Below are 144,179 nucleotides of genomic sequence, written 5' to 3' on the forward strand. Positions count from 1 at the left end.
ACACTATCAGGGACCTAGGGTTGTTCCTGACTACAGGTGCAGTCTGTATGGAGTTTGAACGTTCTCCCAGTGACCACATGTGTTTTCTCCGGGTGCTCTGGTTTCTTCCCACATTCCAAATGCGTGCAGGTGTACAGGTTAATTGGCTTCTGTAAAGTGTCGCTAGTGTGATGATAGAACTAGTGTATGGGTGATCAGTAGTCGGCGCGGACTCAGTGGATCGAAGGGACTGTTTCCACGCTGTATCTCTGAACTAAAAATAAAGAATATTTAACACAGTTATACTACTTAGGGCAAAGAAAAGAGTCGAGCCTCTGACCCAACAGGCAGGGGGCAAGGCTAATGTTACATTTGCCCACTTTGACTTCATGATATTAAGCATTTATAGCCAGTGCTTGAGAAGTTTTGTGGAAAAGTTTCAAGATAATGGCAAAGCCTTTGCATTGGAAAGTCTGTTTAGCTACCCAAGGGAATTATTTTCTCAATGTTATTCTGTATGGACTTTGAGAAAAGGCAGGCCACCTCCAAGAATAATATCATATTATTTATCATACTGTTCACCACACATGCAGAAGGCCACTTATGAAGTCCTTGCCAGCTCACATAATAATCCTATCAGCGCCATTCCTCCACTAATTTCCCTGTAATCTATTTTCTCTCAGATGCCCTTCAGCTCCCTCTTGTCTACCATCAAGCAAAGCGAAGGACATGCAAGGAGACTTTGTTTTAGAAGGATGCTGGAGAATGCTGATTTCCAGATGCCGGAAAATCAAAGGTAAGCAAAAATGCTGGAGAAACTCAGCGGGTGCGGAAGCATCTATGGAGCGAAGGAAATAGGCAACGTTTCGGGTCGAGACGTTTCTTCAGAAGAACGGTTTTGACCCAAAACGTTGCCTATTTCCTTCCCTCCAGAGATGCTGCCTGACCCGCTGAGTTTCTCCAGCTTTTTGTGTCTATCTACAGTTCTACCTCTGTTCATAATGTGAAAGGCCTGGGTTCCTCGTGGAATGTGAGTCCGTGCTGAACGTCACATTGTGGTTTACACCTGTTTGCAATTCTCTGAGAGACTAGAGTTGGGCATGTGTTCAATGCAATGTTTTAGTTTCTACCGATAAATGCCTTCAACAAAAATGAATTAATGAGCAACTTAGCTTCAAAATGCTTATGTTCAGTTGAGGGTTTATCTATTCATCAGACCAAATATAGAATTAGAGTCTTCATGGCTTTAAAACATACTAGACTAAGTGGGACACGTTGGGACCCATGTTCACACGGGAGGGCTGGTCCCCCAACGCAATATTCCACCTCTCCAGTGGGGTGGGTGCTTTCTGGAGCGCTAGTATGGGTGTTGAGGGCCGAAGGGACTGGTTTCCAGAGGGCTAGTATGGACATGGTGGACCGAATGGATTATTGGGCTGGCAGCTCACTCACGGCTGGTGGGTTGGCAGTTGACTCACGGCTATTCCTTAAAATTCCATTTTAAGCAGGGTGTAAGGCCACCAAATTCAAGTGCAGCTTCATACCATTTCAAGCAGGTTGAAACCACCATAAAAGCACACAAAATACCACATAAAAACCATTCAGTATGTTCAGTTGATTCACAGCTCAGATAGAGAGTCGTGACCTCTCCCTCCCCATCTTGCAGAAACGTAGCCATTCCCACATTTCTGGGATTGATAGTCCCTCCCCCAGAAGGGGCATGGCCTTCATGGCGTGATTGACTGGAGAGAGAATCTCAACATTTTTTAGACATTAATAAGTCTTTTATTTTTCATCGATGGGAAAAATCCTCTTGTCTTGTGCAGCGGAGGGGGACTCTGAGAAAGATAGCCCAAAATCAAAGCCATATGTGGTAGCGTTTTTTCTCAAATCAATATGCAGTGCAAACAGGAAGTGGTCAAGATTTGAGTTTTAATTATATAGATAATTCACAATAAATTGGTAAATAAATAATTCACCTTATAAATAAACTCTATTCATGTTCTCCAGAGATGATGCATGACCTGCTGAGTTACTCCAGCACTTTGTGTCGTTTGTTATAAAGCAGCACCTGCGGTTCCTTTTTGCCCAGATTTTCACTGCTCCTTTGTTGAATCTCCTCGTTATGTCTACTTTGAGGATGTTTGTCTTCTCCATCCAATTGGGAGTTCTGTGAGACTCTCTCTCACTACTCCCCCTCCTTGATTCCTTCAGCTCTTCATGAGTTTTCCTCTCATCCAGCTTTCCTCCCCAACTACAATAAGCCTGAAGAAGGGTTCCAACCCGAAACGTCACCCATCCATGTCCTCCAGTGAAGCTACCTTAGTTACTGAGTTACTCCATTACTTTGTGTCTTTTCTGACCATCCTGCAGTTGAAAGAATCAGAAATTAAAAGCACATGAGATGTCTTAATAACAAATATGAACAATAAAGATTCAGAATACGATTACAATATTTAATTATTAAAGGGATGAAAGCCTACAGGTTCCTAATATTGTGCATGCTGGTTGTATAATTAAACATAACTACATCAATCTTTGTTTTCCACAAGCCCTCATGTAATCTTCAAACAGGCCTTGCACAGTGACAGGGATAATGACCTGTTTGAAGCATGCAAAGGGTTGGGGTTCTGTCAATGTCTGAAAGGACAGACTGGCTAATGATAGATTGCAGTGGCCAAGGTACGGTTGCACGGTGTCTTTTACTGTGAATCATTTTATCATGAAAGAAAAACACTTTAAAGGGAAATGCTGTCTAGACAATTCTGATGTTTACAGATCATGAAGATGAGCAGAACACAGCAGCGGACTACAGAAGGACAAAGGAGCCAGCGTAAGCTGATACAGAACGTCTATGTGGCAGCACCGTAGACCATCAGGACAGAAAAGGTAATTCACAAAAGGGACCAGGAACACTGAAGATACAGCAGAAAAAAGTGTATGGTACACAAGATCAGGTCAGTTGCATAGGAGCCTCAAGGTGCATATATAAGCAGTGGACAACTGGCCAGGGTGTCAAACCCAGTCCGCCACTGTATGTAAAACAATCAGAGTGTAGACTGAAGGAACTGCAGATGCTAGAATCTTGCACAGAACACAAAGTGCTGGAGTAATGCAGCAGGTCAGGCAGGGTCTCTGGAAGACATGGGTCAGTGATGTTTCAGGTCAGGACCCTTCATCTGACTGGGCCAGAAGAGAGCCATACCCATGCTAAAGAGAGTAGGTGTAAATTGTAGTCTACTTCAATGAATAGTTGGATTAGATTCACACAAAACTTCTGCCATGAACCCAATAGGAACTTAATAGTCCCAGACGGCCCAAACCAGGAAAATCAAACCAGTGCAATTCATCCTTTATGAGTGAATTATTTTTGATAATCATAATGATTATGTTGGTGTGATAAATGTTTTTTCCCAGAAATTCAAATGGGCATTCCTGGCTTGGGTAACTTGTGGGCTGCCAACACGCCTACCACTTTAGCCACACTGAGGATGGCACTAATTACAATGCAATGATTTCTGTGCAGTAACGGGCCCAGCATTGAATCCTGATATGAAACATCACATATCCATGTTCTCCAGCAATGCCGTCTGACCTGCTGAGTTACTCCAGCACTTTGTGTCTTCTTTTTGTAAACCAGCACCTGTAGCTCTTTGTTTCTACAAACTTGTTCGGCTGCTGCAAGTAAGTATTTCATTGTTCTGTTGCCAGTACATATGACAATCAAGCACCCTTGACTCTTGACCTCTGCATTGGCACCAGTTATCCTCACAGCAGAAGCATTGGTCCTTCCCTTCATACTCTACCCAATAGAATTGGCACACCACCTCAAAGACCATCCTGCCCCCATTGTCCTTCACTTCCTAACAGCACAGAGATCCTCAGGATAGGCTAGGTTTTGGTCATGGTCTCGCCCCTAGAATGGTATCTTCACCTGTTCATGAACGAGAACCATTCTCAACTGTGCACTATAGCAGTTAAATATATCCTTAATACTTACAAATAAACTTTGTGACTATAAACACGAAACGCTGGAGTAACTCAGCAGGTCGGGCAGCATGAAAGACTGACTTAAGAAGGGTTCTGACCCGAAACGTCACCTATTCCCTTTCTCCAGAGATGCTGCCCGACCCACCGAGTTACTCCAACATTTGGTGTGTATCTTTAGTATAAACCAGCATCTGCATTTCCTTCCTACAAACTTTGTGACTGTCAAGTGAAATGTTCTAATTACTTTAAATAAAGAAAATAGAACATTGGCTCAAGTTGAGCCTCAAGGAGTTATTCCATTGAATGGTTATTTTCTTATGGGACAGAGATATCCTCATTCCAAGAGCCTAACCCCTTTGTGAACCCGACGTTATGTAGCTGATCCTCATTTCAAGGACAATCCTCTCAATTCAGTGAAGTATTGAAAAATTACTGTGTTACTGGAGCAGATGTTTTTTTTCCAGTGAATGTTAAAAAGTAGCCCTGTCCATTCTAATTTGGATAAAAAGTTCCAGGGTTTCAAATAAATAAGGGTGAAGTTTTCTCCGCCTGTCTGTCCAAGATTCCTCCCTCAACCAACAGCATCAGATACAGATCAAGTATCATTTGTTGTCAGACACAAAATGCTGGAGTAACTCAGCGGGATGCGCAGCATCTCTGGAGAGAAGGAATGGTTGATGTTTCGGGTCGAGACCCTTCTTCAGACTGAGGGTCAGGGTAGAGGGAGACACAGAGATAAGGAAGAGTAAAGTGTGAGAAAACTAGACATTATTTGTTGTTTCTGGGGCCCTTAAATACACGGTGGGATGTTATATTTGTTAGCACAACAATACTGCACTTCAAAAGTAATTAATTCATTGTGAAATGTGTTGGGATGGTCGGGGACATGCTAAGATCAAAGTTATCTTTTACACACGATATACTTTGTATTGTGTCAAACAAAATAAATGAAGGGTTACAAGTACAGAACCATTAGGAGCAAATTAAATTCCCAGCAAACTTGACTATCATTTATACTCAAATGTTATCAGACTCCCCTTAGCTTCGAAGGTCAGGCAACTGCGTAAAGCTACACATTTACACTCATTATTCCTCTTTAAATATATTATTAACTCAGTGTAGGTTCACAATAAAAGATAGGATTTTCTCGGTTTGAGTGGCTGAGCTTGCTGCTACCTTTATGAGTTGAAATGATTTGGGAAGCAGTTCCTTTCTTAGAGCCAAGGTAAACAGGGCAGATTTGAAAACATTTTCTCTTAAAGAAAATATTGATACAAAAATGATTCTTCAGTTTATCTCAGAGTGGTAACTGGCAAAGATTAAGTAATACATTTTAATATCTCCAACACCACCTGATTGTTATAGTCATACAGTGTTGAAACAGGCCCTTCGGCCCGACTTGCCCATGCAGACCAACACCCCCCCCCCATCTACACTAGTCACTCTGCCTTGTTTTAACCTTGATTGGATTGCAAGTAATTTAAGAACTGACCTACTACTCAAGTCAAGTCAATTTTATTTCTATAACACATTTAAAATCAACTCTCGTTGACCAAAGTACTGAGGGAGAGATAGGAAGGGGAGGAGACAGCAAGGGCTAACAACATTTGGAGAATTCAATGTTCATGCCCCCAGGATGCAGACTCCCCAAGCGGAATATGAAAATATCTCTAACTAAACCTCCTTCTTCCCAGTTCTCCGACCAGTTTTACTGTCTCCGACTATATTTGATCTCTGTTTGCTTTGTTTATTTTCTCCCATCTAACAATGGCCTATTCAACATTTTCCTTGATCTCCATTCCCTTTGTCCTGTTTTCATACCCTACACTTCCTCATCTATGTATCTCCCTCTCCCCTGACAGTCTGAGAAGGGTCTCGACCTGAAATGTCTCTAGAGACTCTAGAGACATTTTGTGTCTATCTTCGGTTTAAACCAGCATCTACAGATCCTTCCTACATATCACTATTCAAATCTGCTTCCCTCACTGTATTTGCAATCCTTGATTCATCAGAGAATCAATACTGTCACTTTCAGGCAGTAGAACTGGCACTTACGGAAATTTTACCGCTGAAAGCTTTATGGTAAAAGCAATCAGGAAGCAAAAGTATACCCGAATTTTTAGGAAATCAATAAATAAAACAGGCACAAATAACTGGAACAATCTTGAAGCTGAAACATAACTTTGATTTAAACATGTTTGGTGTTGTCTAATGCAAATTGTGTTTTCTGCTGAATGCCATTATTGTGAAAATCTCTGTATATAAAATAATATCCTTGTGAAATATTTACGAATCTGTCAACTAAGTTGAATTTCTTTCAGTTTTGAATGCCCCAATAATGACAAGCACATTTCCCACCCCCACCTAGTTCTGTTTCTCCTGCATGTCTTAAATCCTGACCTGTTGTATATCTGCTTCTTTGATATTGCCAGGGAATCTATCCACTTTTGTGTTCATGTCTCCATTATGTTTCAGCCTCTGCTGCTGGTGATGGCTGTTCCCTTTCATCCTCAAGTCAATGAAAAACCAATAGTTCTTTCTGGTTGTGAATGTCATTTAAATCCTGGACACATTCGCAGCTTTGCATCGTTCCGTTGGATTGGCGATCTGTGTTTGATATACTTTGCAAAAAAACATCTTAGGCATAAAATTGAATTTAACCCATTATCCGGACAACATTTCATTGGATGGGACAATGAAGATGTGGTTCTGTGTGCTTTCCAATAACTGCTGAAAATTACTTTTTTATGTTCCTAGCAAGGAACTGCAGATGCTGGTTTAAACCGAAGATAGAGACAAAAAGCTAGAGTAACTCAGCAGATCACATCTCTGGAGAAAAGGAATATGTGACGTTTCGGGTCGAGACCTTCTTCAGACCTTCTTATTGGTTTTATGTTCTTCCACAAAACTATAGATGCCCGAAGGGTCAGATTCCATGAATTTTACTCATTTGTATTCCTTCAAGGTGACTTTGAAAATTAAACTGAAGATTTTAAATGGAACCATGCTTCCAATCTAATAACACACATATTCAGGAGTGAATCTCAGGTTTATAAATTTGATCAATGGGTAGGATAGGTTTAGAAGTAGATGGGCCGAACGAAGGCAGGTGGGACTAGTATAGATGGGGCATGTGGGCCGGCATGGGCAAGTCGGGCCATAGGGCCTGTCTCAACACTGTATAACTCTATGACTCTGTAACAATCAGATGGTGTTGAAGATGTTAAAATGTATTACTTACTCTTTACCAGTTACCACACTGAAATAAACTGAAGAATAATGTTTTAATCAATATTTTATTAAAAGAAAATGTTTTAAATATCTTCCTGTCTACCTTGGCTCTAAGACAGGAACTGCTTCCCAAATCATGTCATCTAATAAAGGTAGCAGCAAGCTCAGCCACTCAAACCAAGAAAATCCTAGCTTTTATTGTGAATCTACACTGAGTTAATAATTTTTTTTAAGAGGAATAATGGATGTAAATGTAGATAGGTTAGGTAATAAGTTTGCAGATTTCACTAAAATTGGTTGACTTGCGTACAGTGAGGAAGGCTGTCAAAGTTTACAACAATAGTGATCAGCTACAGAAATGTGCGGAGAAGTGGCAAATGGAGTTTAATCCGAGCAAGCATGAGGCATTGCACTTTAGGAGATAAAATGTAAGGAAAAAGTATATAGTTAGTGGTGGGGCATAATGGCATTGATGTGCAGTGGGATATTGTGGTCCAAATCCATAGCTCCCTGAATGTAGCAACCCAAGTAGATTGAGTGGTGAGGAAGGTGAATGACAAACCTGCGTTCATCGGTCGGAGCATTGAGATTAAGAGTCAGGAAGTCATGTTGCAGCTTTATAAAACATCGCTTAGATAGTAGCGTTTAAGAAGGAACTGCAGATGCTGGAAAATCGAAGGTACGCAAAAATGCTGGAGAAACTCAGCAGGTGAGGCAGCATCTATGGAGCGAAGGAAATAGGCAACGTTTCGGGCCGAAACCCTTCTTCAGACTCTTTTGTTGGAGGGCAGGGGGGGTCACAGAGAGGGGGCAGTTGGAGAGGAGGTTGTGGAACTATCTGAAGAAGAGTTTCGGCCCGAAACGTTGCCTATTTCCTTCGCTCCATAGATGCTGCTGCACCCGCTGAGTTTCTCCAGCATTTTTCCATACCATCGATTATATAGCATTTGATGTTTTGTGTGTAGTATTGCAGTAGCTTTAATCAGAGGATGGATAAACTTGCATTGTTTTCTGGAGCAGCAGAAACTGAGTGGAGACCGGATAGAAGTGTGAAAAACACCGAGGCACATAGATAGGACCCAGACAATTTATCCCAGGGTGAACATTTCAACGATTAGAGGGCATAGCTTTAAAGTGAGGGGGAAAATGTTTAAAGGAGATGCGCACTGCAAGATGTTTATATATAGAGAGGTGGGCCCCAGGGACATACTGCTAGTGTGGTGGTCCTCAGCTACGATGTGGCATTTAAGAGGCTTTCGGATAGACATATAGATTAGCAGGGAATGGAGTAGTATGGATTATGGAGATTAATTAAACTTGGCATCATGTTGGGCATGGACATTTTGTATTGTATTGTATATCTTTATTGTCATTTCCTGAGTATTCACATACCCAGAGGAAACAAAAAAAGTTGCTCAACCAGTGTCCATTCAGTGTGCATTAAAAATAAATAGAAATAAAAATACATATATCATGAACAAATTTAACACTCTACTAAACATTCAACAGGCGTTCTGATCGGCAGCGGCACAACAGTGGCTCTGCTGCAGTGTGTCCAGGTTGGTGGTTGGTGCGCGATACTTTGGCAGGGGGCAAAGTCCGTTTATCAGTCTTATAGCCTGCGGGAAGAAGCTGAGGAGCATCCTGCTGGTTTTGCAGCTAATGCTTCTGTACCTCTTCCCAGATGGCAGGGTGGAGAATATGTGATGCGATGGGTGGTAGGGGTCTTTGATGATGGAGATGGCTCTGCTGATACATCTCTTCCTGTATATGTCCAGCAGAAAATTTTGGGCTGAGTTACTCCAGAATTGTGCGTCTATTTATGGAAAATGCTTTCCATGTGCTCATAAAATATAAACGCTCATGATTTTTACGTTTACAGTTATCATCCTTTAGTTATCCAGGAATTAAAATAAATTCACATTTATTTGAAAGGAAACTCTTAAACTGTGTTACTCATCTTTCCCTTTTGGCCATAAACACCAAATGATTAAACACATAAGCTAATGTTGAGTGAGTAAGTGTTGAAATCCGATATTCAATAATAGTATTCATAATGTATTTTAGATTTACTAATAAGAAAGGCAGCTACAGTACTTCCATCTTGAAGTAGAACTAGTCACATACAGCTCATTAACAAATACAGCAGAAAATACTTGGTTGGTGTAGATAGACACAAAGAGCTGGAGTAACTCAGCGGGTCAGGCAGCATTTCTGGAGAAAACAACTGAAGGTCTGAAGAAGGGTCTTGACCTGAAACGTCAACTATTCTTCCTGGTCTGAAGAAGGGTCTCAACCTGAAAAACATCACCTGTTGCTTTGCCCCAGAGATGCAACCTGTCCCGTTGAGTTACTCCAGCATTTTGCATCTATCTTCAGTGTAAACCAGCATCTGAAATTCCTTCCTACACAATGGATGGTCTGTAATAGTTCAGCATCTATTTTGATGTCGAAATGATGTCGGTCAGGCAAACGCCTCCGTTGCCATACGGTGAGAACGGAGAGGTTGAGAAGGAGTTTCTTCCCAGAGGCCATTCGGACTGTAAACGCCTATCTCACTAGGGACTAACTCTACTGAACGTTTTTCCTTCCATTATTTATTATGTAAAAGAATATGTGTGTTATGATTGTGTTTATAGTTTGTTTGGTTGTTTGTCTTTTGCACAAAAGTCCGCGAGCATTGCCACTTTCATTTCACTGCGCATCTCGTATGTGTATGTGACAAATAAACTTGACTTGACTTGACTTGAACACATAGTTACTGTTCATTGGGGCATTTACAATAAGGTGAATAATTGCCACTGGTGGATGGGAATGCAGAGATACGTGTACAATTAGATGCACCATTAGAACAAGAAACTACAGTCTGAAGAAGGGTTTCGGCCCGAAACGTCACCTATTTCCTTCGCTCCATAGATGCTGCTGCACCCGCTGAGTTTCTCCAGCAATTTTGTGTACCTTCGATCTTCCAGCATCTGCAGTTCCCTCTTGAACAAGAGACTACAGATGGTTGTTTACAAAACTAGCCATCACCTTATTAGAGAACAGAACAGGACTGTGAGGCTGAGTGTAATATCCTTGCTCCTGATCCATATGTTTGAATGTACTAAGCACCTGTGAGACCGAACAGCAGAAAAAAACTTTTCAGAGAAGAGGAAAGAAAGCGTGAAAGATAAAAGTCAGAATGTACAAAAGAACGGCAGCAGATGTCAGTTTTAAAAGAAAGATTTGATGGATATTCATTCCTTCCACCATTTTAGCATGTTTGTCAATTCCACCTGTCAATGAGATTAAAGTTGCAGAAACAATGACAAATGCCTCAAACAGAAAGATTTTCAGAAAGCCAGCGTGGGTCGTGTATTGTTTTTTAACGGTGAGAGGAACAACTAGCGGGCAATTTATTTAACCTTGATGGAAGGCACTGAGGTCGTCGAACATGAAAATGCAGTTAACTTTCCTGCAACTCCTTTCAGATGGATTATCCACAGCCTAGCAATTCTTTGCTGTGGTAGGTCATGTTTCCTCACACGCCGGAGGGGATAACCTTGTCTAAACAGATCAAGATCAAACGAAGGAAATTCAGATGCCATCAGATGGAAAGTAAATGGTGGATAAAACTTTGCTAGCTGACAGGATTTTTTGGAAGTCTAACTATTAAAGAGAGCTCTCTGCGTTGCTACATCCTTTGAAAGTTCAATTAAAAGTTGGCACTTGCAAAGGTGGCCTGACTAAAGTTACAGGTGCATCGCTCTTTGCTTGATAAAGCAGTTTTGAAGCAGGCATATGTAGCAAATAGATCAAATAGTCTTTCAGGTTTATCTTCCATTGGAAAGCAGCCACAAAGTAACTCATAATCCTGCCTGTGTAATTAGCAGTCGCCCTATTTCACTGAAGAAGAAAGAGAGAGTGTGTGTAGACCTTTCAATATTTATGAGTTTTATAAAGGCAGCTCACAATGGAGACGATCAGAGTTCATCGGATAATGCTTCTTCTAAAATATTCGATCTGCTCTTGAATTTATTAAGCTGAATTTGCTCTTCCTGCAACATAACAAAGGGTTTCAGCACGAGAAGGAAATGGCTGCCTCTGAGGAGGTATTTTTTGTTTTCATTGCTCGTACAATTTATTTCTAACGTATAATTCATTTTGCATAGCGCTGCCTCAATGGGCGATTCTTGGGAGTAAGTTGGGACCATAGCCTTTTAGAAATCTCGAACAATAAATTAATTCAATGGTCACTCAGCTGGTTATCATTCAAAGTGTGGAGTCAAATACTGTTTATCTGTTCTGTCTGATGGTATGTGAAGCATACAAAAATCACCCAGAATATTGATTTCTTTAACTTCAAGGAACCCTTGCTTTTCTTCTCTCTCCATCCCTCCCCATTCCTAGTTCTCCAATCAGTTACATTAAATGTTATCTCTATATGCTTTGTTGTCACCTCCTATTGATCTATTCTATATTTTCCTTGATTGATATCCCATTTTCACACCTAACACTTCCTTATCACTGAGTCACCAGCTCCACCGACTCTCAGTCTGAAGAAGGGTCTTGACCCGAAACATCACCCATTCCTTCTATCCAAAGATGCTGCCTGACCTGCTGTTACTCCAGCATTTTGTGTCTATCATCGGTGTAAATCAGCATTTGCAGTTCCTTCCTACACACTCAGAATTATACATGGCTCGACATAAAAACTTACCCATTCCTTCTATCCAGAGATGCTGCCTGACCTGCTGAATTGCTCAGTCAATTCATTAATTGGTTTAGTTCCGTTTAGTTTTGTTTAGAGATGCAGCGTGGAACAGGCCCATAGCCCCACCGAGTCTACACCAATCACCCGCACGCTAGTTCTATCCCACACGCTAGGGATAATTTACAGAAGACAGTTAACTTCCAAACCTGTACATCTTTGGAATATGGGAGGAAACCGGAGCATCCCGGGATTTCCTGATTCTTGCTGTATATTCAATGCCCCTAGCAATGAAGGCAAGCATACTGTACACCTTCTTAACAACCCAATGTACTAATATTGCCACCTCCAGTGAACTACGAACTTGGACTCCAAAATCACTCTGCACATCAATGCCGTTAAGGGTCTTGGTATTAATTATATAAAACTCACTGGTAGTCCTTTGGATGAGAAACTAAACTGTTTCCTACCATTTCACTCTAGATCTGGCATTAAAAAAATCCACAGACTCATTCAAAGAGCATGGGAGTTCTCGTGGGATTCTGACTAATCTTATCCGTAGGTAGCACCTCAAGTTTGGGGATGATTTCAACATAGAACATGGAATATAGAACAACACCGCACATGAACAGTCTGTGCCGACCTTGATGTTGCAGGCGAGCGGGGTCAAGCCTTCTTGTAGGGCCTGCCTCGCCCACCGTGGACGTCGAAGGAACCCGCACAACGAAGGTGAGGAGGGGCCCGCAAGCAACCGCCGTGAGCGAGGTGGGCTGTCGGAGAGGGAGGAGGGCCGTTGTAGGGAGAGGGGACCATCAAGAATGAGGAGGGCCATCAGAGAGCGAGGCATGTCATCAAAGAGGGAACAGGTTGTCGGAGAGCAAGGTTTGCCATTGGAGATCCGGGTTAGAGAGCGTGGAGGATTGGTGAAGAGCGAGGAGTCCTGTCAGGACGAGGTGAGCCATCAGGGAGCCGAGGGAGGCCATCGGAGAGCAAGAAAAGCAGCCGAGAATGAAGGGGGACCTGATGAGGGACAGTCTCCTACAAGGTGTGGCAGCGGGCAGTAGATAGGAATATTCAGTGAACCTTTGTTGGTGCCCAACATGGCGAAACTTGTGTACTGCCTAGGCGAGGTCTGCTATATGATTTTAGAGTAACTCAGCGGGACAGGCAGCATCTCAGGAGAGAAGGAATGGGTGATGTTTCGGGTCGAGACCCTTCTTCAGACCCGAAACGTCACCCATTCCTTCTCTCCAGTGATGCCGCCTGTCCCGCTGAATTACCCCAGCTTTTTGTGTCTATCTTTGGTTTAAACCAGCATCTGAATTTCCTTCCTACACATTTCATCTGCTATGTGATTTTACTGGGTTGTATGTAAAACAAAACATTTCACTGTACCTAGGTACATGTGGCCATCATTCATTGAAGATAAACTCATTTCACCTGCCTGCACAAAAATCCATATCCGTCCATATACATGCACCTATGTAAAAACCTCTTAAATACCAATATCATATTAGCCTCCACCACCATTCCTGGCAGCTTCCACTATTTCAGAAGCGTGAATGATGACCACACTTGGGTCCTTTTAATTTAGGATGGTCATTTTATATTAGTCCCCACGTTTGGATTGACCGGGCCTGGCTAGCTAATATCTTTCTTCATCCATCATCTAAAGACAACCCATTGTTATTTATGCTATAAATTGATTCTTAAAATTATAACAATGCTTAAATTCAAAAAGTAACTTGTTTGCTGTAATGGGTGAATTGATATAATGCACACAGTGTTGGAATGCAAATACTTTTATAATGCTGACCCCGATTACACCACACCACTGGAGACATGGTTCAGTAGAAATATGCCCCCTGTCGTACATCTATGCAGTATGTCCAACCTGCTATTAAATTCCACATCTGCAACTCTGGCCCATTGGACCAAGATGTTCAGAAGTGCATTATAATTCAGGGTCCCGACCCGAAACATTGTCTCTCCATGATCTCCAGAGATGTTGCCTGACCCACTGAGTTAGTCCAGCACTTTGTATTCCATACATACATACATACTACTGTGTAGACCAGCTATTGTGTGCAAGTAAGGAAGGATTTCAATCCCAGTGTATTTTAAGCTTTGTTTTTATTGGATTGTGCTGTTAGCTTGTAACTCCCTTGGCATTCATATTGATCATGTCTTACAGGCAAAAATGGATACCACATATCTAAATAGTTCAATGACAAAAACCCATCAAAAGCAACAACAACAATTGAATAGCTCTGCCCCCTCGGTCATGCATAAACAGGACATTCCTGAGGTCACTTGGTGGAATGGTACAGTTGTTATCTTCCTCGAGCTAGTCTAGCCCTTGGGAATGATGAGATTGATCTGTCATTTATGGTGAAGATTAGGCTCTCTGAGTTTGATCTACATGGACACAATGTACTGAGAACTCCCACATAGTGTCTGTAGGTTTAAGAAACCGGTTCAGAACTGAACGTCATGAATTTTTCATAATTACATCTTCACATTCCGAAAAGAGAAACTGGGTCACAAAGGAAGCTCTGATGGTTCTGAGGAAAAGACACAGCTTGTTTTAATGTTTTCCTCATGGAGATAAGAAGACTTCAGGCTGTCGAGAGGCAGCTTTAGTAACAGCCCAGTGTCGCAATTGTAGACTGAACTTACAGTATTCTGGTACATTTTATGTCTGAATTTTTACCCATATTTTGCTGTGAAATTCGTAACAATTGCGTTAAACTTATTTGTATAATGGAAATAATACATGGTAAAATGCTTAAGGCAGAATACAGGAAATCTTGTCATTAATATGGTCAATAATTTCAGTAATGCGTTGCAATGAGAGAACCCAAAAAGCCCAATGAAGTTTACCCAAAGATCACAAATTCACCCCATCACCTACTAATTTGCTGAAAATTACGTATCAAACTTGTATCTAAATACTCATTCTCCTGCCTATTATTAAGTCTTTCTCACTCATTCAGGGTCCATTTGACACGTTGTTTGCATCAAGGTCACCATGTCAAGGGCATATTATGTTTGAATGAGCACTCGAGTTTACAACCTCAGTATAATGTTATTCTACAATTAACATATCAGGTCTTCACATTCTATTCTACAGATGAATGGTAGCACTATAGTTAGCTTCTCTGAATTAATTGCATGCCTGTGTATATACCCTTAATCATGTATACCACCTTGCAATATCAAGTCCTGCAGATAACTTAATAGGCAGAACTTGATATAAGCATTAATTATCACTATATATTACTAAGTTAACTCTTGCAAAAGATCTGCCTCTACGAGTAACACAAATAGTTTGAATATTTTAAACACCCACAAAGCATAGGAGATGGTTTTCAAATAACCTATTTTCTGTGATAGATACATTAAGCGGATTTTAAATTACATAAATATTATATTGCCTGCCTGTTTCTTTTAGGTTATCTGAATATACCAGATAAATTAGGAAAATAAGAACAATGCTTCATATAATAATATAATTCACTACTACCGCCAATTTTAAATAAACTTCACGTTCTCATTATTTATTTAATTTGATTTATAATGTACAAAATCATGAGAGGAATAGATCAGGTAAACACAGTCTTGCCCAGAGTAGGGGAATCAAGAACCAGAGGACATAGGTTTAAAGTCAGGGGGGGAAAGATTTAATAGGAGCCTGAGGGGAACATTATTACACAAAGGGTGTAGGGTTTAGGGTGTATAGAACGAGCTCCCGGAGTAGGTAGTAGAGGCAGGTACCATTGCAACATTTGAGAAACATTTAGACTGGTAGATGGCCAGGATAGATTTAGAGGTAAACTAGACCAAGAGGGAGCCATTGGGTCCCGATCCTCAACGCGCAGTTGTGAGTTGGGTGGGGGCCTGTGGCGTAACACACACACTAACCACACCCCCCCCCACACACACACACACAAACCACACCCCACACACACACACACAAACCACACCCCCCCCACACACACACACACACCCCTCCACACACACACACACACACACACACACACACACACAAACCACAAACCACACCCCCACACACACACTACACCACCCGTGTTCTGAGGTACAATGAAAGGCTTTGTCACCTGCTATCCAGTCAAAGATACACCCCCCCACACCACACACACACACAAAACCCCCACCCACACACACACACACACACACCCCACCCCCCCCCCCCCCCACACACACACCACACCCCCCACACACCCCACTACACCCCACACACACACACACCACCAACCAGTATCCAATCAAACCGTCCACAGTGCACAGATAGAGGATAAAGGTACACCATTTACTGCAAGCTATAGCATTGAAGTTTGCCAAAGTCCAATTAAAGATAGTTCAAGGGTCTCCAATGAGGAAGATGGGAGATCGGGACCACACTCTAGCTGGTGAGAGAACCGTTGAATTTGCCTGATAACAGCAGGGAAGAAATTGTCCCTGAAACTGGAGGCGTGCATTTCCAAAGTTCTCAACCTCTTGCCTGATGGGGTGAGAGTGGTCCTCAATTATGCTGGTGACCTTGCCGAGGCAGCGTGAAGTGTAGATCGAGTCAATGGAAGGGGGGTTGGTTTGTGTAAAACTCCACAACTCTCTGCAATTTCTTGTGTTCTTGGATGGAGCTATTCAAAAACTAGGCTGCGATGCATCCGGATAAGATGCTTTCTACGGCACATCTGCGGAGGTTGATGGGAGTTGTTGGGGACGTGTCGAACATCTTAAGCCTTCTAAGGAAGTAGAGACGTTTGCATGCTTTCTTGGCCATTGATTTCTTTGTGATATTTCATGCTGGTAAAGTGTAGCGGCATCTCCAAAATGTTTAAAACTGCATTATTAATAATACATTTAACTTTCAATATGTGTTAATTTTATACTTTTCAGTTATTAATTTATTAAATTAGAAATTGATTGGTCAAAAAATCAAAAGGAAAAGGATGGGGATATATTGATGAAAATCAATTGGCGGAGCAGTGGAGCTGTGGTTGAGTTGCTGCCTCACAGCGGCAGGGTCACTGGTTCGATCCTGACCAAGGGCGCCGTCTGTACAGAGTTTGTACGCTCTCCCTGTGACTGCGTGGGTTTTCTCCAGGTGCTCCGGTTTCCTCCCACACTCCAAAAATGTACAGTTTTGTAGGTTAATTGTCTTTAGTAAATTGTAAAATTGCCCCTATCGTATAGTATAGTGCTAGTGTATGGGGTGAGCGGGTCGGCACTGGCTCTGTGGGCCGAATGGCCTATTTGGGCGCTGCATCTCTATAGTCTAAAAAGTAAAAGTAAATGTAGCTTAATGTTTAATTGATATGATTGTTGCCATTTTTTTGTGTACAAAAAATCCATGCCTACAATCTACAAAAGACAAAAGGAGCTGATTCTTCAAGTAAGGGTGTAAGTTTCACAACATGTTTATATGATCCTGTTATTAAAATAATTAATGATATTATAATAGGAGGAGGGTAGCAATTTGAGTCTTGATAGCAGTTACATGGAATTTAATGTATGGTTGAGAACAAAGGGTAATTAAGTCCACTTGCACAAATTCTGCTTATTTTCTCTGCTTGGGCAACGTATTAACAAAATTGAAGACGTCGGAAAATTATTCAAGCAGACAGAAAAAATGTTGTGTAAATTAGACATGTTCCAAATGTTTACTGGCCATGTTACTCTCTGGACAGCTCTCCACTGGCCTGCTAAATTTTACATGTAAAATACCCCCCCAACAATCTGTAATGTTATTAATACTGTTCATGCCCTTACATTAAAGTGCTTTGCAAAAGATGAGTATTTTCTTTAACCTGTGGGAGTGTCTGATGTACACATCTCAGATGCAATTGCCAACACAGATTAACAGCTCATTCATCACATTGCTGTTTGGAAAACCTTGCTGTGTATAAACCAGCAGCTGTCTTTACCAACAAGATAAAAGTTGCTTCACAGCACAATTATCATACTTTGTCGCCTCAAGGTGCATTTTGCAGGAAGCAGAGGGAAAATTACATATAAATATTAAAAGTATGTGGTGGGGGGGGGGGGGGGGGGGGGGGGGGGGGGGGGGGGGAATTGAAAGCTGGCTTGAATTAAAGAAACAAAGTGCTGGGGGAACTCAGACGGTCAGGCAGCATCTGTGGAGCGAATGCACTGAGGATGTTTAGGGTCGGGACCCTTCTTCAGACTGATGAACTGACAAAATCATTCGTGCAAAGTAGAGATTAAGCATCAGGTTCCTAGGATCCAAAATCATCAATTTGCCCTGGACCAGTCACATCAAAGGTGTGGCCAAGAAACCACAGCAATGCGTTTACTTCCTTAGAAGGCTTAGGATGTTCGGCATGTCCCCAACAACTTCTACAGATGTGCCACAGAAAGCATTTTATTTGGATGCATCACCAGCCAGGTTTGGGAAATTGAGTTGTGGACATAGCCCAGACCATCACCTAAACCAACCTTCCTTCCATTGACTCCATCTACACTTCACGCTGCCTCAGCAAGGCCACCAGCATTATCAAGGACCAGTCTCACCCCAGTCACCCCCCCCTTCTCTCCTCTCCACAGGCAAGGGGTACACGAGTGAAAACGCATACATAAGGTCATAAGGTCATGTGATAGGAGCAGAATTAGGCCATTAAAAAAAAATAATTTAGAATTAGATTCCTTTATTGTCATTCAGACCTTTCGGTCCGAACGAAATTATGTTGCCTGCAGTCATACACAGAACCAATAAAAACAAAACATACAATAAACACAAATGAAACATCCACCACAGTGAGTTTACCAAGCACATCCTCACTGTGATGGAGGCAAAGTCTTAGTCTCCGTCTCTTCTCTCCTTGTTCTCCCTCTGCGCTGAGGCGATCGATCCAGGCCGGAGCCTCATGAAGTCTGGGCTGATATTTCTCCCTCCTAACCCCATTCTCATGCCTTCTACCCATAACCCCTGATACCCATATTAATCAAGAATCTATCTCTGCCATAAAAATATCCATTGACGGCCTCCATAGCCTTCTGTGTCAATGAATTCCACAGATTCACCAGCTTCTGACTAAAGAAATTCTTCCTCATCTCCTTCTTAAAAAGTTGTACTTTCATTCTGAGGCTTTGACCTCTAGTCCTAGACTCTCCCACTAGTGGAAACATCCTCTCCATGTCCACTCTATCCAAGCCTTTCTAATACCTCCAGATTCAGGGACAGTTTCTTCCCAGCTGTGGTCAGGCATCTGAATCATCCTATCACCAACTAGAGAGCGGTCCTGACCTTCCATCTACCTCATTGGAGATCTTTAAACTATCTTTAATCAGACTTTATCTTGTACAAATCTTTTACCCTTTATCCTTAATCTGTACACTGTGGATGGCTCGATTGTACTCATGCATAGTGATTTTTTCTGACTGGAGACCTCGGTGCTCGTGACATTAATAAAGTAAACTAAAAAGCTATCAAGAAAACATTGAGAAGCATATTATCACATTGGGATATGCTTTCGCTATTTATATTAATGGGCATATATTTTCTAATGTCTATTACAAACAGGGGTGGCTATATTATCTGTTGCTCCGATAATTAAGGCTCCACTTTCTGAGTATACAAGTTCCTTTTGTGATCTTGGACTTGCGTGTTATTATGTGTCTGAGCTCTAATAGTTTGTATTTGAATTGTCTGGTACATTTTGTTGCACATTTCATTACATACAAATGGGCTATGAACGTGAAATAGTGGTTAATTATTTCCCTTTACTGTCACCCTCAAATTATGTGCAGCTGTTCTTTGCCATAGCTTTAGATTTCCCATGGTGCTCAGTAATTGCTTAATAGCAGGCATGCTGGCTGAGCTGTCTCTGCCATTCCTTTGCTTCTCCTTTTCAATCTCTTACTCTATTCACTGGAACAACCCTTTATCTTAACAATCAACGGAGAATCCACATAAACTGTTAAGAACTGAAGGGAGGCACAGTGGTGGAGTTGCTACCTTGCAGGAACAGAGACCCAAGTTTTACTTTGGTTATAGGTGCTGCCTGGTCAGAGTTTGTACACTCTCCCCGAGACCGCATGGGTTTTCTCCGGATGTCCCAGTTCCCTCCAACATCCCAAAGACGTACAGGTTGGCAGGCTTATTGGCAACTGTTAATAGTGCCTAGTGTGTAGGATAATGCGAGTGTATAGGTAGACCGCTGGTCGGTATGGATTCGGTGGGCAAAAGGACCTGTTTCCACGCTGTATCTCTAAACTAAACAATTGTGGAACTTAGTGGCTTTGATTAAAGAAGGAAAATGTTCCAGATCTGATTTTCTTTTAAAGAAGGGGATTGTCTACATGGGGTCATCTAGCCAGGCAGCATCGAAACAGCCCATTCTGCCCAACTTGACCAAGATAACATCAAAATTGGCCCATTTGCCTGTGTTTGGCCTTATCCCTTTACTTTAGAGGTACAGCGTGGAAACAGGCATGTCGGGCCACCGAGTTCACCGTGACCAGCGATCACCCGTACACTTGCGCTACCCTACACAATAGGAACAATTTACCGCTTTACAGAAGCCAATTAACCTACAAACCTGTATGTTTTTGGAATGTGGGAGGAAACCGGAGCACCCAGAGAAAATCCATGCAGTCGCAGGGAGAAAGTACAAAGTCCATACCGATAGCACCTGTAGTCAGGATTGAACCTTCATCTCTGGTGCTGTAAGGCAGCAACTCCACGGCTGTGGCACTGTGAACCCCTGTCCCTCTAAACCTTCTCTATATATTTACCAGTCCAAATGTCTGTTAAATTAATTTCAGGAAAGCTGGAGAAACTCAGCGGGTGCAGCAGCATCTATGGAGCGAAGGAAATAGGCAACGTTTCGGGCCGAAACCCAAGGGTTTCGGCCCGAAACGTTGCCTATTTCCTTCGCTCCATAGATGCTGCTGCACCCGCTGAGTTTCTCCAGCTTTTTTGGGTAACCTTCGATTCTCCAGCATCTGCAGTTCCTTCTTAAACAAATTAGTTTCAGTACTTGCCTGAACTAGAAACATAGAAACATAGACAATAGGTGCAGGAGTAGGCCATTCGGTCCTTTGAGCCAGCATCGCCATTCAATATGATCATGGCTGAGGTGAAGGTGAAGGTGGAGGAGGTGACTGACTATCTGCAGATACCATGACGAACAATGCAATTGTTTAATGCTACCACAGGTAAACAATGTAATTACCTAGTGATGTAACATCTGAACAATTTAATTAGGTAATTAGGTAATTAAACTGTGGTTGAACAATGCAATTGTCTTATTATGATAGGTGAATAATGCAGATGCATAATCACGCCATGGGTGAACAATGCCACTGTTTAAAATGCTACTGCAGGTAATCAAAATAATCATTTAATACCCCATGCAATTGATTAACACAACCATATATTGTGAGCAAGAACTATCCTCTTCATAAATCATCCATGGCTCTTTAAAATAATAATGAATAAGGAAAAAGTGCCTTTGATCGATCTCAATTATTCACTAAGAATTGACAGAATATTCAAAATTCAAAATGTTTTCTCATTTACAATGATCAAGTTATTGTTGCTGGAGTAGAAAAGCTCACGGAACTGGGTCTCTGCGCATCCCTCTGTAATTGGATCCTTGACTTCCTCATCCACAGACCACAGTCTGTTCGAATTGGCAGAAACACTTCATCCTGGGTGACAATCAGTACGGGAGCACCTCAAGGCTGCGTGCTCAGCACCCTGCTCTACTAACTCTATACTCATGAATGTGTAGCCAGACACAATGCGAACTCCATCATCAAGTTTGCCGACGACACCACTGTTGTTGGACGATTTACAGATGGTGGTGAGTCAGAGTATAGAAGTGAGATCGACAGTTTGACCAAACGGTGGCAGCACAACAACCTGGCTCTCAATATCAGTAAACCCAAGGAACTGATTGTAGACTTCAGTAGAGTAAGGATGAGGACCCACAATCCTGTTTACATCAATGGGATGATGGTGGAGAGGGTCAAAAACATCAAATTCCTGGGCGTGCATTTTCCAAGGATCTTTCCTGTTCCCAGCACACGGATGCAATTATGAAGAAGGCACATCAGCGACTCTACTTCCTGAGAAGACTATTTGGGAGATTTGGGATGTCAACGAAGAGTCTCTTGAACTTCTACAGGTGCACAGTGGAGAGAATACTGACTGGTTGCATCGTGGCCTGGTTCGGCAACTTGAACGTCCAGGAGCGGTAAGGACTGCAAAAAGTTATGACCACTGCCCAGTCCATCACCTGCTCTGACCTCGCCACCATCGAAGGGATCTATTTGAAATCGCTGCCTCAAAAAGGCAGCCAACATCATCAAAGACCCACACACTCATTTCACCACTACCATCGCGAAGAAGTTCCAGGAGCCTGAAACCTGTAACGTCCAGGTTTAGGAACAGCTTCTTCCCTACAGCCATCAGGCTATTAAACATAACAACAGATAAGCTCTGAACTGCACCAGACTATTACTATTATTGCACCATATTAGTTTATTTATTGGTTATGTGTGTGTATGTGTATATATACACACTGAACTTTTTTTATTTTTTTCTCCCGCTATGTACTATGTATACATATTCTGTTGTGCTTCAGCAAGTAACGGGTCTGTTGGTGATTTTTATCGGCGACTGCCAGCGTCTTATCAGTGTCACCAAAAGATTTTGAACATTTCAAAATTCAGTAGCGACAAAAAAAATGTTGCGCCACTTGATAAAACACCGCGCATCATACGTTGTCGTGCCGCGTCACCTCCACGTCACGCCACAGATATTTCCGTGACCTGATACATCAGTCAATTATGCCGGCAGACGCCGAAGAAATCGCCAAGTGGGACAGGCCCTTAATATTTCATTGTCCTATCTGGGACATATGACAATAAAACACTCTTGACTCATGAAATATACCCATATGCATATGTTCCTGAACATTAACTGGCTGTTTCCGTTCTCATATATTTATACAGATTACAACAGATCTGTTTATAGACACAAAATCCTGGCGTAACTCAACGGGTCAGGCAGGCAGCATCTCTGGAGAAAAGAATTGGTGACATTTCAGGTCCAGACTCTTCTTCAGAGTGAGGGGAGAGGGAGGCCAGACGTATGAAAAGGTACAAAAAGCACAGGCAGCTCCGATGGCCAAGAGCCCACAATGGTCCATTGTTGGCTGAGGAGGAGGTTATACCAAAGTGATAAGGACAGTGAAATTAGCAAGACGACTAGGGTGGGGGAGGGGCACAGAGAGAGGGGAATGCAAGGATAACTTGAAGTTAGAGGAATCAATATTCATGCTGCAGGTTTGTAAACTGCCCAAGCAAAATATGAGGTGTGTGGCCTCACCCTGACAGTAGAGGCCCAGGATAGAAAGGCCAGTCTGGGATTGGGAAGGGGAGTTAAAATGTTAGGCAACTGGGAGATTGCATAGGTCAAGGCAGACTGAGCACCCCTAACTCTCTGAAGAAGGGTCTCACCCCGAAACATCACCCGTTCGTTTCCCCAGAGGATGCTGCCTGACCCGTTGAGTTATATCTATCTTCAGAGTAAACCAGCATCTGCAGTTCCTTCAAGGACAAGGGCAAGCACACATCTCATTAATACATACCCATCTGTTGGTTAAATATTATGATTGTCTTCCAGAACTAGTTCTTGCAGGTAGTCACAAGGAACTGCAGATGCTTGCTTACCAGAAAAATGTCACAAAGTGCTGGAGTAACTCAGCAGGTTAAGCAGCATCTGTGGAGAATATGGATAGGTGACATTTTGAGTGAAGAATAGAAGTATAACATCATGAGGGGAATAGATAGAGTGAATACAAAGTATTTTACCCAGGATAGCAGTCTGAAGAAAGATCTTGACCCGAAACATCACCAATCTGTGTTCTCCAGAGATGCTTGCTACCTGACGTGCTGAGTTACTCCAACACCTTATGTCCAGTTTAGTTCCCGCAGGTCACAGCTGTTCATGTATGTATCCATGCATCGATTTTATGGAATGAGGTTTTCCAGTTCTATTACCCTTTCCAGTGGTGAGTTCCATCCACCCAATTGCTGCCACCCACTGTGTGTGAAAAAAACCTTCCACACCTCTTTGCTTATCCTTCGACCAAATACTCTGAACCTACGCCCCTTTTTGTTGACCCCTTTGCTGAAGAAAGTTGCAAAGGGAATTAAAATCAAGGACTTTGTAAACTATGCATGTATTACAAAGGATAACAAAAATCTGCTGCATTTTTAGCCTCGACAGAGACCCCCATAGCTGTACTGGAAGACTATTTAGCACAGTAGCAACTTGAAACAGGTTTAGTAACTTTACCTTGAAGTAAGTCATTACAGTAACTGCCCTGTGGAGATGAGATTGAACAACTAAATACATACTGGATCTTTGAGGCTATTGACACCTGTCCAGTTTAAGGTCCAATTAATTACATTCGTTCCATTTAAACCATTTAGTACATTTTACCAAATAGCAAAGACTGAAAATCCTCCTTTTCTTTTTCAAGATGTGGGTTACCCTTTTGTGCCCCGATTCTTAAATGCTTGTTAATGAATCAAAGGCATAAAGTAAAATTACTTGTGATGTAAAAACAAAATGCTTACATTTTTTGTTAATGGACTCATACAGTGATTCAGCAGGGAAACAGGCCCTTCGGCCCAACTTCCCACATGCCCCATCTACACTAGTCCTAACTGCCTGCATTTGGCCCATATCCCTCTAGTTCCTGTTTCCTGCCTCTAGTGTGTCCAAACCCTTAACCTCCTCTCATTCTTGTATATGTTACAATAAGCACTTTTAATCAAAATCACTTTGAACTGCTTTACAGAGATCTAATTGAATAGATTCAATAAATCTCCAGAAATAAAAAAGTAAAAAAGTACACAGAACAGTACCATAGAAATCAACAAGAAAGGTCCCCCCACAGCAGAATTCACTGTGAGGGAAGGCACTAAAAATATCCAGTTCTCCTCCTCATAGTCCACCCGAGGTTGGGGTCTATATGTGGCCTCCTCAGCCAACCCGGTGTTTTCAGGCCCTCTATGACAGTCCCACCATCGCGGGAATTAACCTTGTAGACCAACGCTGCATTCCCTCAATTTCGAGATACGAAATTGCAGGAACCCTATTTTGGGCAATGTACCTTTAAGAAAAGAGAGGAAGATGTTGCCATGGAATGATACAGCCACAAATGCCTGCACCTTTGCAAATAAATGTAAACCCTATTGCATTAAACTTGCTACACAGCAGCATTATTAGCTTCATCTCTGGATACAAAGATCCAAATTCATTTCTGGAGCAGAGGACAACACATTGGCACAGTCTCACAGTGTATTGAATGTTACAAACTGGTAATTAATTTCCAGGCAATTCAACCAATAAAACAACAAAGCAATTCTTCAACTATCTCTCAGCGATGAATTAATGCAAACAATTTACATGCTCACCACCTTTTTATAAATTTTCTATTTTTCGTACCACAACCAACTCGGCTAAAATAAATGAATTCCCCACAACAGAGTTTCTCGTGTTGAGCAGGGTGGGGTTCAAATGTTAACTGGTTTCAAAAAACAATAGAGACACGAAGTTGAACACTGTACCATTGCAATCAATTATGCCTTTCCTCATTGAAACTTTGAAGACATCATTAGCTGCTGAAAGAGAAATGAAAGATCCTCTGCGGATAGAAAACAGCTGCTGAATATCACTTCAAACTAAGACTATTCCCCTGATATGATTTTCTGCTGCAATGTCCAGCCCCTGCAGATCTCAATTGACAGTTTCCTTGAGCTAAATAGTCCTGGCAAGAAGCAGAGATAAGATTGTGCCTCTATAAAGTTGCAAAGAGAGGATGACAGAAAAAATCAGGTGACTGCAGTCTGCTTATCTGCAGTAGAAAATTCTCCAAAAACACAATTATTTTTTTCTAATGAAATGCTATATCCACACAGACACAGAGTCAAGGATGTAAAGTGACATGTGGTTTGCAAAGGATAAGGAGGGATAAATGAAATCATTAAGCTGTTCCTGACTTAGACACAGTCATGAAACTCTATATTGTGACTTTAAAACGTCACCTATTCCCAAAGTATCAGTTCACATTTTTTTTCGCATAGTGACAGCTGTTTTTCTATTGGCCCTTTGGGGCCAACACTAGTATTTCTAAATTATTCTACGTCTCAAGGTTAGCATCTACAGATAAAATGTTATTAAAATATTCTATCCAATTTATAATTCCTTACAATGCGGTTTGCAAAGCTCATTACAAACAAAAATTAAACCACATCAATTCTGCTAAGAACGCCCGGCACTTCTTCAGATTGGATCATCTCGAAGTATTTCTCCCTCACCAGTGGGAGTTTATGTTTGTGACATTTTGTGATTAGTTTTTTTTACATTGCATTCACCTCAGCCCCATTTCATGTTCTTGCATGAGAACATAACATGAGAAATAGGAGCAGGAGATCGGAGGGGAGGCTGGCTGGACAATGGTGCCTTCCTCACCTTGGTGCCACTGTGTTGTGTTGTGTCGTGGACTTTCTGTGTTTGTGCTTTTTGTTTAATTCTATTTTATTTTTTTAATATGTTTTAATATTTATTATTTATTTATTTTTTATGATACTGACTGTAAAGGGAAATTCATTTCATTGTCTCTAATTGAGACAATGACAATAAATTTGAATACAATACAATACAGGAGGAGGCCATTTGTTGCCACCCGCTTCACATTTGTGGCAGATCTTTCACCTCTCACCACTTACCTGTAAACTGATAGAGCATGAAAGAGGCCCTTCGGCTGACTGGGTCTCTGCCGACCATCGATCACCTGTTCACACTGGTTCTATGTAATCCCCCCTCCTTTCACACCCGTTCCTTACACACTTTGGGGGCAATAAACCTACATACCCACATGTCTTTGTGATGTGGGAGGCAACAGGAGCACCCAAGGTCAGGATCGAACCTGTGTCTCTGGCAGCTAATAAGGTATTTTTAAAGTGTAGTCACTTACAGTAGGTAATGTAGGAAGCGCAAGAGTCATTTGTCCAGTGTCAAACTCCCACAGTGAATGACGCATTGGTAAAGCAGAACTTGGATCAGTCCTGACCTTCACCACCATCATTCCCTCTGCAATCACGTGACTTCCCCACAGGCATTCCAGGTTCCTCCCAAATCCTTCAAACATGCACGTTGCAAAGTTAATCGGCCCTAATTGGAATGTTTAGGGGGGTAGTGCCGGTATCTAGGTTGGGGCGGGGAATTGACGGGAATGTGAGGAGAATATAATGGAACTGATGCAGTATTAATGCAAATGAGCGTTAGATGTTAGACATAGTCTCAATATGCCAAAGGTCATGTTTCCAAGCTGCATCAAACCTTGAAACTCAGCAGTTACAATAATATGACAATACAACCTGTTTGTGCTGGTTAAATGAGAGACAAGTGAGAGAATACTCACTTGTGGAACACAATCACTCAAGGCAGGTACAGGATACTGAGTTGGATGATCAACCATGATCATATTGAATGGCGGTGCAGGCTCGAAGGGCCGAATGGCCTACTCCTGCACCTATTTTCTATGTTTCTATGTTTCTAAAAGGGAGCACAGTCCTATTTCTCCTGGCTCAGAAAGCAAATAATTTACCGTCCTGTCTAAATTTCTGTAAAATGTGTATGATACATGACCATAAATTAGTTCAACTTTCATGAATGATGGATCATACTTTACTCAAGGCAATACTTTAAATATAAGGCCAGTCTATGGTCAATGACTATTTATAATAACATTGGATTTTCTTACACGAGGCCTGAAAACTATACCAGATAATTCAATAATGCCTTTGTTCTTAGTGAATGATCTTGTCTATTAATTATATATCTATTTAGTCTGTGGATCATTGTTCCAAAATATATATAATTAATCAGATCGTTGTATTTTAAAAATAATATTATTCTGCTGAGGTTCACAATTTAGGCCAAGCTAAAGCTATTTTATCGGGCTGTTTGGCAGAGTAATATCAGATTAGATTAATCAATAGAACACCATTATCATTTATCAGAATGAAATGATAATATAACATAGAATAGAACAAATAGTGAACAATTATATTACATTTTAATAATATTGTAAATATATTGCAATAATACATAAACAATTATATATTGTAATACATTTACAATATTTCAATACATTTTAGGATCAATATTTGAATAATGCATATATTTTGACTAAAAAAAATATATTTTCCTCAATGAAGTAAAGCAAAATCTATTTGCTATGAAGTTAAATACGATTTAAAAAATCATCAATCTTATACCAGACTTTCTCTTAACTCTACGACAGTAGTGTATTATCGAGTGTCTGGGAAGGAACTGCAGATGCTGGTTGCTGGCATCAATGGAAGAGCCATCAAGAACACCACAGAGGCAGCGGAGAAGGCCTCGAGATGGCTCAGGATCAGGAGAGGAAGACCATGGGGAGGAGGGAATGCCACCTGAACACAAGTCGTGGTCTGATCAACCATGGCTGGGTCGCCTGGGTGAGGGTGTCTGATGTTGAAAGACCCGAAACACCCAATGACCCCAAGTTACGTCACTGATGATGTGTTCAGGAGCATCAATAGATGTATTTTTATCAAACATCAAACATACACACAAAATGCAAGAGTAACTCAGTGGGCCAGGCAGCATCTCCAGGGAAAAGGAACAGGTGACGTTTCAGGTCGAGACCCTTCTTCAGACTCAACGGGTTTAAGGACCAAACGCACATATGTGATCTTGTGAAATTACTATACAATGCCAGGACAACAATCAAACTTATTAAGGCCTCTGTAGTTGGAAAATAATATCCTACATACGATTGTTGCAGTGTCTCCCTGATCAAGTATTTGCCTATGAATATCTTATACATAAAATATATTGTTAGATTAATCGGGTAATTACTAATATTTGTAAATGCAAAATGCAGTGATATACATTAATAGGAGAGTCTAGAACCAGAGGACATAGCCTCAGAATAAAAATTATGTACTTTTAAAAAGATGAGGAGGACTTTCTTTAGTCAGAGGGTGGTGAATGTGTGGAGTTCATTGCCATGGACTGCTCGGACAAGTCATGCAGGTGTTTCTGAGATTGACACATTCTTGATCAGTATTGGCGTCAAGGGTTATGGGGAGAAGGCAGGAGAATGGGGTTGAGAGGGAGAGATAGATCTGCCATGATTGAATGATGGAGTAGACTCGATGGGTCAAATGGCCTAATTCTGCTCCTATGACATGAACTTATGAACCCGTATTAAATAGTTACTTTACATCCATCGATAGTAAACCAATCAACAGGTTAAATATTTCTGACAATACTGAAACTCTCTTTGCAGAGCCATTCAGAATGAATCATCCAAAGTTTAAAATTAGAGCATTTATTGGATAAATAAATTCATAGACCATCTCATGTTAGATTAGTCCATATTTTGCAGTTCCTCTTGTAGTGTATAATTTCTGTGTCATTTTCTTTGAGGAATGTTTTGTGTTTTTGTATGAAGTAGTTCATTACATACTTTGTAGGAAGCATTAACAATAGAAACTTCATGAGCTTAGCTTCCTTCCCCCCAGTATGGTCTTGAATTACAGAATGGAATGTTTTTGTACATTGTCCGACTCCAGTTAATAGACTCTCACTTATTGCCAGTGCCTTTAATCGCCCAGTAATCTGCTTGTCAAACATGGTCTCTGATGCCTGTGAAGAATCTCCATAAACTAAAACAACTTCTGCTTGAGGCAGGATATTGGCTGGATATTTCTGTGAGGTTATAGATGTAGCCGGGAATAAATTGACTCCATTACCATCAGCCTTTGACAGTCACTGTGAACAGAATACTTTGATACTTGCTCTTGCTCACGTCCCCTGCATTTTTGTAGCTGGTAATCTCTTCACAAAAGAAAATATATCTCATGTTTCATTCAATTTGTTAACAAGTTGGCTGCGTGGTTTTGGCTATGATTAATAGCTCTGAAGAGAACTGTGGCATTGAACCACTCCCAGGTAAGTCCTGGACTTCTGCAATTCTTCTACAGCTCCATCTATCACTCTGATCCATCTCTGAACTACTGTTGCAGACACTGATAGTAATGCTTTTGCGTTATGCTGAGTAATCCCTCTCTACAATCCTACAGCATCCAGGACTTGCATACAACCACTGTCGGCATGGGCGAGTTGGGCCAAAGGGCCTATTTCCATGCTGTAAACTCTATAACTCTATGACTTTCCCATTCAATTGAATGAGTATTCCTAGCTCTATAGACTAGTTGTTACTTTCATTATGTTAATTACAGCTTTAATTATTCCTAATGTTTTCTTGTGTGTTTAGTTACTTCTGTTTCTCTTACCTATTACACAATCTTTAAAACTTTTCTGAGTATCAGAGGCCTATAAACACTGTTAAGGAGAGATGTCCAGCTTTGTCTGGGTGTACAGGAGGGCAGGGCCTCATTGCTGGCCTACAGAGCAACCCCTCTACGGAACGGCTATAGCCCGGCCGAGCTGTTGATGGGGCGCCGCCTCCGCACTACAGTTCCTGCCCTTCCACCCTGCTGAATCCAGTTTTGCCTGACTACAACGCGCTGGGGGCCAAAGAAAGGGAGAAGAGGTGGAACGACGCAAGATCCTTTGACAAGAGGCACGGAGCGAGAAATCTGGAGCCACTAATACCTGGGGAGGATGTGTGGATCACCGATGCACGAGTCCAGGGCAAAGTGCTATCTACACACAATGCACCTCGCTCTTATATCGTCCAGGTGCCTCAGGGCACACTGAGGAGGAACCGGCAGCACTTGGTGCCTTGGTCAACAAGTGTGTGGGGAGGATGTGTGGATCTGGAGGCCAGGCTAAATTCTGCTCAGTTTGGTCCCATGACCAGAGAGGTTAGAAAGCCGAAGAGACTTGCATTTGAGAAAGAGAGAGTGAAGGATGTTTTCTGTAAAGAGTCACTTTTACCTGAAACCTGAATTTGACAGTATGTTATTCAACATTTTTCTATTTTGTGCTTAGATCAGTCTTCCAAAAAGGGCAGAATTTAAGGCAGAGACAAAGGTAGTCCAGGTTCTCAAGAAAGGGAGATGTGGTATTATGCAATAATAGAGTAAGGCTCACTAGGACCCTGCCAGAAGCCAGGCTCCAGTAACCGGATGTGTCTGGAACTCAGGGTGTGGGCAGTCTTCTTACCGCTCTTTGCAGTTGCTGCTGTTATTGTCAGATTAAAGGTATACTCTGTACGTCGTGGTACGAGCCTGTATTAAAAACTCGACACATACATTTGCCTTCCAGATTCCCAGGTACACTTTGATCTCAACCAGCTGTCAGCCTGGAGGCCAGGCAAATTCGGTTTGGTCCTATGACCCTTGCATCAGGGTTTAAAGAGTCACTTTTCCTTGCAGATTAGTTTAATTTAGGCTTTCCCTCTTCTCCGCTCTTCCATCAGGCAATAGATATGGAAGTGTGAAAACACACATTTCTTCCCAGCTGTCAGCAGACAACGGACTAGTCCCCTCATCAGCTAGAGTGCAGTCCTGACCTCCCATCTACCTCACTGGAGGACATCGTTATCGGACTTCAATGTTCTCAGCTGTTATCAGGCAACTGAACCATTCTATCAACAACTAGGGAACAACCCTGAATCTATCTCATTGGAGACCTTCGGACTTTATCTTGCACTAAACATTATTCCTTTCATCATGTATCTGTACACTGTGGATGACTCGATTGTAATCATGTATAACCTTTCCACTGACTGGGTTAGTGCGCAACTAAAGCTTTTGACTGTATCTCGGTACACATGACAATAAACTAAACTAAACTAATTCAGGGGATGGATTTTCCTTCCTTGACTGAAATTTCTGTAATAATGGGACTTCCAGTCACAACAACTAATGATTTAGCAAACTCTTTAACTCCGCTTCACATTCCCATGCTGACCTTTCAGTCCTGAGAGAGTCCTTCTATTGTCAGAGAGAGGCCAAACGCATATTGAAGGAACAGTACCTCATATTTCACTTGGGAAGCTTGTAGGTCAATGGTATGAATATTGATTTTTTTTAAGTTCAAGTAACCCTTGCATCCCCTCTCTCTCCATCCCTCCTCCACCTTCATCGTTGTACTAGTCAAACTGTCTTGTTTGGTGAGTTTCATTGTCTGTGTAACACATTTTCATCGAGCCCACAGCCAACAATCGACCATTTCTATTACCATCGCTCCTGTTTTGCATATCTTTCATTGTCAATATCTCTTCTTTCTCCCGACTCTCAGCCTGAAGATGGGTCTCGACCCAAAACGTCACCCATTACTTTCCTCCAGAGGCGCTGCCCGACCCTCTGAGTTACTCCAGCATTTTGTGTCTATAAATGATTTGGCCGATTATTTGGGATGGCCATCCACAAGAATGATTGCTCCATTCAAACCCAAGATCAAAGGAACAGAATGTCAATCATCAACCTCTTAAATTAAGAATGAGATCCTAATGGACAGACATATCTTGAAGTTATAATGCATTTAAAATGAACAATTAGGTACAGACAATCCTCGAGGAAATAGGTTTACTTATTCCAGTTTAATTTCATGGTAAATTAAAGATGTTAGCATAAGTGGATTTGGGTTTGAAGCTGTCAGCGGTCAAATTTACATCAAATTCATATTTACATTGACTAATCTTATTATAATTATCATTTATATTTATTTATGTGACTGCCCTCTTTGTTAATGAGACACTTGCACAGAATTTTCTCTGGAAGGCAAATTGACATTAATAAGAAGCTTCGTAGTTTCTTTTCAGCTTCTGAAGCAAATTTTCTTCAGGCTAAACAGAAACGTAGAATAAGTATGGCGTGGGATATTTTATCTTCAGAGAACGTTTCCAGAGGACAGACCACGTTCGCGCAGTGAATATTAAAACAGAGTCTGCTGCATATTTTTAATGGGGAAATAAATTATTCTTTATAAATGCCATTGGGTTTGTGCCGTCAGTGATATTAGCAATGGATTGCATCAACAAAGACCTAACATAAAGATGATCGCTGAAATGCCATGCAGGATGCCATACTTCCCATGGACCTACGCTTGCATGTCAGTTCTACATGTGTCGCAGTTTTCACAAATCACTATCCAAAGATTTGAGAAATGGAACAAAGTGTGTTCTCGTGAAATCTATGTGTGGAAAAAAAATAAATTTATCAATTCAAAAGTTATTTATTTTCAATTTAGCTGTTTGATGCACATGTAGAAGATAGTGTTATGGAAAATTGCAATACAATTTTAGGAGTGCCACACCCCTCCTTACCATAATACCAGAGTCTCCTGCAACATACAACGTCCTGAAACTTACAAAATTCTTAAGGGGTTGGACTGGCTAGATGCAGGAAGATTGTTCCTGATGTTAGGGAAGTCCAGGACAAGGGGTCACAGTTTAAGGATAAGGGGGAAATCCTTTAAAACCAAGATGAGAAGAACTTTTTTCACACAGAGAGTGGTGAATCTGTGGAACTCTCTGCCACAGAGGGTAGTTGAGGCCAGTTCATTGGCTATATTTAAGAGGGAGTTAGATGTGGCCCTTTGTGGCTAAGGGGATCAGAGGGTATGGAGAGAAAGCAGGTACGGGATACTGAGTTGGATGATCAGCATGATCATATTGAATGGCAGTGCTGGCTCGAAGGGCCGAATGGCCTACTCCTGCACCTAATTTCTATGTTTCTATGTTTCTATGTATACAAAATTTATGTTAAGAAAACTCATAGACATTTTTGTTTGTATGTTTCAATATGAAAATTGTTTGCATTTAGACCAGCATTTATTTCCCTTCTCAAGGGGGGTGGTAATTTATCTTCTTAAATTGCTGCAGTCCCTCTGGTGCAGGTATTTTCACTGGGTTATAGTTAACACTAGTTCCAAGTCAGGATTGTGTGTAACTTGGAGAGACCCTCATGGGTGCTGGTGCAGTCATGTACCTGCTGTTCTTGTCTATCTTGGGTTTGTGACTTCAAGTTAAAAACTTCTTCACCAGATTGCCATCATGAAGATCCAATTTAGCAAACCCTGACTCAGAAAACCCTCATTTTAATGGACCTCTTCGAAGCGGGTTTTGATTATAGTGGACATGCCTAACATCGGCTGCCCACTCTACACCAAGCTCATGCCGCCTACCCTGGCGCTTACTACGCCAGATGTCCACGCTCACAAACTCCTCCCCTGCCATTTACAGGCCTGGCCGATTGGACTGTTTCCATGTTGGGTCTCAAAAGCAACATCACTTGAATGTATGGTTATGTTTGCCTGTATTCCAGTGTTACTTGCTCTTTTAGATAGAAAGGAAATTAATTTTTGAACATTCAATTTTTTAAATTTCCAGCAATAATATTGAAACAGTTCATATTTTGTCACTTCCCTGTAAAAAAAAATTACAAAGAAAAAAACATTTTCATAAGAAGCTCCACTTTTGAAGGCAAGAGTTGATATTTGGCATACGAGCTCTCAGCTCAGAAGAACACAAATTGAACAGTAGACTGAGCGACACAGTGCTGCAGCTCATAGAGCTGCCTCACAACTCCATCGATGTGGGTTCAATCCTGACCTCAGGTACTGTTTGTGAAGGATCTGCACGTGGTCAAGGTTAATTGGCCTCTGTTAGTTGCCCCTAATATATAGAGAAAGTGGGATGACATAGAACTAACGTGAATGGGTGATCAATGGTTGCCATGGACTCGGTGGGCTGAAGGGCCTCATTCTGCTGTTGTTGGCAGGGGATGGGGGTGATGGGTGTGGATGGTTGGGAAGGAAGGGGGAGGGAGGCTGCATTGATAATGGAAATGTAATGAGAATAGTTTACAGATAAATTGGAAAGGAGATTGAGACTGCACTGTGAGATGCCATAGACACAATGGGCTGAATTATGTTGTAAGTTGCAGATAGAACATTTTGCCCATTCAACTATTATTAGATACAAAAGTAATTTTGTAATTGGCTCAGATTGGACAAATATAAAGTACCGTAACGTTGCTTGATATACAGTATGGAATATTTATCATGTTCAACATTAGTCTTGTATACATCTTTATTAGAAACTAACCTGATGACCTTGTGTTATTTCTGACTCCAATTTGATTAACTAAAGTTGATCAATAATTCCATCTAATGCAATCAGATTCACTGTGGACGCTTAAATATTGAGTTCAGTTCAACCTTAATATTTAAATTTACCAATGGTTTTATCTGCATTGAAAAACCAAATGGTGACATATTATAGTCTCTCTCCCTTGAATAGATTATCCAAGAATTAAAACCAGAAACTCAATTCGACCAGGTTATTATAATATTGTACCAATGCATTAAGATGCCTTATTAATGGTGGTTTACCTTACTCACAATGTAACTGTAATAAGCCCTACTGAAGATATAATTAAGACAGCAGGCTTCAGGCAACAATATAAACCTGCACTGTTAATTGGGTTTCATCAGGGAAATTGACTTCCCCTCAGAGACTGCCACCAACATTAACATTGCTAAAGCAGAGAGTTATATTACACTTCTAAACTGCATACCATACACAGGAAAACATGAAAACATTTCAGCCGTAGCATGTTCAGAATTAACTGGACTTATTGTATTAAGAGTGACACTTCCATTTCCCTTCCTATGTAGCATGCTGCTTTTTAGCAATAACACTTATAATATTAACAGCAATTTCTTGTACAGTATCCCCACATGGCTGTTGTGGCCACACTTCTACCAACATTGCAGAAATGTTCTGGGGTGCCTGATGTGAAAGGTCCCATTGTGTTATTTGGTAAAAATTTATGATGATTTTAAACATGAGATTATGAGCACTTAACTTTATTTAAACAGTTTACTTAAACGTAATCAAAAATGATCTAAATTTGATCAGTAACAGATGCTGTTTCCTGGATTATTGATTTATGCTACATCTTGACTTAAGCAATGATGGAGAATCATCTGTAGAATGTATGGAGGAGAGGAGGATAATGTTTGTTTACTTTTGAAATACACAATTTGTCACTTGAAGCCCTTCTCGGTAGGTCGGGCAGCATCTGTACAGCTGGAGATAGACACAAAATGCTGGAGTCATTTAACAGGTCAGGTAGCATCTCTGGAGAAAATGAACAGGTGACGTTTCGGGTTGGGACCCTTCTTCAGACTTCTGTATGGCTGCTGTCTAACCTGGTGAGTATTTTCAGCTTTTCTATAAGGTCCACAAGATTTTACCTGTGATCTTTTAGGATCAGATGATTGAAAACCTGGTCATTGTGGTAGACAAAATCAGGGCTATTTCTGCAGAGAGAAAGGTGCTTGTTTGAATGATTACTAAATATATGTGTTACTTGGTTGGAATATGAAATAATAGCATTTAACATTTTAGAGGCTCTGGGATGCCATACCAGCAAGTACCATCGCAAAAAACGTACTGAATGGAAATAGTGTCGATATCTTTGTAGCGTGTAAAGTGTGCAAATTAATACCCAGGAAACACAAACAGCTTCATAGATGCGTATTGTTTTTCATAGACCACACACACGTGTGCAAAACAATACATGTGTGATCAAAGCCAACCTTTAGTAAAGCTAAAGACACACAAAATGCTGGAGTAACTCAGCGGGTCAGACAGCATCTCTGGAGAAATGGTTCTACAGTCTGAAGAAGAGTCTTCACCCGAAAAGTCGCCTATTCTTTTCTCCAGAGATGCTGTCTGACCCACCGAGTTACTCCAGCTTTTTGTGTCTATCTTCGGTTTAAACCAGGAATTGCAATTCCTTCCTACACATTCAGTAAAGCCACTTCCATTAATATATACACCTCGTTATCCGAAGAGTGAAACTATCTTAACAACATTTACAGGTCGAGAAGTTTAATGGAGGAGCTAGGTTTTAGATCCTTGCAACTGTTTCATTGCTGCATGATGATCCTGGGAACTCAACAGATATAATGAGCACAGGTCCACCACCAATCAATGTTTGCACCCATTTTATTTTACAAATGTGAGGGACGACATGTGCTGAAAATAGACCTGAGCTGTGTAATGTATTCTCTATCCTGTAATCATAATCTAATACTTTAGTTGCATTGAGATTTTAGAGACCCAGGTTTGATCCTGACTATGGGTGTTGTCTGTGTAGGTTCTCCCTGTGACTGCATAGGTTTTCTCCAGGTGCACTGGTTTCCCCCCACGTTCCAAAGTCGTGCAGGTTTGAAAGTTAATTGGCTTCTGTAAATTGTCCCTAGTGTGTAGGTTAGAACTATTGTATGGGTGATTGCTGGCCAGTGCAGACTCAGTGGGCTGAAGAGCTTGTTTCCATGCTGTATCTCTAAACTAAACTCAACTAAGAACAAAACCTCTTCAAGTATTTAGAGATTTACTCCACCTGCTGAACTTCAGTTCATTTTGAGTAGCGCATCCTTTTCCGACTGATGTAACATCTGACTTTTGCAAGGGACCATGAGACATAATCATGATGTAAGTCGGAGGGGTAGAAGAGTTTCTTTTTCTGTGGAGGCTGCAATCAAAACATCATCTTGCTTGGTCCATCACCCATAATGTCCCAATTATTCTGGGTGGGGACTTCTTGCCCTAAGGGAGCTTGGTACTATATGTACAAAGCACGTCTTGGGTGTTTATTGTGAGATAATGTTATCTTTCTTTCATCCACGATGAATTGTGTACATGGGTGTGACAAGTTCAACCTGGTACAGACTTTGATCTTTGACAATTTAGCACATAGATCCATCAACATGGTCAACAGGTATTGTTCATTATCTACTGTTCAGGTTTAAGGTTACCTTCTAATTTCTGCAAAACTGGAGTCTGCTGTTAGCATCAGTGTGTGTCACACTAACACTGTGCAGTGTTGTCCATTACACTGTGAGTCTGTTTAATGTTATCTCTCCTTCATTGTATATAGCACTAGTTTCCACCTACAGCAAGCTGGCTGGATCTTTGGTTTAATACATTGCTTACTGCATGAATATGAATCTTTGAATAATCATTGAAATCTGCCTATCGTTTATGTCGATGCCATTGTAACAAACTCAGACTAAACATATTCTTCCAATCACCTTTAATTATTTACGCTAATCTTATCCTGAGGGAAGATAGACTAAAATGCTGGAATAACTCAGCGGGACAGGCAGCATCTCTGGAGAGAAGGAACGGGTGACGTTTCGTATCGAGACCCTTCTTCAGACCCTTCTCTCCAGAGATGCTGCCTGGCCCGCTGAGGTACTCCAGCATTTTGTGACTATCTTTGGTGTAAACCAGCATCTGTAGTTCCTTCCTACACTTATCCTCAGGGAATTGGGTCTGCTTTTAAGGTAAGCTACAATAATCAGTATCTTCATCGATGGCCAATGATGAGAAACCACATGATAATCTGGTATTGATGATTATTGGTTTATTGTATATTAATATATAATAATAATAATAATAATAATAATTTTATTTATAGAGCACTTTAAAAACAAACATAGCTGCAACCAATCACTAATCATTGACAAAAAAGTGAATACACACCAAAAATACCAATCAAAAGAAATAGTAGGAAAAGACATGTAAAAAAAAGAAACATCAAAAACACCAAAAACAGAAGCAAAGTCTCAGGCATGGTCAAAAGCCAGGGAGTACAAATGTGTTTTAACACTGGATTTGAAGATGCTTTAACTGGTTTGTAAAGCTGCAACAAGTAAGAATTCCATTGTTTTATTGCCGGTACATATGATAGGTAGCACTCTTGACTCTTAGCTCTTGAGAGAACATGATGCCATTTCAAACTAATTGCCTGCACATGATCCATATGCCTCAATTCTCTGCCTATCCATGCGCCTACCTAAAAGCATCTTCAATATCCCTATCGTATCTGCCTCCACAACCACCCCTGGCAGCCCTTTCCAAGCACCCACCCCTCTCTCTTTACAAAAACCTGCCTCACACATCTCCTCTAAATGTTGTCTCTCTCACCTTAAAGCCATACCCGCCTGCCTGTCTTTGGCATTTCTACATTGGGAAGAAGGTTCTGACTGTCTACCCTATCTATGCCTCGCGCTATTTTATAAACTTCAATCAGGTCTTCCCTCAGCCTCCGATGGAACTGCAAAACCAATCCAAGTTCAAATCCAATTGCATGCAGTTGGGGCACAGGGAAGAGAGAGGAGTTGGGGGAAGGGGGGGAGTGCGGGAGGAGGGTTGAGGTTAGTTTACCTAAAATGGGAGAATTCAATATTCACATCATTAGGTTGCAAGCTATCCAAGTGGAATATGGGATGGTTTTCCTCCTTTTTGAGTGCTGCTTCATTCTGACTAAAGTGGAGAGACAGGGCAGTAGAGTCTGAATGGAAACGGGAAAGGTGGTTAAAATAATTAGCAACCCACAGATCCAGTAGGCCTTGGCGGACCAAGCGCAAACGTTCAACGAAACAGTCGCCAAGTCCGAGCTCGGTCGTGCCGATACAAAGGAGACCACATCCGGAATCGTTACATATCCATGTTCTCCAAAGATGCTGCCTCACCCACTGAGTTACTCCAGGACTTTGTATCCCCTTATAGCTAATGTCCTTCAATCCTGAAGGGCCTGAAGAAGGATTCTGACCTGAAATGCCATCTTTTCCTTTTCTCCAGAGATGCTGCTTGACCCGTTGAGTTACTCCAGCATTTTGTGTCTATCTACGCCCCTGTAATTAGTCTAGACGCCCCCTCCAGCCGAGGCAGTATTCTGGTAAACCTCATCTGCACCCTCTCCTAATTCTGACATTTCCTCTTTTGTTCTTTTACTATATAGCTGCCACGAACCTTCTGATCCTCTAAAATATAGCTTTCTCCCTAACTCTGAATATTAATATACAGTAATTTAACCCCAAGCAGTTTTTAATTGCATTGGTTAATCAGATTAAAAAATTCTCGCTTTCACAGTTTTGGCTGTGTTAGGGAACAGAGAATAATTCTGCATATTTTGTTGTGTGATTTTTATAATTAGGAGTTTGATCGAAGAACAGACATTTGAAACATTGTCCAAGTGAAACTGCTTTCTGCATTATGTAGATCGGTTATTCATTGCTGCTCAATTGTGCTTAAAACTTTTGTATCTATCACATATTTTTTAACAATAATGGTTCAGAGATACAATTAAATATTTTGGTTTAATATACTCACTGTTGCAAATACGACTTTGTTGAGTTAAGTGATCCTCAATCTTCAAGTGGACTGTTTCTCATGCTTTTTGTGATAGTATATATTTTTGAATAAACCTTGCTTAATAGAAGCATGAAGCAGCTTTATTCCTGTAAACAAGTGCTTTTGCTGATAATATGACAATAAGCATAGTTGGCTGATACTTGGGGGACTCTTGCGAACAATAGTTTTCTAAACGGGACCCGTCTTTCCAATTGTGTGTTTGAAGGTTGCCACACGTGAGGCTGCTATGGAAATGCAGGGACTAGCATGGATGGCAGGTTGGCTGGTTGGCAGAAGACAAAGAGTGGCAGTAAAGGGGACTTTTTCTGGTTGGCTGCCAGTGACTAGCGGAGTTCCGCAGTGGTCGGTGCTGGAGCTGCCACTCTTCACATTGTATATCAATGATTTGGACGAGGGAATTGAAGGCTTTGTGGCCAAGTTTGCGGATGATATGAAAATAGATGGAAGGGCAGGTCGTGTAGAAAAAGCAGGGACTCTGCAGAAGGACTTGGTGCAGGTTGGAAGAGTGGGCATAGAAGATGGAATATAGCAAAGCGTGGAGTCATGTATTTTGAAAGTAGGAATAAAGGCGTAAAATGGTGAGAGAATCCAGAAGTGGGAGGTGCAAAGGGACTTGGGAATGCTGATGTAGAATTCCCAAAAGGTTAATCTGCAAGTTCAAAGGTCAAAGGTTTCAAGGGTATTTTATTGTTACATGTCCCAATTAAGGTACAGCCATATGAAAACAAAAGCAACAAGACACACAACTACATAAAGTTAACATAAATATCCACCACAGTGGAATCCCCACAATCCTCACTGTGTTCGAAGCTCCCGCTGCCAGCAGTCGAAACTCCCGCGTTGGGGCGATCGAAACTTCCGAAACTTCCACGTGGGGGCGATTGAAACTCCCGTGTCGGGGGGTCGAAACTCCTGTGGCTTGGAGTTCCCAATGTTGGTCTCTGACCAAAGACCACGGGCTCCGTGATGTTAACTCCGCAAGCACCCATGGTTGGAGCTCCAAGGTTGATCCCTGGCAAAGGGTTTGCGGGCTCCGTGATGATAAAGTCCCGTAGGCCCCTGCGGTAGAGTTCAGTATTGCGCCAGGAATCTTGTGTGCCGTTCTGGTTGCCAAAATATGGGAAGGATTTGGCTGCACTGGAGAGGGGGCAGAGAAGACTCACGGGATATTCCCCAGGGACAACGAAGACAAAATGTGACCTGACAGAGGTATAAAAAGCTTATAGGGGGCATGGATAAGGTAGATAGTCAGAACCTTCTCCTCATGTAGGGTATCAAAAACAAGAGGCTATAGTTTAAGGAGAGTGGAAGGAGTTTTAAAGAAAACTGAGGAGGATGTATTTTACAGAGGGTGGTTGATATCTGATACAGGCTGTCAGAGGTGATGATGGAATCGGATACAATTAATGCAACTTCTTTTTTTCGTGTCCATCTTGTTACAAATGTTGACCTCGCTGCCATCGACCGTCCTGAAAAGGACGCAAGCTTCCGGCGACAATCAGTGGAAGCCGTCACTTGTCTCAATGGATGATGGTGGTAGCAGAATTAGCTCGGGATACATCCAGTTTCCAGCCCCGCTACATGGACGCTTCTGTTACGGGGCCGTTAATGCAACTAAGAGGCATTTATGTAGGCACATTCATGCAGGTAAAATGGTTGGCATGGATGTGACTAATAGGACCATTTCTGTGTTGAATAACTCTATAACCCGAATTACATTTAGAAGTAAATGAAACGATTGAGGAGAGGCTGGTGACCAGGAGTGAAAAACCATATAACCATATAACAATTACAGCACGGAAACAGGCCATCTCGACCCTTCTAGTCCGTGCCGAACACATAATCTCCCCTAGTCCCATATACCTGCGCTCAGATCATAACCCTCCATTCTCTTCCCATCCATATAACTATCCAAATTATTTTTAAATGATAAAAACGAACCTGCCTCCACCACCTTCACTGGAAGCTCATTCCACACAGCTACCACTCTCTGAGTAAAGAAGTTCCCCCTCATGTTACCCCTAAACTTCAGTCCCTTAATTCTCAAGTCATGTCCCCTTGTTTGAATCTTCCCTACTCTCAGTGTGAAAAGCTTTTCCACGTCAACTCTGTCTATCCCTCTCATCATGTAAAAAACCTCTATCAAGTCCCCCCTTAACCTTCTGCGCTCCAAAGAATAAAGCCCTAACTTGTTCAACCTTTCTCTGTAACTTAGTTGCTGAAACCCAGGCAACATTCTAGTAAATCTCCTCTGTACTCTCTCTATTTTGTTGACATCCTTCCTATAATTAGGCGACCAAAATTGTACACCATACTCCAGAATTGGCCTCACCAATGCCTTGTACAATTTTAACATTACATCCCAACTTCTATACTCACAGATGTGGATTCTTTGACAGCCAACATGACAATCAATTGTGGCAAACTTTGACATTGTGTTAAGCAGCAACAACTTTCCCTGCATCAAGGCAGTCTATTGATAGGCAACAAACTACTTTTAAAAGATTCTCACTCTTGTTTTGCAGATATACGCATCAGACAAAGTGCAATCAAGATCCATGGTCCTGAGTGGAATGACCTGTTTAACACATTGCTTGTAGAATCAAGGAACTGCAGATGCTTGTTTACACAAAAAGACACTAAATACTGGAGTAACTCAGCGGATCAGGCAGCATCTCTGGAGAAAATGGATCGATGGCATTTTCGGTCGAGACCCTTCTCCAGTCTCAATAATATGGCGGGTTTTGTCTCATAGGTCAGGATGTAGAATATAAAAGGTACACAAAAAAGCTGGAGAAACTCAGCGGGTGCAGCAACATCTATGGAGCGAAGGAAATAGGCAATAGCCTATTTCCTTCGCTCCATAGATGCTGCTGCACCCGCTGAGTTTCTCCAGCTTTTTTGTGTACCTTCGATTCTCCAGCATCTGCAGTTCCTTCTTAAACACTGTAGAATATAAAAGATGGGATGGTATATTGCATCACGATATGTGTATAGACACCTTTTTATATACCGAATAGTGATACACCATGGAAGCAGACTCTTCAGCCAAACTTGCCCATGCCCATCTACACTCGTCTCACCTGTCTGCTTTTGGCCCATGTCCCTCTAAACTTTTCCTATCTATGTAACTGTCCAAATATCTTTTAAATGCTGTTGTAGTACCTGCCTTAACTACCTCTTCCAGCAGCTCATTCCATCTACAAACCACCCTCTGTGTGAAAATGTTTTTTTTTCATTCAGATGTTACATGCCTCACCTCTGTCCTCCGATCACTATGATGATGATTCAGCCTCATCTACTTTGAACCACTCAACCCTCTCTTCCCCTTCCCCTTCCCTTTGGTCAACAGGTTCAATGTCGAATAAATAGTTCTACATCTAAATCAGTCAATCATAATTCTTGTTTCATCTAAAAACCATTAAGAATTTCACCAATTAGATTAGTTCTGGGATTAGTTATGTCCCAACAGTAATCACAGCTACAGAACATGTTGTCTCAGTTTAAATCCAATTTATAGCCTTAATTGCCCAGCTTGCTAAACTGCCTAGACCCAAATGCTCCCTTCTTGCTGGAAGCATCAGACGTCATCTGCAGACATCACCACCACTGGTTATTCACTCCTGCCAGAACAGGAGAAGTCTATCTTGCCCTTGACTAAGAATCCTCTTCAAATGAATTACAATTATAGCTTGAAACATCCTCTAATTTTTTCAGTCAATGATATGGTTATAAAGATGACACAGATTTCTAAGTGTAATGCATCCTAAATAAATGTTGGGGGAAATGTATTTCGATCCATGTTGCTCTATGCTTTTTAGATGAATTAAACTTTGAATCATAATTTCAATTAAACAAATGAGAGAATTCAGTTTAAAACTGTAATCTTACTTAAGAAGATATTTTTACTACTTTTATTCCAAACTGTCTATTTAATTCCATTCATCATCAGCTGTGATCTGTTCCTTTGAATCAGTTGACCTGTTGACCATATTTCACATCATTGACGATAATCGTTTTGGTCAATATCTTGATTATATTATAACAATGTAATATGATAATATTATATGATGTAATGGGCAGCACAGAGGTGCAGCCTCTCAGCTCCAGGGACCCACATTTAATCCAGACCTCCAGTGCTGCCTGTGTGGAGTTTGCATGTTATCCTAATGGCTGCAGATTGGTAGTTTAATTGGTTCGCTGTAAATTACCCCAGTGCATTGGTGAAGGATTGAATCTGGAACATGGCAAGAATAGAATGGGATCTGTGTAAATTGAATTAGTAAGGGCTGAAGGACTGAAGGGCCTGTTTCTGTGCTGTATTTCTGGGACTCCATGGTGCTTCTATATTTTCATAAAACATATTTTACCGTTGGCATTGATGATATTTAATGTGCAGATTTTACCCTCATGACAGAAAGTCACAAGGTATGAAAAGGTACAAAAGCAAATTAATGATTGGAATGAAAAGAACAAATCAAAGCCCACAAAGGTCCATTGTTGGCTGCGGAAAAGGTGGTAATGAGAGGATACAAACAGTGAAACTAAGCAGGATGACAGTGGAACTGGCGGGGTCACTAGGGTGGGGGAGGGACAGAGAGAGAGGGTTACTTGAAATTAGAGAAATCAATATTCATATCGCTGGGTTGTAAGCTGCCCAAGCAAAAAAAATGAGATACCGTTCCTCCAATTTGCATTTGGCCTCACTGACAGTGGAGGAGGTCCAGGGCAGAAAGGTCAGTATGGGAATGGGAGAGGGAGTTAAAGTGTTTAGCAACTGGGAGATCGTATAGGCCAAGGCAGACTGAGCAAAGGTGTCCTGTCTGTCTTCATTGTGCTATTGATGGCATTGTTTGTACGATAATGGAACACTGTCTTGACTCTCTTTCTCTTGACTAATATGTCAATATAATGTATCTCTCTGATTCAAGATGAAATCTCGGCATTTGTAGAAAGATTATTTTACCATGCAGTTTTTGAGACACTGTAGATTTTGAGTATTATCTCAGCCAATGCAGAGATTAGCCGCCTGTGAAAGAAATTATATCACAGAAAATGCTGGTTCACAATATTTGCTATCCAAGCTTTCAATCTCAACTTCTATTTAAAATACATATCCACATAAAAAGAGTTGCCATGGTTATGGGGCAATCACAATAATTTGCCACATGCCATATCGGTGACTACAATCAGTTTAACTGTACGTGATATGCCCTGGGCCATTTCTGAAAGATTCGCTGACATATTGTATCACCTAACTGTAAATCACGAAATGATTTATCCCAGTTTGTCATCGCCCCTGTTGCTTTTCTGTGCCAGAATTCATGTCGTATAACTGTTGAGATGAATAATCTGTTGGCCCTTTGACAAAATCTACTTTTTTAAAGTAAACATTTAGCAAATATAATTATTTGGAAAGGGTAGTTGAGTAAAACAGCTGAAGATTAATGTGGCATTTTTACAACTTGTCGGGTTGCATTATCACAAATGCAGCACTTAAGAACAATATTGTCTTTTTATCGCTCACCTCTACAGTAAGTGGGATTAATCAGAGTGGATCTTGTGGTAATATCACTGGCCATGTTGAACAAACTGTGAAGGAGACTCAAGAAACGGCAGGTGCTGGAATCTTGAGCAAAAAGTGAACTGCTAAAGAAACTCAGCAGGTCAGGCGGCATCTGTGGAGGGAAAGGACAGAAGACGTTTCGAGTTGGGACCCATTTTTCAGACATTGATAAGGTACGTAGCCAGAATCTGTTTCACACGGCAGAGCTGTCTAAAACTACAGCGTATAGGTTTTATGTAGGAGGGAAGTATTTGGAAGGGATCTGAGGAGTAACGCTTTCACACTGGTATCTGGGGGGGGGGGGGGGGGGGGGGGGGGGGGGGGGGGGTGTGAAAGCTGGAACAATAACAACATTGAAGAGGAATTTTACTTGAATGAGCAGAATAGAGAGATACTAATGAAGGCAAGTGGGAGCAAAATAGGCAAGATATACCATGGGTGTGGTGGGCAGAGGAGTCTCAATGTGCAATCCATAATGCAGGCAAAAGTGGGGATAAGTATAAAATTAGGCATGATAAATACCATGGGTGTGGTGGGCAGAAGGGCTTGTCTCAATGTGGTACAACTCCATCACACTATCTTACATCATCTTTGGCTGAAGGGGAAAAGCTCAGAGCAAACTTGGCAGGTCAAAGCTAAGCATCCACAGTAAAGCGGGAGGGATTAACAAGCGGGAGGGAACAGGTAGTATTAACAAGATTGAGGATAGGACACACTCACCTGAACAGCACATAAAAAATATTGGGGAAAACACCCTACTGGGCTGTGTGAGGAATGCCATCAGCCAGAAACAGTTCAGCATGCCCTAGTTGCATGTAGGAGATATGAGACAGAAAGAGGATTTATGATCATTGAAATGAGGAAAATTGGATTGACAGAAATATCAGTAAAGAACATTCTAGAGTGTGGAGGGAAAGGAAAAGGAATAAAGTTGTTGTTTGATTTCTTGAGGGCCTCTGGGCTTATAAAAAAGGATCTAATGTAAAGACATGAGTACTGTGGAGTGAAGCCAGGAGGTGGCAGCAATGCAACATTGCGGATGCCGGCTGCTGTAAAACTCCAAAGAAGAAGAAGAAAGGCACTTTGGGAGGATGAATGTAAGGGGAGAGTATACAGTTAATGGCAAGACCCTCAACAACACTGATGTGCAGAGGGATCTTGGAATCCAAGTCCATAGCTTACTGAAGGTGGTTTCACAAGGAGCTGGGATGGCAAAGAAGACTATGATGTGCTTGCCGCCACTGCCCCTTGTCATCAGAGCTGCACCATTGTCCACAAATAGGAAGGTCAGTGGAAAATGTTGTCCCAAGTTGAATCTGGACTTCCTCATTTCATTAAATTTATCTTTCAGTTTAGTTTGGTTTATTATTGTCATGTGTACAGTAAAACAACTTTTGGTTGTGTGCTGCCCAGTCAACGAAAAGACAATACATGAATATAATCATGCTGTTCACAGTGTATAGATACATGTGTAGTGCAAGATAAGCTCCTGTAGTGTCCAATTACAGATAGTCTGAGGGTCTCCAGTGAGTTGCAAGGTAGGTCGAGACCATTGGTGATAGGATGGTTCAGTTGCCTGACAACAGTTGGGAAGAAGCTGTCCCTGAATCTGGAGGTGTGCGTTTTCACACTTCTATACCTTTTGCCTGATAGGAGAGGGGAGAAGAGGGAGTGACTGGGGTGACACAACCTTGATTGTGCTGGTGGCCTTGCCGAGGCAGCGTGAAGTGTAGATGGAGTCAATGGAAGGGAGGTTGGTTTGCGTGATGGTCTGGGCTACGGAAATTCCCCAACTCTCTGAAATGTCTTGCAGTTTTAGATGGAAATGGGCTTTTTAAGCACAGCAGGTATTTCAGTATGCATACACATCATACTTCCCTATGATCTACCCCACTGAAGATCTCTGCTAAATCAACTGCAAAAAATATTGTGTGTGAGCTTACCCTCCAGTAGACAGCTCCCCTACGATCCTTGCCTATGTCCTACTTTCAGGCTGTTGAAAGAAAGAACTGCAGGTGCTGGTTTATACAATTGTGCTGGAGTAACTCAGTGGGTCAGGCAGCACATGACAATAAAAGACTCTTCACTCTGTTCTATTTTCCACTTCATATATCAGGCAATCCAATGTCTTGCCTGGAAATTCAGGAAATTAGGAAAGTATCTGTTCCTGAACGTGGTGGTGTGTGACTTCAAACTTCTGTACCTCTTGTCTGATGGTATCACCACCTGCATCAATGTTGGATCTAGTTTTAACCACAATGCTACTCACGAATAATAGATGGTCTAAGTTTTAAGCAGAGCAGGCTGGTTTTAGTTAATACCGGCTATTCACAACGTTAACTCCCTATCAAAGCATCCAGCCAGTGAACAAAGTAATTAGCACTGGTTAAATGTACAAGTCATTCAAACGAGCATGTGAGAGGAAGTTGGTATGGTGCCTACATTGTACAAATAGTTAAACATCACAATCCCACTACCCTTATATAGGGTTTTAACAAATGTGGTCTCCTGATCTACACACGTGTCAATTGAAAAATTATACTTGTGAGATGTAGCAAAAACGTGTGTGCCACTTATGTTAAAAATGATCATAGTTTTCTTGTGCCAACAGTGGAATTGTGGTTTGCTGGCAAAGAAATCTGTGGCGTAATGTTACTACTTAGATGTCCCGTGTGTACATTAAGTGAGAGTAATCTGCAGTCGGTTCTGTTTATAGACACAGAGAGCTGGAGTAACTCAGCGAGTGTCAGGCAGCATCTCTGGAGAAAAGGAGTAGGTGGCATTTCGGGTCGAGGCACTTCTTCAGTCTGAGAGTCAGGGGAAAGGGAAACGAGACATATAGGAGGTACGTGGAATGAATGAATGAAAGATATGCAAAAAGCATCGATGATCAAGGACAGGTGGAGCCCACAATGGTCCATTGTTTGCTGTGGGGTAGGTGATAACGTGTTATATAGACAGTGAAATACAACAGGACAATGGGTGGGAGAGGGATGGAGAGAAAGGGGGTTACTTGAAGTTAGAGAAAAATCAATTTTCATACTGTTGGGTTGTAAGCTGTTTAAATGCTTTTGCATAATACTTCCAGGATCAGGATCAATCAGGCTCCTATAAAACAGATAAGCCTATTTGCTGTTTGACGTTGTACAGTTCAGTCTGTTTTACCCCCCACAAACACCATTGATGCTTCCCTGAGGGAAACAGATCCAAGCACCGCTGCTGATTGGACTTTAAATACCCCAAACCATCTCAGGGGGGCAGCTGGGCAGCCTTCAAGGGTACAATCTTGCAAGAGACAGCTTCATTAGGGGCGAAACCTGACACAAGTGCGTTTGTGTGATGCCGACTGACCCGTAAATCAAAACCCATCAGGACTCAACTCACAGGAGATTTTGGATTTTCTTAGATTAAAAGGATTAGGGTAAAGTCCTGGGATGGTTGAAAGAAAATGAAATGTTCACTCACAGTAAGGATTGAGCCAACATGCCTTGCAGGGACATTGTACAGGTGCCAGCAACTAATTGGCAGCATTCTTAATAAAGCATCTTACCATTCAAACACAGCCACTTGTACTACAGTATGTAGAAACAAGGAAATATAGGCATGCACGATGGTGTAGCGGTAGAGCTGGGGCTTTACAGCGCCAGAGACCCAGGTTCGATCCTGACTACAGGTGCTGTCTGTGCAGAGTTTCTCCTGGAGACCTGCATGGCTTTTCTCTGGGTTGCTCCGTTTTCCTCCCACATTTTAAAGACGTGCATGTTTGCACCCCACGGTGCTTTCAGTCTGAAGAAGTGTTCTGACCCAAAATGTCACCTATTCTTTTTCTCCAGAGATGCTAGCCTGACCTGTTGAGTTACTCCAGCATTTTGTGTCAACCTTCGGTATAAACCAGCATCTCGTTCTCCCCGTCCCTGCATGGGTTATCTTCAGGTGCTCCTGTTTCTTCCCAGACTCCAAAGACGTACAGATTTGTAGGTTAATTGGCTTTGGTAAACGATTGTAAAAAATGTCCTTAGTGTGTAGGATAATGATAGTGTAGGGGTCAGCAGAGACTCGTTGGGCCAAAGGCCGTGTTTCCACGCTGTATCTTTAAACTAAACCAAACTAAGATGAAAAATGTTGTGAGATACTGCTTTCAGTCTTCCCTCCCAAGTTGATCTCATCAATCCTCAACACAGCAAGTGAATTCTACTTTGTATCATGGACAGCAAACATTATTAAAACAGAGTGAGTTACTCCAGCATTTTGTGTCTACATTCAGTGTGAATCAGCATCTGCAGTTCTTTCCTACAGATTTCAATTCAATTCAACTTTAATGTCATCGCGCAAATACAAGTATGAGTACAACGAAATGCAGTTTTGCGTCAGTCCGTAGTAGTTGTACATAAAGAAATTACAAAAAATAGAAAGAGAGAAGATAAAGAATAATCAAAAAATACAGAATAATTAAACAATGGGGACGGAGGGACCGGAGAAATCTATGGGTGGGACTTCGAGTTCAGCAATGTGATTGTGTTATTGTAGAAGATGAGTCATTATCACCGATTGACACAATATGCTGGAGTAACTCAGCAGGACAGGCAGCATCTCTGGAGAGAAGGAATGGGTGACGTTTCGGGTCGAGACCCTTCTATCATCATCATCTGTCTTTGTGAGAACTTGTTCTGTGCACTCTGCTTGATGCTGTAACATTTCAGAAGCTCTTTATTAAATGTGGAAGCATTTACAACTTCCTGAGCTTCTGTAAGTTGCTGTACAATTACAAGATTTTGTTAACTGCACGTAGGTATATAAATATGGACAAACGCGACAAACTTTTGCGATGTATTTTATTGTTAATATATTCACCCATTGTGAGTTGTATCACTATATGGAGCATTGCTTTTCAGCCTCGGTGAATAATCTTCCATAGAGTCACAGTGGCGCCACTGTTAATAACAATTTGAGAATGAACGATAAATGTGGCCCTGAAGCAAAGAAATTCCTGCACAGACTTCTTAAATAATGGTACAAGAACATAATTAACAACAGTAAATACATCAGATAAATATTGGGAAATAGTTTAGGATTCATTTGTTGTCATAACCTAATGACTATAGATATTTATTTGGTTGACATCCATCCATCTGGTTTTATTTTACAGATAATACACATTCTCTTTTATTAATATATAAGGGTGATGCCATTTGTTGCAGTGTGCTGCTATAAATCTATGTTCTGTCTCCATTAATCAAAGATAAAAATTAATAAACTACCATCATAAAAAATGTATATCAAAGTGCATGGAGTTCATCTCATGGGTAAATTCGGCACAGAACTCACCCCACATGTACCAAGAAGCCTTGCTGAACATCTTTCGTGTGGTAATGATGCACTTTTAACCGGAGATAGTTTTCTCCACTTTTAGTTCTGGAGATAGTGTTTAGAAACATAGAAAATAGGTGCAGGAGTAGGCCATTCGGCCCTTTGAGCCAGCGCCAACATTCACTGTGATCATGGGTGATCATTCAGAATCAGTACCCCATTCCTGCTTTCTCCCCATATCCCTTGATTCTGATGGCCCTAAGAACCATATCCAACTCTCTCTTGAATACATCCAGAGAATTGTCATCCACTGCCTTCTATGGCAGTGAATTCCACAGATTCACAATTCTCTGGGTGAAAACGATTTTCCTCATCTTAGTCCTAAATGGCCTACCTCTTATTCTTAAACTTTCACCCCTGGTTCTGGACTCCCTCAACATCCGGAACATTTTTCCTGCATCTAGCCTGTCCAATCTCTTAAGAATTTTACATTTCTATAAAATTCCCTCTCATCCTTCTAAATTCCAGTGAATGTAAGCCCAGTCGACCCATTCTGTCACTATGTGTCAGTACCACCATCCCAGGAGTTAACCTGGTGAACCTGCGCATCACTCCCTGTTTCCCATTTCCAAGGGTACATTATAAGTCCTCTGTTTTTCTCTTCGAGAACATGGGCGGCATGTTGGCACAGGGGTAGAGTTGTTGCCAGAGCCCCTGCTCCCGGGTTCAATCCTGTCTATGAGCGCTTGGCTGCAGGGAGTTTGTACGTTCTCCCCGTGACCTGCGTGGGTTTTATAACATATAACATATAACCATATAACAATTACAGCACGGAAACAGGCCATCTCGGCCCTACAAGTCCGTGCCGAACAAATTTTTTTTTCCCCTTAGTCCCACCTGCCTGCACTCATACCATAACCCTCCATTCCCTTCTCATCCATATGCCTATCCAATTTATTTTTAAATGATGCCAATGAACCTGCCTCCACCACTTCCACTGGAAGCTCATTCCACACCGCTACCACTCTCTGAGTAAAGAAGTTCCCCCTCATATTACCCCTAAACTTCTGTCCCTTAATTCTGAAGTCATGTCCTCTTGTTTGAATCTTCCCTATTCTCAAAGGGAAAAGCTTGTCCACATCAACTCTGTCTCTCCCTCTCATCATTTTAAAGACCTCTATCAGGTCCCCCCTTAACCTTCTGCGCTCCAGAGAATAAAGACCTAACTTATTCAACCTATCTCTGTAACTTAGTTACAGAGGTTTTCTCCGAGACCTTTTAAAAATTATAACACATTTTATTATTTAGTTTAAATACAGCTCTCATACTGTGAAAGCTTCTTTCCTATCTGCAACTCAGGCATAAAATTAAGGACATTTACATTTTAAGCATTGATGGCACCCGATAACGTGATAATTGTAAATATCTGGGAACAAAATGTCCATTTGGAATTCCCTGCCTCAATATTTAGATTCCGATTCCCTGTCTCAGTTTTTATTCCCCATTCCCATTATGGCAACATTGTAAGGGTAATTTTTCAATTTCACACTGTCAGTCGAGAACCTTCGTCCTTTTCCCTAGACATTACGTTTGAAATGTCCACTGCACATTGTAATTGTGAGACCATCGTTTTCAATTTAGATTACAAAATTACATTTTAAACTCCAACAAATTATTTCTGTACGCACAGTATCCCTCGAGAGTTATTAGCCCTTTTTAAGGATGAATGGGTGTTCTCAAAATCCCCCATTTAAAGTCACAACTTGATCCAAATACTCTTGCACATTCCAAAAGCAGATTTAGTTTGAGCAAAATTATATTTCATAGTGAAAATGTTTTAATTTTTTTATACGGTTTGGTACGATATTGTCCACCTCGATGCAAAGAGTTTATTTATACTTACAGCATTAGATTTTCCCTTGGGTTTGCGGAGTAGACTGTGTACATATCTGTTGTGTTGCTGCAAGTTTCATTGTTCCGAATGGGGACATACGATAATAAAACACTCTTGACTCTAGACTCTTGGGTTTTATGCTGCAAGAATGGAGATGTCATTGAATTATAGAGTGATACAGTGTGGAAACAGGCCCTTCGGCCCAACTTGTCCACACCGACCAACATCTCAGCAATACTAGTCCCACCTGCCTGCGTTTGGTCCATATCCCTCCCAACCTGTCTCATCCGTGTACCTGTCTAACTGTTTCTTAAATGTTGGGATAATCCCAGCCTCAACTACCTCATGTGGCAGCTTGTTCCATACATCCACCAGCCTTTGTGTGAAAAAGCTACCCCTCAGATTCCTATTAAATAGTTTCCCCTTCACCTTAAACCTACGTCCTCTGGTCCTCGATTCACCTGCTCTCGGCAAGAGACTCTGTGCATCTACTTGATCTTTTCCTCTCATGATTTTATACCACTTTATAAAAATACCTCTCTCATCTTCCTGCTCTCCAGGGCCTACTCAACCTAGCCCTATAGCTCAGACCCTCTAGTCCTGCCAACATCCTTGTAAATGTTTCAGATGCAGTGATGTTGTTTGTATTTATATATTATATTATAATCTCGACATTATCCTTGGGGTCCATATCATTCATATGTTTCAGATCAGTGGTGGATAGGCTGCTTGTAATGTTGAATGCAAGTCTAACAGTATAAAGTCTGAAGAAGGGTCTCGACTCAAAGAGTCACCCATTCCAAAGCTGCCTGTCCCGCTGAGTTACTCCAGCATTTGTCCTACAACAGTATACCTAGCTATTTATTAAAAAAAACTAGAATGATTCCAATTATAAGTAGATTGCCTTGGCAGTTGCTGCTGCAATCTACAGTAATGTTTTCATCATGCCCTGCAATGAATGCAATTCCTATCCAAACTTCCCTCGGGTGTTGATAATCATGGAATCCACAATGGCAGAGTAACAGTCCATTCAAAAAAGCATAATTGCAAATCGCAATTATACATCAAACTATTACAAAAGTCAGAGAAACATCAATTCAACGCAGTTGTACAAGTTTTCAACAGCTTGCCTTTCATATACCCGTCCCAGTGCCAATTAGCTAAAGCTTTGGCAGACCAGGGACAGAGAGAACATGATTATTGTTGGCCTCGAATAAGTTAGATATCTGCTCTACGATTGATCGATAAAATCCTCAAAGCCCCTGTGAACAGAGGTGCCAAGGAGCTTCCATTGTGGGACTCGTACACGCGGTACTTTTGCCTGGTTAGTTTTAGCTTAGTTTAGAGATACAGCGCAGAAATGTGGGAGGAAACCGGAGCACCCAGACAAAACCCATGCAGGTCACACACAGAGAATGTACAAACTCCATACAGACAGCACCTGTAGAAAGGATCGAACCTGTGTCTCTGGTGCTGTCAGGCAGCAACTCTACCGGGCCACCCTCTTAGACTATTGATGCACTTGGTAGGAGATGACATTTGAAGATGTATTGATAAATATTGATCACATGTTTGAGGACGTTGATCTTTTTGCAGAGCATGTCCATCCTTGCCACTTGACCTAGACAACAGTCAATAGACAATAGACAAGAGGTGCAGGAGTAAGCCATTCGGCCCTTCGTGCCAGCACCACCATTCACTGTCATCATGGCTGATCAACCACAATCAGTACCCCGTTCCTGCCTTCTCCACACATCCCCTGACTCCGCTAACTTTCAGAGCTCTATCTAACTCACTCTTGAAAGTTTCCAGAGAACTGGCCTCCACCATCCTCTGAGGCAAAGAATTCCACAGATTCACAACCCTCTGCGTGAAATTCTTTTTCCTCATCTCCGTGACCATCACCACCACCGTGACCATTGCCGACACCGTGACCTAGGATGGTGGCTATATGGAAGGACCTGTCAGAGGAGGTAGTTGCGGCAGATACTATAACTACATTTAAGAAACATTTAGACAGGTACATGGATAGGAAAGGTTTAGACGGATATGGGTCAAACACAGGCAAGTGGGACTAGTGTTGATGGGATATTTTGTTCGGCATGGGCAAGTTGAGCTGAAGGGTCTGTTTCCTTGCTGTATGAGTATGACTATGACTCGAAGTAAAACATTATTATTCTTTATTTATGACAATGAGTTTGTTTTGCAGTTGACATATTTTGGATGCACGTATTTTTTTTATTCGATCACAGATGCCCTCCCTATCTTGCACTCAGCACATTTGGAGGGAGCTCAGTTGAAGCTGAAACGTTTAACAGGAGGATTCCCACTGTAGATCAAAGAATGTAATAGAATCCATTCACAGTAGCAATATTACTTGGCAGCTTCCTGTTAAACAACCGCCACTAATAAGCAAAAATAATATTTTATTGAAGAAAGATTATTTGCAAAGAGATTAATTGTAATATTGGGTAAGGTCACGACTTTTAGCATAACTTACAGTTAAAGCAATGATAGAACAGAGTCGTTCCAACATTAAAAACAGCCCATCCAATTGTTGAATAATGATACCAGATGTGCAAGTCTAATAGGTGCAATTTGCTAAATACTGGAATAATTAAATGCAACTTGATCACACTGTAATCTATTGTACATGCAGACGTTTTCCTCGAGGCTTCATTAGCTGTTCCGGCTCTGTGTTCTTCCCTGTCATTTTCTTAAATCTAAGAGTAAATGACTTTCTGTAAACCTGCAACATCAAATAAAACAAACAGGAAATCTCCCGCTGTACACAAAGAGAAACACATGTCTGATGCTGGTCCTCAAAACCATCTGGAAGTGAAGAATTAAATGGAGAAAACATCGACATGCATTTTGTTGGCCCATGTCCAGCTTAATGAGAAGGCAATGCCCCCTTTGACTCTAATCCTTCTTTATTGAATTGCCTATTACAGATTAGCCTCTGAAGGAAATAAGGAATATAGACCCGAGGCATGATTTTCTAAAAGATTCACATTGAACATTTCCGGCACAGTTTATAGATGCACCGAGTTGCATTTACAATATTTTTTTCCAGTTCTACGAATGCAACAAATAACCAACATGTATGAGCAAAAACAAAGGGATGGCATTACAATTTACCAAGAGGCTTTCATTTTAAATGTGGGTGCTATTTGAAAAAATAATGACCTATAAATCAAAGAATTGGAAAGCCGGAGGCTTTGTGCTGTCTGTTGTGGTATGTAAAGTGTAACCAATAAACATTGTCAGTTTGAAAGGTCATTCCTAAAATCTAGTTATTCTTGGAAAATCTCAAAGGTGGTCTTGGCATTGTGTTTGGCACTGACATTGCGAGCTGAAAAGCCATTTCTTGTACTGTTCTATGTTCTCTGTTCTATATTCAGAAGGACTGGAGTAAATCAGCGGTCAGGCAGCATCTCTGGAGGACATGGATAGGCGACGTTTCAGGTCGGGATCATTCTTCAGACAACTTGGAAAAGTTCCATGGAAGTTTATTCCCAGGCAACAACAATGGTTTCAGTGCAGCTAATGTATTGCTGCACATGATGCATTTATGGAGATTTCCCTTTTGTTTTAAATGAAGTAGAAATCTCTCACAAATACAAATTGATTCATGACATTCCTGGTTCTGATGCTAGTAGATTTTCCTCACAAACGACGTGATGTTAAAATATAATAGGAAGGAACTGCAGATGCTGGTTTATACCAAAGATAGACTCAAAATGCTGGAGTAACTCAGCGGGTCAGGCAGCATCTCTAGAGAAAAAGGATACGGTAGGTGATTCAGTTGGAACATATCAGACTGAAGAAAAATTCCGATCCAAAACATCACCTGTCGTCTTTCTCCAGAGATGCTGTCTGACCTGCTGAGTTACTCCAGTGCTTTGTGTCTACCATACGTAATATTATCATATTAGAATGTGACCATCAATATGTCATTTGGAGAATGCTTGCTCACCTATCTGGCCTATTCAAACAGCAGATGAGATATATAAACCTTCATAATTGGCTGGTCAAAATCACAAACAACACTTCCAATGAGACCTCCTTGCTTTAATCGGATTGTTAAGTTTGAGATGTGATGTCCGTCTCCTATAAGACAAGACAAGAAAAACAATGGAAATGACACTTCCATTAGCGAGTAGATTCATAGCACTGGTCACGTTGCATCACAGAATGGTTTGGGAACAGCTCCATCCAAGACCGCAAGAAATTGCAGAGAATTGAGGACCATCTTGCAAACTACCCTCCCATCCATTGATTGCATGCCCACTTCACGCTGCCCTAGCAAGGCCACCAGTATAATCAAGGAATAGTCTCACCCCAGTCCCTCCCTCTTCTCCCCTCTCCCAATCGGGCAAGAGGTACAGAAGTGTGGTCTGCACACCTCCAGTTTCAGAGACAGTTTCTTCCCAGCCGTTACCAGGCAACTGAACCATCCTATTGAGTGGCCCTGAGCGACCATCTACCTCATTGGAGACCCTTGGACTATCTTTAATCAGATTTCACCTGCACTAAATGCTATTTCCTTTATTCTGTATCTGTACATGATGGTTCAATTATTATCATGTACAGTATAGTCATTTTGTTGACTGGACAGCATGCAACAAAGCTTTTCACTGTACCTCGGTCTACGCAACAATAAACTAAACTAACTGTTGCAGACTAGAACATCTCGGGAGGTCAACATCATCAACATGCATTTAATCAATTGATTTTGAGTGATGAGAGGAAATTGCAGTGACATTACTGTGGGTCTCTTAACAGAACATTGGCTTCATATGAGTCTTGTTTTGTTTCAATGGTAATAAGATAATGTTTATTCAGGTTCACCTTGCAGCTGAATTGTTAAAATGGTTTATAATATTGACTGTTTTTACATGAAGTAAGGTTATTATCTGAAATACCCAGTTGCGCAGGTAATATTTACAAACATATCATTCACAATTTCATGCAAAACAATAAGTGCTGAGGAAACAGGCAGGCAAGATCTAGGAAGGGAATGGCAAGTGATGTTTCAGGTCGGGACTCTTCATCAGACTGATTTGACAATCACATACTGTAATATCCTACCAAAAGTAACATTTCATTTTCTACAAAACGCTGGAGTAACTCAGCAGGACAGGCATCATTTCTGGAGAAAAGGAATGGGTGACGTTTCAGGTTGAGATGCTGCCCGTCCCACTGAGAGACCCCAGCATTTTATCCCTATCTGTTTTTGTAAACCAGCATCTGCAATTCCTTCCTACACATTTAATTTTTCAGCTTTGATTGGCATTGCAAATTCCAATTTTTCTCCAAATTCCTGGTAACACATTGATGGATGCATTGATGTGGTGTTGGGGAATGTTGATACTCATAGATGATGGGACGAGTGAGGGACGGTGCTGTCATTTACAGATGCTTTTGTCATCATCGCCAAGGACTGCTCTCACCCCAACCATGGACTGTTTACCCTCCTACCATCCGGGAGGCGCTACAGGTCTCTCCGTTGCCGAACCAGCAGGTCGAGGAACAGCTTCTTTCCGGCGGCTGTCACTCTACTAAACAACGTACCTCGGTGACTGCCAATCAACCCCCCCCCCCCCACCCCCCCCCCCCCCCCCCCCCCCCGTTTATTTTTTTTATTCAAATCGTTTGCTATGTCGCTCTTCAAGTGAGATGCTAAATGCATTTCGTTGTCTCTGTACTGTACACTGACAATGACAATTAAAATTGAATCTGAATCTGACATTGCATTTCTCTGGGGGACTTGAGGGGACCAGTTAAGGAGAGAGGATGTGGTGATAAGGACATCAGTGCAGTGAGGAGGAGGGCAGGGTGTGAGAGTGAAGATATTTGTTCACTCACCCAGAAGTTGTCCCAGTCCACTGAATATTACGTTTTCTTAGGAGAGCCTAATGCCAATGACTGAGAAAACATGATCCAAGTTCCCTTGCAAGGTTGCAGAGGGAGAGTCGCATGTGGAACACCTTCAATCCCAAACACCCACAACATGCAACCTACACTATGTATTTTCCAAACTCAAGGCTAAAAGTACTTTGTTCAACTTTTAGTGATGCAAACAAACCAGAATTGGTTGTTATCACATTTCACTCAAAAAAAAATAAATGTATCCATTGCGTTACAGCATTATGCAATCAAATTACTTGGCAAGCATCTGTTATATGCATCTACCACATGCTGATATCCATTTCCCTGTTGGTTTACACATTTCCACATATCTTTCTAATTGTTGCAAGACCATCATACTTGTCGGAAATACAGATGAAGTGATAAATATTTGTTTGGCACATTGCATTTTGAGATCAAGTGGCTTTGCATTGAAAAAATAAGCAAAGATCCAAGAGTTAGATGTATAATTTTAAATAAAGCATTAATTTAATTAAAAATGTTCAATCCTCATAAAATTATTTTTGCTGTCATTCAATTAGAAGATCTTCGGAAGAATGGTTTTTATTTTGAAATAATCTCGACTACTTCCATATAATTTCATAGTCCCAGAATAATCCCATCTTAATCTCACTGTTTTCAAATCAAATATTATAGGTCAAAAGGGCACAGAGACCACAATGCCTTAATCATGCCTATATTAGATTGTAAAATTGTATTGTATAAAATTCATGGTGGCATCAGTCTATGGACAGCTTTGCTGCAGTATTTATGGGTACATCTTTTGCCCATTTTCCCTCCATTTTCGATTGATGGGTCAATTTCCTGTAAATGGAACATAGCATGAGCTATATAATCCCAGGAAGCAAAGAGAATCAATAAAATCTTGTGTAAGTTAACTCATTTCAATTTCAATCTCAATTTCAATGAATTTTATTTTACAAGACACACAACCAACTCAATTCACACAGACATCCATCACACAGTGAATCTCCTCCTCACTGTGATGGAAGGCAAAGTCTTGTCTCTCCCCTGCTCTCCATCCTCTCCTGATGTTAAAGCCCCCGGCGGGCGATGGTAAGTCCCGTGGCCGTTAAGGCCGCGATGGTGAAGTGAGCCCACCAAGTCCATGCTGACCATCGATCACCCGTTCACGCTAGTTCTATGTTATCCCACTTCCTCATCCACACACAAGGGGCAATTTACAGAGGTCCAATGAACCTACAAAACCTGCACTCCTTTGGGTTGTGGGAGGAAACTGGAGGAGCCGAAGCACGTGGTCACAGGGAGAACGTACAAACCGCGTACAGACAACTCCTGTCGTCAGCATTGAACCCAGGTCTCTGGTGTCATGAGGCAGTAACTCTACCGCTGCACCACTGTGCCCCCTTGGAAGTGGAAAATAAATTCAGATAAACTCCAGAATCAACAGCATATCTTTCTGTGCATCCTTCTATGCAATTGGAAGTGGTTCCCCAGTTTGTCCACGGCAATAGCTGACAATGAAGCTGGCATAACAAGGATAAATCCATCTTCCAACCTTCCTCACCTCACCATGGTGGCACACTGGGGGCACACTGGCACACTGGCACATTGGCACAGCTGGTAGGGCTGCTGCCTCACAGCGCCAGAGACCCAGGTTCGATCCTGACCTCAGGTGCTGTCTGCGTGGAGTTTGCATGTTATCCCTGTGACCACATGGGTTTCACCAGGGTGCTCCGGTTTCCTCCCACATCACAAACATATGCAGGTTTGTAGGTTATTTGGCTTCTGTAAACTGCTCCTCATGCGTAGGGAGTGGTTGCAAAAGTGGGATAACATAGAACGAGTGTGAAGGGGAGATCGATAGTTAGTGTGGGTTTTGTTTCCATGCTGCATCATTCAATAAAAAACCATGCCTCGATCACAGAGCATAATCTCCGGGACAGAGTAAAGAGCTTTCTAACAGTGTTTTGATGAAATACAGTTTTAGCTGCTTAAATATAATTTCATATGAGTATTCCCAAATGTCCAAAATTGTGGTTTAACTTGCTTACATTTACAAATAAGCTTTATAATTCTAAAGGCAGAATAAGTCATTGTTTATAGTCTGTGATTTGAAGCTTGAAGTGTCTGGAATCTTGTTCCAGGCCAGCTGCTCCTCAGCGCAGCACTGATTCATTTAAAAAAAGTGTTATGTTTATCTTCAAGTTAAGTTTCATTGAACAGTTTTCTCTGGGTACTTGGAACTTTGCTCCTTTGCTGGGCTCCAGATAGTCTTTGTCGCACTGTGTTACCTTTGAAAGATTAAAAAGGGAGCTGTTCTATATGTTCTTGCAAATACATTAATCATGCAAAAATCATGTATCGCCGATGTCAAGATGAAGGAAAGCACAAACTCCCTGTAGGCATGCACTCCATGAGCTTCTCAGAGCCTAGTTTGCCTTACGTTTCCTGTATCCCATCAGAAACTCCCCAAGCATCAGATCCGAACCTTGCAGGCACCAATGCCCCACTTTGTCACTGTTGCCATGGTTTCCAGAGATCGAGATTGTATCATCCTCTCTGTTTGTTTTACTTATGGTCAGAAAATAGAAATTCCATTTGGGTTGCAAATTGAAATTGCATTGCAAATTGAGCCTTTTTACCCAGAGTAGGGATATCAAGAACCAGAGGGCATACTGTAGGTTTAAGGTGAGAGGGGGAAAGATTTGATAGGAACCTGAAGGGCAACTTTTTCGCACAGAAGGTGGTTGGTATCTGGTACGAGATGCTAAATGAGGTAGTAGAGGCAGGTACTATAACAACATTTAAAATATATTTGGACAGTTACAAAGCTCTAAAGCTTTTGAGGACTACAGGCCAAACGCAGGCAGGTGGGGCTATTGTAGATAGGGTATCTTGGTTGGCATGGGGAAATTGGACCGATGACTCTGTGATTTGTTAAATGATTCAATTAACTTCATGGCCTACTCAGAATGAAGAAGTCAAAAGTGATGGTATAACATTTGGCAATAGTGATATAAAATAATATATTCAATGCCTTACCAACAGTAAAAAATAATGTTCGTAAGCCTCAGTTGCATATTCACTTCCAATGGATCTGAGTCAATATTTCAATGTTCCAACGTTTAATTTCAAAGAGCTGAAACACATATGGGAAACTTCGAATTCAGATCTGTAAGGAACTTGTTTCTTCCCAAAACTCTACTTGGGCCATTGGGCACATTTGATCCATCGTCTGTCTGCATGAACTACTCACAGATAGGGAGAAGATGGGGTATTTTAGTTAGTCTCAGCAACTCTTGAGTTTGCAAAGTGAAAATCAGTCAGGGCTTCCAGTTGTGACCACTTCATACTAATCTGCTTTGAAAATCCATCTCTCTCAGAATGAAGATGAGAACAGGCTCAACATTGATAGCTCTGCTCCTCCTCAAATACCTCCTCACTCAAAGCTCGCACATGAATGATGATCAGATAGCAAAACCACCAAAAGGAAAGCGATAAGCTGCACCTCAACAAACAAAAGTCACTGCCTAAAAGAGAATCACCCAGGAATTCTGTCATTTGCTGTTGTTTTTGCTACATGATGGTACTTGAAATAAACATGATTGAAATTTGAGAGAGAATAATTTGCCCTGCAATGTGGAAAGAGCAACAGCAGGGGTCTTTCCACTGAACCTTGGTACACGTGACAATAAACAATCCTAAATTAAACTGACGGAATTACTTCAATAGGGAGCATGGGCTGGTGGGTCAATTGGCTTTCTATTGTGTAAGAATTCATTGATTTTAAAATGCAAATCTGGTATATTATGCACCAGCCTTGTACTTCCTGGAATTCAGTCAGAGGCTGCTGGGCATGTTCAAAGATGTCAAATGCCAGGCAATAATAGCTTGTGCAAAATTGTACTCAGCAAACAAGACATGTGAATAGCATGGGCCGAGGCATGCTCTGGAGAAGGGCCTAACCTTACCTGGACTTCAGTTCATCTATACAAAATGCCATGAGCATCTTCACATTAGAACATCACTATCTGGAGGGCATGTCACAAAACTGCACCAGTACCAATTTGCCGTACATTTTTAAACGTGATACAATTTCTAAGCCAATATCTGTGCCTTTTAGTGCAGGAAGGAACTGCAGATGCTGGTTTACACCAAAGTCAGACAAAAAATGCTGGAGTAGCTCAGCTGGTCAGGCAGCATCTCTGGAGAAAAGGAATGGGTGAAATGTTGGTACTGAGAAAAGGTCTCAACGTGACACGTCACTTATTCCTTTTCTCCAGAGAAGCTGCCTAACCTGCTGAGCTACTCCAGCCCTTTGTGTCTATCTGTACCTTTTAGGTTCTAACTGATATAGAGTCATAGATTCTTACAGTGTGGAAACAGGCCCTTCGGCCCTACTTGCCTACACCGGCCACCATGTCCCACCTACACTAGTCCCACCTGCCTGCGTTTGGCCCATATCCATCTAAACCTGTCCCATCCATGTACCTGTCCAAATGTTTCTTAAACGTAGCTATAGTACCTGCCTCAACTACCTCCTCTGGTAGATCGTTCCATACACCCACTGCCCCTTGTGTGAAAAAATTACCATTCAGATCCCTATTAAATCTTTCCCCCTTTACCTTAAATCTGTGTCCTTTGGTTCTCAATTCTCCTACTATGGGCAAGACATTCTGTGCGTCTACCCGATCTATTCTTCTCATGATTTTATACACCTATATAAAATTACCCCTTATCCCCCTGCGCTCCAGGGAATAGAGACCCAGCCTACTCAACCTAACCCCCTAGCTCAGACCCTCGTAAATCTTCTCTGCACCCTTTCCAGCTGGAGGTTGGACTGTGGGTATTTTTGTGTTAATTTAATTAAGGAAAAAAATCTCAAATCAAACATGGAAGGCTAATGTATTTTAACATATATAAACTAAATTAAAGACCCTGTATATGTTAACATGTTGTGTTGCTTTTTAAACTCTTATGACAGCATGCCAACTGCCATTTTAGGTACTTGCATTGTGGTTGTGCATTGTCCAAGATTTTTCACGTTTATAACATTAGATGTTGTGCAATAGAATTCTCCAAAATTACCATTATATTATATATATTTATATTGGAATTATCAAAATGGATGCTGATTCGTTGGAGATGAATGTTGTCTTAAGTTTCATATAGTTTTTTGTTTTTTTTTGTTTATTTATTTTATTAGAAGTTAATACATCACAAAACAGTTTAGGTGCCAACTATGTAATAACGTAATCCATTCTATGTACAACCTCTAGTTTTATGTTATAAGAAAGAAGTAAGCAGAACAAGAAAAAGAAAGCAATAGAAAGGGGAAAAAGTGGAGAAATAGATGGTAGAGAGTAGAAAAACGTGAAGTGTGTATATAAAAAATAAAAAAAAAGGAAGAGAGAAAGAGGAAAGTAGAAATAGAAGAGAAGGCCCCTTAAAAGAGAATTTTTCAAATCTGTATTCGGAGATGTAGCTCTATCCGCGTCATGAACTGAAATCAGCAATCCTTACGGTACCGCTGCATCACATGATTCCAAAAAGTCGATGAAAGGAGACCAACTCTTTAAGAATTGGTCATATTTATCTATTAGTCGGAGTCTCATTTCTTCAAGGCGTGCTATGTCCATCATATTCCTAATCCACATTTTAACAGTTGGTGTGGTTGTATTTTTCCAAAATTTAAGTATCAATTTCTTTCCAATTATTAACCCATAATTAAAAAAAACATTTTGATCTTTATTTAAATTGGTATCTTCTCCTATTATTCCAAATATAATCCATTCCGTTTTGGGTTCTATTCTTGACTTGAAAATCTTTGTAAATATATCAAATATATCACTCCAAAATGTATTCAACTTTGTACATCCAACAAATGAGTGTGTTATATTAGCGTTTTGAAACAAACATTTATCGCATCTGGGAGAGACGTTTGGATAAAATTTATTCAACCAAGTTTCATATAGTTAAATGCACAAAATAGTTCAATTGCATTGTTCTCTGCTGCTTAAATTGGCTTCAACTCTCTTGAAGAGTCAACTTTCAGAAAGATATCAAATCCCAGTGTTTGAATACATGCATTCTAACATAGGAAATTTCATTTCAGTAGCATATAATCTGAAACATCTGAGACTGTGATGGATTAATTTTTGTAATTAATATTTATTATAATTATTAGCAATTCATTGTATAGCCTCTTCAGTTTCTTGTACTCTTGCTCAAGTTCCATTCACATCGCTTAAGATGCTTAAATGATTTGAAAGAATAGATAGGGAAATACTTCCTCTGCTGATGGAATCTAGATTGAGGAGACAAGGTCTCATCGTTTGAGATAACAAACCACGTTCTCACTGGAATAATGGTGAAAATGTTAAACTTTTTTCTAGCAGATAGTAATGGGAATTAGACGATCTGAATTATCTGAGACTGCGATGGATCATTTTTTGTTAAACAAGGTGCATAGATGAAGGTTGCAACTGATCAGCAAGGACATAAGCAGCCCAAGAATAAGCTAAATATCGGCCCAAGAAAGCTAAAGACAATCTGCTGCTTTTAAGTGGGAGGGTGGTGTGAACAGATTATTCAAGGGGAAATCATTACACACTTTATTTTGTTAAATAGGAAGTTGTTGTATTTCCTAGACATATCTTTCTTCACTCTTGCACAGCAGCTTTTGTGTGATGTACTGTCCTGGGATCACACGGAGGGCAAAAACATCAACATGGCTTGTTCACTGACTGAGTGACTGGTCGGCAAGGCACTGAATATGACTCAAAAGCAAATCCATGCTGTGGTAGATTGCAAATTAATTACATGAGCAAACGACATGCATAAATAAATGAAGAACATTTGTCGGTCAGGTTACATGGCTGAGATTGTACCTAATTATCAAGGTTATGACCTAGGAAATATATTAACTGGTAACAGATAAACAATTTTCAGAACCGACTGGGTCCATGAAAGCATGTTTTAAAAAAGCTGCATTGTTGTTGCCGTGTTCAATTTCAAACTGGAATAGCATCAATAAAATACATTTTTACCGTGAATATGAAAATGTTTGATGTTGTTTATCTACCGCAAGTTGATTATTCACAAATTAGCTGATTCAAAAGTGAAGGATGAAACAATGTGAAGCCTTAGTAATTCTCAAAAATAATTTGGAAAACGATATACACAACTATTAAAAGATGTAACTCGCACAAATTTACTTAATGTTTGTTTAAATGTTTAAAACGGTGTAAATGCACAGCAGGTAAATCATGATTGAAATGTCCGTGTGTTGACAATGATCAAAGCACGGCCTTCGTATCATAAAGTAGGTTTGCTGTCAAGAAATTCACCAGCCACACATCATCCTCATTTTTCCTCTGCACCAAATAGAAATATGCTTATATCAGTGACAAAGACAAACTGCTGACAACGTAGACTGTTATAAAGATAAAGACTTATAAAGATAAATGCACATCATTCATTCTACATATGCTAAAGTTCACATTTTATCATACAACAATTCCTTACTTTTCTCCACAAAATGTGCAGGCAGGTCAGGGCTGATAACAGTGCAGTGCTTGTTTAGTTGCTGCTCAGTAGCAGTAAGGTTGGCCTTTCCAAGAGGTTCATATCCATCTATTAACCTTTTGTGGGCTGGCTGCAACAAATTAAAAATGATAAGGAGCCAATTCCTTTCCTCGTTTATTTAGAGAATGCAGAGCCTTTAGTGTATAATCCAGCAGGATTAAAGCTGGAATAAGAAACAGAAAGCTAATTAAAGTACGAGATGAGATCAGAATTCTTAAATTAACTTAAGGTTCCTCATTCAAACAAGAAGCACGCAATACTATTCAAAATACGTACAGTTCATGTTAAGTATTTTAGATTTATCTTACAGTTTTCCTTTGTTGGCCATAAAGTTAGTTAAATGCATTTAATTAATCGTAAAAATGTTTAAAAACCATCTTCAGGAATTTAACATGTGTTTGAGTGAAATGTCTTTACTTAAAATAATTGTTAGGCGGTCAGAATATCAGCTTTATTTAACTGTACACCACTATAAGTGAAAGTTCAATGGGGTCTTTTCCCCTTGCTTTATAATATTTACCACTAGAACTCCTTGAAGATCATATTTTGCAGATGTTGTGATAGAAAACATATGAATTCCGAACGTCGCTGTAAATTGTCCTTCGTACTTTGAGGGTTAATCTGAAGCTCTTCTTTTTTTAATCAATCACAAAATCAATTTAAACAACTTCCAGTTGTCAACTCTAGTGCAAAAAAAATGAAAATGCGATCTGAGAGACAAAATGTCACATCTGAAGTTGTACTTATTAACTTGCTGCAGTTTTAACTAAAGTTAACTGAGGAAAAACGTGTTACGAAGGAAGTACAAAACTTTTGTGTTTCATCCTTGGGTATGTTGTTTTAATATTATTGCTCTGTCATAAATATCTTCTCATTGTCTCCCTTATTTGGGAACATTGCTTCCACGGTCTGAATAACGGCAATCAACAGAGTAACCTTGACGAAATCGGAGTTGTCTCATGAGCCTCATGAACCGGCGTGATTGGCTATTATTCCCAGCAACACATAGTTCCCTTTTTAAGTTCTTTTTGTCCCCGCCACTTGCACCAATCAAAAGTCGAATAGCTTGCGACATCCAAATAGGGTAAAGAACACGATGGAGAATGTTCTATCAGATCGGTATCTCGTGGATTTGGGCACCAAATAGACTCCTCAGCTGCTGAAGGGTCATTAGCGTCTCACATTACTACTGTGCCATCACGAAGATTATCTTTGTGCACAGAGTGCAATTAATTACACTTTATACAGTTACATAGTGTGTTTAATCCTATTGGAGCACTGAGAATAACATGGCACCTCCTCTCTTCTGCGTTACGGAATGCTTGGTCAAACACTCCAAAAGAAGTCACTTTGGAAACGAAAGACAAACACGCACAGATAAACTTTTATTGAACTGACTGTACGGAGACTGAACCAAATCAATTATTACAGAGCAGATAGATCACTGTGGCGTTCAAATACCACACCGAAGCCTAATTGAAAAATAACATTACCCAAAACTGTATTTAAATCATTACCATTATAACGTTAATGGTCAAGATTATCAACTACACCTCCAAGTAAGTTAATAATAACATTTTATTAGCTCTATTAAAATATTATATTGAGGGTTTTGTTCAAATCAAAGGAAGAAATGTAGGTTAAGTTAGTTTTTATTCATCTGCAATTGTTAAAACTTAATGATAGACTAATAGTAGGAAAGATTGCTTTGGTTAGGCATGTATCTCTTTGATTATAATGTTTCTGCACACATCAACCAAAGTCATTTACATTTCTCCAACCCCCCAATACCACCCACTCCACCATGCAGTAAAACAAGTTAGTGTGTCACGTTACCAATTCCCCTCTCCAATTCTCTTATGTTTATTCGGCTGTTCCATATTCCGCAGCGGTTATATAATATGCAGTTCAAGACTACTACTTGTGACAAATAGTTTTTCTACTCAGTTCAGAGTGAATTACATCTCTGATGGATCCCATATTAAATCCGGTGAAGTGACAACACACACTTAAAGGATGAAAAAGGAATTATTTGCACATTTTGTCCAAATTGCTTGTCTCGATTACACATTTCCCTTTGTTTTCAGCCTTGAGTTCTGTTCCTTTGATCATTCCTGTTCCAGCAGGCTAATTTCAATCTCAGGTTCTTCGGAACTGTTAACTGTGAAATTAATCTATGTTGATTAATTATACCTGAAAATGATGGGGTTTTATTTTTTTATTCGGAAGTAAATGGACTTTTCCGCTATCTCTCCCTCATCTGTACCTCATGGATGTTAATTGATCAACAATTTCCCTTTAATTTAGAAATGCACACCAAGTATAGTTCAACAACATTTGCAATCTTTACTCTTCCAATGATTAGAATTCCCTCCAAAACTATATACCTTTCATGCTAAACTAGGATTAGGGTTATCCTCTGGTGCTATAAAGACACAAGTCAGTAAAATAGAGAGCAATCCATCTGAGAATCACTATTCTTTATTAGTAGACTGAGAAAATGCTGTATGTTGAAGTATACTTTATTGAACTGACACAGATGTACGGGAGAGAGTATAATGACTGGTTGCATCACGGCCTAGTTCGGCAACTCCAATGTCTAAGAATGAAGGAGATTACAGAGAGCGGTAGACATTGGCCGGCCCAGTATAGATAATGACCTCCCCACCATCAAAGGGATCAAAAAGGCAGTCCATTTTATCAAAGAGCCACACCACCCGGATCACACTATCATTTTGTTCCTACCTCCAGAAGGTACAGGAACCTGAAAACCAAGACCACCAAGCTCAAGAATAATTCCCCAATAACCCTCAGGCTCTTGAACGCCACAAAATCCAAAGCACAACAACTATGAACTCTCTTTGGTTACACCCAGGACTTTGTTTTTAATGCACTAGTATTACCATTAGTATTTTATTAAATTATACATTATCTGCATGTATTATGTTACAAGCCTGTTATGCCGATGCAAATATTCTTCTCATCATTGGGTTGTCAGTACTTGTGACAATTAAACACTCTTTGCTCTTGACTATTCAACTAAATCTGGAAGCAACCCCCAAATTAGCACACAATTATTTCTTAAAATAATTCCGGGAAGTTGCCTCCACTATACTTCCTGAAAGTCTGATTCACTTTTATGATTATACCAATAATAATGTTTAACACTGGAAACTGTTGATGAACTAAAGTAAAAAAAAAAGATCAAAGGTCCACTTGTTTAAAATAAGTACAGAGATTATTTGACAAATTCAGCAGGTTAGAAATATTGGAAATGGCCAATTCTGACAATCATTTTTGGAGATGTTATTTTTTTCTCTTTATAAGCATAGGCTGACTTGCTGGACATGTTCACAACCCTTCTACTGACAATATACATCATAGGCAATAGGCATGATTAGCCTCAAATGGTCCCATTATGACCTGGTCTTGCCCTATCAATGGTATCCCCTTTGTCCAATCCATTCCCTCCCATCTCTTCCTCTGCAACCTAAAATGTCCCGCGTTTATTTTACTTTTGCTGTTCTGAAAATGGTCTTGGATGTACATTATTTTTGGGGGGTTTTTCCGAAATGCTGCTTAAAATTTTCTAACACTTTCTGGATTTATTTCAGTCATACAAACAAACCTCCCATCTATTGACTCCATTCATACCTTACGCTGCCTCGGCAAGGACAGCAGCATAATCAAGGACAAGCCAAAACCTGCCCATTCCTTCTTCTCCCCTCTCCCATCAGGCAAAAGGTACAGAAGTGTAAAAACGCACACCTCCAGATTCAGGAACAGTTTCTTCCCAGCTGTTATCAAGCAACTGAATCATCCTACCACAACTAGAGAGCAGTGCTGAACTACTATCTACCTCATTGGTGATATTTGGCAAACCTTGATCAAATTTTGCTGGCTTTACCTTGCATTAAATGGTATTCCCTTATCTTGTATCTATACACTGTAAATGGCTCAATTGTAATCTTGTTTTGTCTTTCTGCTAAGTGTTAGGAATACAACAAAAGCTTTACACGTGACAATAAACTAAACTGAACTGAACTGAATGCAGGCTCTATCAAGCTTCCATGATCCTTTTTACTTTTTTAAATGCATCCTGTGAAAGCCAGTGACCTCTGCTAAATGAGTTGTAGATTATAATCGAAATAAGAAGCATGTTGCGTTTCAGGCAATCACGATTTGTGACTAATCAAGGAAGTTTGTCAAATCCAGCTTCTAAACACTGTATTCGTGAAATTGCTTTGAAATGAATATATTTAAAAATGAATTACCAAGAAACAAACTAACACAGTCCATTGGAATAAATGAGTAATCAAGTATTAATTCTAAATCATTCTGAAGAAGGGCCCCAACATGAAATGTTGTCTCTCCAATGCCTTCCCTGATGGTGACAGACCCACTGAGGTTCTCCAGAAACTTGTGTTTTGTTATTGATTTTTTAAATAGATTGTAGTGATTTAAAATGAGATTACCCACCGCAGACTTGTGGAGATTTTTTAGCTTTTTCGTAAATAAGACAACTTCCAGCTGCTTTCATAAAACAACATGAGATAATTATTCTTAAATAGATCAGTGAATGGATGTGTAATGTAAGGGAAAATAAACAGTTACTGATTGCACTGTTTTTGGTAAAGTTTCCACTTGAATCAAGGCAATGGGTTTAGGAAGAAACTTGAGTTGGAACTTTGCAACGAGGCAATATAATTCTAGAAAGACGGCACATTTTCAAGCCTGATTGAGCAGGCCGCAAGGAGAGATGAGGGTCGAAGTTGGTGGGAGATGAGACCCTATACTCTCTACCCTTAAGGGCTTGTCCCACTGCGACGATCTAATTGGTGAGTTTAGAAGAGTTTAGGAGAGTTTGAAAAAATGGCATGTTGAAGGCCTCTTTTGACCAGCTTCGGGAAAATTGGACACCGAATAGTGGAGAGTGAAGACAACCTCCTTCGACCTCCCTTCGCCTATGATGAAGACTATCTACGACTACCTTCGACTACCCTCGATTACCTACGACCAACAGGCCAACCTACTACGACCTACTACGACCAAACCTACGAGTAAAAAAAGTATCGATTTTTTTCCATGGCGACCTTTATTTACTCGCGGGCATTTTTTAACATATTGAAAAATACGCCGCGACCCAGCTGAGGCCTCGAGTACGTGGAGACCACTCTCGAGCTTGAAGGAGAGTTACGAAGACCTCCTACGACCTTGTCGCGACCATGCGGCGAGTCTGAGTCGAGGGCAAACTCGCCAGAACTCGCAGATTAGGTCACCTCAGTTGGACAGGCCCTTAAAGAACTCTATCAGAGCTGTAAATTACCCACCGTTATACTGAGCCATAAGGCAGGACTTTAATTTGTCGCCATCAAGGATTATGAAGTGGACCTTTGATGTGTCTTTGGGGTGTAAATATATAGTGTAGCAATGTTACAAAATGTTGTATCCAATTTATCCCATCAGATAAAGCATAAAAAGAAGTTTAATTTGACACCTAATTCATATCTTCAGTATTAAAAATGTTATGGCCATTTTCATTCTGAAATTAGCATCTTGTTCCCTATTGCTTTTCCATTGACTTAACTCAAAAGCTGTGATCAAGGACAGTCAAAAGCCCATAACTTTCTTAAAAATTAAGAGAACTGAATGAAATTTTCAGTCATTATAGATTGAAGCATTCTGAAACAAATATGAAACAATCTTACTTGGAAGACCTGAAATTAAAGCATATAATTAGTTAGTTACCTAATTGTAGCTAATTACAAAATTCAATTACTAGATCTAAACATCCATCCATTTCTTAAGAAAAGGTTAACATTTTTAAATAGCCTAAGTGTCCAAATAACATTCACACAAGATTTCACAATATAACATGATTTTTAAATCTCATTGTTATGAATTTGTTGGCCAAATGGAAGGAATTTAGTGTTTAATTCCCGTAAATTAATGGCCATTTTAATCATCTTGTGAGTGAGTTTTTATGGAATGCGATTGATTGGAACGCTGGGGTTTGATGTGAATTTAAACCCCATATCGGCAGGAAAAACACTGCTGGTTCGTATATGGGGCCCAAATCACATTTTCGCAATGTTTAATGATAAAATGGCAACTTTCAACAATCGTTTTTTTTCTTATACCTTCTCCAATAATACAGATTCAGCTTGATCAATTGTCATGGTGGGATTTGGATTCCGATTTTACACTCTGTTAATTTAAGACTACAATTACCATATACCAGGACGACTAAAATAGAATTAGCCAAACACAAGGGCTGGAGGAACTCTACAGTTCAGCCTGCATCTGGAGCAAAATGGACAGGCAATGTTTCAGGTTGGGATCCATCTTCAGAAGTCAAAGGTATTGAGTGTTTTCTTGGTGTTTATTAAAATTGAGTGCAGCACACCATTCGAATATGTCTTCTTGAATTCATTTTTTGCCTGCAGTTGTAAACCATGGGAACTTATTTTCCCCATGGTCTTTCCAAATGCAACCTTACACCAACTAAAATATATTTCTGGAGAAACTCAGCGGGTGCAGCAGCATCTATGGAGCGAAGGAAATAGGCAACGTTTCCGGCCAAAACCCTTCTTCAGAGTACCTTCGATTTTCCAGCATCTGCAGTCCCTTCTTAAAAACTAAAATATATTTCTGGAGAAACTCAGCGGGTGCAGCAGCATCTACGGAGCGAAGGAAATAGGCAACGTTTCTGGCCGAAACCCTTCTTCAGAGTAACTTAGTTTTTCCAGCATCTGCAGTCCCTTCTTAAAAACTAAAATATATTTCTGGAGAAACTCAGCGGGTGCAGCAGCATCTATGGAGCGAAGGAAATAGGCAACGTTTCGGAAAACCCTTTAGGCACCCGAAACGTTGCCTATTTCCTTTGGATTTCTTCCCGAAACATTGCCTATTTCCTTCGCTCCATAGATGCTGCTGCACCCGCTGAGTTTCTCCAGCATTTTTGTGTACCTAAGATTTTCCAGCATCTGCAGTTCCTTCTTAAACAGATAAAAGATATTTCTGTTTTGTGGCAGTCATTCACTGATTTCAATATCAGTGACATCCATAACTTAGACCTTGGCCTTTCACCTTGGTTTCCAGCAAAGAAGACAACATACTAATAGAAAATCTGAGTAATGTAGCAATCCTTTGTTCAGCTACAACTTGGTTAACATGGCTGAAAAAAATGTGTGCAACCTGTCTCTTGACGTTTATCTGTCCCATTGATATGTTACTGGATAGACATTAGCTGTGGTGTGAAGAATACACAAGATGAACAACACATTTAAGTGCAGGTTCTGCAGGTAACAAAGTAAATAAAATAAGAATGTGCTTTTATTTCATTTTCAGTTCAATGCCACAGGCACCCCCAGAACACAGTACCCACTGAACAAGTAGATTCTTGATCCAGATTAATGGTTTCAATCAACGTTGACCACTGAAGCTACAGGCAACAAAATAAATTACGAGGTTCAAACTATCCTGCTCTGAGGCAGCGATTGTTTCTGGAACAAGATTTTTTTCTTCAGACTTGTTAATTATTGCGGATGAAGAAATAGTGGCACATAGGAGCTAATGTCTTTGCCCTCAGACTTACTGCAGAAGCCTTTTCGTTCGGCTCAACTGCAAGTGAGTATTGCTTCTCAAAGCTCTCAGGTCCCAGCAGCAGAACAGACGTCAGTAATGTACTTTCGGGGAAGGTATTTGGTCTGGTTCTTATCAGTTTACACGCTTTTGACATTTATGGAAGAGGTTCCCCACATTCTTTTTTACATGATAAATATTACACTTGACTCTAAAACCTCAAACAGTCTAATACAGCCAGAAATTATGGAGTGTTTAACTTGCACTAACTTTTAATGCATTTTTCACACTATTTTTGGGTAGATTTATGTTTTTCATTAACTAATCACAAATGTGAAATATAAATCTTACCACGGCACTAGAGCTGAATTGTAGGTTTCGGTCAGAGTACAAATCTAGTCTTTCATTAATGTGAAACATTGTGTGCAGTGGGTTTGAAAAATAACATTAGTCAATGCTGCAAACTTTCTGAGCCACTAGAAGTTGAAACTGAAGGGTTCAGGGCTTGTTTAGAACAGACTTTAAACACATAATGACTCACTAATAAAGACATTTATTATAACTACATTAAAGAGAATTGAAGATAGACACAAAGTGCTGGAGCAACTCAGCTGATCAGGCGGCATCTCTGGAGAAAAGTAACGCTAACGGTAGGTTTAAAAAAAAAAAATTTTCATCACGAGTATTTTTTGACTCGTGGATATTTTTTGCAGGGTTGAAAAAACGTCACGAGTTACCAGATGTCCCGAGTGGCTAACGTTAGCATTACGAGCCGCTACGAGACATCCACGAACTTCTACGGACCCGCTACGGACATTCTCCAAGTTCAAATCGGGGGAAAACTCGGGAGGACTCGTGAATTACCTCGTACAGTGGGACAGGGGCTTAAGGCAGCAACTCGACCACTGTGCCACCATGCCCACCCCAATTTTGTGCCTTTGTACCCTCTACACTGCCATTAAATCAAACATTTAATGGCAGAATGTTATTTTTACATAATGCAAACTAAGTTGATGGCTTGGAAAATGTCAGGTAAGTTACTCTCATTGACAGCTCCCTTATCGGCAGGAGAATAGTGTGCCTGACCAGGGAACTCCGTCCTGAAACTGAGGGTGTCCATGGCCGGGAGCAGGAGGGAAGCTTTGGCTGACCAGTGGAACCCAGTCAAAATCTCTGTCCATCTGGTGGGAGAATCAAGAAGCCAGAAGAAAGACTGGATAGACTTGGTTTATACTCTCTAGAATTTAGGAGATTGAGAGGGGATCTTATAGAAACTTACAAAATTCTTAAGGGGTTGGACAGGCTAGATGCAGGAAGATTGTTCCCGATGTTGGGGAAGTCCAGGACAAGGGGTCACAGCTTAAGGATCAGGGGGAAATCCTTTAAAACCGAGATGAGAAGAACTTTTTTCACACAGAGAGTGGTGAATCTCTGGAACTCTCTGCCACAGAGGGTAGTTGAGGCCAGTTCATTGGCTATATTTAAGAGGGAGTTAGATGTGGCCCTTGTGGCTAAGGGGATCAGAGGGTATGGAGAGAAGGCAGGTACGGGATACTGAGTTGGATGATCAGCCATGATCATATTGAATGGCGGTGCAGGCTCGAAGGGCCGAATGGCCTACTCCTGCACCTAATTTCTATGTTTCTAGCAACGTGCCAAATCCTTGTCCTTGAGGTGACAGGTTCATGCTGTTTCTGTCAAAAGCATTCAGTGTCTCAGCCTGATGAGACTGTGTGAATATATAATGGACTCGCCCATTTTTGGATCTCTCCCCGTTTTCCACTAAGAACCAGAGACTCTGTGTATCAAATGGTGAGGGCGGCACTGTGGTGTAGCGGTAGGGCTACTGCCTTACAGAGCCAGAGACCTGCGTTAATCATGACTACGGGCGCTGTCTGTACGGAGTTTGCACGCTCTCCCCGTGACCTGGGTGGGGTTTCTCCGAGATCTTCAGTTTCCTCCCACACTCCAAAACAACGTACATGTTTGTAGGCTAATTGGCTTGGTGTAATTGTAAATAATTGTAAATTATCCCGTGTGTGTAGGATAGCGTTAGTGCGCGCAGGGATCGCTGGTCGGCGCGGACTCGGTGGGCCAGAGGGCCTGTTTCTGCGCTGTGTCTTTAAACTAAACTAAACTAAACTAAATTAAACTGCCAATGTATATTTATCCATAGGTACACAAAAATGCTGGAGAAACTCAGCGGGTGCAGCAGCATCTATGGAGCGAAGGAAATAGGCAACGTTTCGGGACGAAACCCTTTGGGTTTCGACCCGAAACGTTGCCTATTTCCTTTGGATTTCTTCCCGAAACATTGCCTATTTCCTTTGGATTTCTTCCCGAAACGTTGCCTATTTCCTTCGCTCCACAGATGCTGCTGCACCCGCTGAGTTTCTCCAGCATTTTTGTGTACCTTCGATTTTCCAGCATCTGCAGTTCCTTCTTAAATACATTTATCCATAGCCCCTTGTCCCATGCTATCAAAAATACAGGTTTATAAAAACAGTTAAAAATCATGCACAACTAAGAATAGTCAGGTGAAGCCATGACCTTTTTTTTCCCTGTGAGATTTTGTACAAATTAAAGTATTCCAGACTCTGCAGATTCATACATCTATGGCAGCCTTTGAGCAGGGAATTTGGAATTCCGAGCTCATTTGTTCAAAACTTCAGTGTTATGATACATTCAGTGGAAAAGATTCACTCACCTAACACCCTGTCCAGTGAGAGAGATCTCTGGTGTAATGAGGTGTAATGATGCATTCAGTCACAAAGATCTCCTGCCTGCAGCTATGTTCAATGGTAGAGGTCCTCTGTGTAATGATACAGATCACCCTGCCTAAAGCTCTGTCTGTGACAGAGGCCCCTTTTGTAATGATGTATTCCCTCTAGGGAACTCTCTGGTGTGGTGGTAATGTAATGCTCAATTTAATCTGGTTGGTAACTATGGCAGAAGTCTTCATATCAAACCTATGTAAAGGATGCTTCAAACAGTTGTGACAACAATGGATCTCATCCACTCCCTGTTGCTCCCCTAAATAATGTCTTCCCAATCTTGATCATAGCATCAGAGAAATAGAGACAGGGATTGAAACACCATACGGGAGGAAAGAGGGGGAAAGGCAAGAAGAATTTGGGGTAAACGCAACTTCTGTAATACATCTGATTTTCTCTAGAGTGGCACGGTGGTGAAGCAGTAATGTTACTCCCTTACAGTGACAGAGACTCCGACACTCGAAAGACATACAGGTTTGTGGGTTGAATGGCCCCAGTAAAGATTGTAAATTGTCTCTAGCATGTAGGATAGTGCTTGTGTATGTGGATCGCTGATCAGTGAAAACTCAGTGGGCTGAAGGGCCTGTTTCTGCATTGTATCTCTCAAACTCTGAAACTAATACCTACAGTACATCTCATTCCTTCAGGATCTGGAATTCAGAATACATGGTCATCATCTTACCCTTGCCCTGATATCATTATTGGTAGCAAAAAAATTCACCTTTAAAGAGTGGGAAAATAACATTTAGGGCACAAAATACAACACGGCTCTTGCTGAGTATTTAAGTTTTCAGAAACTTATGGCAATATAAAGTTAGGAAACTTATACTACAATATCACTTAGACAGATGAAGTAATTTGACTAAAAATTGCTTCCTTTTAAAATTGCATTGCTGCATAACCTGTTACATTTGCGAGTGTTAAATATTTAACACACTTCATGCACTGCATTTGCTTTTCTAAATTTAATGTTCAAGAAAGCTCACAGAATTCTGTAACCACTATCGTTGCAGCAGGAACATCACCGACCCTGCCATTAACTTATCCCCGCAGTCAATGTTTTAATAAGGTTCCTGAAATAGATTTTTATTCACAGAAGACTAACTCACGGAAGGAAGTCAATGCAAAACTGAACACAATACTCTAAAGGGCCTGTCCCATTGTACAAGTTCTCCCGAGTTCTCAAGAGTTCTCCCGAGTTTCCCCTGATTCGAACTCGGAGAATTACGGTAATAGCCGCTCGTAGGTACTCATGTTGAAACATGTTGAAAAATCTTCACGAGCTTTCCGCGTTTCCCGAGTACCTGCCGTTAGCGTTACGAGCCGCTAAGAGACGTCCGAGCTCCAACGTACCCGCTACGTACATTCTACGTGCTTACCACGAGTTTGATTTTTTTTTGTTAAACTCGAGAGATTAAACTCTTGAATTACCTCGTAGTGGGGCAGCCCCTTAAATGTGACCTCATCAACGTCTTATTTAACTGCAGCATGACTCCCCAACTTCCATACTCAAAACTCTGACCGATAAAGCGCCAATGCGCCAAAAGCCATTTTGACCGCCCTATGTACCTGTGACACCACTCTACCTGCACACCTAGATCCCTCTGCTCTCCAACACTCCCGGAGTCCTTCAGTCAAATGAACGTATTAGTTTATTTTAATTGTCAGCAATAGAGGGAAGGAGAATTGCGTCCTACACACTGTGCTGCCTGATTAATGCAAAAAAAAACCCCAACCCATCTTCACCCCACTGACTAAACAATCTTCAAAGAAGCCAATAACACCACATGGTGAACTGTAGTGGAATGAACAGTTCTTGTTCCTATCCTTCACCCTTCAACTCAATGTTCTATAAATCAGCCCTTATGTTCTCATTTATTATTAATGGCTTTGCATCTTAAAATGGACAGCAAATTGATTTCAATCAGTGCAGTATGATATATAGAACATGTTACCATCTGCACTTATCATAATCATGGTCAACAAGGGAGTGATTTGTTAACAGGAGTCGTTGAGAAGAATGTATTTGTCGGAGTGGTGCATGGTAACATTCGCAGCGTGGAAATATTCGCGAGAGACTTTAACTGAGGTACATTAGTTTATTCTGGTTTAGTTTAAAGAAACAGCGTGGAAACAGGCCCTTCGGCCCACCGAGTCCACGCCGACCAGCGATCCCCGTATACAAGAGACTATCCTACACACCAGGGACAATTTACAATTTTTACCAAAGACGATTAACCCGCAAACCTGTACGTCTTTGGAATGTGGGAGGAAACCAGAGCACCCAGAGAAAACCCACGTGGTCACAGGGAGAATGTAAGCACCCGTAGTCAGGATCGAACCTGGGTCTCTGGCGATGTGGGGCAGCAACTCTACCGCTGCACCACCATGCTGCCCGCTGCCACATTATCTAATTTACCTCCAATATTGCAATAATGATGAATGAAAAGAGCGGAACAGTAATGACGTAATATTGTTCCTGATCGAGGGGTTAATTTCGATGCCCCAATAATTTACCAAGAAATTGGATTGTTTAGTGGCTGAGGCTAATGAAGTTGAGGTATGTCCACAATATTGGGCAGGAAACCACAGAAGCTTATTCCTACTGTTCCAAATTGCTCCTCAGGGCTCCCTGGCAGACAGTTGAAAGGAGTCATTGTCAACTCAATGACCAGCAGGCATGTTCATCCTCCAAGCTGGAAAAGGAGACAAATCACAAAGAATCCCAAAGAGAAGGAGTCAATTATTCAACTACTTACACATGTTTAAATTAAATAACTTTCGATGGGCAAGTGTGAATTTATGTAGACCAAATGATTTAACTTTTATTTTGCATTCACAGGTCAGCATGCTAGTGCAGCGGTAGAGTTGCTGCCTTATAGCTCCAGAGACCCGGGTTTGATCCTGACCACGGATACTGTCTGTACGGAGTTTGTACGTTCTCCCTGAGACCTGCGTGGGTTATCTCCAGTTTCCTCCAAACCTTCAAAGACGTATAGGTCTGTAGGCTAAATGGCTTGGTGATATTGTAAATTGCCCCTCGTGTGTGTAGTATAATGATAGTTTAGGATAGTGGGATCGCTGGTTAGCATAGACTCAATGGGCTGAAGGGCCTGTTTCCGCACTGTATCTAAAAACTAAACTAAAGTATCATGTTACTGGGAAATTTACAGCTTGGTAAAATGATATGTCACACTAGTTCGAACCAGCGGTTCGACTCCAGGTGTACAGTTGAAGTTAACAACACCTCCAGACAAGGGAGTTTCAGGATCATCATGAGACCTCAATTTCAAAATACCACTTTGAGCCCAAAATTTCTCTTCAAAACCTCCGAAAGGAAAAATAAGTAGAAGTATGTTGCTGTTTTATTGTGGCTGGAAGACACAAGCAGACATGGGCGGTTTGGTAAAAAACAAGGAACTGCATATACTGGTTTACAACAAATAGACACACTGTACTGGAGTAACAGTGGATCAGGATTCATCTCTGGAGACCAAGGATAGGTGATGTTTTGGGTCAGGATCCTCAGTGGATCAGCCAGCATCTCTGGAGAACATGAATAGGCAACGTTTCCAGTCGGGACCCTTGTTCAGTCTGAAGATGGGTCCCGACCCGAAACATCACCTATCCATATCCTCCGGAGATGCTGCATGATCCTCTGAGTTACTCCACTATTTCAAATGGAAATAATTACGACATCAACATTAACCAGAAAGGTGCAAATGGTCAATAAAATATTCTATTATTGATTGAAAAATTATTTTTAATAACCAAATCCTAACATGAAGCATCTCATTTTTACCCACAAAACCACTTTATCCTAAATGCCTCTGGATGTTCATTTAAAATTGAAGGCAGGTTATTAACCTAGTGATGTGTAACACAATGAGATTGCTCGAAGCGGCTTCAAGCTCTGTGGGGAGGGTGGAACTGGCAAAGATGATAATGCTTGAATTAAGATACTGAATTGTACTTCCAGTATTGAGGAAGTTACTCTGCTAAAAGGAATGCTGATAGTCTGATGTGGGTAAGTAGAAAGGAACAGGAAGAGAGAGAGAGAGAGAGAGAGAGAGAAAGGGTGGAGGAGAGAAGAGGAGGGAAAGAGAGAGACAGCGAGAGGGATTAAGAGAGAGATCGGGAGGTAGGGAGGAAGAGAGAGAGAGAGATGGGGGGAGAGAGAAGCGGAGAGGGAGAAAGGGAGAGAGGGAGGGGGGAATTGAGAGAGAGGGGGTGAGGGAGAAGGAGAGTGGGAGATGAGAGAGGGAAAGAAAGAAAGGAAGGGAAGAAGGAGAGGAAGAGTCAGTTTTGTCTTCAATTACTAACACAAGCTGTGAAGTGCAACAGCTCCACACATTATACTTTGCTTCCAAGCTTCAATGCCAAATTTCAGAAGATCGATACCACATAAAGATCATACTGTATTGTGTGCAGAGACTCGACCCGAAACATCACCCATTCCGTCTCTCCAGAGATGCTGCCTGTCCCGCCGTTGGTCCAGCTTTTTGTGTCCAAACCAACATACTTAACTCTATAGTTGTTCTCTGCTTTTTTACCGCATGTGTAAAAGGCCTTGGGATTCTCTTGGATCTTAGTCACTAAATAAAATTGATGGCCCCTTTGATTTGATTCCCTATTTGTGTTTTCCTGCTTTCACTATTTTCCTCAAGAACTCCGTCCCATTTCAGTTTCCTAACCTTGCCTACGATTCCTTTTAATTTCTGACTAAATGTACAACATCCTTTGTCATACACATTTCTCTAACCCAGTCACCCTTGTCTATCTTCCTCACAACAACATGGAGGTCCTGAATGCTGACCAGCTGTCCTTTAAATTACTTCCATATGTCAGATGTGGAATTAGCCAGTAAAAGTCACTACCAATCTACTCAGCGGCAATCACGATAGTGACATTTAAAAGACTGTTGGATATGCCTATGGATATACAGAGTATGGACGGCTACAGATATGGATAGTGGGGCAGCATGGTGGCACATTGGTAGAGTTGCTCCTTACAGCGCCAGAGACCCGGGTTTGATCCCGGCTACAGCCGCTGTCTGTACGGAGTTTGCACGTTCTCTGTTCGACACGGACTAGGTGGGCCAAAGGGCCTATTTCCACACTGTATCTCTCATCTAAACCAAACTAAAGATAAGAATTGGTAAACACAGATATTGTGAGCCAATGGGGCTGTTCCTGTTCCTGTACTGATCCATGTCCTACATTCTCCACAGTTCCTGTCCACCAATGTTGTAATTAGACTCTCTCCAATTTAACTATTTCTCTTTCACTCTTTTAACTCTTTCATCATCATCATCATCGGTTGCACCTAATAAAACTGCCCTATCTAATCTTCTGGCATAGGGGTATTCCTGAGACACGGCAAAGACATTGGTTTCTCTCTGTGGGCTTATGAGTTGTAAGCTACTTGTGGAGGATGCTGCACGGAGGCTGTCTTTGTCTCCTACGAGTGTGGGGACCCAACACAGCCAGTGGAGCACACAGTCACCAGTTGCCCCAAACACCAGTTGGCCACCGAATGGTGAACGAGGTCTGATTAACCTGGACGATGACACGTTGGCCTGGCTCGCCTCAATGGAGCTACAGATCTAAAGGACAGACGACAGAAGAAGAAGAAAGGTATTCCCGGTCGATATCGGGAAATGTAAAATCACCGACCACACCTACCCTGTTGTGTTTTACATCTTTCCATACACATCTGTTCCTCTATCTCCCGCTGGCTATTGGAAGCTTTCTAATATAGCCCCACCTTATTCCTGAGCTCGACACTTTTGGCACCAGTGTACGAGCCATCCAGAATGTCCAGGATGTGCTCTCCAAATACAGCTGTGAAATTCTCCCTGATCAGTAGAGCAATTACCTCCAGCTCTTTTGCAATCTCCTCCGTCACATCTAAACTCCAGCCGCCTGTTTGAAGAAGCATCTGAAACCTTCGCACTACATTAACATTGCCTTTTAAAAGCACGACGGAGAAAGGCAATGTGTTGGGTTTTAATTTGCAAACATTGCCATCCCTGCAATGTCATTTGGGCAGCACAGTGGCACAGCGGTAGAGTTGCTGCCTTACAGCATCAGAGGCCCAGGTTCGATCCTGACTCCAGGTGCTGTCTGTACGGAGTTTGTACGCGCTCCCTGTGACCATGTGGGTTTTCTCCAGGTTCTCCAGTTTCCCCCCACATTATAAAAACGTGCAGGTTTGTAGGTTAACTGGCTTTTGTAAATTCCCCCCAGAGTGCAGGATGCGAAACTGGGTATAACATAGAACTGGTGTGAATGGGTGATCCATGGTTGGTGCGGAAGGGCCTGTTTCCACGTTGTATCTCTAAACTAAACAAATAATGTATTTGGTACTTCTTAACCAAACCAATGCTTGATCAAGAGGAGCCATTTTCAGTCTGCGAATAAGCCTCAACACATCTGACCTTATGTTAGGCAACGCCCACTTCAGAGTAAAGTGAGTCACGCCTCCACTAATATCCTGCCCGGACATATAATAAATATTATGACTAATGAATGTCACATTCCATCCTGGCGAAGAGTGTGCCTCATCATGTATATAATCGCTTGCTTTTCTGAAATTCTCGGAAAGGAGCTTCAAAATCCATTCACTTTCTTACATATGCGTATTGCACAAGCCCAAGCCATCGATCCACCCTCTTGGGAACGTCTGCCTGAGGCAGAAGGTGTTGCTATCTATCTGTCAGCATTGAGAAATCGTGAGAAAAAAAAATCTCAAACTTCAAAGGTAGATTTATATTCATGCGACGTTTTAAATGAAGGCATGCATTCTGGTCTACTTTAGCAACTAAACCATGGCATGAAAGTAGACATGTATCGATTAACATGGTACTTTGAAGCTTAAAAACGGGGGTCAGATCTCAAAAGACTGTAAATGGGAACAAAAAGGTGAGAAGTTCAATGAGTGCCTCTCAGTCCCTGTGACATACTGCATACAGTAACAGGCAGTTACATTATGAATCAAGTTTCATATTCCACTTAATAACCAAAATTATGTTTAAAACCCTCTGTAGCTGGTGCATTCTTTCTAATCAAGTCTGAAAGCTAATAATTCTTGTTTAATGAAGCATAATTGTTTGAATGCTAAACGAACAAAGATAAGGTTACACAGTCATTTTTTCCTGAGACATTCACAACCCTATTCAGGGAAATAATTGGACCTTTGCCACTTTCTGGATTTCTGTTATTTTAATTTCATTTGGTACTGGAAATTTTAGAGTAATGGATATGTGAAAATAATATCATTAAGGGCTTTGTAAAAGTCATCTGATCTACATTGACCTTTCAGCTTTGAAAACATTATCAGTCAGCCTTTTTTTAATATAATGTCTGCTGTGCTGTACCTGGGGCTAGCTTTGTTCCATATTAAGCCTGTCTTTCACGTAAAACTTTAGTTGCTAAATGGTTGTGGCCTTATCGTGTATTGCCTTCTAAAGATTATTGCTATTAATCAGGTGGCTGATTTTTTTGTGGAATAATATGACCAATATATTTTACTAGGGGTCACAGTTTAAGGATAAGAGGGAAGACTTTTAGGACCGAGATGAGGAAATCATTTTTTACACAGAGAGTGGTGAATCTGTGGAATTTTCTGCCACAGAGTGTAGTTGAGGCCAGTTCATTGGCTATATTTAAGAGGGAGTTAGATGTGGCCCTTGTGGCTAAAGGGATCAGGGGGTATGGAGAGAAGGCAGGGATGGGATACTGAGTTGGATGGTCAGCCATGATCATATCAAATGGTGGTGCAGGCTCGAAGGGCCGAATGGCCTCTACTCCTGCACCTATTTTCTATGTTTCTATGTTTCTACATCTAATTAAATATAATATCATCCTAATGAATGTTAAAGCCAATCAGTTAGAGTTTTACTTTGTAATCTATTTTTCCTTTTTCATACTAATTATCACAAATCATCAAATAAGAGAGACCCAAGGAACTGCAGATGCTGAAATCTTGTGCAAAACACAGTGCTGGAGTAACTCAGCAAGTCAGGCAGCACCTCTGGACGACATGGATAGACCATGTATCGGATCAGGAACATCTGCCTGAATCATATGGCCCGATCTGATGAAAGGTCTGATACATCACCTATCCATGTCCTCCAGAGATGCTGCCTGACCTGTTGACTTACTCAAGCACTTTGTGTTTTATACATCAAGGAAGAGTTATTATCTTGATCAGAAGGTAAGGAGAATTTAAAGAGCCTTTTGAACATAACTTGGTGCATTAAACGGACTTTGAAATTTGATTCACAACTGTGGTTGCTTTCCAGAATGCACACGTTCAGGTGACAAGTACTGAGAGATGCCCTTTGAACTTCTCACCTTAATTTCCCAAAGCTGTATATCAAAACCATCATAAAAGCATAATGGCCTGTTTGCTTCCACGAAGTTGCCTGCGACCACACAACCTTGATCAAGGAGCTGTATGATGTGTGAGTGTGCCTAGATTTTAGATTAGTTTCTACTTTATGTACTTGTTTAGGAAGGAACTGCAGATGCTGGAAAATCGAAGGTACACAAAAAAGCTGGAGAAACTCAGCGGGTGCAGCAGCATCTATGGAGCGAAGGAAATAGGCAACGTTTCGGGACGAAACCCAAAGGAAATAGGCAACGTTTCGGTCCGAAACCCTAAGGGTTTCGGCCCGAAACGTTGCCTATTTCTATCGCTCCATAGATGCTGCTGCACCCACTGAGTTTCTCCAGACTTTTTTGTGTACCTTCTACTTTATGTACTTTTTGCATTGAAAGATTGGCAGGTGTTGGAACTCACATCAATCCAAGGGCAGAAAAGAGTTGCTATGTTCTTGAATTTCCCATACCCCTGAAACACTCAAAAAACGCCACCATTTCTGGAATATAACCAGGGTATTTTGGAAATACTCAGCAGATCAGCACGAATTATAGGACAGCAAGACATATTCAATATTAGATTTTATATAAGTCCTGACCCCAAAATGCCATTTGTCCATTTCCTCCACAGATGCTGCCTGACCTGCTGACTTTAGCTTAGTTTAGTTTAGTTTAGTATAGTTTAAATATGCAGCACAGAAATCGGCCCATAGGCCCACTGACTCTGTGTCAACCAACAGCAACCTGTTACAGTAGCACATACTATATAACAGGGACCATTTACAATTTTTACCAAAACCCATGAACCTACTGGCCTGTACATTTTTGGAGTGTGGAAGGAAACCGGGGCACCTGGGGGAGAACGCACATGATCACGGGGAGAATGTGCAAACTCTGTACAGACAGCACCCATAGTCAAGATTGAGCCCTGGTCTATGGTGCTATTTGGCAGCAACTCTACCACTAAGGCAGCATGCCGGCCACTCTCCAGCAGTCCACAACACTCCAGCATCTGCAGTTTCTTGTGTCTTCAGAATTTCAAGTCAGTTACCTTTCATTAGAGATGATCAGGTTATCAAATTGAAATGCTAGTTTTGATTTTATCTGTACAGATGCTGCCTGCCCTGTCAGGTGTTAATCAGCATATTGTGTTTTAATTAAGATATCTAGCATTTACAGATTTTTTTGCCTTTGAGATTCTAAGATTTTCAAGGAATGACAATTTCACTTTCCTGCATTGGAATGCTGTGTCATATAGTCATAGAGTCATCCAGTGTGGAAACCAATGTCCTCTAGTTCCACTGTTTCCCTACTCTACTCAGCCATGATCATACTGAATGGCGGTGCAGGCTCGAAGGGCCGAATGGCCTACTCCTGCACCTATTTTCTATGTTTCTATATTTCTAGGCAAAAGACTGTGTGTTTGCCCGATCTATTCCCCTCATGTTTTCATCCACCTCTATAAGATCAACACTAATCCTCCTTCACTCCTAGGAATAGAGTCTTAGCCTGCTCAACCTATCCCTGTAGCTCAGGTCCTCGGGTCAAGGCAAGTTCCTCGTAAATCTTCTCTACACCCTTTCCAGCTTGACAACATCTTTCCTATAAAATGGTTTTGAAAACTGAACACAATACTCTAATTGTGGGCTCAACAATATCTTATATAACTGCAACATGACCTCCCAACTTCTATACTCAATATGTGAAGGAAGGAACTGCAGATGCTGGTTCACATTGAAGATAGACACAAAATGCTGGAGTAACACAGCGGGACAGGCAGCATCTCTGGATAGAAGGAATGGGTGACATTTTGAGTTGAAGGCCAATGTGCATAAAGCCTTTTAGACAACCCTATCTATCTGTGACTCCACTTTCAAGGTGTACCTGCACTACTAGATTCCTCTGCTCGAAAGCCCTACCATTCATTGTGTAGTTCTTGCCCTTAGCTCCATTGATCCATTCCCCCAGTGGTTTATAGTTGCAAAGCAAACCTCACATCACTGGAGCAAATGGGTCACAGTGATGCTTATTAGATGATCATGACTGAAGAAGTTATCAAGGTCTCAAGAGCTGGATTCTACTCTTCATCTCTGCATTCTTGAAGGTGATTTTTCCTTCAAAATGGGATTATTCAACAAGGGTCCAACAGAGGAAGGAAAAAACAGGCAGAAAGAGTAAGCACAACAAAGGAAATCTAGAAGTCTAGTGCGAGTCTCAAAAAATGGTGCCACAGAACAATGGGGCCTCTGATTCAAATATTATTTCATACAATATTGTGCCTTACGTCCAGCTTCCACAGTATCACCAAAACACACCTCCTTGACAGAAGCAATCACGTCAACCACTCTTACTAATTATCTTAATATCATTCATTAATATAAACATACCATCCAGTCAAACAATTAGAAAATAACATCACCAATGTATCTAAAAGTGTTAAAGATCACAACCATTTCATTTATTACTACTATTTCTTGGCAGTTATATTATTCCATTGAGTTTACTCAAATGAGGTCACTGCCAAGAAATAAGAGTAATAAATATAATCTTTAACTGTTTCTGATCCCGAGGACCATGAGCTACTTTGGTGATTTATTTTCCTTGTGCTTTATGAAGTGCTACCTCACTGTGCTGGAAGCAACCTGCATCTCAGGAGGAACATTCTGAAGGTTGAAGTCCCATAGTTCCTGCTGAGATGCAGGTTGATTGAGAGTTACTCAACAGGTCAGACAGCATCTGTGGAGAAAGGGGATAGGTGACGTTTCAGTCTGAAGAAGGGTCTAGACGCGAAATGTCACCTATTCCTTTTCTCAAGGGATGCTGTCTGACCCGCTGAGCTACTCCAACGTTTTGTGTCTATCTTCAGTATAAACCAGCATCTGCAGTTCCTTCTGACACATACTGGCTTCTCTAACAATTACTATATCCTAAATATTAAACTTCGTCAAATATACTTCCCACCGAAAGACAGGTCTGCAACAAAGGTGTAGAATAAAGTTAAGAACCGGCACATAATGAGGCGTGGAGTCAAAAGAAGGTATGAGATGATTTTAAGAGGTATTGTGATGGAACAAAGCTTAGTCTTGCACTATTCATTCTAAACCTTATGTAGAAGCAAACCCAGTCACAGGACTTCCTAAACCTTGATTCCATGTGTCCATGATGTTTTTTTCTCTGAGCATAGAAACTTGAAAGAACCCAAGTCATGTGGAGTGATCTAATTTCTGGCCAGTTAATAAATGATCACCATACTTCATTCATATGGAATTTGCACATGCATGTACATCTTGTGAAGACCATGGTGGATTCAGAGTCAACCACCCAACACTTCACTGCAGTTTAGAAGGATGAGAGGGGATATTTCTTTAGGTGGAATTTGTTCCCACAGATAGATGGATGATTTTAAAGCAGAGGTTGATAGATTTATGATTATTAGGGGTGTTATGCGATACGATATGCCATTTATTGTCACTATACATGTACAGTAAAACTGAAAGCTGCGCTCGTACTCGGTGCATACATACAATTTAGCACAAAAAACAAGAGACAAAAAAACAAAAAACAGAAGGGAGAAGGGGGGGGGGATAGGTGCACAATTCTGCGGCGCTACATACATATATACATATATACAGATGGAAGTCCGTGGTGTTGGGCAGTGAAGTCAGTGCATGTGTGAATTAGAATTAATAGTAGTTATAATTCTCGTTAAAGTAGTTAAAGATTAAGGGGAGATGGCAGGAGAATGGGATTGAATAAATAGATGAGCAATGATTGAATGGCAGAGTAGACTCGATGGGCTGAATAGCCTAATTCTGCCCCTGTATCTTTATGGTCTTATGGCCATGAAGCAAAGGCTACATGAGTAAATTACTTTCCCACCATGATAAAAAAGAAGAGAAAACAAAGGCAGGATGATAATAAGATAGCATTATAAGACTCTGTGACAAATACATATATCTACTCAATTGCAATGTATTGCAATTTAAAAAACATCAGCGCAAAGTAAAAGTCAGAAATCACAATCAATAATTTACCATTAACACAAATCTCTCCATGTTTAGTTCAGTTTAGTTTAGAGATACAGCGTGCAGACAGGCCCTTCGGCCCATTGAGTCGATACCGACCAGCGATCCCCGTACATCAACTACCCAACACACACTCGGGACATTTTTTTACATTTACATCAAGCCAATTAACCTACAAACCTGTACGACTTTGGAGTGTGGGAAGAACTGAAGATCTCAGAGAGAACCCACGCAGGTCACGGGGAGAACGAACAAACTCCGTACAGACAGTACCCGTAGTCAGGATTGAACCCGGGTCTCTGGCGCTGTAGAGCAGTAGCTCTACTGCTACGCCACCATGCTGCGGTGGATGGTCATGAATTTCGGAAAATAGTGGAACAGGGAGATTGAAATTTCACACAGAGGGTGATGGGTACGTGGAACAAGCTGCCAGAGAAAGTAGTTGAGGAAGGCACATTAACACGATTGAATGTTCAGGTGAGTGCATTAAATCCTCTGGACTACGAGGATGACAGAGGAAAAAAAATGCACACCCATGCCCTTTTCATTGACTGTGAACTTCTGGTTGGGCAATTTGATATCTGTCTTCGCTAGAAGCTCATGAATTGCAAATCAAAACATCAGAGGGAAAAAATGAACACATTGGTTAACCAGGTGTCAGCAGACCCTGCATCTGACCATCAGCAATCAGTTCCTTGGCTACAAGTTAAGAAATAATTTCCGAAAAGTAAATACAGGACATTGGTGTTTAATGAAGACCACCTAGTCATTGCTTACACTGGTTCTGGAGAATCTGAAAGAACGCCAAACGAACGAGGCATCTGCACACCAGTTGCAAGAAGCAGGTGAGCTCATTGTAGGAGTAGCCAAACTTTTTTTATTTCTCTTTCATTTTATTCTCTCTTCTCGTTCAGTGAGGTTTAGTTTCACCGATGGCCAGCTCTTTCCAGCAATTCCCCAATGAAAGCTTTCTTTATTTGTGAGCTTTGACAGGGTGCTGGGTGTGTTCTGGGCTTTGAATGATGCCATGGTTTTTATGTGGTGTACATGCACATCATTTGGAATCACTTCCTGTACATCGGCATTTTAAAATTGAAGAAAGGCAACAAAAAGCTGGAATAACTCAGCGGGACAGGCAGCATCTCTGGAGAGAAGGAATGGGTGACGTTTTGGGTCGAGACCCTTCTTCACACTGAACATCACAGGAAAGAGAAACAAAAGATATAGACAATGATGTAGAGAGATAAAGAACATTGCATGAAAGATGTTGTATGTATGAAAAAGGCCTTTCCCTGTACACGTGACAATAATAAACAAAACTGAACTAAACAGTTGAGATCTGGGTATGAATTTCATATTTGGTTTAACATGCTAATGCTTGCCTGTGGGTTTAAATAGTAAGTAAGTAAGTAAGTTGTATTTATATAGCACGTTTTAAGTCAACTAGCATTGACACCAAAGGTACACAAAAAAGCTGGAGAAACTCAGCGGGTGCAGCAGCGGGTGTAGATGCTGCTGCACCCGCTGAGTTTCTCCAGCTTTTTTGTGTACCTTCGATTCTCCAGCATCTGCAGTTCCTTCTTAAACACTTTAGCATTGACACCAAAGTGCTTTACATAAAATAATTAATAAGTTTCCATACAAACCATAGAAAAAGGTAAAAAAAATTTTTTTTTTTAAAGTGGACACAACACATTATAGAGATCAACACAAACGTCCCCCCACAGCAGAATCAAAAATTTCCACTGTGGGGAAAGGCACCAGAAAGTTAAGTCCTCTTCCTCTGTGGAACACCCGAGGTCGGGGCCCATTTGTGGCCGTGCAGCCAGTCCGACAATTTTCAGGGCCCTCTTGCCGTGAAGATGGACCTCCGGCGTCGGGTGAAACATTCCTCAGCGGCTTGGAAAGTCTGGAGCGGCTGCCTCCTCCCCGGAGACCGGAGACCGGGACACTCAGGCCGCGCCGGTTGGAGCTCCGACCCCGGCGAACACGATCCCAGGCTCCGCGGCGCTCCAAATGTTGCGCCGCCCGTGGCCGGACGCCCGCAGCCACAGCTCCGCGATGTTGGGAGTCGGCGGCCACAGAGCCATATTCTCCTCCTCAAGATGCACGTGAATGATTCTGAACTTTAGTTTGATAGATGCTTCCTACTACCCGGTCAACCTGATCATTTAATAGCAACATTGAAAAGTCATTAGTAACAATATTTAAAAGCCACTTGGACAGGTACATGAAGAGAAGAGATTGGTGTGGTCGCAGTTGGAGTAGCGGAGTCATTTCCGGTCTTCCTGCTGTGGGAGAGATGCCGTTAAGCTGAAGAGTGCAGGGCAGATGAATGAGAATGGTGCTGGGATTAGAGGGCACGAGCTATAAGGAGAGATCGGACAAGGCTTTATTCCTTGGAACGTAGGAGGCTATGGGGTGATCTTATAGAGGGGAATAGATAGCATGAATGCACAGAGTCTTTTACCAATGGTAGGGAATCAAGAATGAGAGGGCATGGGTTTAAGGTGAGAGTGTAAAGATTTAATAGGCACTTCTTCACACAGATATATGGAACATGCTGCCACGGAAAGTAGTTGAGGAAGACACATTAACAAAATTTAAAAGGCATTTAGATTGATAAACATAGGAAAGGCTCAGAGGGCTATGGGCCAAAAGTGAGCAAATGGGACTAGCTTAGATGGGACATCTTTGCAATGCATGGATAAATTGTCCTGAAGGCCCTGCGTTAATGCCGTGTGACTGACTCTCAGACTACCTCACCATGCTGCCCATTCTGCACGTGAAGATTAACGAGGGCACTTGCAGGATAATTAGCCTGAATGATTATCTTTTTGGCATAAAAATGTTGGGAGAAGTGGTTAAATGGAATCTCAGCAGAGATTTGCAAATACAACAAAAGCACATTCAATCTTCTAACTTCTTTGGAGTTAGAGTTCTGATAAAAAGCCATTTATATTTAACCTAATGAGGCATCTGGGGTGCTCTAATGGTCAGTCCTTGTCATAGAGCTTTGAAGTATCCTAAACAAATCTCTCGGCTGTTTAATTCAATGTGGTCATTAGTGAGAATTCCTGGGATTTTTTAATAGTGTTGTCTCAAAGCGGTTACCCTCCCTACATTCAATGCATCAACAAGGACAGATCTATAGCCAGACACACTGGATATATCATCCTCCACACTGTGTAGGGGTGACTGTAGAACCTATTTAGTCTGAGCTGATACCATTAACTCCTGTTCAAGGCAGAGCTGGAGAGAAAGAATTTCACAAGACATGTTGTTACAAACCACAGGGTTAATTACAATGTGTAGGAAGGGACTGCATATGCCGGTTTAAAAATCGATAGACACAAAAATCTGGAGTAACAGCGGGGCAGGCAGCGTCGCTGAAGAGAAGGAATGGGTGACGTTTCGGGATCAGACCCTTCTTCAGACTGGTTAGGGATTAGGGAAACGAGAGATAGAGACGATGATCTAGAGAGATAAATGAATGAAAATCAATGAATGAAGGATATGCAAAGAAGTAACAATGTTAAAGGAAACAAGCCATTGCTAACAGGATCATTACAATATTTAGTTGTGCTGTAGCGTTCTACCTCCAGATGGAAACTGTGGCGGACTGATGGCTTTAGTTTATATTAAAACTAACACAGAAGAGGAGAGTTAATGAAAGGAAGCATTTCCAGCATTTCCAGTCATATGTAGCAAGGATCTAGTTGATCAAATCAATCTGTTTGAACAGAAGATAGACACAAAATGCTGGAGTAACTCAGCGGGATTGGCAGCATCTCTGGAGAGAAGGAATGGGTGACGTTTTGGGTCGAGATCCTTTTACAGACTTCAGGCTCAATCTGAAAAAGGGTCTTGACCCAAAATGTCACACATTCCCTCTCTCCAGAGATGCTGCTTGTCACCCTGAATTACTCCAGCACTTTGTGTCTATCTTCGGTATAAACCAGCATCTGCAGTTCCTTCCTACACAATCTGTTTGAACACATTGGAACAAAGTACAGCAGGAACACACCTTGCAACGAGTGAATCACATAAACAGTGCCTTACGGAAGAAACAGGAGGACAAGTTGCTGCAAAATTCCAAAACACACAGCCAAGGTTTATCCCAAGCCAAGATAGAACTCTCTTTTCTTAATTTTAGCTAGTAAACTTGATGAGATAGCAATTTAGAACATGTCTTTTTGAGGGAAGGGTTTTATTTGACTAGTTAGATACATATCATATCTGTTAGATACAATTGTGGCATTGGCATTTACGAGACTTTTGGATCGACACATGGATATGCAGGAAATGTAGGGATTTGGATTATTTGTAGGGCCTGTCCCACTGCGGCAACCTAAATCGTGAGTGTAGAAGAGTTTGCCCTCGACATACTTGCAGCATGGTCGACATGAGATCCTAAGAGGTCTTTGTAACTCTCCTTCGTGCTTGAGAGTAGTCCCCGCGTACTCGAGGCCTCAACTAGGTCGCGGCGGTTTTTTCAACATGCTGAAAAATGCTCGCGCGTAAAAAAAGGTCGCCATGGGAAAAAAATCAATATTTTTTTACTCGTAGGTTTAGTTGAGGTAGGTCGTAGTAGGTCTGCATGTTATTGTAGGTAATTGAAGGCAATCAAAGGTAGATGAGGGTAGTCGAAGGTAAAGCTCGGTGAGAAAAACAAGGTAAGTAAACCGACCGGTAATGTTAAATGCCCGCTAAACTTTATTAAACGTTGTCTGGCTTCTTAAATGTTTCTCCATTCTCCTTCTCCCCCCTTCACTCCCCCTTTATCACCCCCCCCCCCCCCCCCCCACGCTCTCTAAAGGACTTACCGTAACTAAAAAACAGGTGTCTTTAACCTTCCTGTTCATCACGGGTGGGAATTTCAGACAGCGCTCCCCCACTTTCTCTGGCCCCCGCATTTGCGATATGTGTGTGTGTGTGTGTGTGTGTGTGTGTGTGTGTGTGTGTGTGTGTGTGTGTGTGTGTGTGTGTGTGTGTGTGTGTGTGTGTGTGTGTGTGTGTGTGTGCGTGTGCGTGTGTGTGTGTGATGATGGTTGGTCCAGCTCGTGGTTTCATTTCTGATGGTCGATCTAGCTCGCGGGTTTTCAGGCGAGTGCCCTCGAGCTTGAGGGTCGAAGCCAATGGCTGAAAAGTCGCGTTAGTGGGACTGGCCCTTTGTCTTGGTATCGTATTGTGTGTGTGTGGGCTGAAGGGTGTTCCTGTGTTGTGTGTGTTGTGTGTTGTACTGTGTGTGTAATGTGAAAAGTGTGTTAAGATGTGTGTGTCGGAGCTGTGGTTATGTTTGAGACCCTTTGTGTGATGTGTGTTTGTGTGTGAACAGGTAAACTGTATGTGGAGCCAAACAGAAAAAAAGGCAAAAAGTGTGCGTTGGAAGGGATGAGTGTAGGGTGTGGTGTGCGTGTGTGTGTGTGGACACAAGTGGATGTGAAAGGGCCTTGAAGATAACCAGCTCGAGTGTTTCAGGCGAGTAACATCATCTTAAGCTTGAGGATCGAAGCCAATGGGGGACTTACCTGATGGAAAGTCAAGTTAGTGAGACAGGCGTCTTTGCCCAGTCTTGGTATCAAGAAGCAACAAGACAGTCCTTGTACGGGCCGAGAGGTGTCCAGTTCCTGGTTGAACAACATCTATATTACTCTCCAGATAATGTTGAAATTGGATGATTTTGCAATGTGGATTTCAAGGTATTAAAAGGGATCCACTTGGAACCAGTCTTGTTGGAATCTTGAGTAACACACACAAAGTGCTGGACTAACTCAGTGGATCAAGTAGCATCTGTGGAAGGAATGGACAGGTAATGTTTAGGGCCAGGGTCCTTCATCACTTCACGCTGCCTCGGCAAGGCCACCAGCATAACCAAGGACCAGTCTCACCCTGGCAATGTTTTTCACAGAAGTGTGAAAACGTATACGTCAAGATTCAAACACAGTTTATGATCAGCAGTATCAGGCAATGGGGTCCTTCACCTGACTGGAGAGGGTCCTGAGCAAGAGCGTTTCACGTTGAGACCCTCTTAGACCCCTTTCCAATCTGAGAAGCAACTCGACCCAAAACGTCACCCATTGTTCTCTGCCAGAGATGTGTGCCTGTTCTGGACGAGCTACTCCAGGGTTTGTGTGTCTACCTTCGGTTTCAGATTTCAGATTTTGATTCAATTGTGGATTTTACATTGTCAGGTAAGGGACAGAGACAACGAAATGCATTTGGCATCTCCCTGGAATCTTGAGTAAGCACACAAATTGCTGGAATAAATAATAATAAGTGTCAAGGGCATCTGGTGAAGGATTGGACAGTCACGAGGTTAGGGTCAGGAGTAGAGTGACAGCCGCCGGGAAGAACCAGTCCTCGACCTGCTGGTTCGTGTTTTTCACAGAAGTGTGAAAACTCCATACGTCAAGATTCAAAAAGGAATGGTTCTTATCAAGCAACTCCTTATCAGATGCTGAACGTCCCCTCACCAACGCTGGAGAGCGGTCCTGAGCTGGGGGAGTTTCAGGTCGAGGCCCTTCATTGGGAACCCTTTCTCAATCCTGAGGAAGGGTCTCGACCGGAAACGTCACCCATTCCTTCTCTACCATACTGTGATGCCTTGGTAAGGATGCTCTCGATGGTCCAGCATTTTGAAGTTCACCAGGATTGGTTTAAACCAGCATCTGCAGTTCCATCCTACACATTTCCTTTGAGAGCATATGTTTCCAGTCAACCCACTGTGCCATCTGGAGCAGGGTAATTGGAGCGGGATCCTGGAGGAAGACAATGCAACTGTTCCCAGACAAAGAAAAATTGAAAGATGAATCATCTTTCAAAATGCTTGATCTGCTGCAGCTTCAGATAACTTAGTTGGGCACCACTGAGAAAATATTTTCTGACAAGGAATAAACATGCAATCTATATCAACAAGGGAATGATCAGGGAATAATTCATAATTTATAACATGTGCATTTAACAATACTGCACTGGAACAGGCCCTTTGGCCCACAATGTCAGTGCCAGCCATGATGCCAAAACCTCTGTGGCTTAGGCAGCATCTCTGGAGAACATGGATAGGTGATGTTTCGGCTTCAGACTGAAGAAAGGTCCTAACCAGAAATATTACCTATCCATGTTGTCCTGATTACTTATTATTACTTATCCATTTTACTTATCCATTTTACCTCCCCCCTCGACTCCGTTCAAGGACCCAAGCAGTCGTTCCAGGTGCGACAGAGGTTTACCTGCATCTCCTCCAACCTCATCTATTGCGTCCGCTGCTCTAGATGTCAGCAGATCTATATCGGTGAGACCAAGCGGAGGTTGGGCGATCCTTTCGCCGAACACCTCCGCTCGGTCCGCAATAACCAAGCTGACCTCCCGGTGGCTCAGCACTTCAACTCCCCCTCCCACTCCGTCTCCGACCTCTCTGTCCTGGGTCTCCTCCATGGCCACAGCGAGCAGCACCGGAAATTGGAGGAACAGCACCTCATATTCCGCTTGGGGAGTCTGCATCCCGGGGGCATGAACATCGAATTCTCCCAATTTTGTTAGTCCTTGCTGTCTCCTCCCCTTCCTCAGTCCCCCTGCTGTCTCCTCCCATCCCCCAGCCTTCGGGCTCCTCCTCCTTTTTCCTTTCTTGTCCCCCCCCCCCCCCCCCACCCCACGATCAGTCTAAAGAAGGGTTTCGGCCCGAAACGTTGCCCATTTCCTTCGCTCCATAGATGCTGCTGCACCCGCTGAGTTTCTCCAGCTTTTTTTGTGTTGTACTGAGAAATGTTGAGTTCCTCCAGCACTTTGGGACTATTTTTGTAAACCAACATCTGCTGTTCCGTGTATCTATAAATGTACTGGACAATTGTAACCATACCAGTTTATTATAATTTTATTTAACTCTTATAAAATGTCCTCAAACAAGAGGACATGACTTCAGAATTAAGGGACAGAAGTTTAGGGGTAATATGAGGGGGAACTTCTTTACGCAGAGAGTGGTAGCGGTGTGGAATGAGCTTACAGTGGAAGTGGTGGAGGCAGGTTCATTGGTATCATTTAAAAATAAATTGGATAGGCATATGGATGAGAAGGGAATGGAGGGTTATGGTATGAGTGCAGGCAGGTGGGACTAAGGGGAAAAAAAAATTGTTCGGCATGGACTTGTAGGGCCGAGATGGCCTGTTTCCGTGCTGTAATTGTTATATGGTTATATGGTTAAAATGGTAAAATGTGAAAGCTGATACAGTCTGTTACATTTAAGGTAGACAAAAATGCTGGAGAAACTCAGTGAAGGAAATAGACAACGTTTCGGGCCGAAACCCAAGGGTTTCGGCCCGAAACGTTGCCTATTTCCTTCATTCCATAGATGCTGCCGCGCCCGCTGAGTTTCACCAGCATTTTTGTCTACCTTCGATTTTCCAGCATCAGCAGTTCCTTCTTAAACACTGTCACATTGAAGGTTGTGGCTATCCTCAAGACCCACATAGTGAATCAAACCCTACAGGAGCAAGAAAACAGTTGGTGAAGTTGTAAATAGGAGTATGTTTTGGGTGCATGTGCTCGAGTTTAGTTTAGTTTAGTTTATTGTCACATGTTGCGAAGTAAAATAAAAACATTTTTTGTTGCATGCTATTCAGTCAACAGAAAGACTATACATATATATCACCTACATCAACCGACTCCAACTGGTCCAGAACGCAGCCGCCCGACTCATCACCCACACCAAATCCTGGCATCACATCACTCCAGTCCTCAAACAACTTCACTGGCTTCCCATCTCCCACCGGATCACCGACAAAATCCTGATCCTCACCTACAAAGCCCTCCACCATCTGCCACCCCCCCCCCCCCCCCCCCCATATCACTGACCTCCTCTCCCCCTACCAACCCTCACGGTCCCTCAGATCCACATCAGCCGGTCTCCTCTCCATCCACAAGTCCAACCTCCGCAGTTTTGGGGACAGAGCCTTCTCCAGGGCAGCTCCCAGGCTCTGGAACTCCCTCCCCCAACTGATCCGCAATTCCGTGTCCCTCACCATCTTCCAGTCCCGCCTCAAGACCCATCTCTTCACCTCTGCCTATCCTTAGCCCCACGTCCCCCTCCCTTTTCATCTGTGCATGAATAGCCTCATACTGTGTTTTGTATTGAATTCTGTCTTTACTTTGTGTACTAGTCATGTCTCTACTATTTATTTCATTCCCCTTACATGTTTTTCCTCTACCTGCTAAATTTTTGTAAGGTGTCCTTGAGACTCTTGAAAGGCGCCCATAAATAAAATGTATTATTATTATTATTATACATGATTACAATCGAGCTGTCCACAGTGTACAGATACAGGATAAAGGGAATAACGTTTAGTGCAAGGTAAAGTCCAGTAAAGTCCGGTTAAACATAGTCCAAGGATCACCAATGAGGGAGATGGCAGTACATGTGCAATGGTGCATGTTGGAGACTCTGAAGCTGGCATAGTATGTGTCCTTCATTGGGTCTTGTCAGAGTTTGCTTTCATTTTCTCAGGTGATACAATGCTCCATTGAATTCTAGCATGAGTTTGTTTGTCAGGAGTGTACAATGGATATCCAGCAACACCCAACATATTCCTACCAGAGGATTATAACCTGTATAACCTGCAAAATATAATTTGTATAGTCTTGCCAAGCCCTATCACGCCACATAACCAGGTGATCTCAATTTCCTGGAAATAGACACAGAATGCTGGAGTAACTCAACGGGTCAGGCAGCATCGCTGAATAGAAGGAGTGGGTGACATATCAGGTCGAGAACCTCAAATCAGACCAAGTCCTTCTCAGGTGGACTAGTGCTCTAGTGTTCCTTCTATCTAGAGATGCTGCCTGTCCCTCTGAGTTACTCCAGCATTTTGCATCCATCCGGTTTAAACCAGCATCTGCAGTTCCCTACTCAACTCCCTGGAAACTTCTGTATCTATTCCATTCATTGAGATTTTAACATCCAACTTACATTCTAAGTTTCTAGTTACGATTTTGCACTGGCAGTAATCTAGCCTTCAGTTTCTGCTTGATCCTGCCGGTTTTTCTGTTTGCATGGATTCCTGTTTTTTTGCATCACTGGCATAAAATATCATCAAATTTTAACCACAAGTTCCGTTCAGTGCAACTGAAGTTTCCCAACTTTTTGCATTATTGCATGAACCTATTGCTGTAATCCACAAAGCTGTGCTTGCCACGCAGGGGAATGAATCATCATGTAGGCTACTGCTGCCTGTATTTGACCATGGTTTTCGAAGAGCTTCCAAAAGTAATCTGGAGTCCTCGAGCACTAGAAATAAAGGAATATTTGCAAAGGTATAGATTAGACATTAGATTTTAGACTTTAATCTTTGGCGATACAGTGCGTAAACAGGCCATTCAGCCCACTGAATTCCGACTGATCAGCAAACTCTGTATATTGGCATTATCCAACACACTAGAGACAATTTACAAATTTACCAAAGCCAACAAACCGGTGCAACTTTGGAGTGTGGGGGCAAACTAGAGCACCCGGTCACAGAGAGAACGTACAAACTCTGTACAGACAGCACACAGTTAGGATCAAACCCAGGTCTCTGGCACTGTAAGGCAGCAACTCTACTGATTAACATACACCAAACTAACTAGAAAATAGCTTGATGTATTTGTTTTATGATCTATTTTCAGTAATGTTACTTGGGTTACCTATAGGTGATGAATTAACTCTCAGCCTCTCATTTTTGAAAATGAATACTTAAGAAATACATAGGTTAAAATTCCATATTTCCCACCATACAAAACCCATAAAGTTCACTCCTCTGGAAGTCAGGTCTGTCTTCTCAACCTCTCATCACCTCCATAGTAGCAATGTGCCAGGAACGGCCCAAAGACATCATTTCTCATTACTGGTCTTTCTCAACAACACAACCCAAGTCACATTTTTTAACAATCGTTGACAGATGCATTGTAGAAAGTATCCTGCCTGGTTACATTCTGGCCTGGTATTCTCAAATCCAAGACACAGGAACACACAGGACTCAGCCCGATCCTTAAAGAACACAGCCTTCCTCACCATCAAAAGCATTTACATCGGGCTCTGCCTCAAGTGGCATCTATCATCAAGGACCCTAACCATCCAGGCCATGCCTTATTCTCACTGTGACCATCGGGCAAGAGGTACTGAGCCTGAAGACCCACACCACCAGGTTGGGGAACAGCTGCTTCCCTGCAAGCTGTTCTCCAATGGACCTATTCAATGCTAATCCTACTTCAGCAAAGGAACACTACAAAAAACATCTTTTGTACAACGATGGACTTGGTTTCTAATTGCTTTTCTTGCCATGTTCCTAATTCTACACAGACATTTTCTTTCCTTGTCATGTATAAATTATTTTTAATTTAAGTTTAGTGTGTTGTCTGAGATGACACAGTGACACAGAAGGAGAGTTGCCGCCTTAGAGTGCCAGAGACCCGGGTTCGATCCTGACTACGGGTGCTGTCTGTACGGAGTTTGTGCGTTCTCCCTGTGACCTGCGTGGGTTTTTCAGGAAGCTCCCGTTTCCTTACATACTCTGAAAACGTACATATTTGTAGGTTAATTGGCTTCGGTAAAATTGTAAATTGTCCCACGAGTGTGTGTGTGCAGGGATCACTGGCGATGTATTGTCTTTCCGTTGACTGAATAGCGCGCAACAAAAACTTTTTTCACTGTACCTTGGTACACGTGACAATAAACTACACGGAATAGGCCGGCATGAACTCAGTGGGCTGAAATGCCACCAAACTAAACTAAACTGAATGGCGTGCCTATGATACTGCTGCAAGCATGATTTTCATCATTCCTGGATCACACCATACTTGTGCACTTGACAACACACTCGACTTGACATGACTTGACGGCAATTATAAAATAGCCGGGGGCTGTGGGAGGAAGTCATTAAAAAGAAAGCAAATGCTACAAATCAGATTTCAATATCGTTCGATTTCTATTTAAACTTTTCTGTTCAAAAAGAAACAAAAGGACTAAACATATAAAAACTCCAGAGTTGTTCTGCTGTTAGATTCCATGGAGATGTAATTTATTTTAGCCACAAGTGCTAAGTGCGTCCATGAACAGGTCCTACAAGAGAACGTGTAGAAGGGTAAGGGCTAAGCTTGACTTGCTCTGAGGGAATTGGACAGGACAAGTGACTGAAGTGTCAGTGGGCGAGACTTTTGGGACCAGCGACCACAGTTCTACGAGCTTTAAAATAATTTAGTTTAGTTTTGTTTAGAGATGGCGTGGAATGAGGCTCTTCTGCCCAACAAGCAGATCCACGAGTTCTAAAATGGGGAAAGTCAAACTCTGATGGTTTCCCAAGGTTTCCGTGCAGTTGCCGGAGGTTGCAGGTGGTTGCTGGAGGTTGCAGGTAGTGGAAGCAGGTAGGGAGACTGAGAAAAAGCTCCGGGAACCGCACGGAAACCTTGGGTGGGGCACAAAGTCTCCAGAGGTTTCCGTTCAGGTTTTCTAAGTGGGACAGGGGCATTACAGTGCCAAAGACCCGATTTCAATCCTGATTACACTTGCTGTCTGAACGGAGTTTGCACGTTCTCCCCGTTACAGCATGGGTTTTCTCTGGGTGCTCCGGTTTCCGCCCACAATCTAAAGACATAGAGGCTTGTAGGTTATTTGGTTACTGTAAATTGTAAAGTTTCCCCTGTGTGTAAGATAGTGCTAATGTACTGTCTGATCGCTGGTCGGCGTGGCCTTCCACCCTGTATCTCCAAAGTCTAAAGTCTCGGGGAGTGAAGCGTATACTTACGAAGGAAATCAGGAAGGCAAAAAAGGGGACTTGTGGGTGTGTTGTGCAGCAGGGAGATCTAGGAGGCTGAGGAGTAATATTATAGAGGTGTATAAAATAATGAGAGGAATAGATAGGTGATTTATTTTCCTGGAGTAAGTAAATCAAGAACTAGCGGGAATAGATTTAAGATGAGAGGGCAAACATTTAATAGGAACCTGAGGGGCAACATTTTCACATAGTGGGTAGTGGTATATGGGATGAGCTGCCAGAGGAAGTAGTTGAGACCGGCACAATAAAAAAATTGTACGACATTTGGACAAGTGCATGGTTTGGAAAACTAAAAGGGATATGGGTCAAATGCAGGCAAATGGGGCATCTTGGTTGAGAATGGATGAGTTTAGCTGAAAGGCCCGTTTCCATGCAATATGACTCTATGAATACAACATTGAATGATAATTGCTGCTTGGTTAGTGGAAATGTTGAACCGTTGGCATATGCCACAGTCTGCATTTATTTCCAGAAAGGACTAGGACTTGGGCATGATGACTCTATCTCCCCCCATGTTGGCAAAACTTGCAGCAAGATCTTGATCAGTTGGTCAGGTGGGCTGAGGAATAGTTGATGGAATTTAATGATGTGTAATGTGAGGTGATGCATTTTGAAAAGTCTAACTTGGACAGGACCTACACAGTGAATGGTAGAGTTCTTGGGAGTATTGTAGACCAGAGGGATCTCAGAGTGCAGGTACATAGTTCTTTGGGTGCAATGATAATATTAATCCCAAAATGGAGTCACAGATAGATAGGGTTGTCAAAAAAACGCTTTTGGCATATTGACCTTCATCAGTTAGAGCATTGAGTATAGAAGATAGGCACAAAAAGCTGGAGTAACTCAATGGGACAGGCAGCATCTCTGGAGAGAAGGAATGGGTGGTTGAGTATAGAAGTTGTAAGGTCATGTTACAGTTATGTAAGACGTTGGTGATGTCACATTTAGAGTGTTGTCTTCAGTTTATGTCACCAGATTATAGGAACATGTTGTCAAGCTGGAAAGGGTACAGAGAAGATTTACAAGGATGTTGCTGGGACTTGAAGGCCCGAGCTATAGCGAGAGGTTGAGCTGGCTAGGATTTTATTCCTTGGAGAACAGGAGCATGAGGGTCAAACTTATAGAGGTGTATAAAACCATGAGAGGAATTGATCGGGCAGATGCATAGAGTTTCTTGCCCAGAGTAGGAGAATCGAGAACCAGAGAACATAGGTTTTATAGGAATGTGAGGAGTACCATTTTCACACAAAGGGTGGTTGGCGTATGGGACGAGCCACCAGAGAAGGTAGTTGAGGCAGGTACTAACGCAACATTAGCCAGGTACATGGACAGGACAGGTTTAGAGGGATATGGGCCAAATGCAGGCAGGTGGGACTGGTGTAGATGGGACATGTTGATCGGTGTGGGCAAGTTGAGTTGAAGGGCCTGTTTCAACGCTGTATGACTATGACTCATAGTCTAAATCCTCATTGAAATTGCTGATACAAAAATTAATAGCTAACCATTGCGGAGGATCTTCAAAGCGCTTCAGAAAGTCATTACTTAGAAATTCCATTGCACCCTAAGGCTGTACGAGGGAAATGTAAATGCAGTGGGACAAAGCTTGTTTTGATCGCTGTGCTGTTGCATCAATTTGCAGCTGTTATTGCAACACTGTGCACTATTCAGGCAGCTCGAAACGTGCCGTGGAGATGGTGAGACTGGCGCCTACTTCCAGGGAAGACACCATTATATTACATTGAGGATAACGAAGGGAGGTTGGGTCACTCTGCTACAGAGAACTGATATCAGAACCAGCGAGACATTGGTGGGGTGTGAACATAGAACAAAGGACCTAGAACAATACGGCTCAAGAACAGAATGTAGAAGCAAGGAACTGCAGATTCTGGTTTATACCAAAAAAGTTACAAAGTGTGTGGGAAGGAACTGCAGGTGCTGGTTTACGCCGAAGATAGACGCAAAATGCTGGAGGGTCAGGCCGCATCTCTGGAGAGAAATGGGTGACGTTTCAGGTTGAGACCCTTCTTGAGACTGAAGAAGGCTCCCGACCTTAAACGCCACCCTTCCTTTTTCTGCAGGGATGCTGCCTGACCCGCTGAGTTACTCCAGCGCTGGGTATGTCTTCAACACAAGAGGTCCATCAACCCACCATCTCTGTGGAACATGATGCCAAGACCACCATTTATCCCCCCATTCCTTGCATATCCATATGTCTAACTAAATGTCTCTTAAATGCCACTATCATACTGTATCATGAAGATTTGGACCCGGGAAAGAGGGGTGTTAGTGTACTCAAATCAAAGGCCGTCGGGAGCCTGTAGCCATGCTGTGGAAGGATGATGGATGTCGACCTGTAATTCAATAACTATGTAGATTTATTAATGGTGCATTGTAGGATTGAGACCTTTTAAACTGGGACTGCCCAACAACAACCATCCTTGTGCAATACTCTGCAAGCAGTGCTACATGTGAATACCTTCATCTTCACTTGTGAACTTTGCAGCGGGGAAGCAAGGGTAATTCCTGGCAGCAAGTATCTAGCCGAGATTCCACAATGTCTTGAAATGATCCTTGTCATGTTTCACTCATTAAATAATTTGTTTTCTATAGCTTAACGTTGCAAGAACCAATGTGTACACCTGACTTCATGAGTTATTGGAGAGGGCAGCTAGCAGATTACAATGGAATTCAACTTTGTGGAGTGTGAGTTGGGAAGACAAAGGAGTGGATGCAAACACTCAATAGAAAGTAATGAAGCATTGATGAATAGACACAGACATGGCCACAGTTCAAATCATTTCTTGACGATGAACCACAGAAAGGGAGCGATGTATGAAATTACCTCTCATGGGAGAGATGTAAGAGGGCAGCACAGTGGCGGAGCGGTAGAGTTGCTGCCTTGCAGCGCCAGAGACCCATACTTGATCCTGGCTACGTGTGCTGTCTGCGTGGAGTTTGCATGTTCTCCCCATGACCTGCGTGGGTTTTCTCCAAGATCTACACTCCAAAGATATACAGGTTTATAGGTTATCTGTCAATTATTAATTGTCCCTAATGGGGAAGATAGTGTTAGTGTTTAGGGTGATCGCTGGTGGTGGGCCAAAGGGCCTGTTTCAATGCTGTATGTCTAAAATCTAAAGACTAAATGACCTCTCATTAGAGACAGAATGAATGCAAGATACCAGGGAATGGTTAAGAAGTTGCAATGGGACTGTGACTTTGGCCTTAACATTACACAACGGATGTTCAAGCCTTGGACATGATGCAGGATGAATTATGGCAGAAATGACAAAGCATATAATGGGAAAATGTCTTAAAATTCAAGTCAATTCCCGCTGGTGCAAAATATGGCATTGACAATTTCCAATTTACCAACAATTTTGATAAAAAAACCCTTTTGCTCGTTGGAAAGTTGGAAATAAGCGATTAATTTAGCGTGATGGCTAAGAGAATGAGAGAGGTTGAGAAAATCGCTTACGTGAAGAATGATTAGATTGTGGCCGTTTTTTTTTACCACAGGGAATAGTTAATGCAAAGAAACATTTGAAGCACGATAAGTTACAGTACTTTTGGGACAGAACATGGCAGTAGGATTAGTTTCAGATTGTTGAAGTGAACACAATTAATCAGATGACCTCCTTCTGCACTATAAACATCCACCGATAATAAATTTGTCCGAAGCAAGCACATAGATAAACATCAAGGCATTTTCTCAGTAATTTTTCTAAAATGTTTAACACATAGAATGAGATAATGAAATAGGTCCAAGCACTCAGGTTTTTGAAATACTGTAAATCTAAATCACGTTATTTTATTTTGATAAATGACATTTCTAATATTTAAGTCCTGTAACATTTGTTGAAGCTCTTTTGGGAGCTGTTGATTTTGGTTTAGTTTAGTTTAGTCTAGAGATACAGCGCGGAAACAGGCCCTTCGGCCAACCGAGTCCGTGCAAGCCCCACACAGGAACACTATCCCTGCACATTAGAACTATTCTCCACACTATTTTACCGAAGCCAATTAACCCTCAAACCAGTACGTCTTTGGAATGTGGGAGGAAACCAGAGCACCCGGGGGAAAACCAACACACGGTCACAGACAGAACATACAAACTCCGTACATACATTAGTGTAGGAAGTCGATACAAATGTGGGAAAACAGAGAACTAGTGTGAACAGATAATTGATGATGAGCATGGACTCAATGGGCCGAATTGAGTTCCCTGTTGTATCTTTTGAATCTATCAATCATACATAATTACTGATGGTAATACAATAAGGAGGAGATTAAAATCAATTTTAAATATTAGCAATTTGTGGAGACTACCATACGTACATCTTAACAGGAATTTGGATAAGACAGTGTTGACTGTTGGTGAACTGGTGCAAGAAGGAATTGTAGATGCTGGTTTAAACCAATGATAGACACAAAAACCTGGAGTAACTCAGCGGGTCAGACAGCATCTCTGGAAAGAAGGAATGGGTGACGTTTCGGATCGAGACCCTTCTTCAGACTGGTTAGTGATAAGGGAAATGAGAGATGACTGGTTAGGGAAAACCAGTCTGGAGAAGGGTCTCGACCCGAAACATCACCCATTCCTTCTCTCCAGAGATGCTGCCTGTCCCACTGAGTTACTCCAGCTTTTTGTGTCTATCATTAATTGGTGAATTGTTGGGAAACTGTTTGTTTTACTGACGTTTGTTTTTTATCCTTTTGATACAGGGTTACTTGTAGTCAGAGGCATGACTGAGCCACAGAGATCCGGAGATTGGTTTTAGATGACAGGCATCCAGAAAACTGCGATTTGCAGAAGATTTTTCTGATTTTTTTGTCTTTGCATTTAAATAATATAATATACCCCCTGTACCTCCACCCTTTGTCTTAAACAGGGTGGACCACTATTGTAAGTGTAGTGTGTGGTTAAGCACTAATTTCCCATTGCACAGCTTACTGGTGGACTAAAACTAACCCTCATGAAGCAAGGCAAAATGTCCGGAAGGGTCTCAAGCCGGAACGTCACCTATTCCTTTTCTCCCGAGATGCTGCCTGTCCCGCTGAGTTCCTCCAGCATTTTGTGTCTATGCTTTTGTTTTGTTTTCCTTAACACAAAACAAATTTGCATTGAGTTTGGAAAGGTTGTGGTTTAAGTTGAGCCATAGGAGTCGAAAGAGAGATTTGCATATTTACAGGCAATTTCCACATAGCAGAGGGTAGAATATCAAATAGACTGAGTTTATGCTGTGGAATGTTAATACTGGGGACATGACTGGAGTTCCCCCCCCCAGAACTCTGTCTGACTGACAGACTCGGCTTCGAGTCCATCAGGCTGAAATTCCCATTCCCGTGGCAGGATTGGCATTGGTAGTGTCTCATCTCAGGACATACAAAGTACAGAAGTAAAGGGCCTGCCCACTTGGGCGTCATTTGCACGCCATTTACACGCCATGAAGCACGACGCGCGCATGGTGCGTGGTGACGTGGGCAGTGACGCGATCGCACACGGCACACCCGGGATTTTGGGATGTACAAAATGACATCTGCGTGACGTGCAAATGACGCCCAAATGAGACAGGCCCTTAACTCAGCGGGTCAGGCAGCATCTCTGGAGAACATGGATAGGTGACGATTTGGGTTGCGACCCTTCCCGAAACGTCACCTATCCATGTCCCCCAGAGATTGCTGCCTGACCCGCTGAGTTACTCCAGCACTTTGTGTGTTTTTGTGTAAACCAGCACCTGCAGTTCCTCATTTCTTGGATCTCAGGGGACTTGACATCGTGCCTGATCTGACTTGTGGGACATTGGCAAATGCAGGGAGCTCTCTCTCATGCTCTTCCAGACTCACAAGCAAAGCAGTAAAAGGCACTCAGCTGCTCTCTAATGCCGTGTGTACACAAAGTACCTTGTCATTTACTTGAGGTCAGAGGAAGCCAGCCACCCACTGTAAAACCTGTAAGTAGGAAAATTAGATGCTGTGAACTTCATTAATTATGAAGGGAGTTGGTTTGGCGGCCACTCTCTTGTCCCATCTGCCCGTCGCCCTGAAGTTAATGCCACAGTGATAGACTGTGGTCAACGTCAGATTTAACAAAATTGCCATCTTTGGCCTGAACCCAGCTGACCTGACCCGAGTAAAGAATCAGAGATTAAACCTTGGCAACTCAGTTTGAGCAGAGTCTGGGAATGCACTCCCATTAAATGGTGATGTTTATTACACGATGCCGCAGGTTCAGTGAGTCTTGAGCCAAAGATGAAAACCATTGCCTTATAAACATCTCGATGCCTCAAATGCCTTGAATGAAACGTGTGCAGCTTTGAGCATCTTGATCGTTATAACAATATTAAAAATGCTGTAGCTTAGTTTAGTTTAGAGATTCAGCAAGGAAACAGTCCCTTCGGCCCACCGACTCCCTGCCGACCATTAATTCCCGTACAATAGCATTATCCAACACAGAAGGGCCAATTTACATTTTATTTACCAAATGCCAATTATCCTACAAACCTTGACATCTTTGAAATGTCACAGGGAGAACGTACAAACTCAGTACTGACAGTACCCATAGTCAGAACTGAACCTGAGTCTTTGGCACTGTAAGGCAGCAACTCTACTGCTGTGCCACCAAGCCACCCTGCAGTATTTTTGTTTGGCCTCACTATCTAATGACCCCAGTTCATAACAAGTGCTCAGCAGTAATGAACCTGATTAGGCCTGGCTGTGATGCTGTCACAGTTAAATAACCTGCTGACACTCACTGTCTATGACTCGCACATGATAAATGGCCAGTTGCCGCAGATAAAGGGCTGCCAGTGACCGTGGAAACATATCTCGCCGATGAATTACTGCCTTTGGGAAGGAGAGGAAAGAATAGAGGGAAACTGAAGGGTGGGAAGCAGGAGAACGTAAATGCAAAGCAACCGTTATTTCAGACTCCCTCTGTTTCTGAAAACTGCCTTCTTCCATGAAGCAACTATAGACCCAGGAAAATTAAATATTCCCCAAATTCTGGTGGTGCTCAGCAATGTAACAATCTAATGACTGAACAGTGTCAGAAAGTCCTTTTACATCAAATGACTCTATATATTGCTGGGTCATTAAAGGCAGAACCAGCCAGCACCGTAGCACTTGGTCTAATTCCAGAACAGAATGATACCTTTAAAGAATTATTATTCATAGAAAGATTTAAGATGCCTGAGGCTAAGGGTAGAAATTATCTCTTCCAATTCAGTTCTGCACATTCTTCTGCACATTGAGTGGTCCTGAGCTACGATCCATCCACCTCATTGAGATGCTCGGACTATCTTTACTGGATCAGACTTTACTGGATTTTATCTTGCACTAAATCGAAGGTAGACACAAAATGCTGGAGTAACTCAGCGGGTCAGGTAGTATCGCTGGAGAGAAGGAATGGGTGACGTTTTGGGTCGAGACCCTTCTTCCTAAATCCTGTGGTTATGAGCATAGGTGAGAAAGGTTGGGTTTCCTGTGGCAATTGGCTCACGTCATGACTCTCTTAGGTCATTCCACCATCCAGAGGGCATAAGATTTTTGGTCTCCAAATCTGAGGAAGGACATTATTGCCATAGAGGGAGTGCAGAGACGGTTCACCAGACTGATTCCTGGGATGTCAGGACTGTCTTATGAAGAAAGACTGGATAGACTTGGTTTATACTCTCTAGAATTTAGAAGATTGAGAGGGGATCTTATAGAAACTTACAAAATTCTTAAGGGGTTGGACAGGCTAGATGCAGGAAGATTGTTCCCGATGTTGGGGAAGTCCAGGACAAGGGGTCACAGCTTAAGGATAAGGGGGAAATCCTTTAAAACCGAGATGAGAAGAACTTTTTTCACACAGAGTGGTGAATATCTGGAACTCTCTGCCACAGAGAGTAGTTGAGGCCAGTTCATTGGCTATATTTAAGAGGGAGTTAGATGTGGCCCTTGTGGCTAAGGGGATCAGGGGGTAGGCAGGTACGGGATACTGAGTTGGATGATCAGCCATGATCATATTGAATGGCGGTGCAGGCTCGAAGGGCCGAATGGCCTACTCCTGCACCTAATTTCTATGTTTCTATGTTTCTAAGATAGGAGTTTGATTAACAGCATACCTTGATAATTGCACCTCCAGTATCGAGGCAGGATTTCAACAAAATCCAGAAGGCACCAGGCTGCTTGAACAACACCCCTCCAATATTCTATCCATGTGCTCCCTCCACCACTGATGTACCCCGACCACACCATGTCCCATGTACAAATCAAACTGCAGTTACTCCCACAGCCCCTCCCAATCACTTAACCTTTAAGACCAAGGGACAAGGTACACAGGAACACAAACCTTTGTAAATTCATCACATCTAGGTCAGTGCAATAAATTGGTGGAGAGTGTCGGAAGAGTCGGGTCTGTGATCAATAGGTTGGAGGCAAGGTTTATATTCAGGACTGACTTTGGTGGGGTTGGGGGAATTGGCAAACTAATGGAAGGGAAGGAAGAAGGGGAACACCCCTGAGTTGGGTTCGCGACACAGGAGCAACACTATTCGAAACCTGGAGTCTTAAGAGGCCTCAGGTATCAGAACATTTCTTGTGAACAGAAGTTATCTCTCAAATTACAAGAGTGAAGCAAGACTGGAGTGAAACTAGCAACGTAGCGTTTCTCTCTGTTAGAGAATCAATCTTCATTAAAGCCAATCGGGAAGTAACCAAAGCTATGTTTCCAGTTCATCTATACTGCCGGATAATTCAATTTAGTTTCACTCTTGATTCAGACCTTACATAACTGAAAGGGTGAAATTTCAAAGACAGTGGCTGAATTGTGGACAGGGCAGACAAAATAGTGGAAAAGTAATATATGCTTTTATTAGTTGCAGCAATTTGAAAATGTCAGTAGACATTCTTGTATTTGGGGAGGAAAAGGCAGTTGAAACTTCATAAATGCTACTTTATCTTATTTTAAATGTTTATATCATGCTGTTAAATCATATCTGTGGAGTGTTTCATCTTAGTAACTGCAGTTTTGTTTTCAGCATGCATGACTTGATTCACTGCTCCAATCCAAAAGGGTGATTAGTTTGTAGAAACAAGGAATTGCAGATGCCAATTGATACACAAAAGGACACAAAGAGCTGGAGTAACTCAGCAGGTCAGGCAGCATCTCTGGAAAACATGGATAAGTGGTGCTTCGGGTCCAGGCCTTGACTGAAAATGTCCCTGATCGATGTTCTCTGGGGCTACTGCCTGACCTGCTGAGTTACTCCAGCACTTTGTGTCCTTGTATGATTAGTTTGGTTTGCAAGGTCAGCTGTTAAACAGCTGGGTAGAAGGTCAGAAACATGTTGGACATCCTGTCCATTTCGACAGTGGTCAGTGTTGCAACTTGAGGAGGGCCTAAAGTGCCCGTCCCACATGTGACTGCCGGAACCCGTCACAGATCGCCGAAAATGATCAACATGTTGAAAATTCAGCGGCAACCAGAAAGATGCTACGACTCTTTGGGTGACTAGGCGACTACTCACAACCATACAGGCGACATCCTGGTGACATGTCGCGGGGTGAAGCCTGTATCTTCGTGAGTAGTCGCCCAAAGAGTCGTACCTTGTTCTGGTCGCCGCTGGATTTTCAACCTGCTGAACATTTTCGCCGACCTGTAACGACTTATGATGGATGCTGGCAGTCGCCAAAAAAGTTGCGTAAGTGGGACAGGCCCTTTAATTGTCATTCCTGTTGGGCTGAAAACATCAATATTACATTGCATGAGTGAATTGCAGGATCTTCGGCTATCTCTTATTAACGGCTCAGAAACTGGCCAAATGCTGTATTACTCATCATTCAATACAGATGCCTTCAGGTTCAAGGGCGTTGCTGTACATCCTACCCGTTCCCCAACCAGCTGCTGGAGGAAATTGTTGAGGCAGGTACGAACGCAATATTAAAAAGACATTTGAATAGGTACATCGGTAGGAAATGGTTAGGCCAAACATGGGTAAATGGGACTATCAGAGATGGGGCACCTTGGGCGGCATGGACAAATCGGGCTGAAGGGCCTGGTTCCGTGCTATAGAATTCTATGATTGCATGATTCAATCTGCCTCTGTGCACTAAAGTTGCCCAGGTTAAATTTTCAAGTTAAAAGACATGCATCCATGACAAAACGCAAAATGAATAGAAGTTCCTGACAGTTAGGTCATGCTCACTTTAGTTTCATTTAGCGATACAGCATGGAAACATTTCCTTCGTCGCACCGAAGCCTCGTGGACCAGAGATCCCCGTACACAAACACTATCACACATGGTGGGAACATCTTACCATTTTAGCCAAGCCAATTAACTTACAAACCTGTACATTTTTGGAGTGTGGAAAGAAACCAGAGCAGCCGGAGAAAACCCACGCAGGTCATGGGGAAACGTGCAAACTCCGTACAGTCAGCACTAGTAGTCAGGATCGAACCCAGGTCTCTGGCGATTTAAGGCAGCAATATACAGCCGCGCCACCATGCCACCCCTGATATATGCTGACATACAGCTTTTGCTTATAAAGTGATTACTAGTATATAATTCTGTACATTTCTCCAAAAATATATTATAGCAGGACATCTGAAAATGGAGCAGAACATGAATGTTTAGAACTGCCCTGCTGTTTGATGGGTAAAGAACGTTATGAATTTATAATGTTGCGTGGCACAAGTTACCCATCACTAATAAACATTTATTTAAAAATATTTTGAATGTAATATTCCATTTGCTATTGTTATCTGTGACTTCTCTCTCTGAACCTTTCGAGTTTATTTTGGAAATGTGAAATACTTCTATGGAATTAGTAAATGCTGCACGGATGAATTATCTTTACTGCACTGATGAATTTATAATGATCTGTCAGAGATTGTAAAAAAGAATTCATGTTTAATTGTGACGCAATGATGACAAAAAAATGATCTTTATTAATTGATGAGCTAAACCATAAACCAAGTTAATTTCATATCTATTTGCTCAAAATCTTGCTTTCAGATGTTTTTAAAACTTTGTTGGAAAAGTAATCAATTTAAGATGAATTAACTCAAACTATGCCAGAAGGGATGTTGCAGCCTTAAAAACTAGTATTATCTTGTTGCTACATAAGAGAAAATAGTTGAGAATTAGTCACAGACTAATTGCACTATTCTGTTGCCAATTGTGTTATCTGGCACGCATAGATGACAAGACAGCAGCAGCAGGTTGGGTATCTGCAAGAAGCAGTTTTAACCTCATGGATACTATTTACAAAAACATTTGAAATGTGTTTATTTTCAATTATGTGCCTTTGATGAAAGCCAAGTAAAATCACAACTGCAAATCATGCGTGGATAAGGCAGAGATATTTCGAACAGTGGTATAAGCATTAAGCAACCCACTGTTTAGTATGTGCATGTGTAGATCGCATGTGCAGATGCTGGTTTAAACCTAAGATGGACACAAGAAGATGGAGCAGGTCAGGCAGCATCTGCGGAGCAAAAGAACAGGTGGCATTTCGGGTTGAGACCCTTTCAGTCTGAAGAAAGGTCTCTACCCGAAACATCGCCTATTCCTTTTATCCAGAGATGCTGCCTGACCCGCAGAGTTACTCCGGCTTTTTGTGTCTATCTTTGGAGATTTTATGTGTACTTTGTCTTTTTGCAAAATGCTGGTTTGCTTGTAAAACTGAACTTTAGTCATTGAAATTTTGAGTCTAACCAGGTTCGATCCCGACAACAGGTGCTTGTTAGTACGGAGTTTGTACGTTCTCCCCGTTACTGCGTGGGTTTTCTCCGAGAACTTTGGTTTCCTCCCACACTCCAAAAATGTACAGGTTTTGCAAGTTAATTTGGTATAATGTAAGCATTGTCCTTAGTGTAGGACAGTGTTAATGTGCGGGGATCAATGGTCAGTGTGGACTCGGTGGGCCAAAGGTCGACCTGTTTCCGCATTATACGTCTAAACTAAAGTAAAAATGTTGCAAAGTCTCTATATTTTATAAAATGTTACATCGTCTAACATTATACCCAAAAATTAGTAGTCCATGCATTGTAGCATTCCTTAATACTACAATAGATATAAGAAGTATCTAAACATCTCTCCTGGAGTGGGATTAAGATCACAGCCCATCCAGCCCACAGAGCCAACTGAACCTCTGTGGAATCAATAGAAGAGGAACAACCGAGAACGTTTTGTGGCAGAAATAATTTGTGCTGCTATCTTTATTGGAAACTATATTATGAAATATTAAATTTTAAGAATTTGAGAATAGAAATTCTTAAAATCAGATGGAAATATATTGGATGCTAAACTACAGATTCTCTTGGAAAATCAAATCATCTTAAACTGCCCAGTTTCGCAATTACTGTAAATTTGGATTTATTTATTCAATGAATAACAAAGGGTAAAATTCCCTGTAGATTCTGCCAATGTTTGGTTTGAAATTATCAGTAAACCTGGGGCTAATCTGTCGTCTCTTAAACAGATTCTACTGTTACTCCCTGAGCCTTTGACATGCTGCCATCTTCTCATCACTTGGCAGGATGTCTCTTGTCCCTACTTCTCTTCTCCAGCTTTCTTCCCCCTCTACTAAAAACAGCCTGAAGAAAGGTTCCAACCCAAAATGCCACCATTCCAATCCTTCCACAGATGCTGCCTGGCCTGCTGAGTTCATCCAGCACTTGGTGTTTTGTTCCAGTTTGTTAGCCAAATTGGTTTGGCCACTTTCAATGGCACCTCTATGTTCAACATGCACATGATCCACGATATAAGCCAAGGGAAATTGTACACCACTGAGGCAATGTCTGTGCTTGTTTAATGTTGGAACTGAAGCAAGAGATCTTTGGAATGCCTCTGACCGAAGAAATCTGGCCTTTCTCTTCGCATAATAACTTCTTGTCAACTTAAGTTATGTTTCTGGGACATCAAAAGTGTGGAATAATTCAATTATTAACTGTGATATACTTGAGGATTTGGATCAAAACCCTGAATGTCAAATATTAGTTTGACATTTTGTACCTTCCTTTCCTGATGAGAGTTGGTCATTTAGGACTTTGTGCTAATATTAGGGCAGCTTTGTCAGTGACTGGGGAATGTTTCAATCCAGAAATAAACCTGGACTAAGAAGTCCACGGGAAATTAATGAATTCACTGAAAATACTCACCATATAAACCAACATTTCATAAACTGCCGAATAGATAAGTATAAAGTACAGTGGACTAGAAAATACTGTAAGGGATTGATGTTGCACAGAAGTATAAATTGCTGCATATATCCACATCATATTATGGTGTTAACAGGCTTATTTTATGGTCACAGATTACCAGCATATAAACCAAGGAAGCAAATCACTTCTTACTGATTACAATGTAATAGGACCTACAGCAATAACCACACTATTAAACATTACATCATTAGAACTTCAAAAGTCATGAGGGTTTAATTTTCATATTAGAACAATGGCATTCTTACTTACTGCATAAGAATGCTTATATATTCTTACTTTAAATAAATAAATGTATATCTATATATTATATATTGTTAATGTATGTGTGTGTGTGTGTGTGTGTGTAGATATGCCTGTATATACAAATGTCATGCAAATGTCTATTGGTATACATATTGTATATGGATGTCTTGCATGTGTATAGTATCTATATATATTATGTTATTTGTGCATGTATATATATATATACACACATATATACATATGTGCATATATGTGTGTGCACATGCTGATGTAAAAATAATTAGGCGTGTGTGTGTGCGTGTGCGTGCACATGGGTATGTGTGTGTGTGCGCGTGTGTGTATGCACATGTGTGTGCGCGTGTACATGTGCGGGTGTGTGCGTGTGCATGTGTGTGTGTGTGTGTGTGTGTGTGTGTACGTGTGTGTGTGCGTGTGCGGGTGTGCATGTGTGTGTGTACATGTGCGGGTGTGTGTGCATGCACTGTATGTAAATAACACTGCTCTTTATATTGTGCTTTTCATGTCAATACATCTCAAACCATAAACCTTCTGACATGCAATAACAGAGTTGGCTCACCACATATAAAATCTATTCCACAATGGCATCCACGACTGATATTGATGCTTAGAGATGGTTTAGTAAGTTGGAAATATTTGCATGAACCTTGGCATATTATCTTACTTCATCCAGTGCCATGAGCTTTGCAACATCCACCTAAGTCAATGGAACCAACAGGAAGGAGCCCAGCATTGTATGATACTTATCTTTTATAGTCTGCAAGTGGGATACATATCCAAAGTTTTCTGATCATTATCAAATTATTAATAACAGTACCGTCTGTAATTAGTTACTTTATTGTTCATGAACCCGGGCATGACCATGTGGACAAATGCATATTACTAATAACATATCGGACGAGCAAGGAGAGGGCGATGGTTTGCAGAACCACCAGAATGGACGTGACGGCTGTAATGGGCCGTTGTGGTCAGCTGGAGCTGGGACTAGAAAATAACGGCAACTCCTGCATGGGGAATCAGTGGACGGTTCTGTACTAACCAGGGGAGTGTGCTTATATATGGTATAGACTTGCTGATCTGTATGCAAAAACATATATATTTCACTGTACCTTGGTAATGAAACCATTGAAAAGAATTAATGGTCTCATTATTTCTACATCAGCATTTTCCATAACACATTTTAAATGGCCTGATTTTCCCAATGGAGAAATAAATCGATTTTAAAGACTATAATAAATGGAATTTGGGACATGGGAGGATATATAAATGCAGGGAATGGAGGGATATAGATCACATGCAGGAAGAGGAGATTGGTTGTACATGGCATCATGTTTAACACAGACATCGTGGGCCAAAGGGCCTGTTCCTGTGCTGTCCCAAAGATCTTAGAGCGGAACAAGATAGACTACTCCTGCAAAATCCAATGGACTGACGTGTAGTCTACCTTCGACTTTTCCAGCATCTGCAGTTCTTTCTTAAACAATAATAAAACCTTAAGATGATTTGGACTAAAAAATATTGAATATGATGCCTCCCTAATGGATGGGACAAATATATTTGATGATACAGCATTGACTACTGTAGAATATAAATATCCATGGATCGATCATATACCTTTCAGAGCAGCTGGCATGGGAGAATGCTGATATTATATAATGAAGGCAGCAATGGTATTAATTTAGTTTAGTTTCGTTTAGTGTAGTTTAGTTTAGAGATACAGTGCAGAAACAGGCCCTTTAACACATTAACGCTAGGGGCAAGTTACATTTTATACCAAGGCAATAAACCTACAAACCTGAAGAAGGGTTTCGGCCCGAAATGTTGCCTATTTCCTTCGCTCCATAGATGCTGCTGCACCCGCTGAGTTTCTCCAGCATTTTTGTGTACCTTCGATTTTCCAGCATCTACAGTTCCTTCTTGCACAACCTACAAACCTGTGCTTCTTTGGAGTGTGGGAGGAAACCGAAGATCTCAGAGAAAACCAATGCAGGTCTCGGGGAGAACTCTCTGTACAGACAAACACCTGTAGTTAGGATCGAACCTGGGACCCGGGTCTCTGGCGCTGTAAGGCAGCAACTCTACCGCTGCACCACCGTGCCACCAATACATATTATGCACGTGCTTATGGTGGCCTGATAAGAACAATATCGGACACATCTGTGATGTGCCCATAGGCTGCTGAGCAGTGAACTGTGAAGCCTTAACTTTAGTTCTCGTGATTTATGGACACATACTAGTGAAATACCAGAGAGCAACTGTTCTGTGTGAAACTGGACCAACAGGTGCTTGATCCTTTAAGAAAGGGAAAACACTAACATCAAACAAACTTCACACGTTTCAAATATTGTGTTGATAATGATTGATACTGTAATGTGGATAAAGTGATTGGTTTGTAAAATCATTATAATATTAGATTGGATGTGAACTGGGAATAATGTCTTAGGATCCACACATATAAAACTGTCATTCAGACAAAATAAATTCATTTAAAATGAAGGAAATGCTAAAAGGAAGCTCTGGGAGAAAGTTAAATGTGAAAATTACATTATGCATGTATATACATAGTAGTTTTTCCCATTTTCCCAAACAGCATAGGACAACCGTACAACATAGGAACTGGCCCTCTGCTCCACAATGTATGTACTGAACATATTGGCACAACAAAATAATCTGCCAGCACCTGAACTATGTTCCTCCATTCCCTGCCAACATTTGCCTATCTAACTGCCTCTTAAACGCCACTGTCGTATCTGCCTCTGACAGCATGTTCCAGGCACCCATCACCCTCTGTGTAAAAATAAACTCTCCTTTAACCTTTGCCACTCTGACCTCTAACCTATGCCCTCTAGTCTTTGACATTTGCACCCTGGGGGAAAGGTTCTTACTGTCTACCCGATCTATGCCTCTCATCACTTTATACACCATCAGACCTCCCCCTCAACCTCTGCGCTCCAGACAAAACAATCCGAGTCTGTCCAACCCCTTCTAGTAGCTACAACAGTTGCTTAGAAATCATAATCTGCAGATAAGATAATGGTACAGATAAGAAAGGGTCTGAAGAAGGGTCTCGACCCGAAATATCACACAATCCTTCTCCCAGAAATGTTGCCTGTCCTGCTGAGTTACTCCAGCATTTTGTGTCTATCTTCGGTTTAAACCAGAATCTGCACTTCCTCCAATATAAGAAATCCTATCAACAGGTTGATAAAACAGTGGCAGGTTCATACAATTTGAGGCAACATTTCCATAATAAAGATCTTCTTTTAGTGATTTAATTTCACCATTGCTCAATACAAAACGCAAACCATTCAGGTTTGTTCAAACCAATCACTATGAAACAATTAGGTAAGTAAAATGCTGGCTCTTAATAGGCACGGTGGCACAGTGTAGAGTTGCTGCCTCACAGCCCTTGAGACCAGGGTTCAATCCTGACTTTGGATGCCTCCATCACAGTGAGGAGGTGCTTGGTGAACTCACTGTGGTGGATGTTAATTTGTGTTTATTGTGTGTTGTTTATTATTACATATATGGCTGCAGGCACGACATTTCGTTCTGAATGACAAATAAAGGATTCAATTCAATTCTGTATGGTGTATGTAGGATAGTGCTAGTGTACAGGATTGCTGGTCGGAGCAGACTCAGTGGGCCCAAGGGCCTGTTTCCACGCTGTATCTCTAAATTACTCTAAACTAAAAATAAATGTTATACCTGGTGAATTGTTGCAACTAGATTCTACTAAAAAATTGAATGAACAAGTTCACTACATTTTTATTGGGGCTCAGACTTGTACAGTACAAGTTTCTCCATCGATATTAAAGGGTCACCTGTAAACAATTTCCTGACTCGTGCAAGAAAATAAATGAGTGGCAGCATTCTCAATGTAATGTTCCTTTACACAACACAATAGACTTTAGGCTTTAGATTTGAGACATACGGTGTGGAAACAGGCCCTTCGGCCCACTGAGTCTGATCAGCAATCCTGTACACTAACACAATCCTGTACACACAAGGGACAATTTACAATTTTTACCAACGCCAAATGAACCTACCAAGGTGTACGTTTTTGAGGTGTGGGAGGAAACCGGAGCACCCAGAGAAAACCCACGTGTCTCTGGTAGAATGTACAAACTCCATACAGCATCCAAAGCCGGAATCGAACCCGGGACTCTGGCGCTGTGAGGCAGCAACTCTACCACTGCACCACCATGCTGCCCCTAATCTTTTACGCCAAGAAATAAATTAAATATTCACCTCAGCTTCATTCAGGCCGCCCTAGTTCAGTCTAAATCAGCTCTTACTAAGCACGGTGGCACAGCATAGAGTTGCTGTTTCTGCTGTCCTGCCCCAAAGGCTGGTGTTTGAACGAGGGCAGAACAGATCCCAGTGACACCTCTGGTGGACCAAGAGTCTGAGCCACTGTTCTGAGTGGCAGGTGCGGCCACTGCACTCAGTAACAAGTGGAATCCGGTTTCTCTACACATAGAGAGCGCCATGACCAATCGGGCCTTCTTGTATGCGGTGAAACATTAAGTCCAAAACACACAAAAGCTCACGGGAAACAAAAACAAAAACTCCGCGGTTGAAGCAGATCTCCCCAGAAGAGAGAGCGAGAGCGAGAGAGAGACAGAGAGAGACAGAGCGCAGAAAGATGAATTTGTCCCGAGCAGTTTACTTAGAAGCAGTAAAAAATGAGGATTGATGGGAGAGTGGAGTGGCAAGTGAAAGGGAAAAAGCAGATGGTAGTCGCTTCCCAGGAGCCACACAATTTCATGGCAGATTTTCTGCTGTTGCATTTGCAGTAATTCAAGCCCCGAGCTGACATTTTCTTGCAGTGTGACGGAAATGATTTATAAGGGCCTCATCTTACCCAGCTTGCGGGAACTTCAGAGGCCAGGCTTACTTTCAAAGAAAAAATATATATATGGATGCACGTCAGATGAAGGCACGCAACAGAAAGGGTCACTTTCATCCTAGTGACTGGTCTGCGTTTCATTGTAATGAGGTCACTGCAAGTTAATGGACCTCACCACTTAGTTTTGTGTCCAGCTCTTAAATTTGTTATTTAATGCTGGACTGAATAATTAAGTCATTGAAGGATTAATTCTTCTTTTTTTTCCTCAATGAAGTACACCGGCGTTGATTCTTGAATCGAAAATTCCCTGGAGCAGACTTTATTATTTTTTTACAAAAAAAGATATTTGAAGAATTTATTGATGAGGTTTATGTTTAGAGATACATAGCGGAAACAGGCCCTTTGACCTATCGAGTCCACACCAGCCAGCAGCCAGCCTGTACACACGGGCACAATCCTACACACTAAGGACAATTTACAATTTTTACTGAAGTCAATTAGCCCACAAACATGCACTTCGTTGGAGTGTGGGAGGAAACCAGAGCACCTGGAGAAAACCCTCGCTGTCATGGGCAGATCGTACAAACTTCACACAAACCGTACCCATGGTCAGGATCGAACCCGGGTCTCTGGCGATGTAAGGCAGCAACTCTACCGCTGAGCTTCCTTGCCACTTCTACATTCACTTCAAAAATCAAGCCAGCTACATAACAAGTGGCTGAGACATTACTGCCTTGGGCACAACCTTGCTAACTTCAATTTTCCACCCAGTACCTTTTAAGGGATATATAAAATGGCTATAAAATGGCTGCAAGAACTTGCTGATTTGTTAACCCTTACCTTTCTTGGATGCGTTAAGATAAACTGTACATTTACAACTGCTACCAGTGCTGGCATTTGCAATTTGTTGTTTCGACTATTTTTGTTTTTTTGAATATGTTGAAAAGTATGTTTTAGTGTTTCTCTGTATGTCTTGTGTGGGGGGGGGGAGGGGGAAACTGTTTTTTCAGGCACCTACCTCGACGGAGATGATACTTCCCCCTCTCATCGCGGCTCTACAGCTGGTTTGGTGCGGCCTTTCCCAGAGTCGGGCCCAGAGCTTCAGCAGTGGCATAACGGGGACTTTAACATCGCGGACCCCCTTGCCAGGAGTTGCCGGAGAGGTGCTCCGACCTGCGGCCTACAACATCTTGGAGACTCGGTCTGTGGCACTTTTGGCGGCAGACGTGGAGCGGACGTTTCATCATGGAGCGGGCGATCCTTCGCCGGGGGTCGCCGAAGAAGCGCTCCGACCACCGGCCTGCGGCCTACAAAGCCGCGGTCTCCGGTAAGGAGATGGCCAATTTGGGAGCTCCGGGCCGCGGGTGTGTTCGACCTGTCCCGATGTTGGCGTTCCGACCATCCCGACCAGAGGGCTTGAACATCGGGCCGTCCATCGCAGCGATTACGGAGGGTCAGGACTAAGGGAGGAGATGGAGGAGGAGGAGGACTGTCTGAACTGTATTGCCTTTCACCACAGTGAAGAATGCTGTGGTGGATGTGTGTGTTGATTTATGTTGTGTATTGTGTCCTTTTTTATTTGTAGCGCTGCATGGTAAATTATATTTCACTGCACCTTATGGAGCACTTGACAAATACATTTGAATTTGAACTTGAACTTGAACTAGTCTTGGCATTTCCGCCCTGGGCACAAACAATGCGGACCGTAGTGCCTGTTCCTGTGTTGTACTGTTCCAGGTTCCATGTTCTGAACATCCCACCTCACAAAGCTCCACCTTTTCCACCTGTGACAGAGTTTCCCACATTATAGACACATTATATCCTTCTCTGGAACAGAGAACCTCAACAACTGGATTGAAAACACTTCATCCTTGACTTCTTGGTAACAGAAGGGTGTGAAGTATTTTTACAGCTGCATGCATCCAGATAATGGAGAGTGCACCAACAGGTTCCAAAATTAAGCCTTTTAGATGAAAGCAAGGATATGATAAGCCAGGTGAGCCAGACACCTTTGACCTAGGTAGTTTTGTCTTGTATCTATATCACCTGAATTTCCAATCACATTACTGCCATTGTTCCTTTTATCTAGGAAGTAACATGAGATTGCAGGAAATGTCAACCATTAGCCAAGATAAATCAACTTTAGTTAGCGTTAGCGTTGTTATCAACATTATGTTTTGTTGTTTTCTGAATATTCATTCCAGCCAGCCTATTAGCCAGGCGATTCCCTACTGCATTGTGTGATCCCTTTTACGTTAGTAGAAATGCTCCAATTCAAGTAAGGATTTACATCACCAAGGTAGAATTTAATTACTGAATGTAACTGAGTGGAATACAAGGCAAGCTTTAACTATTTAGAGGAGAAAGGAATTTCTGTTCAGATTTCTTCACCACATCTTTAATACGGTATTGTGTATGGCTTTAGGTGCTGTTGAGTGAAGAGACCGATGTAATTGGTATTATATGAGCAGGCAGTAAAAGTATTTGCTTTGTTTTAACATTGACAGTGTTTCGGAGATCTTACTGATTATGTCCAATTCATCTGTTAAACCTGGCAATTGGATCACCCTGACACATTGGGGCTAATAGTGTAATGGTAGCTCCTAATGCAGTTTACTGTTGTGGACGACTGCTCACTGTATAATCAGGCATGGGGTCCCGAGGCATTTAATAGACTTTAAAAGCCGACAATATCTCCAAAAATCAAAAGGAATATTATATTTTTTTTGTCACAGACTCCCAAAGGAAAAATATGAAGAAAATGAGAAACTTCATAGACCTTGAGGAATATTTTGACATAGAATGGAAATTCAAAATTGCTCCTGAAAATACACGAGCAATCTCTGGTCTATATTTGCCTTTAAACTTATCATTAATTACTCACACTCACTGCAACCTACAGTTCAGGAACGGAGCTGATTTCAGCAACAGCCATATATAAAGACCAATACACAGTTAATACATTCGGAGAGAGCAAAGAAAAAAATACAATGGAAATAATTCAATACAAATAAGGGTCTGTTAAAAATTAGTAGGATTTGGTTGGTTGCCTCTAGTTCGAAAAGTGATGTCTGCAAATTGGAGCACCCACTGCCACATTCTTGTTCTCTATATGAGTTTCAATTTCAATTGGATTTAAACAAATGTTGTGGAGTTAGCCCAAGGGCTGTTAGGTCTATGATTTTCATTCTAATACCCGCTGTGGAATTGGATGCATAATGGATGGAGGTCTTGGACATGCCCAGTTGCATCCGATATAATTCTGGGTGGATCTGAATGCTATTTTCCCACATTGTATATGACTGGCCCATGCAGTTTACTGGATACTCACAGCAAAACAGGTATTCAGACACAGAGGGACCTTCCTGAACAGATTCCAGACCAGCACTGGTTCTATCCTCAACATTATCATCCAGTCAAGAAATTTTCCGATCCAATCACTGCTAAAAATCAATGTCTTACTTGACAACTTTTCTTAGGTGCTGCACAGTGGTGCAGCGGGTAGGGCTGCTGCCTCAGAGGCCCGGGTTTGATCCTGACCTCCGGAGCTGTGCCTGTGTGGAGTTTGCATGTTCTCCCCGTGACAGCGTGGGTTTCCTCTGTGCGCTCCTGTTTCTACCCACATCCCAAAGACATGCAGGTTTGTAGGTTAATTGGCCTCTGTATATTGCCCCTCAGTGTAGGGAATGGCTGCAAAAGTGGGATAACATAGAACTAGTGTGAAAGGGTGATGGATGGTTGTTGTGGACTCGATGGGCCGAAGGGCCTGTTTCATGCTGTATCTTTCAATTCATTTAAAAGATTACAATCCAACATCCAATCGCCACCCAAAACTCTCATCCAGTCAGGACCAATGCACAATAGTTAGCACCCACACAGGTGAGAGAAGGCACGCTGGCTCACCAACACAAGCCTGGAAACCTCAAATTCCTGGGCGTGCATATCTCTGGAGATCTGTCCTGGACACAGAACATTGATGCAATCATAAAGAAAGTCCATCAACACCTCTACTTCTTTATAAGATTGAGAAGATTTTGTATGTTAATGAGATAGACAGATATATGAGACAGACAGACAGACAGACAGACAGACAGACAGACAGACAGACAGACAGACAGACAGACAGACAGACAGATAGATTTATCTTCAAGTATACTTATTTCAACACTTTTATTTAAATATTATATAATAACACTATTTTAAATAAATAATTGACTTTCTTGTCTTCTCTTTCCCTCGGGTGAGAATCCAATCTAATGTACAAACAGTAGATCACCTAAGGCTGCAGTTCTCACCTTCCCTCCACCCTAACCATGAACCTAGCCTAACGTCTGTCTTTCTTCAGAGCTCTGGTCTTGCACCATATTGTGTAAATGACTGAGCTAACATCCAGCCACCAAGGCCATTGACCTGGGGACTTGGGGACTCTGGGTTCAAATTTCAGCAGAGATTCAAATTCAACTAATTAGATTAATCTGAAATAAATAGATAGCCTCAGTAATGGTCGCCATAAATCTGTGTGATTGGCATAATTGAATCTGTTTCGCTGATGCTGGGAAGAAGCCTGCCACCAGATTAGATTTATACAGGACGCCATCCTCAACACTATTGTTGACTCTTAACTGCTCTTTGAGATGGCACTGCAAACCCATACTGTTCCTGGGGCAATTAGGAATGGACATTAGCTGCTCTTTGTCAGAGATGTATTTATCCTGCGAATGAATACATTTAAAATGGATCCCACAGCTGGCCAAGGACACCAGCTGGCCATAGCACCACAAAGAAGCAGATCCTCAGATCTTGCCAACAGAGAATGAGCTGGTGAGTCATGGAACAATGGTGATCTTCAGCTGGCAGTGGAGGTAAGGATAGAACAGACACCAGCCCCAAAGATGAGGTGGTTGTACCCAGGTTGTGCCCCAGATGATTCAGATGAGGGCTTCAATTGGGGGTGTGGAGGGGGGTGATGATTCGGGCCGGTACCTTTCTTCAACTTGACTCAAAACCTCACCCATCCTTTTTCTCCAGAGCTGCTGCCAATCCAGCTGATTTACTCCAGCACTTTGTGTCTAACTTCAGTGTAAATCAACATCTGCTGTTCCTTTCCACACATTCTCCCCAAGACTACTTTGATCAGCAAACTTCCTGCAGGCATAAACTGCAGATCTGGATCAGACTAATCAATGAACTTCCAAATCAACTACAAAAGACCACAAAACACATGAACCATGCCACCCTTAAATGTGACTATTAGTTCTGCGGATTCTATCTACTTTACAATTATGTGGTTACAATTATTTATTTTGCACAGGGCAGCAATTTTCAGATTCAGATTCAGATTAATTGTCATTGTCAGTGTACAGTACAGAGACAACGAAATGCATTTAGCATCTCCCTGGAAGAGCGACATAGCAAACGATTTGAATAAATAATAATAAGTGTCCGGGGGGGGGTGGTGATTGGCAGTCACCGAGGTACGTTGTTGAGTAGAGTGACAGCCGCCGGGAAGAAGCTGTTCCTCGACCTGCTGGTTCGGCAACGGAGAGACCTGTAGCGCCTCCCGGATGGCAGGAGGGTAAACAGTCCATGGTTGGGGTGAGAGCAGTCCTTGGCGATGCTGAGCGCCCTCCGCAGACAGCGCTTGCTTTGGACAGACTCAATGGAGGGGAGCGAGGAACCGGTGATGCGTTGGGCAATTTTCACCACCCTCTGCAATGCCTTTTCTAATGGCTTTGATCTTCTCCAGAGATGCAACACGAGGGGGGATACAATGATGCAACAGCTAATATAGATGGAGTCTCACAGCTCCTGGAACCCAGTTTCAAACTTGAAACTTGGCTGCCGTTGTTGGGAGTTTGCATATTCTCCCCAAGACCAAAGATAGTAACTCCCCAGAGACAGCATCTCTGGAGAAAAAGGATGGGTGACATATACTCTTATACACAAACTAAAATGTAGAAGTAAAGATCTGCAAAAGCTGGTTTATAATAAAGACACACAAAGTCCTGGAATAACTCCATGGGTTAGGCAGCATCTCTGCATGTGATACTCTCTCATTTTAAGTAACTACTACCAACACACACCTCCCCTCAATTTCAGTCCTGACCAGAAACATCACCTATCCTTTCTCTCCAGAGATGTTGCCTGATCCGTTGAATTACTCCAAGCTCTTGTGTCTATGGATGGCACAAACTAAGATTGACAGACATCCATTGAGAAATGATAGGCCAGCATGAAATGTGGTGAAGTTTGCTGGTTTCAACTCTTAACCTGCTGAGTCTGAAGCTGATCCATTTTGGCAGCATGGAAGTGGGAGGTAACTCCATTTCAAGTCATGCAAACAAAATCATTGGCTTTTAGCATTGGGTTTCCAGTGCCATGGCATCTATTGCATGAGAAGCCAATGTTACTCAGAGTCAGTGTGTGCAGGGAAAGCTCACACTTCTGGCGTGCAACCTAAGACTGGTGTCATTATCGCACTGGGTATCACTGTCCAAATAGAGTACCCTCCAGCAGGTACATTAGATTCCTGGTTGTCGGGTGGGTCGAGTAGCAGCAACTCCTTGGAGAATAAAGTTTCAGCCTCCAAATCACCCGTAATTCAAAGATGATCTGCTTAAATAGTGTACTTTGGTCAATGTAGTTGGAGAGGCTTTCTCTTTGCTTGTAACACAGAACAGCACAGCACAGAAACAGGCCCTTCAGCCCACAATATCTGTGCATGTGCATGATAAATTGCTTGTGAGCACTACATAGTTAAAGCATGATAAGCACATGGCTTTGGCTGGATATCGTGGTCAAAATATAACAGTGCTAGCACAGAAACATCACTGAATGGAGAGTGACGTCACTCGCTGCCTGCCTTGCAAACTTCCAAAGTGCTGTTCAATGCATCCGTTGATGCACCCTCCGATCTGTCAAGCACTAATAAAGAACACTTTCAACATGATAAACTGGAAACGAATTGCCATCCTCGGCATTGAAGGAGGATGGTACACCGTTGCCAAACGTTATAGCCTACGATTAGAACACAGAAATGCAATTATAGGGAATTGTACATGGAAATCTGAAATCTCCTCGGGGTCAGGAAGAAAAAGCTTTTTCCATTTGATTCGGACTCCAGAACCAATGGCATATTTGTCAAGAATCATTGAAGGGGCTGATTGGAGAGGTATGAAATATCCACGAGCAATCCATGTGTATCCAATTTGTCATCATAATGAAAACCAGACTGCCCCACGTAACCACATCTTGGAACATCCTTGCTGTTTGGAAAGTGTTGCAGATTCAGCATCAGATGGGCATTCCTGTAGTAAATTATCATGCTGCAATGATGCAAATATTCATGCACAATGTCACTACAGACATGCTCAGAAATCTGAAGAAGGGTTTCGGCCCGAAACGTCGCCTATTTTCTTCGCTCCATAGATGCTGCTGCACCCGCTGAGTTTCTCCAGCAATTTTGTGTACCTCAGAAATCCTAATATGGATTATCATAATAATATTCTATCATCTGTCTCAATGGAGACCCTCGGACTCTCTTTAATTGGACTTTACTGGACTTTATCCTGCACTAAACGTTATTCCCTTTATCCTGTCTCTGTACATTGTGGACAGCTCAATTGTAATCATGTATAGTCTTTCTGCTGACTGAATGGCACACAACTAAAAAGTTTTTCACTGTACCTCAGTACATATGACAATAAACTAAACTAAATTAAAAGTGTCAGGATCCCCTATGATAAACTGTGAGCCACTGGTTCTCTGATACATAAATTGGAATTTTATAATCTCTAAAGATACATTTCAGATTGCCACCATTTTTCTTCCCTTTCAATGAACATTCGTTCATGATGAATTTCCACTTGCAACTTCAATATAATGTGAGAATTAAGTGCTGTAACAACCTTCAGTGTCTGCAAATACCAAACTTCATAAACTAAAACAAAGACCCAAGATGACAAATCAGGATTTCATTTATTTTGTACTCAGTAACCAATTCTCTTCTCTCCCATTACTCACCACAACTTTCCACAACGTCACAGAGATACATGTACCAGAAGATGTTTCATGATTCAATATTTGTTATTTTTCTTTTATTGAGCAGCGGTAAATTTTTGGAAAAGCTAAACGAACAACTGCTCCTTGTGCACTCACCTTAAAGTGGTATTGCTCAGACATCTTGTTTGCAGCCATTATCTTTTTTAAAGAAAGCGTTCTACCAAGAGTACCATAATTGTGTTATGTTTTCAACAGTAATTCAATCTGAAGGAACCGCTGGCCCTTACATGTAACTCAGGATTACTTGGTTTGTAAGTCACCAGAACTACCTAATTGAATCACCACCTTGGAACTTACTCGCAAGCATTATTCCCTATTTATTGCCCTTGTGTTCCCATTAACATATAGTTCATTGCACAACTCAGACCAAACAATGCATATCATTATCATGCATTCCAGGGCTACTTTTGGTGGCCGTTTTCTTGATGTGATTCACTCACCAACAAAAAGACCCGTTTGTGTCCTATTCTGATTGAGATACTATGGTCAAATGTGTATGGCATGAGATTTGCCAACTATCTTATTATTGCCAATAATCAGATGCTACGGAACTGCTGTTGAGAGAAAACTGCAGCGCAAAATGACTGATCTATGCAAGTAGAGCTGATTGAATTTTCTATCATTAATCCTTTCATTGACACCAAGTATTGTCCTTCAAGTTTGAACAAAATGCTTCCTGGACCCCATTAACCTCAATTCTTGTGTTTACTTCTGATCCTTTCCTTTTGTATCCTCAGACAATTTTACAGCTGTGTCGACTCTCTGTGAGAAGCAGATCCTGGACCTTCATTTATCACCCAAAAAAAATAAAAATGACTGTGAAAAGAAAGCAATGGTGACAATTTTCACCCACCGTCTTTTATCGATTGCTTCTGATACTTGTTATATAACATTATTGGGGGAACTGACTGCTGGTCTCTCGTTAATTACACTAGCAATTTAATTTTGCTTCTTGTTAACTGAAGCATTCACATTTTCACTGAGATCAATTCATATGTCAAAGGAAATAAAAAATTTAAAGCAAATTATCGTCTGATTTCCAAAAGATTTTTCAATATTCAGCCTGTACTTTAATAACTAAATTTTGTTTAAGGATAGACATGCACCTAAAATTAAAATCAGCTACCAACTCTTGAATCGATACTGTCATATGAACTGCTTTTTGACTTAAATTAAGTTTAATGCAGACAATGGCTAAATCATCATTTCTGGGATATCTGTGTTGAATGAATGCTCTTGGTGTAGTTTAGTTTAATTTAGAGATACACTGCGTAAACAGGCCCTTCGGCCCACCGAGTCCGCGCCGACCAGCGATCCCCGTACACACTAGCACAATCGTACACACCAGGGACAATTTACAGTTTTTACCGAAGCCAATTAACCTACAAACCTGAACATCTTTCCACTGTGTGAAGAAACCAAGGCACCCTGGGAAAACCCACGCAAGTCACGGGGAGAACGTACAAACTCCATGCAGACAGCTCCCTTAGTCAGGATCAAACCCGGGTGTCTGGCGCAGTAAGGCAGCAACTCTACCACTCCACCACCTTGCTGCCCACTGCGTGTTTGACACAGAGTAATGGCCTTCCAAACATAGTAACGAAAATGAGTGTTGGGATAATTGATCAGAGTTTCTGACATTTGTTAGGATAGAACTGAAAACATTCTACACATAGAGCATCATAATATATAAGAATAGAATAGAATAGAATAGTTAGAATAGAATAGAATAGTTTCTTTATTGTCATTGTAACATGGGCCATGTACAACGAAATTTAAAATGTCAGCCAGTCAGTGCAGCATTCAAACATTTCTAAAGCTAACGAAACATCCACGGTAAAATAATAAAGATAAGCAAATAAATAAAAAACACAGACAAAGCACGCATACACACCCAACCCTCCATCCTTCTGTCGATTTCACCGTTACCACAGTCCCTTAGTCTGTATCGCCCCTGCGTTCCTTGGCGGCCACATTTAGTGCTTTTATAGCAGTGGGGTAAAAACTGTTTTGTAGTCTATTTGTCCTTGTCCTTGTGGATCTGTACCGTCTGCCTGACGGCAACAGTTCAAACAGGGAGTGTCCGGGGTGGGAGATGTCCTTTATTATATTCTGGGTTTTTTTGGTGCAGCGGGAACTGTGTAGGTCCTCCAAGGTAAGGAGAGGGCAGCCGACAATCCTCTGGGCGTTGTCAATGGCCCTCTTGAGCGTATAACGTATGAATCATGAAAATACACAATGTTAACCCCAAACATGCATTTAAATATATTTAACAATTTTGTGATGCCGACAGGTACTTTTCCTTATAGGAGGTAAACCAAACCAAAGAAGATACTGAGGGAAGGTTGAGAGAGAAAGATAGATCGGCTATAATTAAATGGCAGAGATGGGCCTTGATGGGCCAAATGGCCTTATCCTGCTCGTATAAATTATGAACTTATGAACTAAGAAAGGTAATTAAAAACCTTGGCAAAATTATGTCTCTTAAAGAAAGCCCATGTGATGGAATAAAGGAGGAAGGTGTTTCCAGTAAGGTTTTAAAGGAATATAATACTTAGTGCTTTTTCACTCCTCAAAGATTTGCAAAATACTTGTTTGAATAGATAATCTCCCTTTACTCTGCAAATTGAATCATTCCCAATTTATCCAATTTTAATGGGACTTTCTAGAAAATTAATGTTTTAATCGTTTCCATTTGGTTTTGAGGGTTTCATGACTTTCAATACTTCTAAAGAAGCAAGCAAAACTAGTAGAGATGACAGACATACTTGTGGAAGCCCCAAGCAAACATTTATTAGTGAGTAATATAACCTTCTTTTCTTTTAATGGCTCCAAGTTTCCTATTAGTTAACAAACTGCCAGTATATGTGAAAGTAGTTACAAATCAACATCAGTTTTATTCAATGTTAGTTGCCTTGTGGATTAATCAATCATATGGTTTCATTATGGTGATACCATGCAGCTTTACTGTATTACAACCACACAGAGGTAAGATACATATATTATACTTCACACTGAGATATGGTCCAAGGATAGTGAAGTGCCTGATGATCACCAGCGATGCTTAGTATTTGAACTCATTTTATCGTCAATCCTTGATGAATTACAAGCCAATGCAAACAGCTCTGTTTTAGATAGCAATAGTAGGTGAATGCAAGGCTCAGGTGCATATCGATAAGTGAGAGCTCTTACCTTGTTAAAATCTTCAGCCTAGTTTTACAGCAGGTGAAACCCTTTACCAAAGTGACTGTGTTTGTTCCATTGGAAGACAGCATTACACGACTGTTTCCACCTGCTCTTAACTACACACAGGCTTTAGTGTTCTTTATATGTACCCATGGAAATCGTATCCTAAGTATATTGTACTTGGCCCTCATTCATTAAACCTGTAACATTTCAAATTGAGTTGACTCCTATCAATTGCAATCCCAAGGGATGGGGGTAATTAAATGGCAATAGAAATCCATTCTGCTGTATAAATATTACAGTATTGTAATTATTACATATTGGCAGAGTACGTTCTGGATCATTTACATTTGTTCAGCTAAGTTCAAATTAATTCGATTTACATTATAGTTTATTTTATTTTGGTTTGGTTTAGATTATCATCATGGAAATAGGCCCTTCGGCCCACAGACTTCATGTTGGCCATTGATCACTTGTTCATACTAGTTCTATGTTCATAAGATCATAAGGAATAGGAGTAGAATTAGGCCAGTCAGCCCATCAAGTCCACTCCGCCATTCAATCATGGCTGATCTATCTCTCCCTCCTAATACCATTCTCCTGCCTTCTCCCAATGACCTCTGCCACCTGTACTAATTAAGAATGTTATCCCACCGAGGGGCAGTGAACAGTACAAAATTGATATTGAAATTTCTTCAATATGATTTTATTTACCCAGATTCCTGGAAATCTTCATTTGAAACTTTCAATAAATCCGTTTTGGGTTTGACCCTCTTCAAAACAGGAATCGTGGGGACTAATTTCTATACAGCAGGCTGTCACAAACAGTAATGTAATAATAGGAAGGTAAGCAGCTCGTTTATTAAATGATGAATGTTCCTAAAATGTCAGGCGTAATATTCCCACTCATCTTCCACATAATGCCATGGAATCCATTTCATTTACCCGTGAGGGGGCACAGTTTAAAATATAATTCAACTACAGATAACAAACCATGCAACATACCCTCACCTCTTCAAGAATATGTAACTATGGCCATACAACCCCAACCCCATTGACTAGAGGACTGGACTGAGCTAACATATAATTAAATGATATGAACTAACAGATTCTTCACTTTAATAAATGGTGTTAAATTTCAGGTGATAAAACGTTTGTCTCTCAAGTAAAGCAGGATTTTGTAAAGCAGGATCTCCCACAACTTAATGCAGGTTTAATTGGAGAAATGATTTGTGTGTGGAGATGGTTGGGAATGAGGCACTTGACTTTGTATAGCTATGTAATGATGTAACAGGTGAGCACTATTTGTTACCTGAGCCCAGTTTGATGTTGGGAACAGATTTTACTTCAGAGTCACGTGAGTGATTCCATGAAGAAGCCGCGCCAGGCCGCATGCGTATCATTATTGTCATCCACATGGCGAGGCACCGGTCTGGCAGGCAACTCATTCCTGCCAGCGATAAATAAAAAACCTACAGGTAAGTTTTCATTACTTACCAGGTTGTGTTTTTCCTGCAGGAACCTCCGTGGATGGGTAAGTCCCAACGATATTAGGGTGACTTAGAAACATAGACATAGAAACATAGAAATTAGGTGCAGGAGTAGGCCATTCGGCCCTTCGAGCCTGCACCGCCATTCAATATGATCATGGCTGATCATCCAACTCAGTATCCCGTACCTGCCTTCTCTCCATACCCTCTGATCCCCTTAGCCACAAGGGCCACATCTAACTCCCTCTTAAATATAGCCAATGAACTGGCCTCGACTACCCTCTGCGGCAGAGATTTCCAGAGATTCACCACTCTCTGTGTGAAAAAAGTTCTTCTCATCTCGGTTTTAAAGGATTTCCCCCTTATCCTTACATATGTCTTTTTTAAGTTTTATTTAAAAGATATTGGGACTAGCTTAGATGGTTGAGTTGGGCCAAAGGATTTGCTTTCTGTGCTTTATGCTGGGGGTAAAAAGCTATTCTAAAATTCTAAAAATAACTCATAAATCGGGTCAGGAGGATACACCTCCCAATAAAAACAATGTTGTGGACATGTGATAAGATGGAGCACCTGATAAAAGGGATGCTCCATCACGGCAAGCTCCAGGAGGAGCTTCATACCCAACAGGTCACGCCAAGGGTCATGGCAGCAGCTTCAGGGTAAGGCTATATAAATAAAATCAGCTCCAGGACAGGAGCTTTATATCCACGGGTCCTCTTGGGGATAATGGCACCAACACCTATAGGCAGGCTGCATTTGTTACCTGAGCCTAGTTTGATGTTGGTGAACAGATTAAATGCCATATTAACCCATGGGTCGTACAAATAACGGGCAGATTAGACACGCTGTTCAGATGTGGAATGTTGATGCATCTTCCTGATTTAAGTTATAACCGCAGGATACTATTTCTTGGCCATAACAGGGGTCGATCAAAAACATGATACAATGTTAGGACTTAAGTCTTTTTGATTCCTTGTGATATGATCTCTCTTCCATCAATGCCATTTGGTTTTTGAGATTGCCTTACTCTGTGGAATTCTTTGCCACAGAAGGCTGTGGGTGCAAAGTCAGTGGATATATTTAAGGCAGAGATAGATAGATTCTTGATTAGTACGGGTGTCAGGGGTTATGGGGAGAAGGCAGGAGAATGGGGTTAGGAGGGACAAATAGATCAGCCATGATTGAATGGCGGAGTAGAATTTTGCAAAGGTTCAATTGACCAAACAAACCCACTGTTATTCACAAAGAAGTGGAGGACCTCAACGTGTCAGGCAGCATCAGTGCAGGGGATGGACAGACAGCATTTCTGGTCGGGACCTTTCTCCAGAAGGAAAAATCGTTGTCTGTCCATTTCTCTCCACAGATGCTGCCTGACCCGTTGTGTTCCTCCAGCACTTTGTGCTATGCTCAAGATTACAGCATTTCTTATGTGCAGCATTGGCAACAAGCATTTCACTACACCTATGGTGTATGTGGCCAATAAATAATCTTTGAACCTTTGAACCTTTGATTTGGAGTTCCATGTGCCTCCATTGTTATTCATGTTGTGTTTGAAGAGCTTTGCACTGTTCATGATAAAAGAAATGGGGCTGAGAAAGTGTCCCAAACCGAAACGTCACCCTTCCTTTCTCTCCAGAGATGCTGCCTGACCCGCTGAGATACTCCAGCTGGTTGTGTCTATCTTTGGTATAAACCAGCAGCAGCAGAAGTTCTTTGTTTCTGCACGATGAATAAAAGCTTATTTTAAAATAAAACAGGTTTCTGCCACCCAGTTCATGCAGTTTTGCGTGATTAATGAAAGATTTCATTTCAGAACCTGTTATCCAGATTGACCAGATTAGGGAACATTTCTTTCACAAACAGGGATACGTTAGTAATGATGCAAAAAGAGAGAGAATCAAGGAAAATCTGCAAGAATTAGAAAGATTTATTTTGCACATCTCACACTCTGAAGATGCCCAAAATATTTCACCGCGCCAAGAGACCCAGCACATGGACCAGACACAACCTGCAGCTGCACCTGGCAGTGGAGCAGCAGTGGAGGACACCACTTGGCTAGGCTGACCCTGAAACACTGCCACGACAACCATCCTTCATGGCCAAGTTAAGAACTCTACATCTATAACAACTTGGACATGAAAATGGCACCCAAACATAGTGACTCTTATATACTGTTTCAGTGTACTATTCCTATACACTTGTACTTGATCTAAAAATGTGCTTATGTACAGTAATACTGTTACTGAACTGTATGCAAGAAATAATTCCATTGTACCTCAGTACATGAGAAAGTAAATTGAATTTATTTCAATTTATGTTGATAAAAATTTGAAGTATTTTAATGGAATCATTGAACAATTTATTAGACAGCAAACATTTCAAAGTTTAAGACAACAGTGTTATTTCAGATTTGCTCACCTGATGACAAATCTTCAAATCCACCCATTTCTATTTGAAGCAATTCAGTTCTACTTGATCTCAAGGTGTATTTGCTTACAGTTAACACACAGGGTGTCACTTTATTGGAGTAGTTTATAGTTCATAATGTACCCATTTCATGTTGACTTATTTGAAAGGGAATCAACATTGTTTGTTTTGGAATCCACAAAGTAACAAAGAAGTTCCATTTATTCAGTATATTTCCTAATCTTAGGATCATGGAAAGAACGTTACAGCCACTAAAGTGCTTTGCAGCAGAGGTAGAAAGGCAGCAGCTAATTTATGGGGGTGAGATCACTTTTTGTGTTAGTTTAAGGGATAAATATGAGTCTGTGCTGGAAAGCTTCCTTGAACTAATGAAATCCTCCCATGTGTCCTTGGGTTTAACATCAAATAGATGAAGAATATTGGGAAGAACTAAAGGATACCAATGTATGATTGTAGATCATGCCTTCTGTCCCATCAGGAAGACTAGGACTAGGAAGCATGGTGGAGTACATGCCCCAGTCAGTATTAATGCTGCTGAAGTGGAAATGCTTGTGAGATTTAGTTTACTTTAAAGATACAGCACAGAAACAGGCCCTTCAGCCAACCGAGTCCGTGCCGACCAGCGATCCCCGCACATTAACACTATCTTACACACACTAGAGAAATTTTTTACATTTACCAAGCCAATTAATCTACAAATCTGTACGTCTTTGGAGTGTGGGAGGAAACCGCAGATCTCGGAGAAAACCCACGCAGGTCACGGGGAGAATGTACAAACACTGTACAGACAGCACCCGTAGTCAGGATCGAACCTGGGTCTCTGGCACGGTAGGCAGCAACTCTACCGCTGCATCACTGTGACACCCATTTGTGAGAAGTAAAAATGTTTCAATTCGGATGGTTCATTGTTCAAACACTTCCCTTCTGTTTCTTTATAGAGGCTACTGTAATATTTATTGATCAAACAGGATTGAGCCCAGCATGAGTTTGTAATAGAGATTCTGGTCTAAACAGTGGTATAATGTATGTTTACTCTCTTATCCAGAATGTAACAGAAATGCAGGGATGCAGAGATCAACAATGAAGTTTGGCTTGTATTTGTTTATTTTGTTCCACTCTGTCAAAGATGTGAAATGCTGTTGGTTATTCTCTGGACCAGCCTGGGGCTATAAACTCATTCTTCAACTTCTAAATCTGTTTCATAAACCCTTAGCACAATTCTCATATCAGGCTAAAATCTATTGATAGTGCACCTCAAACTGTTGAGACATTTTGCAGGGTACTATATCAAGTTTCAATAAAAAAAACCTTTGAGAGTTCTCCTTGAAACATAGAAACATAGAAATTAGGTGCAGGAGTAGGCCATTCGGCCCTTCGAGCCTGCCCCGCCATTCAATATGATCATGGCTGATCATCCAACTCAGTATCCCGTACCTGCCTTCTCTCCATACCCCCTGATCCCCTTAGCCACAAGGGCCACATCTAACTCCCTCTTAAATATAGCCAATGAAGTGGCCTCAACTACCCTCTGTGGCAGAGAGTTCCAGAGATTCACCACTCTCTGCGTGAAAAAAGTTCTTCTCATCTCGGTTTTAAAGGATTTCCCCTTTATCCTTAAGCTGTGACCCCTTGTCCTGGACTTCCCTAACATCGGGAACAATCTTCCTGCATCTAGCCTGTCCAACCCCTTAAGAATTTTGTAAGTTTCTATAAGATCCCCTCTCAATCTTCTAAATTCTAGAGAGTATAAACCAAGTCTATCCAGTCTTTCTTCATAAGACAGTCCTGACATCACAGGAATCAGTCTGGTGAACCGTCTCTGCACTCCCTCTATGGCAATAATGTCCTTCCTCAGATTTGGAGACCAAAACTGTACGCAATACTCCAGGTGTGGTCTCACCAAGACCCTGTACAACTGCAGTAGAACCTCTCTGCTCCTATACTCAAATCCTTTTGCAATGAAAGCTAACATACCATTCGCTTTCTTTACTGCCTGCTGCACCTGCATGCCTACCTTCAATGACTGGTGTACCATGACACCCAGGTCTCGCTGCATCTCCCCCTTTCCCAATCGGCCACCATTTAGATAATTGCTTTACAATTCATCTTAAACACAATAATTCTCCCACCTTGAATCAGAATCAGAATCATACTTTATTACCCAAGAATGTTTTGCAACATACGAGGAATTTGATTTGCCATACAGTCCTACCAATAAAAAGCAACAAAACACACAAAATACATTTTAATATAAACATCCACCACAGTGACTCCTCCTCATTCCTCACTGTGATGGAAGGCACACAAAAAAGTTCAATCTCTTCCCTCTCCTCGATTGGAGCATCGATCCCAGCCTCGAGCAAGGCCGCCAGCTCCATGATGTTAGGCTGCAGAGCAACCGGAGATACGATCCAGAAAACAGTCACATCTCCGGCAAGGTAAGAGACTGGAAAAAGTTGCCCCTACCCCCTCCTCCACATAAAACAAACCAGAGAACATTAACACATACTTTTAAAACTCACTAAAAATAACAAAAAAAGACAAAAAGACAGACAGACCATTGGCGAGTCTGCTATCGCTGACGGTACCACATGGTGGTATAATCACACCCAGTGGCAAAATTGGACTACATTGACAAACGCGTTCACATGTTGGTCTTTGTGCTCCCCATGTTCTCTTTTAATTAATGATGATTATTTTGTCCCTTCCATCTTGATTCAATATTCAAAGTGAACTGCAGAAAGTGTCTCTTCCTGTACCAATTCATTAGCAAGATTATTCCACACTTAAATAAAAAAAAGTTGAAAAAAATTATCAAAATGATCAATCATTCTCTTGCAACTAGGCTAACTATTTTTCTTCGGTGCCCAGGAGATTGGGGTGGGTGTGATTTTATACCCGGGTGGTCTGTCTATTTGGTTTAAACTGCCTGATCTCACTTTGCAGATGATGCATTATCAGTGAATGGAAAGGGCTGACAATAAACTGAAAGCCCAGCAAACGTCTAAGTACTGTTCAGACTCAAGACTCAAAGGGCCCAGAGGTCATCAGTAATTCAACATTCGCTCTAGCCTTGTTTAAGTCAAGTATCCAAAATAATAGTCAAGCTCCAGCCCCACTTACCCACCAGTCCCCTATCAGCTATGTGACAACCTCAGTCGACACTCCAGCTGACAGCTGGTGACCTTGGATTGTCTGACTATTGAGATCTGACGTTAGGTTGAGCTAAATACTTAATCTCTTTCAGAGGTCATTGTTCTATCACAAAATTCTGCAAGTCACAGGCCTGGAAGACAGACCGATTACACACGGGCAGGTCTTCGCTGAGGTAAAGAATGGTACAGAATGTGTCACACAGAGTAGGCCAGTCTTACTTTAGTGAAAAGTTGATTAAAGTTCAATTGTTCTTCTTTTGCCAAAATATGTGCAAAATGTTGATTAGTTTAGTTTAGGTTTGTTTGGGGATAGTACAGAAACGGGCCCTTTGGCCCACCGAGTGTGCGCCGACCAGCGATGCCCGCACACTAACACTATCCTACACACCAGGGTAAAGTTACCATTTTACTGAAGACAATCTGAAGTTTGACACGAAATACTGGAGTAACTCAGCGGGACAGGCAGCATCTCTGGATAGAAGGAATGGGTGACGTTTCGGGTCGAGACCCTTCTTCAGACATCAGCCATTCCTTTTATCTAGAGATGCTGCCTGCTAAGTTTCTCCTGCATTGTGTGTCTATCTTTGGTGTAAAACCAGCAACTGCATTTCCTTCCTACACAACCTGTAAGTCTTTGGAGATTGAGGAAACCGGAACACCTGGAGAAAACCCATGCAAGTCACGAGGGGATCGTACAAACTCCGCAAAGACAGCACCCTGGCGCTGTAAGGCAGCAACTCTACCGCTGAGCCACTGAGCTGGCCTAACACAGCCCTAAATGCTAATGTTAAATTAGAGTAATGCCATACCTCCGATCCTTGATTCGCAAGTACACAGATATAGTCAAGAGGTGCCTTGTTTTGCCGCCATTTTCAGCCCACACTCTAGTTCACATGAGCGGTGCCTGTTCCAGGCAAGCCCCAGGCTGTTGCCGGCCTGCTAATGCATCATCTGCAAAGCCTCATGGTATTAAAACGTTTTATTCACATGTCATTCCTCAATCGGATGGAAAGAACTAACAAATAAAATAAAAACATTTGTGATAATAGAGTGATACAGCACAGAAACAGGCCCTTCAGCCCAACTCATCCATGCTGACCAAGATGCCTCATCTAAGATAGTACAATTGACCCAGAATCCTCAAACGATCCTATCCATGTTCCCATCCCAGTGCCATTTCAATGTTGTTATACCTGCCTCAACTCCCTCCTGTGGCAGCTCATTCCATATACCTACCATCCTCTGAGTGGAAACAGTTGTCCCTCAGTTTCCATTCAATCATTCCCCTCTCACCTATGTCCTCTGGTTTTTGATTCCCCTCCCCTGAATAAAATACTCTGTGGATTCACCCTACCTATTGCCCACATGATTTTATACACCTCTATAAGATCACCTTTGCACTCCAATGAGTAAAGTCCTTGCTTGCCCAACCTCTCCCTGTAGCTCAGGCCCTCATGTACTGGCAACATCTTTGTAATTCTTCTCTGCATTCTTGCTAGCTTATTGCCATCCTTCCTATAGCAGGGTGGCCAAAAATGAACACTCCAAAATTGGCCCCAATTTAATAAATAATTGAGTCAGATCAATGAACGACTTGGTGGACAGGCCTGGTTTAAACATGTGCTGTCTGCTTCAAATGCTTTACAGTAAATGAGGAAATCACCCGTGACAATAAAATATGATTTTCAGGAATCTGTTCTTCTCATGATTAGCTCCGTTTACAAAAAGTTCCTCAGAAAATAATTGGCAGTGTTTTCCGGTGCAGCAATAAACATCTTTACGAGCAGAAAAGTTGGTGTTATTCAGCTCGCTGAAGAGTTATTCAGAAGTCTAATCGTTAGAGCAAACAAATAAAGCATTTGTAAGTATAGTGAGGAATGTCAATGCCATTTAAACCACAACAGCATCAGGGCCACAAAAGATTCTTTAGGTCATTTTGCTGTTTAAAAGAAAATTAGCAGACATTCAGTATTTTTCTTTCATTGCTCCCAGCCATCATATCTCCCTTTATCAGAATTATCATTAAAAAGGTTAACCCATCATTCATTCCCTCACTGTTTGCAGAATCATACTGCATATAAATTGTCAACAGGTTTGTCGATATAATGGCAGCCTCTTCCACTCAACGCCTTGTGAAGTCCTTTGCAGTGTCACCATAATAATTCAAGTGGTATCCTGCATGCAGCACCTTCATGTAGCAGATTCTCAAAACACCTAATGGATGCTTTTTGAAGGAGAAAACATGTGGCTTTGATATGTTATAAACGAAAGAAGCACAAATTGTGCAATAGGTTGAGGTTCTCCCTGTGACTGTGTGGGTTTCCCCCGAGTGCTTCAGTTTCCTACCACATCCTAAAGACAGGCAGGTGAATTGGCCTCTGTGCATTGTCCTTGGTGTATAGGTGAATGGTAGAATCTGGTTGTAGCTGATGAGAACCTGAGGTGGATCTAAGACATCCTTCTTTCCCACACCACTTGAGCAGATGTATCACTACCGATTTGTATTTATACAGAAAACTAGTTTAGTTTCGACAAGAAGCACGGAAACTGGCCCTTCGGCCCACTGTGCTGATCCCCATACACTAGTATTATCCTACATACTAGGGACAATTTACAATATTTATCAAAGCCAATTAACCCACAAATATGTACGCATTTGGAGTGGGGGAGGAAACTGGGGCATCCAGAGAAAACCCAAGTGGTCATGGGGAGAACATGCAAACTCCATACAGACAGCACCCGTAGTCAGGATCGAACCCGGGTCCCTGGTGCTGTTGGGCATCAATTCTACTGCTGCGCCACTGTGCTGCACAACTGTCCTGTTTCTACACATAAACAGTAAAAATACAAAGGGGTTGTTTGCAATCAATTGCAAATATGATCATCTTCAATTCAATCCATTCTAAACCAATATTTAAAACATATTGTTACTACAATTTGCTTTAATCTACTTGGATGCATGCATCTTTTCCCAAATAAATGAATATATATTCCATTTCATCTCATTTGTTCGTACTAAGAGGAAAAGAAATGTCAACAAGATTAGATGCCCGAGCATGGCCTGCCAAAGGTTGCCATAATTCAAATGTTTGCCTTTCAATAGACCAGAAAAAATCATTACTCTGAAGTATTTTGCTAGTTTCTCTGGAGGAAAAGCTAGCCTGTTTTAATAGCCGTGTATTACACCAGAGCCTTTGCATCAGCAAAGATGCTTTTTTAGGTTAGAAGCAATTTCTCACCCTGTATTAGTAAGGTCATGGGACATCAATATTTATTTCTGATTTCCAAAGCAGAAACTAAAGACTTTTAAAGTGGAAGTGATAAAATATCAAAATGAACTTTGGAAAAGTTTGCCAATGACTGCTTGCTTTCCTTTTTTACATGAGAAGGGAACATCCTTTCAACTCAAATCCCAAAACACATTTGAAGGAAAGAAGTATTTTTTATTTGCACTCAGGAGCCATAGTGATCTAATTTAGAAGGTTTGTACACCTCAATAACAATATATTTGGAACAGCACTGAATTGCTGTTTTAATTTTATCCCTGAAAATCTTCCCTGTCCATGTATTTGTCCAAATTTCATTTAAATGTTGTTATGCCATTTGCCTCATCTACCTCCTCATTCCACATACCCACCACCCTCTGAATGAATCGAGTTACTTCAGATTCATTCTCCTCAATGCACACAATCTTCATTCATCTTGACGTCCAGTGGATGAAATTTCGCATTCTTCGATGAGGCAATAAAAATCTCTGACATTTTATTAATGGATTTTTCATACCCTAATGTACAGGTCCAGCACCGATTCTCCAGCACCCTTGGTTCCAGAGTCTTTCCCAATGATCCATTTTGCCAGACCAACAGAGATCACGGCCTCCGAGAGGAGTCCAACGGTAGCAGAACAGACCATCTATCTCTGCCTAGTGGCCGAGATACCAGCCACAAAGTTGGCCTCAGAAGTCGGATATGGGAATGTATCTGCCAGCTCCCACTGGGCCGTAGCTCTAGAGCATCAGCCGCAGGGAACAAATGTGACCCGCCAATCAGCGTTGAACTCCCGAATAGGTAGAGATCAGCCACCTCACCCGGCCTGGGCCCCACATTTTGGGGGGAACCTTCTCCCCATAACCTTTGACACACTTACCAATTCCTCAACATCTCCTTCCTAAAGATATGTCCTTAAATATGGTATTACTAATATATATATATATGCAAATTTACAGCTCAGCCATATTCTCGTTTATAAGGTTTTTTTGTAAGTTGAAAGCTAGAGAATACAAACTGGTTATTGGGGTCACCAAGTCTCTGCACGCCATGTCACGCTAGTTCGATGTTATTCCACTTTCTCGTCCGCCCCCTTACACATTTAGGGGTAATTTACAGAGGGTCAATTAACCTACAAACCTGCACATCTCTGGGATGTCAAAGGAAACAGACACACCTGGAGGAATCCCATGTGGTCACAGTGGTAATGTGCAAACTCCACGCAGATAGCACCCAAGGTTAGGATCTAACCCAGGCCTTTGCTGCTGTGAGATACCAGTTCTACCACTGTGCTATCCCAAATATCTAATTATTCCACAGAACAGTGTCATGAAGATGGTCAAAAATCCAATTTAGTTTAGTCTAAACATACATCACAGAAACAGGCCCTTCGACCCACCGAGTCTGTGCCAACCAGTACATTAACACTATCCTACACACACTGAGGACAATTTACAATTATACCAAGCCAATTAACCTACAAACCTGTACGTCTTTGGAGTGTGGGAGGAAACCGAAGATCCTGGAGAAAACCCACGCAGGTCATAGGGAGAACGTCTAAACTCCGTACAAACAAGCACCCGTAGTCAGAATCAAACTCGGGTCCCTGGCGCTGTGAGGCAGCAACTTTACGTTCCACTGTGCCACCCAATTTGTTTTGCAACCAGTTATTTATTTGCATTCTTTGTACTTCTAGTAATTGGGTCGGTCAGGCAAGAGAGAATCCATGAACCCAGAAAGCTTGTCACCGGGCCCTGCAAATTATTGATATTCATAGCAACTTTAGTCATAAAACTAAACAAAAAATAATTTTAGGCTGTTCATCATCACTAGGCTCAAGGGATGTTTCTGGTCTGTCTGGGCAGGAAAGAGCTGTTATCTGTGAAGCCTCATGACTGATGCATTCTGTAAGTGGCCACATCTAACCCCGGTTAACTCACTGTTATAACACATACCAGTCAAACCCGCATAGCATTCTAGACATGGCAATGAACAAAACACACTCATCCGATGCACTGTTCACTTAAGAGCAGCGAGCCAGTAATTTTCCACTAAGTATGAAAATATCACTTAACTGAATGACCCCGATTTTGAAGCCACCTTAAGGCCAGCTAAATCTTGCTTTGACCTGCATGGCAATGCATTCCTCTCTTACACACAGTACAGAGGAAGGGGAGAATTGTACCGTGAGATTAGTTATTAATGTAATATTGTTCTCTAAATATAAGAGGATGTATTTATGGTGGAAAAATGAAAATAATTTTCTGATTTTAGGGGAAAGTATATAGAGTTTC

At 41.7% G+C, this 144,179-nt stretch overlaps 1 long non-coding RNA gene across 3 annotated transcripts; it reads right to left on the minus strand.

Moving 5' to 3' along the window:
* Positions 1-1,772: 1,772 nt before the first annotated feature.
* LOC129708100 (uncharacterized) lies at positions 1,773-67,670 on the minus strand. Of its 3 annotated transcripts, XR_008725281.1 has the most exons (4): positions 66,934-67,670; positions 66,354-66,576; positions 61,869-61,965; positions 60,431-61,117 (listed from the first exon to the last, which is right to left on the minus strand). It is a non-coding gene; the product is annotated as an uncharacterized LOC129708100 (long non-coding RNA). The 3 variants fall into 3 exon arrangements; XR_008725283.1 differs by lacking the exons at positions 60,431-61,117; positions 61,869-61,965 and adding an exon at positions 1,773-2,346; XR_008725282.1 differs by lacking the exon at positions 61,869-61,965.
* Positions 67,671-144,179: the final 76,509 nt, after the last annotated feature.

This window comes from Leucoraja erinacea, chromosome 23, assembly GCF_028641065.1.
Source record: "Leucoraja erinacea ecotype New England chromosome 23, Leri_hhj_1, whole genome shotgun sequence".
NCBI lineage: Eukaryota > Metazoa > Chordata > Chondrichthyes > Rajiformes > Rajidae > Leucoraja > Leucoraja erinaceus.